We start from the raw sequence: 144179 nt of genomic DNA, 5'->3' as shown, positions 1-144179 counted from the left end.
GATTCAGGAGCTCGAGATCGCTTTCAGTTGCCTACGCGCCAACAAGATCAAGCTCAACCCCGAGAAGTGCATCTTCGGCGTACCACGGGGCATGCTCTTGGGTTACATAGTTTCCCAACGCGGCATCGAGGCCAATCCTGAGAAAGTCTCGACCATTATGAGAATGGGGCCGATCCGAGACGTCAAGGGAGTGCAAAAAGTCATGGGATGTTTGGCGGTGCTAAGTCGTTTTATCTCGAGGTTGGGAGAAAAGGCATTGCCACTATATCGGCTCTTAGAAAAAGCCGAGCATTTCTCTTGGACCCCCGATGCCAAGGAAGCCCTCGATAGCCTGAAGAAGACACTGACCTCTGCCCCGGTTCTACTCCCACCTCAGCCTGCAGAGCCTCTGCTTCTGTACGTCGCCTCAACGACCCAGGTGGTCTGCGCGGCAGTGGTGGACGAAAGGCAGGAAGAAGGACATGCGCTGCCAGTTCAGAGGCCGGTCTATTTCATCAACGAGGTACTCTCAGAGACCAAGGCACGGTATCTGCAGATCCAGAAACTAATCTATGCAGTGATCCTCGCCCGATGCAAGCTGCAACACTACTTCCTCGGCCACCCTATCATGGTGGTCTCATCATTTCCCTTGGGTGAGATCATCCAAAGTCGGGAGGCCACAGGAAGAATCGCCAAATAGTCGGTCGAGCTCATGAGTGAGACCCTCACTTATGCGCCCTGCAAAGCCATCAAGTCTCAAGCTCTGGTGGATTTTGTCGCGGAATGGACGGACTCCCCGCTCCCCTCGGCTCAAGTTCAAGCGGAGCTATGGATGATGTACTTCGACGGGTCTCTCATGAAGACGGGAGCTGGGGCGGGTCTGCTATTCGTCTCGCCCCTTGGCATCCATGTGAGGTATGTCATCAGAATACATTTTGCCGCATCCAACAACGTCGCGGAGTACGAGGCCCTTGTCAATGGGCTGAAGATCCCCATCGAGCTAGGAGTTTGGCGCCTCGACGTTCGAGGTGACTTCTAACTCGTCATCGACCAAGTGATGAAGGCCTCCAACTGCCACGACCAGAAAATGGAGGCGTACTGCAAGGAAGTACGTCAGCTCGAGGACAAGTTCCACGGCCTCGAGCTCGTCCACATCGCCCGACGCTACAATGAGGCGACCAACGAACTCGCCAAGATCGCCTCGACTCGAGGCACGGTCCCGCCTGACGCGTTCTCAAGAGACCTGCACAAACCATCGATTGACTTGGGCTCGGGGGCTGACGTCGAAACCACCGCCCTCCAACAAACCGACGCCATCGAAGCACTGCTAGCGGCAGCAGAAGTAATGGAGGCGGAACAACGACCCGGTCGACCGTTCAACTGGCGCACGCCGTTCCTCGATTGCCTGATTTGATGCGAGCTACCAGAAGATCAAACCGAGGCCCGCCGTATCGCTCGACGGGCCAAATCATACGTAATCTACGGCGAAAATTACGAACTATATCGACGAAGCCCGACAGGAATCTTGCAGCGCTGCATCACCATAGAAGAAGGCCGAAAGCTCCTCGAGGATCTACACTCGGGGGCTTATGGCCACCACGCTGCTCCGCGGACCCTCGTAGGAACGCTTTCCGACAAGGCTTCTACTGGCCAACGGCCGTAGCTGACGCCATCGAGCTCGTACACTCATGCCACGGGTGCCAATTTTATGCCAAGCAGACGCATCTTCCCGCTCATGCGCTCTAGATGATCCCCATCACGTGGCCATTTGCGGTGTGGGGTCTCGACCTCGTAGGGCCTCTCTAGAAAGCAGCAGGAGGATACACCCATCTGCTGGTGGCCGTCGACAAATTCTCCAAATGGATCGAGGCTCGACCCATCACAAATATCCGCTCTGAGCAAGCCGTCCTTTTCTTCACCGACATCATCCACCGGGTTAGGATTCCCAACGTCATCATCACCGACAACGGCACTCAGTTCACCGGCAAAAAGTTCTTGGACTTCTGTGACCGGCATCACATCCGTGTGAACTGGTCGGCAGTGGCTCACCCTCGAACTAATGACCAGGTCGAGCATGCCAATGACATGATATTGCAGGGGCTCAAACCAAGAATCTACAACTGGTTGAAGAAATTCGGCAAGAAATGGGTCGAAGAGCTCTCTTCGGTCCTATGGAGCTTAAGGACGACGCCTAGCAGGGCCATGAAATATACCCCATTCTTCATGGTCTACGGCTCCGAGGCCGTGCTCCGAACAGACCTCGAGTATGGGTCACCTTGACTCAAAGCCTATAACGAGCAGATAGATAAGGAGACTCGAGAGAACGTGGTCGACCAGCTTGAGGAAGCTTGAGACATGGCCCTCCTCAAGTCCACCAGATACTAGCAGAAGCTTCAACGCTATCACGACAAGCACGTGCGCAAAAGGGATCTCAACATGGGTGATCTTGTCCGACGGCAGCAGCAAAGCAACCAAGGGCGCCACAAGCTGACTCCGCCCTGGGAGGGCCCATACGTGGTGGCCGAGGTCGTGAAGCCAGGGACATACAAGCTCGCGGATGAAAAAGGGGCGGTCTTCACCAATGCGTGGAACATCGAACAGCTACATCGATTCTACCCCTAGAGTTTCAAAGATTTATGTTCTCATGTACATTCTGTACCAAGATCTTATGAATGAATGAGATCTTTCCCTCGAGTAATTTACTTTTTCACCAGTCAAAATCTCGATGTTAGAAGGGAGTACCAACTATGACACATCATAGTCGATACCCCCTCGGGGGCTAGCAGGGGGGACCCCCCACAAGTTTCTAAAAACCGAACGATTTTTTCCTATAAGTATGCCTCACACGGTCGAGTAGTAAAGGCACCTCGAGCCCCTTAAGGGCCGAGAGACGACGAGCCTGAGAACACCTACGCCCCCGGGCTATGGTAACTCTACTCACTCCCTCACCCTCGAGGCAATCAAGGTCGCCTTAACAAAAGACCGAACGACGAAGCAAAGGAATTCCGAACACAAAAATAAGCAGATATTCACAAATCTTATAAACCACTTAAAGACATAGAATTTCCTTAAGATAAAAAGTACTGTACAAGGGGCCTTAGCACCTAGAATAGGCTCGCAGGCCTCAGTCTGTGTCTCGGCCCTCACCACCACCGTCCACGCCCGAGCTTGTCTCGGGAGGAAGCACTTCCGGCTCGAATAGCTTCACCATCCTTTCCCTAGGGGCCTCCGCATCGTTGATCAAGGCATGGAGCCTCTCCTCGTTCTCTGCATCGGTCTTGGAAATGTCGGTGACGAAGCCGTGGGACACCACCTCCATATCGTAGGAAAAGCCTGACCAGACAACCGCCATTGCCCGCTTCACCCCGGTATGAAGGGTGTCCCGCACCCGGTCCCTCAGCGTGGCACCTAAGTAGCACAGCTGATCGACCAGCGCGTCACCTTGAGCCGCCTCCCTCGACTCGTCCACAGGCTCAAGCTCCCAGGAGGCCGAGAGATAGCTTATCACAGTCCGCAGCCGACCGTTCAAAGCGACCTCCCCCTCGAGTTGAGCCTTGGTGGAGCGGGCCTCGACTTGAGCAGCTAGCAGCTCGTCTTTAAGCCCTACAAAGGCGGACACGGAGAAATTAGACAACACAAAGCACGCCTTGGAAAAGAAACACGATGGTAGAAACATACCACGAATCTTCTCCTCCAGAGCTATATTCTCGCCAACCAGGTCGGTGTTCGCCCTCTCGATCTCCCTGTAGGAGCGCGCCAGGTCGGTGTTGGCAACTCGCAAGTCCTCGATCACCTTGCCCGCCTGCGCAATAGCTCTCTCTTTCTCCAGCAGCGCTCTCTTCAGGCGATCGTCGTCGTCAGAGAGGCTGTGAGATCGAGCCCGCTCCGCCTTGAGATCCTCGAGGGCTTTCTTCTTGGCCTCCTCGACGGCGCTCCGAGCAATCTCGCCCTTCACGCACTCCACCTTCATCTCTTGTAAGGCCTCTTGGGCAGAGGCAAGGAGAGCCTTGATGAGGCCCTTCTCCTTGTCGAGATTGGCGGCTGCGTCCTTATAAAATACGGCCTCTTCCCGGGCCTTGGACGCAGCCTCCTCGACCGTCATGGTCCGCTCCCTCAGTCGCGTGGCCTCTTCCACTGCCTTCCTCGAGGCCTCCCGAGCTTTGGCCAGAGCGGCCTCCCTCTCCTTTTTCTCCTCCTCGAGCACCAAAAGCTCTTTGTAGGCCTTGAGGAGCTTCTCCTGCGACTCTCGGAGTTGGTCCTTGAGAAGAGGGAGCTGCTCCCAGCCGCCCCTCGTCACGTGGATAAAGCCTGACTTTAAGCGGGAGGTCTCTTTCAGATCCTGTAAGCCAGTAGTTGAGCAGTAAGAATACAAAACCAAACACCCTATGGTAACTAAGGTCCAAGGACACTTACAAAATAAGACGGACCGAGCCTGTTGTTGACGATGTCGAACAGGAGCCCCACCACGTGCTTCATCCAGAGGCGAAGCTCCTCGAGATGCTCCCACTTTTCAACCTCCTTCCGATCATCCATAAAGATATTAGGCTCGGATGGGTCGGTGGAGGCCCGAATGCGGATCTGACCGGGGCCCCAGTTCTCCATCTCCTCCTCCGTGCGCGCCTTGACGGCCCGGATGAGCTCTTGGACAGTCTCTGAAAGGTCCTAATATGGCTAGAGGGGGGTGAATAGCCTATTTAAAAATTCTACAAAAACACTAGAGCAAGAGGTTAGTAAATAACAAAGCGAATCTTTTTGCTCTAGCTCTAAGGGGTGTTTGCAAGCCACCTATCCAACAATTCTAGTTGATACGATCACTAGGCACACAAGAGCTATGTCTCTACTTACACTAGGGAGCTACCTAAAGTTTCTATACAAGTATGTAAGCTACTCTAGTTTGCATGAAAGTAAGAGAGATGGTTTGAACTTTATACCACCGCGTAGAGGGGATGAACCAATCAACAATATGAAGTCCAATCACCGGGAGAAATCCAAAGTACAATCACAATGGAGACACACGATTTTCTCCCGAGGTTCACGTGCTTGACGGCACGCTACGTCCCCGTTGTGTCGACCAACACTTGGTGGTTCGGTGGCTAAGAGGTGTAGAACGAACCTCGTCCTCACTAGGACACCACAAGAACCTACCCACAAGTGAGATAACTCAATGACACGAGCAATCCACTAGAGTTACCTTTTGGCTCTCCGCCGGGGAAGGTACAAGACCCCTCACAATCACCGGTAGATGGCCACGAACAATCACCAACTCGTGCCAATCCTCCTCCGCTGCTCCAAGCTGTCTAGGTGGCAGCAACCACCAAAAGTAACAAGAAAACCGCAGCTAGAACGATCCCAGTGCCACTAGATGCAATCACTCAAGCAAATGCACTTGGAATCACTCCCATTCGCACAAAGATGTATAATCTATGAAGTAGATGAGTGGGAGGTGTTTGCTTAGGCTCACAAGGATGTCAAGTATGCTAGAATGCCAAGAGAGTGAGCCCCAAGCTAGCCAACAACTATTTATAGGCCCCTCAAACAAATAGAGCCATTGGCTCTTTCACTGGGCAAACTGCGGGGTCACCGGACGCTCTTAAAGGGGCACCGGACGCTGAACACATGTGTCCGGTGCTCTAATGTCAGCCACGTGTCGCCTTTGAAACTTCTCGTGTCAGAATCTAACGGTCACCTGCAGTGCACCGGACGCTGAGCAAGTTAGCACCGGACGCGTCCGGTGCACACCGGACTCATGCGCAGAGAGGGTCGCAAAACGCCCGCACACCGGACGCGCACCACCGGACGCTCAAGCCAGCGTCCGGTGCCTATCGTCCGGTGCCTTACCCTAGCTGGGCCAGGCACTGTCTACACCAGACGCTCAGACTTAGCGTCCGGTGCCTCAGTGGCCAGCGTCCGGTGAGTGTTTCTCTGCGAGGAACACTCCCGTGACTTCTCCAAATTTCCCACCGGTGCAATAGAAAATATGCACTTCATTTTCTCGAAAAGCGCCGAATCCCGCCGAGCTTGCTCGGCGGGAGGGAGAGAGGAACCCATCCTCTCTCTACCCTTCAAACTCCACCTCCTTCTCAAAGTGTGCCAACACCACAACGTGCAAACCAACATGTGCACGTGTGTTAGCATTTTCACAATAATTTTCTTTGAAGGAGTTAAGTTAGCTCACTAGGTTCTAAATGCATGCACATGAACAATGACACCTAGTGGCACTTGATAACCGCTTAGCCAAAAAATTCCCCTCTTTATAGTACGGCTATCTATCCTAAATGTGATCACACCCTCTATGGTGTCTTGATCACCAAAACCAAAACCCTAAGCAATACCTTTGCCTTGATCTCCATAGGGTTTTGTTTTTCTCTTTCTTCTTTTCCAAGTTGAGCATTTGATCACCTTGTGGTCATCACCATGATCATCTCTTGCTCCAACACTTGGCATGTACCAACCTCATTAAGTCTACACACACTTAGTATAGAGGTTAGTACTAGGGTTTCATCAATTATCGAAAACCAAACTAGGGCTTTCAATCTCCCCCTTTTTCGTAATTGATGACAACCCTTTTTACAAAGATTTTCAATAAAATTTTCTTGGATTCATGTTGCTTGCCCAAGCATTTTACCATGTGCAAAGGTTATGGACAAATTTCATAAACCCAAATTGGTAGCAATTGCTCCCCCTACATATGTGCTAAGAGTTTGGATTTGAAAGCTTGCACATATGCTTAAATAGGAAATATAGGAGTCAATTTCTACCAAATGATGCTAAGGTGTAAACAATGGACCTTTGAAGCGTGATACCAATTGGAGTTGCCAATATACACCATCCTTAGCACCATTAGTAACTAGACATTCACAAAACTAGAACACCCCGTGAGATCAACATTATAAACAAGGTTCTAGTACCACTTGTGGAACAACTAAAAGTCTAGTTACACTACCTATGCATGCTAGTTCTTTATTTTAACAATCAAGCCTACAACTAGCATACACCACACAAGCAAGGCATTTGAGAGAAAGCTTCTAAAGCTAATGCAAATGCAAGCAACCATATGTGATGCACATTCAAATGCAACATACAAGTTCATGAGCTTGCTCCCCCTACTTGTGTGCTTCAAATTTTAATTGATCCCCTTCTTTTATTATGTTACTCCCCTATCTTAAATCTTTGGGAAATTTTCTCCCCCTTTGTCATCAATGACCACAAAAGATGAGCTCAAATTTTAGATAGGTTAGTGTGAAACCATGTGAAGTGAGATCATTTTCCCAAATTGGTCCAATCTAGATTACTTGCCTAAGATATTTAACTCGGTTTGATCCAAGGACAAGCTTCTTCACACCTCCAAATAAGGGTTATCTTGTACCATGTTGAGTTAAACACTTATAGCTCATATTCTAGATCAAACACTAGGATTGCAAGCCCACAAACATGTCATATGCTACCACTAGATCAAGTCAAGCATAAAAACAATATTGGTACCATACAAGCATCAAATTCATTTTATTTTTATGAATGAGCCTAAGACATGTAGGGAATGACTAGATGCACTAAGCAAGTCCTTAACATAGCATGGTTGACATGTCAAACAATTTTACCTTGCTTTGCTCGAAGGAGAGGCATGTCATAAAGTGGGGGTGCATCAGCACATATTTGAAAAGTCAAGTATGTTCAATTCATTCCTTAGCTTGCAAAACCTCTTCTCATCAAGTGGCTTGGTGAATATATCGGCAAGTTGATCATCGGTGCCTATACTCTCAATGCAAATGTCCCCTTTTTGTTGGTGATCTCTTATAAAGTGATGGCAGACGTCTATGTGCTTTGTTCTTGAGTGTTGAACCAGATTGTTGGTGAGTTTTATGGCACTTTCATTGTCACATAGCAATGGCACTTCTTTGAAATTGATTCCAAAGTCCTTCAATGTTGCCTTCATCCATAGAATTTGTGCACAACAACTACCGGCCGCAATTTACTCCGCTTCGGCGGTTGATAATGCAACACTATTTTGCTTCTTGGATGACCATGAGACAAGTGATCTTCCCAATAGTTGACATGTGCCCGATGTGCTTCTTCTCTCAACTTTGCATCCCGCATAGTCCGAATCGGAATATCCAACAAGTTCAAACTTTGCACCTTTGGGATACCACAAACCAACATTTTGTGTATGCTTCAAGTACCTCAATATTCTCTTTGTTGCTTTCAAATGACTTTCTCTTGGTGAGGCTTGGAATCTTGCACACATGCATACACTAAACATAACATCCGGTCTTGATGCGGTCACATAGAGTAGGCTTCCAATCATAGACCGATACAACTTTTGATCCACCATATTTCCACTTGTATCACTATCTAGGCTTCCATTTATTCCCATTGGAGTGCTAATTGATTTTGCATCATCCATACCAAACTTCTTGAGCATGTCTTTTATGTACTTGCTTTGACTTACAAATGTGCCATTTTTCAATTGCTTGATTTGAAGACCAAGGAAGTAACTAAGCTCTCCAATCATTGACATCTCAAACTCATTAGCCACCATGTTGCCAAACTCTTCACAAAATTCTTGATTGGTTGATCCAAATATGATATCATCAACATAGATTTGCAACACAAACAAGTCTTTGCCAATCTTCTTGGTGAAGTGAGTGGTGTCAACCTTGCCCATCTTGAAACCTTTAGAGACTAAGAAATCTCTCAATCTTTTATACCATGCTCTAGGTGCTTGCTTCAAACCATACAATGCCTTTCTTAGCTTGTAAACATGGTTGGGTTTCTTGTCATCCTCAAAACCGGGAGGTTGCTCAACATAAACTTCTTCATTGATATAGCCATTGAGAAATGCACTCTTCACATCGATTTGATATAGCTTGATATTATGAGCACAAGCATAGGCCAACAAGATCCTAATTGCTTCCAATCTTGCAACCGGCGCATATGTTTCACCAAAGTCAAGACCTTCAACTTGAGTATAGCCTTGTGCTACCAATCTTGCTTTGTTCCTTACAACTATCCCATCTTGATCTTGCTTGTTGCGAAAGACCCATCTAGTCCCAATGACATTGTGATCACTAGGCCTCTCAACTAATTCCCATACTTGATTTCTTTTGAAGTTGTTGAGCTCTTCATGCATAGCATTAACCCAATCAACATCTCTCAATGCTTCATCAATCTTCTTTGGCTCAATGTGAGACACAAAGGAGAAATGCTCACAAAATGATGCTAGTCTTGATCTAGTTTGCACTCCTCTTTGAATATCACCAATGATATGATCCAATGGATGATCTCTTGCAATGTTTGTTGGTTGGAGTATTTGCACTTGATTGCTTGCACTTGGTTGATCATGAGATGATGTACTAGCTTGTTGATCTTGCACTTGTGTACCACTTGTAATAGCTTGATTTTGATCATGAGAACCACTAGCTTGCACATTAGAGGTAGAAAGTACTTGATCTTTATCATCTTCAACATCAATCACCTCTCTTGGCCTTAAATCACCAATATCCATATTTTTCATTGCATCGGCCAGTTGAGTGCCTCTTACATCATCTAGATTCTCTTCTTCCTCTTCAGAGCCATTGGTTTCATCAAACTCAACATCATGCACCTCCTCAAGAGTACCACTAGCCAAATTCCAAACTCTATAAGCTTTGCTAGTAGTGGAGTAACCAAGCAAGAAGCCTTCATCACATTTCTTATCAAATTTACTCAATCTAGTGCCTTTCTTCAATATGTAGCATTTGCAACCAAAGACCCGAAAATATGCAATGTTGGGTTTTCTACCATTCAAGAGCTCATATGGTGTCTTCTCCATCATTGGATGACAATAGAGTCAGTTGCTATAGTAGCAAGCCGTGTTGATTGCTTCGGCCCAAAAAGAATGACTCACAATGTATTCACTCAACATTGATCTTGCCATGTCAATCAAGGTTCTATTCTTCCTCTCAACAAGACCATTTGATTGTGGAGTGTACTTGGCCGAGAATTGATGCCTAATGAGAAATTCATCACAAAGCTCATCAACTCTTGTATTCTTGAATTCACTTCCATTGTCACTTCTCACTTTCTTGATGGTTGTTTCAAACTCATTGTGTATTCTCTTGACAAATAATTTGAAAGTTGCAAAAGCATCACTCTTGTCACTAAGAAAGAATACCCATATGTATCTTGTGAAATCATCCACTATCACAAATCCATATTTGTTTCCACCAATGCTTGTGTATGTGGTTGGTCCAAATAAGTCCATGTGCAACAACTCAAATGCCTTGCATGTACTCATGATGCTCTTCTTTGGATGAGTGTTGCCAACTTGCTTTCCGGCTTGACATGCACTACAAAGCTTGTCTTTCTCAAATGTGACATCTTTCAAGCCTCTAACAAGATCATGCTTGACTAACTTGTTTAATTGTTTCATTCCAACATGACCAAGCCTTCTATGCCATAACCAACCCATGCTAGATTTAGTGAGCAAGCATGTTGATAATTGAGCTTCACTAGCATTGAAATCAACCAAGTATAGATTCTCATATCTAATGCCTTTGAATATGAAGTTAGAGCCATCCACACTTATGATTTCTACATCATCAACTCCAAATATGCATTTGAAACCAAGATCACAAAGTTGAGCTACGGATAGCAAGTTGAAGTTCAAGCTTTCTACTAGTAGCACGTTGGAAATGCTCAAGTCATTGGATATAGCAATTTTACCAAGCCCTTTGACCTTGCCTTTGCCATTGTCACCAAATGTGATACTATCAACACCATTGTCGTCATTTGGATTGATTGAATTGAACATTCTTGCATCACCGGTCATGTGTTGTGTGCACCCACTATCAAGCACCCAATGCCTTCCTCCGGCTTTATAGTTTACCTACAAAACAAATCAATGTTTCTTAGGTACCCATACTTGCTTGGGTCCTTGAAGGTTAGTGACTAAGCTCTTTGGTACCCAAATGGCCTTCTTCTTTGGACCCACAATTGGTGTACCAACAAACTTAGCATGCACACCCTTCTCACCCTTGGTAAGCACATAACATGAATCAAAAGGAAAGTAAGGTACATTAGCAATTTTCTTGTTATTGTTCATTTTATTGCAATTAAGCTCTAGGTGCCCAACTTGCTTGCATCTATTGCAATACCGACCATTGCTCTTTACAAAGCTAGGCTTGTGAGTTGCAAAGGCTTTCTTGCCCTTCTTGGGGGTATAGCCTAATCCCTCTTTGTTGAGAGAAAACCTTTGGCTACCCAAGCACTTTAGCAAGCGGGCCTCACCACCATAGGCTTTGCCTAGGGCGTGAGTGAGCTCATACACCTCTCTTTTGAGAGTCTCATTCTCAACCTTTAGTGAAGCATCACAAGTGACACTAACACTAGAAGTGGAGGTAGAGTTGGTTATGGTGGATGAAGACCTACAAGAAGAGTTAGTGGCAACAACAATAGGTGGGTTGGGTGATTCTTTAATTAAGTCACATGTTGTGCCCACATCACATGATACAACAACCTTTTCCTTGTTCTCTTCTAACAACAAGGAGTGAGCTTTCTCAAGCTTGGTGTGAGCCTTGCCAAGCTTTCATGGGCTTCCACTAGCCTCTCATGATTAGCATTGAGCTCCTCAAAGGATTGCTCAAGAGCTTTTAACTTCTTGGACAATTCTTTGCACTTCTTGTTTTTAGATTGAATAAGTGAATCGGCTTGGTCTAACATGTCCATGAGTTGTTTATTAGTGAATTCATTTTCATCATCACTATCACTATCATGTTCATGTTCACTTTTACTTTCACTCTCATCATATTGTACCTTGTGTCCCTTGGCCATAAAGCATGAAGGAGTGTCGAAGAGTGATGGCTTGTTGTTGATTGCAATGCTTGCAAGCGCCTTCTTCTTGGATGCCTTGTCATCATCACTAGAATCATCATCCGAAGAAGCATCACTATCCCATGTCACAACATAGGATCCACCCTTCTTCTTCTTCTTCATGAAGACCATTTTCTTCTCTTTCTTTTCTTTCTTCTCCTTGTTCTTCTTGTCATGCTCATCATTGTCACTATTGTAGGGACAATCCACCACAATATGATCGGGGCTCTTGCACTTGTAGCATAGTCTCATATGCTCCTTGTTCTTGAAATGATCTCTTCTCTTTCTTGTATGGTAGCCCTTCTTCTTCATCATCTTGCCAAATTTGCGGACAAAGAGTGCTAGTGCTTCATCATCACTATCATCATTGGAGCACTCCCCATCGCTTGATTCTTCCTTCTTGGCTTTTCCCTTATTCTTGCTGTTGGATGAAGAGCTAGCTTTGAATGCTACACTCTTCTTCTTCTTGTCATCATCATCCTTCTTCATGACCTCATCATCATCATTGTCATTGTGTTGTTCTTCGGTCATGACATCTCCAAGTACCTCATTGGGAGATACTCCGGTCAATCCTCCTCTAAAGATGATTGTTCTCAATGTCTTTAACCTCTTGGGAAAGCACATCAAGAACTTGTGAATGAAGTCCTCATCCTTCACTTTCTCACCAAGGCCCTTGAGATCATTGATGATGACTTGGAGCCTATAGAACATCTCCGGTATAGACTCATCATCCTTCATCTTGAAGTTGGATAGCTTGTCCTCGAGCATATACAATTTGGCACTTTTTATCGTTGTAGTACCCTCATATGTTTCTTCTAGTCTTGTCCACACTTCACTTGCCTTCTCAAGATCTTTGACTTGTTCAAACACCTTTGAATCAATGCCATTATAAATTGTGTTGAGAGCCATGGTGTTACATTGCTTGTTTGCTCTCTCATTGTCGGTGGGGTTGGTGGGGTCAAGGATCACAAAGTCATTCTCCGTGACTTCCCACACTCTATCATTGATTGATCCAAGGTACATCTTCATTTTTCTCTTCCAATAGTCAAAGGAACTTGTGCCATCAAAGATTGGTGGTTTGCCCCCAACATGGTTGAACACTATTTGAGCCATAATTTGAGCACAAAGGTTGTTAAGCCTTCACAAACGGTGACCATGGCTCCGATACCACTTGAAAGGTCCTAATATGGCTAGAAGGGGGGTGAATAGCCTATTTAAAATTTCTACAAAAACAATAGAGCAAGAGGTTAGTAAATAACAAAGCGAATATTTTTGCTCTAGCTCTAAGGGGTGTTTGCAAGCCACCTATCCAACAATTTTAGTTGATATGATCACTAGGCACACAAGAGCTATGTCTCTACTTACACTAGAGAGCTACCTAAAGTTTCTATACAAGTATGTAAGCTACTCTAGTTTATAAGAAAGTAAGAGAGATGGTTTGAACTTTATACCACCGCGTAGAGGGGATGAACCAATCAACAATATGAAGTCCAATCATCGGGAGAAATCTAAAGTACAATCACAATGGAGACACAAGATTTTGTCTCGAGGTTCACGTGCTTGCCGGCACGCTACGTCCCCGTTGTGTCGACCAACACTTGGTGGTTCGGTGGCTAAGAGGTGTAGCACGAACCTCGTCCTCACTAGGACACCACAAGAACCTACCCACAAGTGAGGTAACTCAATCACACGAGCAATCCACTAGAGTTACCTTTTGGCTCTCCGTCGGGGAAAGTACAAGACCCCTCACAATCATTGGGAGATGGCCACGAACAATCACCAACTCGTGCCAATCCTCCTCCGCTGCTCCAAGCTGTCTAGGCGGCGGCAACCACCAAGAGTAACAAGAAAACCGCGGCTAGAACGATCCCCAAGTGCCACAAGATGCAATCACTCAAGCAAATGCACTTGGAATCACTCCCAATCTCACAAAGATGTATAATCTATGAAGGAGATGAGTGGGAGGTATTTGCTTAGGCTGACAAGGATGTCAAGTATGCTAGAATGCTAAGAGAGTGAGCCCCAAGCTAGCCAACAACTATTTATAGGCCCCTCAAACAAATAGAGCCGTTGGCTCTTTCACTAGGCAAACTGCGGGTTCACCGGACGCTCTCAAAGGTGCACCGGACGCTGAACACATGTGTCCAGTGCTCTAAAGTCAGCCACGTGTCACCTTTGAAACTTCTCATGTCAGAGTCTAACGGTCCACCGGGGTGCGCATGGCGCAAGCAAGCGCCACCACACCATCCGCTCGCCCTGGCTCAGCCGGGATAGAAGCGGGCGCTCCCGGACGGAGCCACGCAGGGGTCGGCAGACCATAAACTGGTAGACCCTCCTCCCCGGTCTCAAGCCTCTGTGGCGGCGGCGGCACTGGCTGGGGCGGGCTTCGTGGCGGTGGCTCGAGCAGTTCTTCTAACTGCTGACTCTCTTGTTGCTGCTGCCTCTGGAGTTCCAGCAGCACCTGCTGCTGGTCTTGCTCCAGCAGCTCCTCAAGTCGGTCTCCTTGTTGCCACCGCCCCTCCTCTCCTTCTTCTCCTTCCTGCTGCAGCTGTTGCCGCCCCTCCTGCAGCTGTCGCTGCAACTTCCGCTCGTGCTCTTCCTCTTCCTTCTTTCTCTTCTCCTTGACGGAGTGGAGCCCGATGGGCCAAGGCGTCCGCTTCGCGACAAGGGAAGCCTCGGCCTCCTCATCCATGGAGCGGGCGTCTTTCGAGAGCCTATCACCGCCGGACCCATCACTAATAGTGATAGGATCCCCCTCGACCCCAGATCAGGGAGGCTCGGGGGCTCCCTCCTGCTCTTGAGGGCGAGGCGCCTCGACCCGCTTAGGTGACGGCGGGGTGGTCTCTCCCACTAATGGACGAGGCGGGGTACTCTCGACACCCGTCGATGGCCGAGGATCGGAGGAGTCTGTAAGCGCTCGAAAACGAGAAGTTAGTCACTATGAAGATCGACGTAAGGGTCACACGACTCCAACAATATTGAGAGAAGAACGAAACGCTAACCTGAATCTTTGGGAGCCACCCCCACCTTGAGCTTCTTGGCCATCGAGGGATGGGCTTGTTCGAGCGGCCGCTTCAACCTGAGGAAAGGGTAATAACATAGTAAAGACCATGGCCCGAGATTACGCGAAGACGTCAAAGACAGGAATCACGACATTAAGGCCTTACCCCATAGGAAGAGTGACCCGCCTGCCAGCGCCTCGACCAGCTGGCCTCGAGCCGCCCCGTGTCGAGACCCCAGGCCTCTCACGGGCAGGCGCAGGCCTCGGCTCGGCGTCCCCTACCGGGCGAGCGCCAGGGCTAGAACTCCTACGACCTTCCTCCCCCTGACTCAAGGCCACGGCATGGCCACGGGTCAACGGCCCCGTCGCCATAGACTTAGCCCGGTGGCCCGCCTTAGATGCGGGAGGAGGTTGAGGGCGGGGGACGCCCCGACCCTGCGCAGGCGCTGGAGGGGTGTCGGTGCGAGAACGGCGCGGAGAAGACTCCCCCTATTGGCCATTACGGGACCCGCTTGACGCCCCCTTAGGGGCTCCCGTCTGTGGGACGACGACGTCGCCTCGCGGCGGGCCCTCGAGGATTCTGTCGAGACGGGCCGCCATCCCCTCAAAATCATCGATGCCGTCGTCGCCCTCGTTGCTGTCGTCCTCATCGGGAGAGTCCTCCTCAGGCTCCCTCCTTTGCCTGGACTTCACCCGACGTGTCTCCAGCACTTGACGCTCGAGATTCTTCTTCTTTTCCTTTTTCTTTTCAAAGTCCTTTGCGGACTTCTGCTTTTCCGCGGACTCACGCCGCTTGTCACGATCGACTTCATCCTCCTTTACTGGAGGCTTCGAGGATCGAGCGTCGATCGATCCCTGCACAAGCGAAGATAAGTCTTAAGAAGGACCGAAGAAAATCAAGAATCGAAGCCATAAGTGGGAAAAGGACTTACTAGGTCAATCGACCCCTTGTCAGGCCTCATAGGGAAGCCGTTGACATGCTCAGGCTAAAAGTCACCTGCAACGGCTGCCCTGACTCTAGCTGCAACCTCTTCGTCCGTAGGAGCCTTGTTGGACATCCGGCATGCCTCGAGATCCCAAGACGAAACGCCGGGACCCATCTCATCCATCCTCAGTGGCCGAGACATCAACAGGAGGATCCTCCGGTGATGGACAGCTGAGAGGATGAGCGCGGCTGTCAGGCCCTCCTCGTGTTGCTTCTTTAGGGCGTCGAGGATGGGATCGAGCCGCGGTTAGTGGGTCTGGACAACACCGTACCTCTAGTGGTCCAGGCGCTCCGAGATCAAGCGCTCGGTGTAGGCGGGGAGGAGATCATTGTCGTTCCGCAGGTAGAACCATTGAGAGTCCCACCCGGCGTGGTTCGACGTCATCCCCACCGGGATGTACTCACGTGGCTTCTCTACCTTGCCGGTCTTCAGCACCAGGTTTAGGCACCCGGCCCGCACCGGCTTCCTCACCCCTGTGGTTCCACTGGGGCCATGGAAGAGCTCGCCCGGTACAAGTGGAGCCACAGGTCCCAGTGTGGCATCATCCCGAGGTAGCCCTCACACACCGCGGCAAAAACCGCCGGGGCGGTGATGGCGTTCGGCGAAAAATGCTGGAGCTCCACCCCGTAGTGGTGGCAGAGCACCCGCATAAAACGACTCGGAGGGGAGCCCAGGCCGTGGCAGTGGAACTTGGCGAAGGAGACCACATAGCCCTTGGGTGGCCTTGGTTCCCGGTGATCTGCTGTCGGCGCAACCCACTCCGGCCGTGACGAGGAAACGCGGGGACGCAGGAGCCCCTCCCTCTCGAGCTCCAACAACCGGCGCTACGTCATCGACGACGGGTGCCAGTCGTCGACGGCGATGAGTCTCACCGGCATCTTCAGGAGGAAGGAGAGCGACTTTGCTACTGCTCGAGGGTGCGCACGCATGAGACGGCAAGGAGGCAGAGGCAAGAACAGGGGCGGAAGGCAGAAGGAGCGACGGCAGGGAGACCCAAGGATATTTATAGACGGCTGACCACCAACGGACAGATCCGACGGATAAGGTAACTCCCCTAGTAAATGCGCCGCCTAACGGTCCTTATCTCTCTCACAAACGGGACGCTACGAATTCCACGCCAGAGCAGCGCCGCAACGGCTCCAGCCTGAAAAGGCGCGCCCAACGGGCAAAAAGGCAAACCGCCGCGACCTTTTCCTTCCCTTGTAAGCTAAGGTACGCATTCGTTATAGTGAAAATCTTGAGAGGTTGTGGGCCGACCCACCGAGTGGGTTCGACAGCCGATCTCGAGTACCAGAGTCAGGGATGCCCAGCGAGTGGTCAAAAAATGAGGCCCGCCTCGAGAACTCGCTGGGGATGTCCAAGGCGAGGACGAGACGGTCGAAAGGAATCCCCCCAAAGGGAGGCATCGAGTCGCTGGACTCTATCGAACGAGACCAGTAACCCCGACCACGTTGACCCCGCTTTCTGAGAACGCCTCTGGGCTACAGTTGACCCCCTCAAACGGGGCACAGGTTCTCACTTGGATTACCCGCTAGGAGCTCAATCTGGGGTAGATGCTCGCTCCATCGGGAGTACGTCGCAACCCCGAGACGAAACCAACCAATCGAAGCCTCTGGCTCACCTTCCATGATGAACATCAAGAGCGCTTCCGCAGACTGGGCGACATAACCCTCGAAGGAGTCAAAAACTCCTCCAAGGGCTCGGGGGCTACCCCCGCGGGGTCGCTCGCGCAACCCCACGGAAACTCAACCAATAAGAAGAGCCTCTACCCGAGCGCAAGCGCTCGGATAGAGACTCGAGGGCTACTGTCGAGGGTATCAGTAAGGGGTACCCTAACTGACGCACATGACGAGAGCGCTCGTACGTAAAGCGAGGTCCCTGACTCGATGCCCCCCAGTCGCATGCACGAGTATCGACGTCCACAGCCTCAAACACGGAAAGAGCGTCGTGCGAACCAACTGGGGCTCGACCGCCGGCGACCGCCGAATACGGAAACAGGCTCGTACGAATCGAAAGGCCTCGAGCGCAAGGACGCCGCCCACCGCCTGACGCAGGCACGGGAACCAGGGCATTTATTGTGCATGCCGTGTTCTCACCTAACCCGTCAGTCATGGGAAGCGTGATAGGGAACAAGCACCTTTCAAATCATTCTTTTTTGTAGCCTTGCCCACCAAACGAGCCAGAGCATGGCAGGGCATAGCGAGATGGTCGGAACGTCCCATCAAGACCCCCTTTGAGACGCCCAAAGTCAGCGCTCTGCTCAGCAAAGCTTAGCGTGGTGCCGGACCCTCGAGCAGGCGTGTTCGAGGCTGCCGCCGGTACGGGCGACGAAAGACGGCACCTCAACCACTCTGACGCAGCTGCCGCCACGACGTACAAGCGTGCAACGGATAAACTGGTCTAGGACGGCGCACAGGAGTAGGATTCAGGGGCACGCGTAATCATCATCAAGGTACCGAGACAAGATGGTTCGAGGCCACGCGGTATGGAGGCCTCGAGTAGGTCAGCGCGCCACACCTCTATCGAACCCTACTCTGTCGCCTATGCATGTAACATAGGCCTCCCCTTGGAACTATAAAAGGGGAAGCTCAGGAGCGGATACAGGAGACAAGACATACGTAGAAGAGCAACCATACTTCATCTTCATCCCTCCATCCATACCGACTTGTATTCACCCCTGTACAAGCACTTAGGTGCAAGATAATACAAACACTCCCCCCATTGGACGTAGGGCCTTCTCTTGCCCGAACCAGGATAAATCTTTGTGTCTTTTCTTGCATCACCATCTGGAAAAGGGAGCACGCACACAAGTTTTACAAGTTGGTGAGACCCCCCAAGGGGAAAACATCGACAGAAGTCGCCGAGCACTCCTTGGAGATCCGAGCTGATTCCAGACCAGTGAAGCAACGCCTGCGCCGCTTCAACCAAGAGAAGCACAAGATCATTAGCGAGGAGGTCCACAAGCTTTTGGCAGCTGGATTCATCAAGGAGGTTCATCATCCTGATTGGTTAGCAAACCCTGTACTAGTTAAGAAATAGAATGGGAAAATGAGGATGTGTGTAGATTATACCAGTTTAAATAAAGCATGTCCAAAAGTTCCATTTCCATTGCCACGTATTGATCAAATTGTCGATTCCACCATGAGATGTGAAACCCTTTCATTCCTTGATGCTTATTCCGGCTATCATCAAATAAAAATGAAAGAGTCCAACCTGCTCGCGACCTCTTTCATTACCCCATTTGGGATGTATTGCTACGTGACCATGCCCTTCAGACAACGAAACGATGGGGCGACGTACCAATGGTGCATGCTCCACGTTTTTGGAGAACACATATCATCGTAAAGTTGAGGATGCGAGGCGACCTGATTCAGGACCTCGAAATCATGTTCGGCTACTTGTGCACCAACAATATCAAGCTAAACCCCGAGAAATGTGTCTTTGACGTGCCTCGAGGCATGCTCCTAGGATACATGGTCTCCTAGCGCGGCATTGAGGCCAACCCCGAGAAACTATCGGCCGTCACCAAAATGGGGCCGATTCGAGATGTCAAGGGCGTACAGAAGGTGACGGGCTGTTTGGCAGCACTCAGCTGCTTCATCTCATAGCTGGGGGAAAAAGCGCTACCACTATACCGACTCCTGAAGAAAGCCGAGCGCTTTGCATGGACCGCCGAGGCTGAGGACGCTCTCGATAAACTCAAGAGAATGTTGACCACCTCTCCGATTGTTGTGCCCCCTCAACCCGCAGAACCTCTGCTCCTTTATGTCGCGGCATGACCCAGGTCGTCAGCGCCGTGGTGGTGGTTGAAAGGCCAGAAGAGGGGCATGCGCTTCCAGTTCAGCGGCAGGTCTACGTCATGAAGCGCCCCTGGTAAACCAGGAACTCAAATGTGATACAATACTAGTCCCAGGAGGCTAGTAACACATTTATTACATCAGATAAGTTTCAGCGCAGTAGTCTTGGAAAGCGTGGACAAGGAAGACACGCTATAATAATAAGACACCAAAATACAACACCGGTCCAAAGGACCCAGAAACAAACGATATCGCCATCGAACATCTGACGAGTCCCAATGCCACAGGCTTAGTTGGGTGCAGACACGACCTTACTCGAACGCCACTTCGGGATCGAAGTCCGGATCTTTCTCTGTTTCATAAAGCAAGGGTGAGTACAAAGTACTCAGCAAATCCAACCTTACCCTACGGAAGGGGATAACAGTATATATGCATATGAATAAATCAAGGATGAGGCTTAGTTTTATTTGCATAAAGCTATCTTTTTACACATGCAAGGTTTCATTTCACAAATACTGGTGTAAAAGAACTCTTTTTCCACATATGATAGTATTTCTAAAAATGGGGGTTTGATCACAATTTTAAGTGTTGTTGAACCCTTGTTCCCACAACACAATGGCAGTCAACCATTTATTTCCAAAATCACACTCACTCTCATGTTTTCACTCATCCCAACCCATCTAGTTGTTGAAACCAAACCATAACCCGTCCGAGACCGCGGACACGGCTATCCAGATAGATTTACACTCTGCAGAGGTTGTACACTTTTCCCACAAGTAGGATACCATAACTTACACCGTCGTGCAAGCACAAATCCATCAAAGTCATTACCCTCCATAGCAAAGTAATGGCGCTCACCACGGGAACACTAAGGCCACATCTCATGATACCATAATAATTCACAGAGCTCTTTATATTTTATATATTTTCACCATTTCACATGCATCTCTTAGTGTCCCGTTGCACACCTGCCTCCAGGTGATTGCCATACTAACTAGAGGGATTTAGACTAAGCCTTTCCCAAGCAAGGCGAGTGGTTGTACGATAAATGAGTTAGGCAAGATGAATCATCAACTCAGTCCTTAATCGAGACAAGGCGGATATCTTCATGCTTAACCCCGCAAGGAATAAGCCACAACACCAGGGCATCCCCAAAAGAGATCCCATCCGCCCCATCTCCATAGTAATCACATCTATAACTTGTTCATTAACCCTTTCACAATACCCACAATTTATTTTCACCACTCACACCTTTTACTTTTAAAATCATTATATTTGGGAAAATATAGCGATGAGTATTCAGGATGAGTAACAAGTCCTAAGCATACTAAATAATAATATTTCTGTCATAGCATATTATTTGTTCCTAGGTTCGAACAAGACAATTACCGGGTAATATCAATTCAAGGATGGCTATTCAACAGGTTTTAACTAAGCAGCGAAAATACTTCGTACATATATCGTACATGCAATATTTAAAACGGCTTCTACGGGTTGTGTTTAAAAATAGGATCAATATGCATCAAAGGGGATCGGTTGGACTTGCCTCCGTCGGCGTCCTCGGCAAACTCCTGCTGACAGTCCGGGTCCTCGGCGTCAAACTCGCGGTACTCGTCTCCAACGTTCTCGTTTTCCGGCTCGTTCACTCCGTCAACTAAAATACGCGACGAACGACACAGACAACAAGCACAGATAAATAATCATATAAATTCAAATGAGCTCCAAAAATCATAAAATTAATATGGGAGGTAGATCATGATTTTAGATGAATTTAGAAAAAAGAATTATTAAAATCAGAGTTAGCATACGGTATTTGTGAAATGGCCGGACTTTAATCATGCGAAAAAGGCTAACGATGATTAAGAAATACATACTTCACGAGATGAATTTTGGCTGGTAGTGCATGTTGCATGCATGCATGTACTATTTGGAGTTAATGCTTATGGCCCCACATGCATGGTTAGAGAGAAATTAGCAGGGGTCATTAGAGCTCTTCTATATGTCATGGTTCTATTCGTGGAGTTCTTGGCAGTGAATCGGTACAGACAAATACAAGGAAAAATACAGAAAAATACTACAGAAAGACAGAGAAGAGCAAGAAGATGCTCATGAGTTGCTCACCTCGTCTTGCGACGACAGTCGAGCTCGGCTTGTGCGTATGGCCGTATACGGTATACGCGAAGTGAGAGCGAGTGAGCAAGTGAGTGAACCTGTTTCTCGGGTGGTGAGAGTGAGCACCCGAGGCTGGCTTTTTATAGGCCAGAGGAGTGAGGTTATGCCTCTGGTGCTCAGCTTCGTGCCATTAGAATTGCTACTGTAGTGCATGGCTACACAGGACGACAGGACGGTGGACGGTGCCTAATTTTCATGCAAATGGCAAGGTCTCATTTGCATGCACAGTGCGTGCAAATGGACGGTGCCTAATCACCATGTCCTTTGCATGCAGGTGCATGCAAATGGACGGTGGCATGCTTGTCCTGCATGCATGCATGCATGCATGAGATATATTCATATGTGTGGGTGCACTGCTATGCTTTCTTGCATGTAAACTTGCTGGTACTCGCTGTTATTTGTGCGCGAAAATATAGATGGATAATTAGAATGGATGGAAAAAGAATTAGATGGAGATACTATAGAGCTCAAATTATTTTATAGTTTTTGAAATATATTTTGAAAATAATTTTTAATGCGAGTGATTTTTGAATGTGAATTTTTGGGATGTTACAAACCTACCCCACTTAAAAGGAATCTCGTCCTCGAGATTCGGCTGGGTTCTAAACAGGTGAGGAAACTCTTTTCTCAGGGCATCTTCTCTTTCCCATGTTGCTTCCGCTTCAGTGTGTCTACTCCACTGAACACGACAAAATCGGACTGTTGTCGTTCGAGTTTGCTTGGTGACTGTGTCTAGGATTTTTATTGGCACTTCTTGATATCTTAGGTCATCTTGTAAATCAACTGTATCTGGCGATATTTGTTCCTCTGGTACTCTAAGACATTTCTTCAATTGGGAGACATGAAACACATTGTGTATATCTGACATTTCTTCAGGTAGCCGAATACGATAGGCTACAGCTCCAATCCTCTGTAATACTTGATATGGTCCAATATACTGAGGTGCTAGCTTTCCTCTGACTTGGAACCTTCGAGTTCCTCGAATAGAAGAGACTTTGACATACACAAAATCTCCAACTGCAAAACTTAACTCTCGCCTTCTTTTATCAGAATAGCTCTTTTGACGTGATTGTGCCTCTTTCAATTTTTCTCTGATCTCAGCTACACGATCTTCTGCTTCTTTTATAAGGGCTGGTCCAAGCAAGGTTCGTTCTCCAACTTCTGACCACATCAATGGGGTTCTACATTTTCTTCCATACAGGGCCTCAAAAGGTGACATGCCCAAACTAGCTTGGTAACTATTATTATAGGAGAACTCTGCATAAGTTAGGCTTTTCTCCCAATCTTTACCATACGTGAGCACACATGCTCTTAGCATATCTTCCATAATCTGATTTATTCTTTCAGTCTGACCATCTGTTTGAGGATGATAAGATGAGCTAAAATCTAGCTTGGTTCCCATAGCTTCATGCAAACTTTTCCAGGACTTAGAGGTAAATTGGGTGCCTCGGTCAGATACAATCCTACTTGGCACACCATGCAATTTGACTATGTTATCCACATATAGCTGGGCTAACTTGTCTCCACTATATTTGGTGCGTACAGGTATGAAGTGAGCAACCTTGGTAAGGCGGTCCACTATTACCCATATTGAATCATTTCCTTTCAGAGTTTTGGGTAATCCATTCACATAATCCATGCCTATCTCATCCCATTTCCAAACAGGAATAGGCAATGGCTGGAGCAAGCCTGCTGGTTTCTGATGCTCTACTTTAACCCTTTGGCATACATCACATTGTGCAACAAATCGTGCCACATCAGCTTTCATTCCATTCCACCAATATCTTTCTTTTAAGTCCATGTACATCTTGGTGGCACCAGGGTGGATAGAATAAGCTGAGTTATGGGCTTCATCAAGGATTAATTCTTGAAACTTTCCCTCCTTGGGCACACAAATCCTGTTTTTATACCACAATACTCCTTTGTTATCCACTCTAAAGTATGGAGCTTTATTTTCTCCAGTTTGCTCACGAATCTTCATCAGATCCTTATCCTTATGTTGTGTCTGTTTGATTTCTTCCACAAGAGTTGGCTGCACCATCAAACTGCCATTTTGAGGTTGACGTACTATATGCATGTTCAGTTGTGCTATCTCTTCTTGTAGGTGAGTGTTCTTAGGCACCAACTGCTGACCATATGACCTTCTGCTTAGGGCATCTGCTACAACGTTGGCCTTTCCTGGGTGGTAATGAATCTCAAGGTTGTAGTCCTTGATTAATTCCAACCATCTCCTTTGCCTTAGGTTCAAGTCTGACTGTGTGAAGATGTACTTCAAACTCTTGTGATCAGTGTAGATTTTACACTTGTTTCCAATGAGGTAGTGTCTCCAAATCTTGAGAGCATGTACTATCGCTGCTAACTCCAAATCATGGGTAGGGTAATTTTGCTCATAAGGTCTAAGCTGACGAGATGCATAAGCAACCACTTTTCCTCCTTGCATGAGAACACATCCTAAACCTTGTCTTGAGGCATCACAGTATATGATGAAATCTTGGTGAATGTCTGGCAAAGTTAACACTGGTGCTGTTGTCAGTCTCTTCTTCAACTCTTGGAAACTCTTCTCACATGATTCTGTCCAAGTGAATTTCTTATCCTTCCTAAGAAGCTCTGTCATGGGTCTGGCTATCTTGGAAAATCCTTCTATAAACCTTTGATAATATCAAGCTAATCCAAGAAAACTTCTAACCTCACTCACATTGGTGGGTTGCTGCCAATGGGAGACAGCTTCTACTTTCTTAGGGTCAACTGCAACTCCTTCAGCTGTCAAGATGTGGCCTAGAAATGCAACCTTCTCAAGCCAAAATTCACATTTGCTGAATTTAGCATACAACTTGTGTCTTCTTAGCTTTTCCAACACTACTCTCAAGTGTTGCCCATGTTCCTCCGCACTCTTAGAGTAGATAAGTATGTCATCAATGAAGACTACAACAAACTTATCTAACTCTTCCATGAATACCTTATTCATGAGGTTCATGAAATAGGCAGGGGCATTGGTTAATCCAAAAGACATCACTGTAAACTCATATTGTCCATATCTGGTTACAAAGGCTGTCTTGGGAACATCACTATTCTTGATCTTGAGCTAGTGATAACCTGATCTCAAATCAATCTTAGAGAAATACTTGGCTCCTTTAAGCTGATCAAAAATGTCATCTATCCTTGGTAGGGGATACTTATTCTTGATGGTGACTTCATTTAGGGACCTATAATCCACACACATCCTCATACTTCCATCTTTCTTCTTCACAAATAAGACTGGGGTTCCCCATGGTGAAGAACTAGGTCTGATATAACCTTTCTGCTGCAATTCTCTTAGCTGCTCTTTTAGTTCAGCTAACTCTGCCGGAGCCATTCTGTAAGGTCTCTTGGCTATGGGGGCAGTCCCAGGGATAAGATTAATGATGAACTCTATATCCCTGTCTGGTGGCATTCCAGGTAGTTCCTCAGGGAATACATCAGGGTATTCTTGCACTATTGGTACTTCCTCTATGGTCCTTGCATCCAAGTTGAAGACCATTGGATTAACTTTAGATCCTCGGGTTTGGCATTTCACTTTAATCCCTTCATGGTTAACTAATGATACTTCCTTGGTTGCACAACTAATAATTCCATTGTGTCTGGTTAACCAATCCATTCCGAGGATAACATCTATTCCTTTGGACTTGAGCACTGCTAAGTCTGCTAAGAAAACTACCCCACTTAGAATGATCCTTACATTTGAACAACCTAGATGACATTTGATGTCAGACCCAGGCGTTCGGGTTATTAGGGGTAACTTTAGTAGTACTGTGGGTATTTGATGCTTCTCAACAAAACTTGATGATATGAATGAATGTGATGCTCCAGAATCAAATAATACTGTTGCAAGTACTGAATCGACTAAGAACTCACCAAGTACCACTCCTGAAGCAGTCTGAGCATCCTGAGCATGAATATGGTTGACACGGGCTCTACCATAGGATTGTTGAGTTTGCTTCATCATCTGGCTATTATTGTTGGTGTTGCTATTGTTGCGAGGGAAACCACGGTTGACTCCAGACACTGCAGGTCTTGGTCCATTAACAGTGTGGGACTGCGTGGATACTGCTGGTGGGTTGTTCTTGTAGGGACAGTTGGCAATGTAGTGTCCAGTCTCATGGCAATTAAAGCAAGTTCTAACATTGTTTGTGACTTGACCATTGTTGTTCTGTTGAGTCTTGCCATAAGTTTGATTCTGATAGGTTGTCTTGGGCTGATATGATGATTGCATTTGGTTATTGGAGACACTAGCAGGAGAGCGAAACTGCATTGGGGCTTGAGTTCGCTTGCTTGGTTGGCTAAAGGTTTTCAGCCTCTGTGATCTAGCACCATCTTGAACCTTGCGCTCTAGAAACTTGCGCTTGTTTTCTTTCCTTTCTTCAGTCTTGTCCACATCAGTCAGAATGGTCCTATTCATCAATGTGTTGAAATCTGGATAGATCTGTGGGGTCATGAGGGTTCTGAGCTCACAGGTCAATCCTTCTATGAACTTTGTCTGTTTCTTAGCATCAGTGTTGACCAACTCTGGGGCATAGCGAGACAACTCAGTGAATTGGAAGATGTACTCACTCAGAGTTTTATTTCCTTGCTTCAAGTTGCGAAATTCATCAGCCTTCAGCTTCATGATTCCATCTAGAATGTGGTACCGACGGAATTCATCCACAAATTCTTCCCATGTGATAGTGTTTGCATTGTCCACAGCTCCACTATAGGCTTCCCACCAAGAAAGGGCAATTCCTGTCAGCTGATGAGATGCTAACAGAACTCTATCCCTTCCATCGCAGTGGATTGTGTCCAACTTCCTTTCAATCACCTTAAGCCAATCATCTGCTTCCCTGGGGTTGTCTGATCCAGTAAAGGTGGGTGGCTTAAGCCTCATGAACTCAGTCATCTTGTCTTAGACTCCGACTCCACGGTTGTTCCTAGGGCGGTTCATGCCTTGAGCCAAGGTCTCTAGAAGGCGAGTCTGAGTTGCCATGACTTGTGCTAAGTCAATTACTGGAGGAGGGGGCAAGTCATCTCCTTCATTATGGTTCTTAGTCTGACTCACTTCATCTTCATGAATACCATCCACATTTGCATTGGCTTGACTTCCATTTGGATTTTGGCTTTGTCTACTAGTTGCACGACCACTTGGTTGAGAGCGGGTAGCTGGTTTGGGAGGCATCTGTTGGTTAAGATGAGAAAGCATTAGATAAGGGTTAGATCTATTGAGTGATGTTTTTTTTTGTTACGGCGTTATATTTTAAAAAGGTGCAAGTTTTAAGACTTGCTATCCCGTAAGGGAACAACATAGAGCACTCAATTATTTAGCACAACCAACAAGCACGAATATATATTTTGAATAAGAGGGCGGTTTACAACATAGTAATGGAGGAAATAAGCGTACTACAATACAATTCATCTACTTTGGGGGTTGAACAAAAGTGAAGTAAACTTCACTTCCCAAAGACATAAGGAGGAAATAGGTGCTATTATTCTTCTTCAACTTCTTCGGACAGAACGGCTTCATTCCCTTGGTGTAGAGGTGGATCATGCTTCTGGCATCTGTGGTTCTTCTTTTGGACTAAGAGGTGGGTCACTGTCTTCTTTTGGTGCTGGCTGGGTGAGGAGGGGAAATCCTTCTTTCTTACTGGGCTCCAACTCTAAAGCTTCATGAGAGGCTTCTGTGGGTGGGGGAGCTGATGGCCCTTCTATGTCCATCTTTCTTTTGGTTTTTAGGGACATGATTGGGATAAATTTTAGGACTATGGGCTCTTGGTCTTCCTCTGCTAACATCCTTCTTTTGATCCTAGTGATAAGGTAGGCATCCTTCAACTCCTGAGCATGGCGGTCTTCAGCTGCCTTCAAGACTTCGGCAATGGCAGTTTCACGACTCTCGGCTGCAGCTGCTTGGGCCTGAGCTTCCACAAGCTGCACATGGAGCTTTCTAACTATGATCTCGGCTTCCTCCGCACGATGGATGCACTTCCTTAACTCTGAGGCCTGTTCATCATATTGCTTATCTAGAGCAAGAAGGTATGTGGTCATGAATACCACAGTTGGGTCATCTTCAAGTGAGTAGGGTCCTTGCAAGAGCTCCATGCGGGTCCTCCAAACTGGTCGGTCTTTTTCATCGGGTGGAAAGAACCTCATGGGTGTACGTGTGATGGGCTTCTCGTAGATCTGGCATAGGTACCTCAAGGCTTTGCGGGCGACGGCTTGATATGTATCTGCAAACCGAAATCCGGTCACAGTCATGCTCCAAGCTTCAGCTATATTAGGGAAGTCCTCACTTTTCCCAATATAGACGGTAACTTCACACCGCTCGGTCTCATGCTCTTCATATTCTCTGCCTTCATATTCTGGGCGATCCTTGATTCCAAGTTTCTGCATGGTAGCATACAAGAGCTTGGGAAAGCCTTCTACACTTAGACAGTAACTGCTGGTCCAAACTCCTTCTGCCATCTGAGAGACATAGATGAGAGTAAATATTTTTTTCAAATAGAGGGAAGAGGGTAAGAACTTTTGTAAAATACGTTTATTTAGTAAAATACTGGTCCAGAAAAGCCTAAGGTCGCGTCCTACAGCCGACTACGGCTTTGATACCACCTGAAGCGCCCCTGGTAAACCAGGAACTCAAATGTGATACAATACTAGTCCCAGGAGGCTAGTAACACATTTATTACATCAGATAAGTTTCAGCGCAGTAGTCTTGGAAAGCGTGGACAAGGAAGACACGCTATAATAATAAGACACCAAAATACAACACCGGTCCAAAGGACCCAGAAACAAACGATATCGCCATCGAACATCTGATGAGTCCCAATGCCACAGGCTTAGTTGGGTGCAGACACGACCTTACTCGAACGCCACTTCGGGATCGAAGTCCGGATCTTCCTCTATTTAATAAAGCAAGGGTGAGTACAAAGTACTTAGCAAATCCAACCTTACCCTACGGAAGGGGATAACAGTATATATGCATATGGATAAATCAAGGATGAGGCTTAGTTTTATTTGCATAAAGCTATCTTTTTACACATGCAAGGTTTCATTTCACAAATACTGGTGTAAAAGAACTCTTTTTCCACATATGATAGTATTTCTAAAAATGGGGGTTTGATCACAATTTTAAGTGTTGTTGAACCCTTGTTCCCACAACACAATGGCAGTCAACCATTTATTTCCAAAATCACACTCATTCTCATGTTTTCACTCATCCCAACCCATCTAGTTGTTGAAACCAAACCATAACCCGTCCGAGACCACGTACACGGCTATCCAGAGAGATTTACACTCTGCAGAGGTTGTACACTTTTCCCACAAGTAGGATACCATAACTTACACCGTCGTGCAAGCACGAATCCATCAAAGTCATTACCCTCCATAGCTAAGTAATGGCGCTCACCACGGGAACACTAAGGCCACATCTCATGATACCATAATAATTCACAGAGCTCTTTATATTTCATATATTTTCACCATTTCACATACATCTCTTAGTGTCCCGTTGCACACCTGCCTCCAGGTGATTGCCATACTAACTAGAGGGATTTAGACTAAGCCTTTCCCATGCAAGGCGAGTGGTTGTACGATAAATGAGTTAGGCAAGATGAATCATCAACTCAGTCCTTAATCGAGACAAGGCGGATATCTTCACGCTTAACCCCGCAAGGTATAAGCCACAACACCAGGGCATCCCTAAAAGAGATCCCAACCGCCCCATCTCCATAGTAATCACATCTATAACTTGTTCATTAACCCTTTCACAATACCCACAATTTATTTTCACCACTCACACCTTTTACTTTTAAAATAATTATATTTGGGAAAATATAGCGATGAGTATCCAGGATGAGTAACAAGTCCTAAGCATACTAAATAATAATATTTCTGTCATAGCATATTATTTGTTCCTAGGTTCGAACAAGACAATTACCGGGTAATATCAATTCAAGGATGGCTATTCAACAGGTTTTAACTAAGCAGCGAAAATACTTCGTACATATATCGTACATGCAATATTTAAAATGGCTTCTACGGGTTGTGTTTAAAATAGGATCAATATGCATCAAAGGGGATCGGTTGGACTTGCCTCCGTCGGCGTCCTCGGCAAACTCCTGCTGACAGTGCGGGTCCTCGGCGTCAAACTCGCGGTACTCGTCTCCAACGTTCTCGTTTTCCGGCTCGTTCACTCCGTCAACTAAAATACGCGACGAACGACACAGACAACAAGCACAGATAAATAATCATATAAATTCAAACGAGCTCCAAAAATCATAAAATTAATATGGGAGGTAGATCATGATTTTAGATGAATTTAGAAAAAAAAATTATTAAAATCAGAGTTAGCATATGGTATTTGTGAAATGGCCGGACTTTAATCATGCGAAAAAGGCTAACGATGATTAAGAAATACATGCTTCACGAGATGAATTTTGGCTGGTAGTGCATGTTGCATGCATGCATGTACTATTTGGAGTTAATGCTTATGGCCCCACATGCGTGGTTAGAGAGAAATTAGCAGGGGTCATTAGAGCTCTTCTATATGTCATGGTTCTATTCGTGGAGTTCTTGGCAGTGAATCGGTACAGACAAATACAAGGAAAAATACAGAAAAATACTACAGAAAGACAGAGAAGAGCAAGGAGATGCTCATGAGCTGCTCACCTCGTCTTGCGACGACAGTCGAGCTCGGCTTGTGCGTATGGCCGTATACGGTATACGCGAAGTGAGAGCGAGTGAGCAAGTGAGTGAACGTGTTTCTCGGGTGGTGAGAGTGAGCACCCGAGGCTGGCTTTTTTTAGGCCAGAGGAGTGAGGTTATGCCTCTGGTGCTCAGCTTCGTGCCATTAGAATTGCTACTGTAGTGCATGGCTACACAGGACGACAGGACGGTGGACGGTGCCTAATTTTCATGCAAATGGCAAGTTCTCGTTTGCATGCACGGTGCGTGCAAATGGACGGTGCCTAATCACCATGTCCTTTGCATGCAGGTGCATGCAAATGGACGGTGGCATGCTTGTCCTGCATGCATGCATGCATGCATGAGATATATTCATATGTGTGGGTGCACTGCTATGCTTTCTTGCATGTAAACTTGCTGGTACTCGCTGTTATTTGTGCGTGAAAATATAGATGGATAATTAGAATGGATGGAAAAAGAATTAGATGGAGATACTATAGAGCTCAAATTATTTTATAGTTTTTGAAATATATTTTGAAAATAATTTTTAATGCGAGTGATTTTTGAATGTGACTTTTTGGGATGTTACAAACCTACCCCAATTATTTTATCCGTTACTTCATTTGTCGAATCCTTTTACCCACTTGTGTATCATGAACTCACATATACCTCTGTAAGTTGGCTTGTCCATAAGTGCCATAATGGCCGAGATATCGAGGCCGTGGCAACTGCTACTCCTGCTGTCCAGAAATCAGCCATGTCACCCATCCTATGTTTGCGTTTTCTGGCTAACAGATGGCCAAACCACCATTCCCTTTTACTAGAACATAACTCATAAGGTCTATAGAGACCCCATGACATGGATTGCTAATATGTGCTGATAAGAGTATACCATCAGTGATCATAAAGGTTGCTGTCCGCTGCCGTGAACAACCTACGTGCACCGGTGTCTCGCCGTGTTACCCTTTTATGTAGCATTCACACTGCTGCAGCCACTTGTCTAAATATGTTCCAAAGTATCCATTTCACCAATCTAAATGATCATCATCATATCCTACAGTAGTTTGGCAAACCTGCACTCTAAGGTTCATCTTCACCTTTCGCCTTGTATCCATCATCTCCTCGTTGTTGGCAAATTCGATCCTAACCAACCACCACCATTGTTTTTGGGTCTTCATGTTCTATGTCAAGAAATAAATATTCTTGTTAGTATCTCACCATACCATCTCACTATTGTGTAGCCCTTGCCATGTATATGTTCCATCTCATCGGGCTCTCATAGGCATCTCTTGTTACCTAGCTCTTGAATTTTCATATGCTTACTTCATCCTTCACAATGTCTATTCTATTCCTATCATTTAGCAAACCTTCCAACTTCTACCTTTGAACTTTCATCGTCTTTTAAACCATAGTTCCATTTAGTTGTTTATGCGCTCAAATGCTCATAGTTGCATGCCTTGCGTGTTTAAAACCTTAAAGTCTTGTTTTATAATGCTTGATGTATTGTTTTTAGGTTTCTTTTATGGTGCTTGTGCTGGTTGTTGTGATCTATAAAAGAGGAGATATGCGAGGATGATTCAAAAGGAAAGTTGGACAAGTTTGAGCACTATTTGAGGCAAGTGTAACATGAGTTCCCTTGTTACCCAATAACCATTTAATCACGTTTTCATATGCATGTGTCTAAAATGATGAACCTATAAGGACTATACATAGAACCTTTGTTAACTTGTATTCCTTGTTACCTTTGGGTTATGCATATGGTTAGTTTGGCTTAGCTTGCAATCAACCAACTATATAAAGTGAATCTTGACTAATGGATTATGGAATCAATATATAATGATGCTTTCTAGCAACATGGATATAAGGGGGCTAGAGCATTGAGCCTTTTTGGGTGCTCTAGTCTGCCCTCCGTAAGGACTGAATCTTAAAGCGGCAACCCAGAACTTATAGTACAATCATGAGAATCACATGGCTCTGATCTTAATCAAGTATCTAGTATGTCTCTAGCTTGTTAGTGGTTACCGAAAGGCGCAAGAGGGGGGTGCCTTGTGGTGTATAGTTTTGCTCGTACCTTGGTGTGTACAGTGCCGCGACCACATGTGCCTCTTGGAGGAGGTCTCTACGCACACTTGCCGCTGAAACCTCGCGGCCACTAACTAGTTAAGGTGTCTAGTGAAAGGTTACGTAGTGATCCCTGCCGACTTACATTGGAAGTGAGTCAAGAGGTTGGCCCCCTCGGGCAAAGGGCAATCACGACTCATGGGTAAAGATGTACATACTCTGCAGAGTTATAAAAACGGATATATCAGCCATGCTCACGCTCAAGAGCGGTCTGGATCCTTTTCGAGATAGATGGTTCAATGGATGGTTTGGGTTGATGATTAATTTTGATGATAATTATACTTATCACCTTGGGAGCTTAAGCATAACCTAGAAACATAGGTCTAATAATAAAATATGACCAACTAAAAATGCTTATCGCAGTCAAACCAAGTCAAGCCTTTTAAGCCTTGCATTCCCCTCATGTCATACTTGTTGAGTATGGTGCGCTCACACTTGCTTTACATTCAACAATCAAAAATCCCAGATGGGTACCTGATGGTGATACAAAGGAAGAGTTCCCTGAGATGTTCCAGGAGTACTAGGCGAGTGTACCCCCAGCCAACCGTCCTTGTGGAAAATGGAGACCCAAAGTGAAGATTAGGATTAGTTTCCACTATGCTTTGTAATAGATGTAAGCCATGTTGTAACTATGTTCCAATATATAATAAAGCATTGTTCTTGATATTCTCCATATTTGTCGCTATATGTGTCGTGTGGACATCCTAGGCACACATATAGTTAGCGCTTGGTCTTCTTTGGAAAACCGGGTGCGACACCACATCTTGTGATGACTTACTTGTGGAGAGCATAAGCAAATGTGTTGATTGCAAGGGCAAGAAAGTGGTAGTGGCCGAGAGCTATGAAGACACTATCAAGATCAAGGAAGAAAATGCTAAGCTCAAGAAAAAGTTGCAAGAGCAAGCCAAGCAAAACACAATAGTGATTGAGTCACTTGATCAAGACAAGAAGCTTGCTTATTAGAACAAGTTGCTCAAAGAAGAGAACCAATATCTCAAGCTTGGTTTGATGTATGACAAGCAAGAAGAAGATGAGTCATTCATCTTAGAAGAGTTAGCAAGCAACAATGACCCAATCATAAAGAAGCTAACTCAAGAGAACAACAAGCTTAAGAAAGAGAAGGAACATCTAACCAAGGGGTTAGCAAAGTTCACAAAAGGAAAGGACCTTCAAAGTGAGCTATTCATGAACACCGTCATGAAGATGGACAAGAGTGGGATTGGCTACAAGGCTCATCAAACAAAGCTCATCAAATCACTAGCCACTCATGATCAACTAAGCAAGCCAAAGCCCAAGAGATGCTTTGAGTGTGGTCAAGAAGGACACTTTGCTCATGAGTGTGAGGCACCACTACCACTACCCTTGCCCAAGCATGCTAGACCATTTTCCTTCAATGCTCACTACATTGTAAGGAAAGACAAGTGTGGCAAGGTCAAGGTTAGCTTCATGGGGCCACCCAACAAGCAAAGGCCAAAGAAGATTTGGGTGCCAAAGCAACTAGTAGAGAAGGTCAAGGGCCCTAAGCAAATGTGGGTCCCTAAATCTCAAGCTTGATCTCTTGTGTGTAGGTGAACTACAAGACCGGTGGATCACATTAGGTAATTGATAGTGGTTGCACTCAACATATGACTGGAGATCCCCAGATGTTCACCTCACTTGATGAAGATGTTGACAACCAAGAATCACATTTTGTGACAATTCAAAAGGCAAGGTCAAGGGTCTAGGAAAGGTTGCTATATCAAATGACAACTCCATCACCAATGTGCTCTATGTGCAATCATTAGGTTTCAACTTGCTCTCGGTTGGACAACTTTGTGATCTTGGCTTTGAATGTCTATTCAAGAAGAAGAAAGTAATAGTGACCAAGGAGGATGACAATGAAATGGTATTCAAAGGCTTCTGACACAACAACTTATATGTAGTTGATTTCTCGTCCGATGAAGTTGATGTGAAGACATGCTTATTCACCAAGACCTCACTTGGGTGGTTGTGGCATAGAAGGTTAGCACATGTTGGAATGGGCACACTCAAGAAGTTGATGAAGAAAGAATTGATTAGAGGCTTGAAGGATGTGACCTTTGAAAAGGACAAGCTTTGTAGTGCATGTCAAGCCAGCAAGCAAGTTGCAAACACCCATCCAACAAAGGCCTATCTCTCTACTTCAAGAGTGCTTGAGCTACTCCACATGGATCTATTTGGACCAACCACATATGCTAGTCTTGGAGGCAACAAATATTGCTTGGTCATAGTTGATGATTACACCCAGTACACTTGTAGACAAGGCCGAAGTTGCATCAATATTCAAGAAGTTTGCAAAGAATGCCCAAAATCAATTTGATGTCAAGATCAAGAAAATAAGGAGTGATAATGGAAAAGAATTTGACAACACCAACATTGAAGAATATTGTGATGAAGTTGGAATCAAACATGAGTTCTCCTCAACATACACACCACAACAAAATGGGGTTGCAGAAAGAAAGAACCAGACATTGATCACCTTGGCAAGAACAATGCTAGATGAGTACAACACTTCGGAGAAGATGTGGGCCGAGGCAATCAACACCGCATGCTATGCATCAAACTGGCTCTTTCCTCACAAGTTCTTAGTGAAGACACCATATGAGTTGCTCAATGGGAAGAAGCCCGATGTCTCATTCTTTAGAGTGTTTGGGTGCAAATGCTATATCTACAAGAAGCGCCAACACTTGGGAAAGTTCCAAAGGAGATGTGACATTGGTTACTTGGTTAGCTATTCATCAAAGTCCAAGGCATATAGGGTCTTTAACCATGCCACAAACATGGTTGAAGAAACATTTGATGTTGAATTTGATGAAACTAATGGCTCCCAAGGAGCAAGTGATAATCTTGATGATGTAGGTGGTGAACCATTGAGGGATGCCATGAAGAACATGCCGGTGGGGGACATCAAGCCAAAAGATGATGATGATGTGCAAATCATTGAGCCACCATCCACCTCACATGTACCACAAGATGAAGACAAGGATATGAGAGATGCTCATGAAGACACTCAAGTCACTCATGAGAAAGTGGTGGCACAAGTAAGATGTTGATGCTCCCCAAGCAACCCGTCAAGTGGCGTCAAGATCATCACACCTCCTACAAGATCACTCTCAAGACCTCATCATCGGGAGTCCATCACGTGGTGTAACTACATGCTCTAGACATGCTTTATTTATTGAACATCACGCTTTTGTGTCTCTTGAAGATGAACCAAAGACTATAGAGGAAGCTCTTTGTGATGCGGATTGGATCATTGCCATGCAAGAGGAGTTGAAAAACTTCTCTCGCAACCAAGTGTGGACACTTGAAGAGTGACCCAAAGATGCAAGAGTGATTGGAACAAAGTGGGTCTTCAGGAACAAGAAAGATGATCGAGGCAAAGTGGTGCGCAACAAGGCAAGGCTCGTGGAAAAAGGCTTTTCACAAGTGGAAGGTCTTGACTTCGGTGAAACCTTTGCACCGGTGGCAAGACTTGAAGCAATCCGCATCCTACTTGCATATGCATCTAGTCATGATACCAAGTTATTTCAAATGGATGTGAAAATTGCCTTTTTGAATGGATATATTAATGAGCTTGTCTATGTTGAGCAACCCCTGGTTTTGAAGACCCTAGGTACCCCAAGCATGTCTACAGGTTGTCCAATGCTCTCTATGGTCTCAAGCAAGCTCCTAAAGCTTGGTATGAGAGGCTTAGGGACTTCCTCATTGAGAAGGGCTTCAAATGAGAAGGGCTTCAAGATTGGGAAAGTTGACACAACACTCTTCACCAAGAAAATGAATGGGGAAATCTTCATTTGCCAAGTTTATGTTGATGATATTATTTTTGGCTCAACTAATGAAGATTTTTGCAAGGAATTTGGTGATTTGATGTCCAAGGAGTTTGAGATGTCCATGATTAGCGAGCTATCCTTCTTCCTAGGATTTTATGTCAAGCAAATGATGAAAGGGGTCTTCATCTCTCAAGAGAAGTACACACAAGATCTTCTCAAGAGGTTCAAGATGATGGACTACAAGCCAATCAAGACTCCCATGGCATCAAATGGGCATCTCGACTTAGATGAGGGAGGTAACCCAATTGACAAAACTCTCTATCGCTCCATGATAGGAAGTTTACTCTACCTCACCGCATCTAGGCCCGATATCATGTTTAGTGTGTGTATGTGTGCTAGATATCAAGCAATGCCTATGGAATCTCACTTGATTCCCATCAAGAGAATTCTTAGGTATCTAAAATACACACCTTGCCTAGGCTTGTGGTATCCCAAAGGTGCAAGATTCCAACTTGTAGGCTATTCTGATTCGGATTATGCCATGTGCCGCATTGATAGAAAAAGCACATCTGGAGGGTGCTACTTCCTAGGTAGATCACTTGTCTCTTGGATGTCAAATAAACAAAATAGTGTTGCCTTGTCAACGGCCGAGGCGAAATACATCGCCGCCGGTGCTTGTTGTGCACAAATACTTTACATGAAACAAATTTTGCTAGACTATGAAGTAGTACTAGAGAAAGTACCTTTGTTGTGTGACAATGAAAGTGCCGTAAAACTTGCAAACAAGCCGGTTCAACACACCTGCATAAAACATATTGACATCCGCCATCACTTCCTTAGGGATCATGTTGCCAAAGGTGATATATCTCTAGAGAATGTGGGGACGGAAAATCAATTGGCGGATATCTTCACAAAACCCCTAGATAAAGCTAGGTTTTGTATGTTGAGAAATGAACCTAATGTGCTTGATCTCTCTAACTTCACTAAAAAATGAAGTTGTGTGTTGACCTTGTAAATAGCTTTTGCTTTGCATGTCATACATACCCAAAATAAAAATACAAAAAAAAATTTGTGTGTAGGGCTTGTCTAACATGGTTGAGATAACCCCCATGTGTGTGTGAAAAAGCTTAACTTTGGATCAAACTTGACAAGCATTAGTTTACTTTCAAGTATTGCATTGCACCTCATATCTCGTGCATGGTTGTTGATTTGTCGTTTCTTTTTGGTTATGGTTTGAGCATCCGCTGTGTTCATCCATAGATAGGGCGAGCATTCAAAGCTCATTATGATTTAAACCCCTAGCTTTATGGCCACACGATGCTCCTTGGTGCTTTCTCTTGACTATTTTCATAAAAACTACTATGCCTAAGGCTAAATATTTGTGAAAAATTGAGGGTTTGAGAGAGGTCACTCATACCAGTTCCAATTTGTGCTTATTTGAGTCTTCTTGAAGTTGGAACTTGGTTGGGTAAAAGTCAGGTTAAGTTTCAATTTGAAAAACAAGTCAGAGGAGCACCAGACGATGCACCGGACGCCCCTGCAGTGCGTCTGGTGTGGTGAGTCTGCTAGACAGCACTCACCGGATGCTGGAACAGTGTCCCGAGCGCGTCCGGTGAGGTGCGTCTGGTGTTCTGCCTGGCGTGTCCTAAGGCATCGGACGCTAGTCTCAGCGTCCGGTGGTTGCGCGACTTGAAACACTCTCTGTGTTTTAGTCCGATGGTCACCGGACGCATCCGGTGTCCCTTTAGGAGCGTCCCGTGACCCCACAGCGAGCGGATTTAACCCGCTCCCATAGGCTTTCTCGCAAATAGTTTTTCTCTTTGTCTTCGCGAATCCGCTAGCAGCCACGCCCTATGCCCTAGCCGTCGAGACGCCATGACCTCCACTGCCATCGGTGAAGGTTTTTCCCCCGAGGATCTTCCCTCCCCGCGGCCAAATCTCTCCCCAAGGCTCTCTTCTTCCCTCTCCACGCGTGGAATCTCATTCTCGACTGGAATTTAGGGTTTAGGGTGAGTTTCTTGAACCCTGCCCACAAGGTGTTCGTGTTGTGTGAATGGATCTAGTTGTTGTTTTTGACGACGATTTGATTTGTTCTATGCTTATAGCGCCCTGTGGAGTTGGTTTGCGTTCTCCGGTAGATTCCGATCGAGATGTTTCATCTGGAACACATCTTGTCACCCGATCGTAAGCAGTTCGTGTCCTTTACTTATCTAATCTTGCGATTTATAGGGTTTTCTCACCTCTAGATATTATGTGTGCTTATGTATATCCTATCTATTCTATCTCTTGCAGCACGTGGTCTTAGTTGGCAGTGTCAGTTGAACTCAGGGCCAAGCCTGTGAGTACGGATTGAGGCCAAGCCTCTAGAGTGTCAATTTGTCAGCTTTCAGTAGTTTCTCTGGTTTAGGTTCTTGCAATGTCACGTTACAAGAACGTCGATGGTCCGACAGCTGCTAGTGGTGGCTCTCCAGGAGGTGATGGTGGAGGTGATCCTCCTCGTCGCCTGTTCTCTGCAGAGAAGGACAAAGGCAAGAAGCTGGCTACCAAGAAGAGGAAGGCCAGTGACAGAGAGGCTGAGGTGGCAGAGGCAGTGGCAGCAGCAGCTGAGGCAACATAGAGGGGTAGTCGCTCCGGTGCACTGAGGATTGGGGCGGACCTCTCGACAGCTCAGAGGCATGCAGTACTTCAGGTTGAGGCATGACACAGGACTCCACCTGGCACCATCATGCTAGGGGGTTAGCGTGTTCGGATTAACATGACTGAGTCTACACAGGAGGAGCCAGAGACAGAGATAGAGGCAGAGGCCCAAGCAGCGGGCTCGACAGAGGTTTAGCAGGAGGAGCAGCCCTTTCGGGGGTCGACTCGTGCTCGTACCCAGGCCGCCTCTAGGACTAGTATGCAGGGTCAGTCCACCTCGTCTGCTTGCTCCACTCCAGCATGTGGTACTCTAGCTCCATGTCTAGCTCTAGCCAGGGTTCATAAGGATTACACCTAGGTCCCCACTCGAGAGATCCAGGAGCTGAGGTTTGCACGGTTTCCCACCTCCAGTAGCCTGGGATCAGAGGGCTAATGCTCGATTCTACACAGTAGTTCAAGAGGACATGTATGAGGCATTTGTTCACTCAGAGACTCAGTTCAGGGAGCACAGGGTGCTAGACCTTGAGGTGCTAGGAAACGTGGTAGGTGCGGATATCAGACAGTACTTCACTTACCTACTAGGTCTCCCAGGCCTGCTTGCTCTGCTAGGTACTTATGTTCAGGAGTGGGTCTGTGATTTCTATGCCTCAGTGTGGGTTGCTCCAGATCATAGCTATATCCACTACGCACTGGCAGGCACCGATTACAGCGTGACAGCTTAGAGGGCCAGAGAGGTTCTTGGATTAACAGCTTATGCCACCCGGATCCATCAGCTATGCTATGGGAACTTTGAGCGCCCTCGATGACCTCACGGTGGTGCTCTTCCACCGGTTGACTTCGTGGCTCCTTGCTTCCGTCAGCCATTTGGAGAGGGCTCCAACAGGACAGTGGGTGATCTGACACGCCTAGCTAGGATCCTTGACTTTGTGATGAGGAAGACTCTCTTCCCTAGGACAGGCTAGAGATGGCTTCACTAGGATCCAACAGTGGTTGATAGCTCATCTGATTGCTCAGCGGCCATTTGACTTATGGGACTTGATAGTGTTAAAGATTGAGGACACCATAGCAGAGGGCTTCAGGGGTCACCGTCAGATACCGTACGCACATTGCATCACATTGCTTATTCTTTGTGCTAGGCTAGAGCCTCTTCCAGCTCACCTTGAGAGAGAGCTGACAGACGCTGACACAGTGTTCCCACACTACGACCCCCAATAGATGCTGAGAGCGCACCATGACCTCCAAGCTCCACCACCTCCTCCAGCACCACGTGGCCAGGTGCCACCACCTTCACCGAGGGCTACCCGCAGTTCAGGGGTAGTCCCAGAGATAGAGGAGCAGGACATAGCCATTGGGGCGTTTGCAGATGTTGAGGCCAAGGAGGAGGTTGAGTTTGCTTCAGACAGTTCAGACGATGATTATCATCACCCTATTCTAGATCTTCCTCCGAGGCAGCACGACCACGAGGCAGGTGGCTCTTCCAGTCCATAGACCCAACTCTGTTAGCCATTCTAGACGGGATGAGAGCCGATCAGCGGAGGGCAGCTGAGGAGCAGGCTAGGAGGGATAGGGACCTGGCTGCCATCAATGCAGCCATGCAGGCCAGACAGGATAAGCTTCACAGATAGCTCCTGACCTTTCAGGAGCAGCAGCTGGCTTTTTAGGCATAGCAGACTGCCATGATGGCCGCTCTTATGGCCGCATCAAGGATTCAACTTCCAGGCACTTCCTCGGTCAGGCCTCCTACTCCAGTACCATAGCCTAGTGGTTTTCATAGTCAGTCTCAGCCGCCGCTTCTGCTCCCTGCTCAGAGTCAGCCGTTCTCGACACCTCAGCACCAGGTCTCTCTGGGTGCTATCTCTTCTGGCTTTGAGCAGGTGCCCCAGTTTACACCGCTTTGCTCAGGTTTCACTCCTCAGTCAGTGACAGCTTCACAGCTAGTGTTGGATTCTTCGGCAGGGCAGCACATTTCTTTTTCGTACAATGCTCTGACTGGTGACCCTACGTCGTCTCCACTGTAGGCTCCTACAGCTTTTACTCTCCCAGTCACCACTATTGAGCGCTTGTCGTTGTCAGTGGCCTCGTCTGAGCAGCTTGCACCTTCGTCTACAGTGCCAGAGACGTCAGCCACCGCTACTAAGTCTGTGCGAGCTTCTTTAGCAGGACTTGAGCCACCAGCATAGACAGTGACAGCCACAGAGCCCACCGAGCAGACCCGGACCACTTATCCAGCTCAAACAGTTTCTGAGGGTCACTCTACCTCATCCTAGTCGACGGCTGATGGATCTGAAGATGCACCTCAGTTTCAGGCCGTGCCGTGGGACTCCACTGCTCCACCTCCACCTCCTTCATCTTAGGTTTTTGGAGCTTGATACCAAAGGGGGAGAGAGTTGAGAGTATGATAGTTTTAGGGGGAGCTAGAGCTAGGGGGCTTTTGATTATTTTGTGTGCTACTTCATGCATCATGTTTATCTTTATGCATCTGTGTGAGATACTCTTTACTCTGTGAGATACACTTGTTTTGGTTGTTAGACATGACTTCTGCTTCGTTGTGATATCCTTATGTCATGTGGTTGGCTCATGTTACTTTGCTTCTGCGTTTCTACTTCGTTGTACAATGAGCCTTATGCTTTATATCCTGTTGTATACATCTCACATATTTGGATGCAGGATGGTAGTCTTGGTTGATATAAGCATGCCTAATCTCTTTGTGTTCTTATTGTCTCATGCTTATAGAAACCAAGTCATTTGAAAACCTCATTTCCTTCATCCTCGAGGTTATTGTCATCAATCACCAAAAATGGGGAGATTGAAAGAGCATCTAGGCCCCTAATGGATTTTAGTGATTAATGACAATATTGATTACTATTACTAACGTATGTTTTGCAAAGGCAAAGTCATTAGTGTTAGGTCATGGTAACAGGTACTCGGTGAACAAGGACGTACATGCCTACTTAATAGTGGAAATCATTGCAGTTTTCAAAGGATGGATGGACATCGTCAAGACTAGACTAGGTCTAAGGGCCATATGGTGAAGAAGGGCACTTAGAGTAGTTTAGGACTTTGTTTTCCTTTGACCATACTATTAAGAGGGGCTTTGATCTAGTAGCTTGACTTAGGCAAGACTTTAGGTTTTGGTGTGGTGCACACTTGGTAAACCTAGCACTAGGCAGCTATGTGTTAGTCCTTAGATCGAGAGGAACAAACTTCGTTTTGGAATGGTCGAGTTTCGACGAAGTTTGGGTGCCTAAGTTGGCACCGGACGCTGCACCAGACACTCTGTGAGTGCGTCCAGTGAGGTCGTTTGCAGTTAGAGTGACTGAGTGCCTAGGGTTAGGTACCGGACGCTAGCACCGGACGCACCGGGTAGCGTCCGGTCCTAAACCTAGGGAAGTCCAAAATGTGACCGAGGTCACCGGACGCTAGCACCAAACCCGCCGGGTAGCGTCCGGTCCTAAACTCAGGGAGGATGTAAAGTTCATCCTCGCACTGGATGGTGTCACCGGACGCTGGGAAGTAGTGTCTGATGCTCTGTCAGAGAGAGTACAGTTAGCCGTTATGAGGTCACCGGACGCTCGGTGTAGAGCGTCCGGTGCAACATAACCAGCGTCCTGCGACCCCGTTTTCAGTGTAAAACAGTTGGCCGACCCTTGGACTTGATGGTGTGTATTTATATTTCTCCACCTCGTCCATGGGAGGTCTCTTGCCCATTTGATCAGTTGAGAATCACCTTGTGGTGCAAGATAGAAGCAAGATCCGAGAGAGGATTGAGATTTGAGAGATTTCTTTTGAGAATCCTTCTCTAGTTGAATTCCAAGAGTCAAGTGTGCATCCACCACTCTCTAGTGCCTTGTTTGGGTCAAGTGAGAGTTCTTTGCTTGTTACTCTTGGTGATCGCCATCACCTGGACGGTTCAGTGGTGATTGGAGACACGAAGACCGCCCGGAGTTCTTGTGGGTAGCTCGTGTCAAGCTTGTGAGCGGTTTTGGGCAATTCACCGCGACAGAGTGTCGAAGAATCAGCCCGTAGAGAGCATTTGGTCCTTGCGCGGACCAAGGCGGAGCAAGACCCTTAAGCGGGTGCTCCAACCAGGACTAGTGGAGAGTGGCGACTCTCCGATACCTCGGCAAAACATCACCGAGCACTTTCTTCCACTACTCCTTTACTTTCTAGCGTTTACTTTGTGCAATTACTTTGTGAATTTACATTCCTAGAATTGCCTTGCTAGAATAGGATTGGAACTAGGTTGCAAAACTCTTTATCCGGTAGCTCTCTAATCACATTAGGCATAAGGGGTGAAATTGGAGCTTATAGGTTGCTTAAATTTTTAGAGAAGCCCAATTCACCCCCCCTCTTGGGAATCTTGATCCTTTCACGTTTGATTGGGGTACGCCCTTCCTCGACTACCTGATCCGGGGTGAATTACCAAAAGATCGAGCTGAGGCCTACCATATCGCTCGACGAGACAAATCATATGTGATCTACGGCGAAAGCAAAGAACTATACCGGCGAAGCCCAACTAGGATCTTGCAGCGCTGCATCACCATAGAAGAAGGTCGGAAGCTCCTCGAGGATCTACACTCTAGGGCTTGTGGCCTCCATGCAGCTCCTAGAACCCTCGTCCGCAACGCCTTTTGACAAGGCTTCTACTGGCCAACTGTCATTGTGGACGCCATCGAGCTTGTTCGTTCATGCCACGGGTGTCAATTCTACGCCAAGCAAACCCACCTCCCCGCTCACGCTCTACAGATGATCCCAACACTTGGCCATTTGCAGTATGGGGCCTCGACCTCATGGGCACTCTCCAAAAGGCAGCAGGAGGGTAATACCCATTTGCTGGTGGCCATCGAGAAGTTCTCAAAGTGGATCGAGGCTCAACCCATCACGAACATTTGCTCCGAGCAAGTTGTCCTCTTCTTCACCGACATAATCCACCGGTTTGGGATACCTAATGTCATCATCACCGACAATGGCACAAAATTCACCAGCAAAAAGTTCATGGACTTCTATGATTAGCATCACATCCGTGTGAACTGGTCTGCAGTAGCTCACCCTCGAACTAACGGCCAGGTCGAGTGTGCCAATGGCATGATTTTGCAAGGCCTCAATCCTAGAATCTACAACTGGTTGAAGAAGTTTAGCAAGAAATGGGTCGAGGAACTCAACTTGGTCCTGTGGAGCTTAAGAACAATGCCGAGCAGAGCCACGAAATACACCCCATTCTTCATGGTCTACGATTCTGAGGCCGTGCTTCCAACAGTCCTCGAGTACGGGTCACCTCGACTCAAAGCCTACAACGAGCAGACAAACAAGGAGACCCAAGAGAACGTGGTCGACCAACTCGAGGAAGCTTGAGGCATGGCCCTCGTAACCTCAGTAAGATATCAACAGAATCTTCAACGCTACCACGACAAGCACATACGCAAAAGGGACCTGAATGTGGGTGACGTCGTCGTACATCGACGGCAAAGCAATCAAGGATACCACAAGCTGACTCCACCTTGGGAGGGTCCATACGTGGTGGCCTTAGCAGCTGCTTCCTTGGCCGAGATAGCCTGCTCCCTCAATCCAAGGGCCTCCTCCTAGGTTTTTTCTGCTGCCTCCTTAGCGACATGGGCGTCCTCCTCCGCCCGATAAACTTTCTCGTTAAGGCCGGCTAAGGTTTTCCAAGCTTCCGTCAGAGCGGCCCCCTTCTTCTGCTTCTCCTCCTCGGCCGTAGTGAACTCCTTGTACACCTTAAGGAGCTTTTCTTGTGACTCGAGGAGCTGATCCTTGAGAAGAGGAATCTGCTCCTAGCCACCCCTTTTCGCATGAATGAATCCCGATTTCAGCCGGAAGGTTTCCTTCAAATCCTGTAATAGAACGCAAAGCCATAAGCACACCAGCAAGGTATAAAGATCTAAAATAATGAAAGTTGAAGACGTCCTTATGAAGAAGGCCTGGCCCAAGCCGTTGTTTATGATGTCGGACATGAGACCCACGACGTGCTTCATCCAAAGACGAAGCTCTTCGAGATGCTCCCATTTCTCGGCCTCTTTCCCGTCATCCATCATGACGTTGGGCTCGTCTAGAGATGTAGAGCATCAAAGGCGGATCCTCCAGGGCCCCCAGTGCTCGAGGTCTTCCTTTATGGGCTCCTTGATGCCCTGGATGAGCTCCTGCACCGTCTCAAGCGACCCCCCATGATGAAGAAACAGGTCGATGAGGGAGGGGAATCGCCCATCATCATCGACAGAACCCCAGGTCCCAGTCTCGTCCGCCTCACCGCCACCAGAGGTCCCGGCCTCGTCTTCCCCGCTAGCACCAGAAGTTCCAGCCATGTCCTACCATGGCTGTCGACCCTCTAGATAGCCTAGGGTGGTCCCCTCAATGCCATAGAGGGTGCCTTTAATCTCCAAATTCAGATCCGCTGGCGTGCACATGGCAAGCACCAGCGCCGTGACACCGTCCTCCCGCCGTGGCTCAGCCGAGATGGTGGCAGACCCCTAGGATGAAGCCATGATGGGGTCGTGGGGCTGTAAACTAGCAGCTCCTCCTCCTCCGTCTCGAGCCTTTGCCCTTCCTCGAGCTGCTCCTACTGTTGCTGTGGTTGCTGCGACTGCTGTTCAGGCAGCCCCTGTGGCTGTTGTTGCTCGAGCAGCTCCTGTAACTGCTGCTACCGTTGCCACTGCTGAAGTTGTAGCAACTGCAGCCGGTGCAGCTCTAGCTGTTCCTCGAGCCGCCACCGCTGCCCCTACTGCTCCTGCGGCTCCCACTACCGCTGCTGCTCCTGCGCCTCTTGTTGCTGCTGTTGCTCTAGCAAACGACGCTGCTCCTCCTCTTCCTCTTCTTTCTTCTTTTCCTCTTCCTTCATCCTCCTTTGCTCTCTTGGTTCTTCTTCTTCTTCTCTTCCTCGATGGAATGGAGCCCTATAAGCCATGGCGTCTGCCCCTCGAATCGAGGCACCTCAGTCCTGTTGCCTACGACGCGATCGTCCGTCGAGCGCGGGCAGTCCCCGGACTCATCACTAAAAGTGATGGGGTCGCCCTCTCACCCTAACTTGAGCGGCTCGGGGGCTCGCTCCTGACCTTCGGGGTTAGCCATTTTGCCCTGACCAGGGGGTGGTGAGATGCATTTCGAAACATTACCCGCCCAACGGACGAGGCGGGGTCTCATCGCCACCAACGGGTGGTCGAGGGTCCGGAGAGCCTACATACGCCCCAAAGCACACATCAGTCATAAGGAATCTTTATGATAAGCAAAGCCGACCCCAAACCACAAGAGAGAAGCTATTCACTTACCCAGAGTCTTGGAGCTCGCCCCCACCTTGAGCCTCTTGGCTGTCGAGGGTTGGGCTTGCTCCAGCTGCCTCTTCAACCTGAACAGGAGAGAAATCAACATAGCCCGATCAGCGTCAACGAGCAAATTAACCAACAAAAATAGTGTGGTAGTTTTTAAAATCTTACCCCACATGGAGGATGACCTTCCTACCAGACCCACGGCGAGCAGGCCTCAAGCTGCCGTGCGTTGAGGCCCTCGGTTTCTCTAGGATAGGAGCGGGCCTCGGTTCCACTTTGCCCGCCTGACAATCCTCAGGACTAGCGCTCCTCCGACGCCCTCCTCCTTGGCTTATAGGCCACTGCGGCGGCGCAGCCTCGAGTCAGCGGCCGCGTTGCCGAGGTTGTGACCCTACGGCCTAAGTCGGACGCTTGAGGGGGTCGTGGCAGAAGAGCGACCCGACCTTGGGTGATGGTAGGGGGCGTGTCGATGCATGAACGATGAGGTGATGTCTCCTTTTGGCGCCCGTCATGGTCCCTATTTTGCGGTCTTTTCGAAGCCTCCACACGCGACGAGGAAACGTCGGTCTGTGGTAGGCCTTGCAGGACCCGGTCGAGGCGAGCCGCCATCCCCTCGGGGTCGTCGTTGTCATCGTCGTCATTGCCATCGTCGTCATCGGGGGATTCTTCCTTAGGCTCCCCCCCACATCTCTGCTTGGCTCGACGTTCCTCGAGTACCTGACGCTCGAGGTTTTTCCTCTTCCCCTTCTTCTTCTCCGCGTCTTGCATAGACTTATGCTTCTCTGTAGAGGCACGCCTTTTCTCATGCTCGGTGTCATCCTCCTTCACCGGAGGCTTAGAGGACCAGGCGTCAATCGCCCCCTGGCAAAGCAGGTGCAAGCCTCAGGTAAATTGGAAAGGAAACAACAAAACCAACAACAAAGGTCGAGTGACAATAGCTCAAGGGGCTTACCAGATTGTAGTAACCTTGCTCAGGCTTTATGGGGAAGCCGTTCACCTACTCCGGCTAGAAATCACCCGCGACAGTCGCCCTGACCCTGGCTGCAACCTCCTCGTTCGGAAGCGCCCTGTTAGACATTTGGCACGCCTCGAGGTCTCACAGCAGAACGTGGGGGCCCATCTCATCCATTCTCAGCGGTCGAGACATCAATGGGAGTACCCGTCGATGGTGGACCATCGGGAGAATGAGTGCGGTAGTCAAGCCCTCCTCGCGCAGTCACTTTAGAGTGTCACGAAGTGGGCGAAGCTGGTCCTGAAGAGTCTTGACGATGCCATAGTTCCAATTGTCCAGACGCTCTGAGATCAACTGCCCGGTGTAGATAGGGAAGAGACCATCGTCGTTGCGGAGATAAAACCACTAAGAGTCCCACTGGGCATGGTTGGACGTTAGCCCAGTGGGGATATACTCTCGAGGCTCTTCTGCATGGCCCGTCTTCTGGACTAGGTTGAGGCAGCCGGTTCGCACCGGCTTCCTCACCCCAGCGGCCCCATCGGGAGAATAGAACATCTCGCCCCAGTAGAGGTGGAGCCACAAGTCCCAGTGCGGCATCACCCCCAAGTAGCCCTCACACACCACGACAAAGATCGCCGTGGCAGAGATAGCATTAGGGGAAAAGTGTTGGAGCTTGACGCCGTATTGGTGGCAGAGCGCCCTCATGAAGCGGCTCGGAGGAGATCCGAGCCCGTGACGATGGAACTTGGCGAAGGAGACGACGTAGCCATCTGGCGGAGTCGCCTCCCGGTGCTCCGCCGGCGGCGTGATCCACTCACGCCGTGTCGAAGAAGTACAGGGGCGCAGGAGCCCTTCCTTCTCCAAATCTCGTAACCGACGCAACGTCATGGTGGACAGACGCCACTCGTCGGTGGCAATAAGCCTCACCGGCATCTCGCTGGGTGGTGGAAGATGCCTCTACGAATCTCTCCGCTCGAGAATGTGTTGTGCCTCAGGCACGCGAGAAGATGCAGAGGAAGCAAGGGCGAAAGTAATGGCAGGATGCAGAAGAGATCTGACCCTCGCGGTAACCTCCCCCATGAATGCACCGCCTAACAGTTCTATTTCTCTCTGACAGGCCGTTACGGATTCTGCCAACGGAACCATGCCACAATGGCCCCCTCCTAAAAAGGCGCGCCCAACGAGCAAGAAAGTGAGCCGTCGCAACTCTTCCTTCTGTCGCAAGGTAAGATGGTCGCATATCGCCACAAGAACCTCGAGGGAGCGTAGACCGGCCCACCGGATGGGTTCGATGGTCGCCCTTGATTACCTGAGTCAGGGGCACCCAGCGAGAGGTGAAAAACAAGGCATGCCTTGAGGACTCGCTAGGAGTATCCAAGGCAGGGGCAAGAGGGTCGTGAGGAATCCCCACGGAGGGAGGCGTTGAGCCGCTGGACTCTATCGAACGAGACCAGTATCCTCAACCACGCTAGCCTAGCTTAAATGAGAACGCCTCCTGTCGACGAAAGCTAGTCGGCAGTCTACCTTAGGGTATACCCACGGTAGTAGTTTATCGGTAGACGGTGCGCAAGCTACGAACTTGATGGTGACGCAAGACACAGACAAGGTTTTTATCTAGGTTCGGCCGCCTTGTGGGCGTAATACATACGTCCTGCGTCTGATTGTATTGGATTGTGTTGAGATAATGTGTCCTAGGGGGGTCCCTTGCCCCTCCTTATATAGTCCGGAGGGCAGGGTTACAGATCTGGAAACTAATCCTAGTCGATTACAATTGCCATAGATAGCACAATATCAATTCCTATTCTAACCGACTAGAATCCGGCTTGATCTCCACGTCTTGTTTCCTTGCACGAAACTCCAAGCAGTTGGATCAAACCTCGGACTGTCTTCGTGATGGGCCAAGCCTCCTGGCCCAAGTCTAGCCGTAAGGGTATAGGGGTTATACCCCCACAGCTAGTCCCCGAGCACCATATCTTGTGATATAACACGCCCTCTTGAGCTTCTTCAACTAGTGAGGCTTGACGTCTTCAATAAGAAGGAAAATCGCCCAAACAGTTGCAACGGTATTTTAACCAACTCAAAAGATAGTTGATCAACATTGACATCGAAGAAGCAGGTTGTTCGAAGAATGCATGGTGCTCTTTATCAAAAAATATTTTTTTCCTGATGAAGTTTGCCCACTTTACTTTTCTGAAAAGTATAGACTTTCCAAAAGCAAGCATATTCACCGCAAGGTGAAGTGTGCCCACTTAGTCCCCGAGCCTGGTAGTAGGTGACATAGGCACATGGTGCCAGGGTCTAAAGTGAAAAACCACATAGAAAATCTGATACCGAAATGCTTCGCCAAATGCATCGTACCGATGTAGTCCCCGAGCTTGCTGGAAGGCGAAGTATGAGCCTTGTAGCAAGGTCTAAAAAATTGAATTTACTAGTCCCCGAGCATATCATGCTCGTCTGCAATGGAACAGACTAGCCGACTAGTCGACTAACTGAAATAGACTAGTCGACTAGTCCCCGAGCATATAACGCTCTGTGCTCGGTACAATCCCCAAACTCTCAAATTGATGGGCTGATCGACCAGTCCCCGAGCATATAGTGCTCGGATTGGTTGGTACAGTACCCAGGTTCTCAAATTGGTGGGCTGGTCGACCAGTCCCCGAGCGTATAGTGCTCGGATTGGTCGGTACAGTCCCCAGGTTCTCGAATTGGTGGGCTGGTCGACCAGTCCCCGAGCGTATAGTGCTCGGTGGTCGATACGGTCCCCAGGAATGTCATACACAGTCCTCCACCAAATCTACTTGTCTTTTGGAAAAAGCATCTCGCCACATTAATCCGTGATGTGACAAGGCATCCTGGCGTATTGTCAGATGGTTGCGTAAAAAGGTGCGCCAGGTAACTGTGCAGCCGCTCTTTGCGTGGTTCAAGAAAAGGAAACCACCAATTACGCAGAAAAGCCATCATATTAACTGTCGGTAATTATTGAAAACCGAAACACCGCATCCACCGCAGGGCCCGCCCACTTCCCTAGAATGCGGGAAGTGGAAGAGGTGGAGCTGTTGTTATAGAAAGCTCAACACAGCGCCCGTATTCTTTACCCTGCCTCTGCCTACAAACCTTCTGCTCTTGCCATTCCTGCCTCCTTTAACTTCCATCCTCAACTTCCAGCTCACAGTCTTTTCTTCAGCATCAATGGCGAAGAGTGATTCAAAGAAAAGGGCCGAGCTGATCGCGAAGGAGTGGAAGAAATCCCGGAGTAGCACGAGGTCCCTCAATGACCTCGTCGGAATGGGTCTGCTTTATAACCAAGAGCTCGGCGGCTGGAGGGCGCCAGAAGGTGAAAGCTACCCCGACCCCCGTGCCGGTGAGATTGTCATTTTTGAAGATTTCTTCAAGAGGGGCTTTGGGATTCCTGTCCATCCTTTCCTCCAGGGCCTTCTTCTTTACTACGAGATCAGGTTCTACAACCTGCACCCGAACTCTATTCTCCTCATCTCTACCTTCATTCACTTGTGTGAGGCCTATGTTGGGATAGAGCCGCACTTCGACCTCTTCCGTTATCTTTTCTGTCTGAGGAAGAAAGGGGCAGTTGGAGGCTCCAAGATTGCAGGTGGAGTATACCTCAATCTGTGCAATGGGATGAAGAACCGCTACCTCAGCTGCCCATGGAACACTTCTTTGACCGAATGGTACAAGAAGTGGTTCTACATCAGGGAGGAGCCGGGTAGCGCCACATTCTGTGACGTGGCTACATCCCCGAGAAGAGGGTTACCTGGACAGACCGACCTGAATTCGCTGGGTAGGTGGCAGACCTGATGAGCCTGATCCACTGGTCCCGCTTAGACGGGCCAGGAGTTGTCGAAAACTACATTGTGTGTCGGGTGATGCCCTGCCAGAGGAGGGTACACTCGGCGTACGAGTACGCGGGGAGCCAGGACCTGACCAGGATGAGCGCTGATGGTGTGGAGAAGGCAGAGGTGCAGCAGCTGATGAACGAGCTATTCAACTTAACAGATGAGAACTTCGTTCGAAGCAGTGATCGGATGCACGCCTTCAAGCTGGGACGACCAGCTCCCAAGGTAAATAGATATTGTTATTGACTAGTATTGTTATATGAATACTGTTGCCTCCTAGTTGATAACTTGTCGTTGGTTCTATTGCAGATTGGAGACATTGACCGGTGCGCGGTGTATGTGTCGCTAGCACCTGGTATGGAGAATCCTGCAGGGATGGACCCGCCAGAGGGCGATGCTGCTCGGTGTCCTCAATACACCAGCAGTGAGGAGGAACAGAACCGCCCTGCCCCACCACCGAGGACAGGGTGGCGAGGAAAAGGTCACTAGCGGTGGATCCATCTCCTGCGGAGGTGCTGCCGGCGGAGACCAGCCAAGCTCCAAAGCGTCGTCGGCTCGTTAGGATCATCGACGACGATGAGGAAGAGGAGGCTGTGCCTTCTTTAGTCCGGAGGCTGCGCAGCCGTCTGGATGTCGTGCCGATCACTGGCGACCGGGTGGCTAGTGAGCCCCTGCCCCTCACGCCGAGCCGACGCACCTTACAGCGACAGAAGCGGTGGCGGCGACCGGTAGGACCAGGAGTAGGGTTTTTACGGCGACACACAGACGTTCCGATCTGTAAGTTGAACAATCTCGCTTTGACGCTTTCTCCTATTATTATTATTATTATTATTATTATTATTATTTTGTGTTGTTACTGAGGCTTTTGACATTGGTAGAATGTCGTACTTTTGTTAGTGCGGCGTCTGACCTTGATCCTGACAACGTCGCTGGCCAGAAGACGGTCGAGCCGACGGTTGTCGTTGAAGACGCCGCGCCGTAGACCACCTAGGGGCGGACTGAGGGGCACCCCACGGTGGTGACCGGGGCTGAGACTGCCGAGGAGCACCCAGCTCCAGTGAGGATCAGAGCGAGCACCCCTGCGAGGGATGAAGAGGCTGCGAGGACACCCCCCCGAGCAGTGTTGCGGAGGAGGAAGACAGAGCTCCGACTCCCCTGCCTGCTGAAGAAAGGAGGGTCCCCACTCCACCCCGAGCAGAGACCTCTTCGCCAAAGGGCTCCCCTGGCTGAGATAAAGGTCCAGTGATCCCTGTGACCACGGCTGGGGGAAGCATAGGGGACGAGGAGACTCAAGCGGCCTCCGACGACGAAGTTGAAGAAGTCCAAGGTCGCCCCCATGATGGTCGCCAGCACGTTTACGTGTGGCGCCAACCTGGGGACCACTTCATTGGTCATGAGGAGCTCGCGAAGACGGAAGAGGTCGCGAGTGTGGAGCGCGCAGCAAAGTGGTTCGTTGATGAAGTTAAGGTAAGAGGTCTTGCGTTCTGCTCGAGATGTATATGCGCTGTCGCTTACTTCAATGTGTGATTCTTGTAGGGCGCAATGAAAACGGCAAAGTACCAAAAAAGGTGCTTCGACCAGATTGACGGGATCGTGGCCGAGAACAAGGCCTTGTCCGCAGAAGTAGACCGCCTTCGGTTGGAGGCCGAGGAGAAGACGGCCGAGATTGGTGCTCAGGAAGAGCGCCTGCTTGATCTCAATCGGCGATTAGCCGACAGGGATCGGGAAAGGAAAGGTCAGTCATGCGTTCTGAGCAGTTGTGTATAACCGCATAGTCATTTTTGTTGACCAGATATTTCTCCTGTAGACTTGGAGGAGGAGGTTGCACGCCTCCGACTAGAAAAGGAGAGGCTCGACCAGGAGCGTGCCGGCGCGCTGGAGGCCGGACGCCGAGCTGGCGAGGAGTTAAACAATAAGAGTCGGGAGTTGTCTGGTGAGAACCATGTTACCCTCTTTTTTGATTACTCAATGTTCCTTTTCTTGTGTGTATACTGACTTCCTGCTTGGTTCACAGTGCTTAAAGTGAATACTAAGAAGCACCTCGACGAGCTGATCAAGGACCGGGACTCCTGGAAGGCCAACTGCATCAAGCTCTGGAAAGGAGTGGCCCCAGTTCTGGACTTGATCAGCCCCGAGCTCCCTGAAGACCAGCCCCGCGCACCGAGGCTGACCCTGGTCGAGAAGGCGCAACGAGCGTGGGGCTGGCTTCAGCAGTTTGTCAAGGACGCCGGGGAATTTGCCGGTGCACACGTCCTCAGCATGGTGCACGCCCACTACCCCCTGGTCGACTTGTCCCGACTGGAGAGAGGGTACCCCAAGGAGGTTGGTCCGCAGGAGGCAGACGATCTTCGTGTTGGTCTGCTTGATCTATCATCGACAGTGATCGGCGACATCAACCTCTGCGGGACAACAACTCCCCCCGACCAGCCCGGGTCAGATAGGTCGGCCAGGGAGTTGTCGGGAGCGTCCATTGCCGGAGATGGGCGGTCGACGCCTACGGTCTTGACCAGGCAGACGCCAGTGGCCCCGACCTCTTCGACTGGACAGCAGTGCCATGCGGGTGATCAGCCCGAGTAGTAGGCCTGTAGAGTAGTCTGTAGAAGTAGACTAGGGACCGCCCAGAGGGGTGTTTCTTGTAAACTTTGTATATAAAGTTTGTAATAAAGTTAATTTATCATAACCATGGTTTTGAGCGCTGCAATGTTGTCTGAGTGATGTATCACTGAGTCGGGTTAACAACCCTTAAGGACCGTCATCCTAAAAGGAGATTGTTGCACTTGTCGAAAGTGCTGCATGAAAAAGAAGTATATAGCAAGAAAGGAAAATTTTATTACTACTGATCATAAGAGATTTACAAATGAAATGTACTGGAACTTATGGATAAAAATGACACAGTTTGTCTATGTGCCAAGAGTTAGGCAGGCGCGTTCCGTCTGGGTACGCCAGTCTATAAGATGTAGGGCGTGTGACTTGGGCGACCACAAAGGGTTCTTCCCAAGGTGTGGATAACTTGTGCACTCCTTCTTGGCTTGTTTTCCACTTGTGTACCAGATCATCGACCACGAAGGAACGGTCTTTGACGTTCCTGTTGTGATACCGCCTAATGGCTTCGAGATATTTTGCTGTTCGAAGGCACGAGATCAGGCGCTTTTCTTCTGTGTAGTTGATTTCGAGTTCTTTGGTGAGGTCAGCCGAAGACTGGTTGAAATTTTCGACTCTTGGAGATCCAAAGGTCACGTCGGATGGAAGCACTGCTTCGGTGCCGTAAACCATGAAGTAAGGTGATACACCCGTGTTGCGACTAGCCTGTGTTTGGAGACCCCAGACCACAACTGGTAACTCCTTCATCCATCGTCCTAGTGCTCTGTCGTTCTCGGTGTATAGCCTTTTCTTTAGAGCATCAATAATCATTCCATTTTCTCTCTCTACTTGACCGTTGGCGCGTGGGTGAGCTACCGACACGTACTTTATGACTATGCCTCTATCATCGCAGAAGTCCCAAAATGTAGTGTTGGTGAACTGAGTGCCCAGGTCAGTGATTATGCTATTGGGGATCCCAAATCTGTGTATGATTTGATTGAGGAACTCCACAGCCTTCTCGGAGGTAGCTTTAACCAGTGGCATGTACTTGATCCACTTTGAGAATTTGTCGATTAGTACGAAGACAAACTTTAAGTTGTCGGGGGCCGGCTTAAATGGCCCGATCATGTCAAGACTCCAGCAAGCGAAAGGCCAGGACGACAGAATAGTTTGAATTTCGTGAGCAGGCACGTGTGTCCTCTTGGCGAAGAACTGGCATCCTTCACAATGTCAGACCAGTTTCTCGGCGTCGGCGACCGTGGTTGGCCAGTAGAAACCTGCTCGGAAGGCCTTCCCGACCACTGTTCTGGATGCAGCATGGTTGCCGCAGGACCCAGCGTGTATGTCATCTAAGAGTTTGACGCCGTCATCTTGTGATATGCATTTGAGCAACACTTTGGAACTTGCATTCTTTCGCATAAGTCTACAATCAAGCAGTATGTAATTCATAGACCGCTGGATAAGGCGCTCGTTCTCCGTTTTATCTTGAAAACCCGATCCATCCGATATGTACTTGATGAAGGGAGCGCGCCAATCATGGCTATTGGTTGTCGGAGTGGTGTCGTCTATGAGCATTGCCTCATTGGGTTGCCTTTCGACCAGGTCTATACCAACACTTGGCGTGTAGATGTCTTGAACAAAAATGCCTTGTGGAATCTGGGCCCGAGATGACCCTATCTTTGACAACGCATCTGCTGCCTGGTTCCTATCCCGGACCACGTGGATGTATTCTATGCCGTAGAAATTGGATTCCCATTTTCGAATTTCTTTGCAATAGAGGTCCATCTTTTCGTGGGTTGTGTCCCATTCCTTGTTTAACTGGTTGATGACCAGGGCAGAGTCACCGTGGACGTAAAGGCGTTTGACTCCCAGTTCGACGGCCAGTCGTATGCCATGTAGGCATGCTTCGTACTCGGCGATGTTGTTAGATGTCAGAAAGAGGATTCTAAGGACGTAGCAAAGTTTGTCCTTGTTAGGCGATACGAAGAGTATTCCGGCGCCGACGCCATTGATGTTTAGGGACCCGTCGATGAACATTGTCCAGTGGTCGGAAGTGTCCGAAGGGGGGGCTCATTGAGGTCCATCCATTCTGCGATGAAATCGACCAGGGCCTGGGACTTGACGGTAGTGCGGCTCTGGAAATCTAGGGAAAATGGGCATAATTCCATTGCCCATTTTACAATTCTGCCGTTAGCGTCCTTGTTGCGCAAAATGTCTCCCAGAGGGAAACTGGTGGTTACCAAGACCCGATGACCGTTGAAGTAATGCTTCAGCTTTCTTGAGGTTATCAAGATGGCGTAGATGAGCTTTTGTTTCTGAGGGTACCTGGTCTTGGACTCATTTAAGACTTCGCTTATGTAGTAAATGGGTCTCTGGACTTTGTATATGTGGCCTGGCTCATCTCGCTCGACCACCATTGTCGTGGAGATAACCCTATCTGTTGCTGCTATGTAAAGGAGCAGGTCCTCGTTAGGTTGAGGTGCTGTGAGAACGGGTGGAGAGGTGAGGAAAGTTTTGAGCTGGGTGAACGCAGCATCAGCTTCCTCTGTCCAAGAGAATTTTTCTGACGCCTTTAGAAGTTTGAAGAACGGGAGGCCTTTTTCTCCTAGTCTAGAGATAAAACGGCTGACAGCAGCCATACAACCGGTGAGCTTTTGAATGTCCTTGACATTCTTGGGTGGTCGCATGTCGAGCACTGCCTTTACTTTTGAGGGATTCAGTCGTATGCCGTCGCGGCTGACGACGTTGCCGAGTTGTAGTCCAGAGGGGACCCCAAAGATACACTTTTTGGGGTTAAGCTTTGTCGACGAAAGCTGGTCGGCAGTCTACCTTGGGGTATACCCACGGTAGTAGTTTATCGGTAGACGGTGCGCAAACTACGAACTCGATGGTGACGCAAGACACGGACAAGCTTTTTATACAGGTTCGGTCGCCGAGTTGGCGTAATACCTACGTCCTGCGTCTGGTTGTATTGATTTGTGTTGAGAGAATATGATGTCCTAGGGGGGTCCCTTGCCTCTCCTTATATAGTCTGAAGGGCAGGGTTACAGATCTGGAAACTAATCCTAGTCGGTTACAATTGTCATAGATAGTTCGATATCAATTCCTATTCTAACCGACTAGAACTCTGCTTGATCTCCACATCTTGCTTCCTTGCGCGAAACTCCAGGCTATCGGATCAGGCCTTGAACTCGTCTCGTAATGGGCCAAGCCTCCTGGCCCAAGTCTAGCCGTAAGGGTATAGGGGTCTATCCCCCCACAGCTAGTCCCCGAGCACCATGTATTGTGATGTAGCACGCCGTCTTGAGCTTCTTCGATCAGTGAGGCTTGACGTCTTCAATAAGCAGGAAAGTCGTCCAAACAGTTGCAACAGTATTTTGACCAACTCAAAAAACAGTTGATCAACATTGACATCGAAGAAGCAGGTTGTTTGAAGAATGCATGGTGCTCTAAATTAAAAAAGATTTTTTTCTTGGTGAAGTGTGCCCACTTTACTTTTCTAAAAAGTATAGTCTTTCAAAAAGCAAGCATATTCACCGCAAGGTGAAGTGTGCCCACTTAGTCCCCGAGCCTGGTAGTAGGTGACGTAGACACGTGGTGCCAGGGTCAAAAGAAAAGTTCTTAAAGAAATTCTGAAACTGAGATGCATCGCCAGATGCATCGTACCGATGTAGTCCCCGAGCTTGCTGGAAGGCGAAGTATGAGCCTTGTAGCAAGGTCTAAAAAGTTGAATTTACCAGTCCGTCTGCAATTGAATATACTAATCGACCAGTCCCCGAGCATATAACGCTCGGTGGTCGGTACAGTCCCCGAATTCTCAAATTGGTGGGCTGGTCGACCAGTCCCCGAGCGTGTAGTGCTCGGTGGTCGGTACAGTCCCCGAATTCTCAAATTGGTGGGCTGGTGTAGGTTCCGTTGGACAAGCCCCCAAGCACGGTTGGGAACGTAAATAATAGTATGACGACCAGTACCCAGGCGCCAAGTGCGCTGCTTAGTATTCTGCGTTGCTATACTGTACGACCAGTCCCCGAGCATCGAGTGCTCGGTGGTCAGTGTAGTCTTTGAAGTTCCGAGCTGATGAACCGGTCGAGAAGGCGCAACGGGCGTGGGACTGGCTCCAGCAGTTCGTGAAGGACGCCGGGGAGTTTGCCGGCGCGCACGTCCTCAGCATGGTGCGCGCCCACTATCCCCTGGTCGACTTGAGCAGGCTGGAGAAGGGGTACCCGAAGGAGGTCGGCCCACAGGAAGCGGACGAGCTTCGGGGTAGTCTGCTGGACTTGTCGTCGACAGTGATCGGCGACATCAATCTGTGCGGAACGGCCACTCCCCCAGACCAGCCGAGTTCAGATAGGTCGGCCAGGGAGTTGTCGGGCGCGTCCGTTGCGGGAGATGGGCGGTCGACGCCTGCGGTCTCGACCAGCCAGGCGCCGGTGGCCCCGACCCCTTCGTCCGGGCAGCAGGGCCAGGCGGGTGATCAGCCCGAGCAGCTAGGCCAATAGAGTAGTCTGTAGGAATAGACTAGTGTCTGCCCGTCAGGGTATTTATTGTAAACTTTGTATGTAAAGTTTGTAATAAAGTTTGCTTTTTGTCATGACTATTGTTTTTGAGCGCTGTAAGATTATCTGAGTGACGTGTCACCGTATTCGTCTTGGTAGTCGTTAAGAGCATCCATTGCAGGAGTTTTGCCGAGTGCTGTGTGCGACAAGGTATAGGCAAAAAATAGAGAATTTCATTATCAACAATTATAAGATACTTACAAAGGAAAGTTATTAAAACTTTATGGATAGAAACGTCGCAGTTTGTCTATGTGCCAAGAGTTAGGCACTCGTGTTCCGTCTGGGTATGCCAATCTGTAGGACGTAGGTCGTGTGACCTCGGTCACCACGAAGGGTCCTTCCCAGGGAGTGGATACCTTGTGCATTCCCTCCTGGCTTGTTTTCCATCGAAGTACCAGATCGCCGACCACGAAGGAACGGTCCTTGACGTTCCTGTTGTAGTATCGCCTGACTGCCGCGAGATATTTTGCTGTTCGGAGACAAGAATCTAAACGCTTTTCCTCCATGCAATTGATTTCGAGTTCTCTGGCGTTGTCGGCGGTCGCCTGGTCGAAGTGTTCGATTCTAGGAGATCCGAAGTGTATGTCAGACGGCAGGACCGCCTCTGCACCGTACACCATGAAGTAGGGAGACACCCCTGTGTTTCGACTGGTCTGAGTTCGGAGGCCCCAGACCACTGCCGGCAATTCTTTCATCCATCGACCGGGTGCTATGTCGTTTTCGGTGTACAACCTTTTCTTTAGGGCGTCAACGATCATTCCGTTAGCACGTTCAACTTGGCCGTTGGCACGTGGATGTGCCACTGACACATATTTTATGACTATGCCTCTGTCATCGCAGAAGTCCCAAAAAGTGGTGCCAGTAAACTGAGTGCCCAGGTCGGTGATTATGCTGTTCGGGATGCCGAATCTGTGTATGATTTGATTGAGGAACTCCACAGCCTTCTTGGAGGTTTCCTTGACTAGAGGCATGTATTCAATCCACTTGGAGAACTTGTCGATTAACACGAAAACAAACTTGAAATTGCCCGGGGCTGGTTTAAATGGCCCGATCATGTCAAGCCCCCAGCAAGCAAAGGGCCAAGACGACGGGATGGTTTGAATTTCGTGGGCAGGTACGTGGGTCCTCTTAGCGAAAAACTGACATCCTTCGCAATGTCGAACCAGTTTTTCTGCGTCGCCGACCACGGTTGGCCAATAAAAACCTGCTCGGAAAGCCTTTCCGACCAGCGTTCTGGATGCGGCGTGATTGCCGCAGGATCCAGCATGTATGTCCTCTAAGAGCTTGATACCATCATCTTGGGGTATGCACTTGAGCAGTACTTCAGAGCTTGCGTTTTTCCGCATGAGTTTGCCGTCGACCAGGATGTAGTTCTTTGATCGTCGAATGAGGCGCTCGTTCTCTGTTTTGTCCTGAAGGCCTGTCCCGTCCGATATGTATTTGATGAACGGGGTACGCCAGTCACGCCCACCGGTTGTCGGAGTGGCGTCGTCTATGAGCATTGCCTCGGTGGGTTGCTTGTCGACCAGGGAGGAGCCTACGCTCGGCTCGTGGATGTCCTAGACGAAAATACCCCGCGGGATCTGGGCCCGAGATGAGCCTAACTTCGACAACGCATCTGCTGCTTGGTTCTTATCCCGGACCACGTGGATGTACTCTATGCCGTAGAAGTTGGTTTCCCATTTGCGAATTTCTTTGCAGTAGAGATCCATCTTCTCGTGGGTTGCGTCCCACTCCTTGTTGAGCTGGTTGATGACCAAAGCGGAGTCGCCATGAACATAGAGGCGCTTGACTCCCAGCTCAACGGCTAGTCTTATGCCATGCAAGCATGCTTCGTATTCGGCGACGTTGTTTGACGCCGGAAAAAGGATCCTAAGGACGTAACGCAGTTTGTCCTTGTTGGGTGATACGAACAGTATCCCAGCGCCGGCACCGTTGATGTTCAAGGACCCGTCAAAGAACATTGACCAGTGGTCTGAGACATCGGGAATGGAAGGCTCGTTGAGATCCGTCCATTCAGCAATGAAATCGACCAGGGCCTGAGACTTGACAGTGGTGCGACTCTGGAACTCCAGGGAAAATGGACATAATTCCATTGCCCATTTCATGATTCTGCCATTGGCGTCTTTATTGCGCAGGATGTCCCCGAGAGGGAAACTGGTTGTCACCAGGACTCGATGGCCGTCGAAGTAGTGCTTCAGCTTTCTTGACGTTATTAGAATGGCGTATATGAGCTTCTGTATTTGTGGATACCTGGCCTTGGACTCGTTTAAGACTTCACTTATGAAGTAAACTGGTCTCTGGACCTTGTAGGCGTGACCTGGTTCACCTCGCTCGACCACTATTGCCGTGGAAACAACCCTGTCGGTTGCAGCAATGTAAAGGAGTAGGTCTTCATTGGGCTGAGGCGCTGTAAGGACAGGTGGTGAAGTGAGGAAGGTCTTAAGCTGGTTGAATGCGGTGTCGGCTTCTTCTGTCCAAGAAAATTTTTCCGACGCTTTTAATAGTTTGAAGAAAGGGAGGCCTTTTTCTCCTAGCCTTGAGATGAAGCGACTGAGGGCGGCCATACATCCAGTTAGCTTTTGGATATCCTTTACATTCTTCGGTGGTCGCATGTCGAGTACCGCCTTTACTTTTGAAGGGTTTGGTCGTATGCCGTCGCGACTGACAACGTTGCCGAGCAGTAGACCGGAAGGAACGCCGAAAATGCATTTCTTGGGGTTGAGCTTCCACTTGTACCTATTAAGTGCCTTGAAGGTTCGGTCTAAATTGTCGATTAGGGTGCTCGCGTCCCTTGTTTTTACGACCACGTCGTCCACATAGGCCTCGACGAGGTCATCACGAATCTCGTCGTGGAGGCATTCCTGGATGGCCCTTTGATAAGTGGCTCCGGCGTTTTTGAGTCCGAAAGACATGGTCGTGTAGCAGTATGCGCCGAAAGGTGTGATAAAGGATGTTTTGATCTGATCTTCTTCCTTTAACGAAATCTGGTGATAACGAGAGTAGCAGTCTAGAAAGGAGAGGAGTTCGCATCCGGCCGTTGAGTCGACCACCTCGTCGATGCGAGGGAGACCAAAAGGATCTTTAGGACAGTGTTTATTGAGATCGGTGTAATCAACGCACATTCTCCATTCATTATTCTTTTTGCGTACAAGAACCGGATTGGCGAGCCAATCGAGGTGATACACTTCTTTTATGAATCCGGCTGCTAGAAGCCGTGTGATTTCTGTCCTAATGGCCTCCTTTTTGTCGCGAGCGAACCGTCGCAGCTTTTGCTTGATTGGTCTTGCGGTCTTCGAGACATTTAAGGAGTGCTCGATCAGGTTTCGTGGGACGCCGGGCATGTCTGCGGGTTTCCATGCGAAAACGCTTACGTTGTCCCTTAGAAACCTGACGAGCGCGTCTTCCTATTTTGGATCCAGGTTGGCCCCGATGAGGGCCGTCTTCTCGGGGCTTCCGTCGACCAGCTGAACTTCCTTGTGCTCCTTGGATTTTGAGTTCTTTCTGGCAGCCTCCTGCTTAGGTAATCGGAGCTGGTCGGGAAGCAGCTGCGCGGCTTGAGTTGCTGTTTCTGCCATGCGGATTGAGAGGTCGATTGCTTCGGTGATCTTGAAGCTCTCCTCTTCGCAGGTATACGCAGTGTAAACATTGCCTCTGACGGTTAGGACACCCTTCTCCGTAGGCATCTTAAGGACCAGGTATGAGTAGTGCGGGACTGCCATGAACTTTGTCAGCGATTGTCGGCCCAGTATAGCATGATAGGTCCCGTCGAAATCGGCGACCACGAAGTTGATGAACTCCGTCCGGAAGTGGTCGGGTGTGCCGAATTGGACAGGCAATGTTATCTGTCCAAGAGGCACTGAACTTTGACCCGGCAAAACCCCCCAGAATTGGGCGTCGTAAGGTTTTAGTTGTGCAGGAGATATCTTGAGGGCGGGCAGGCTGTTGCGAAAGAGGATGTCAATGGAGCTTCCCCCGTCCACGAGCACGCGCTCGAATCTGATGCTGTTGATGCAAGGGTCCAGAATCAGGGGGAAACGACCCGGCTCTGGGATAGCGGGCCACTGGTCCTTCCTGCTGAACGAGATCTCCCTGTGGGACCACGGGGGGAATTTTGGGTCCGCGATCAGCCCGTCCGTGCTGTCTATGTTGAGGCAGGCTCTCTTTAACAGCTTTCTTTCTCGCTTAGATTCAATGGAGACCTTGCCCCCGAAAATGGAGTGGACCACGTCGGTGGGGCTGACGTACTGGTGTCGGGGGTCCCTATCTTGGTCCTCGTCCTCATCTTCGTGGTCGTGCCCGTCTCGCTTGTTGTTTTTCTTGGCGGAGTCGTCTTGGGCGGCCCGCCGTGTATAGATGCTTTTGAGGATGCGGCACTCTTCCATGGTGTGATTAGACTTTGGGTGCAGTTGGCATGGTCCCTTCAACGTTTTGTTGTAGTCTTCTTGGTAGTCGCGTCGTCCGTTGGGACGCTTGACCGTGTTTACTTCGTGATCGTAGTCGCGAGGGCGCTTTCCTCTCAAATCGTTGCGGTTGTCGCGCCGCCGATCCCAACCCTCTCGGTGATCGCGGTTGTCAGAGCGGCGGTGGCTTCTGCTGTCGTAGCGACCACGACCATCATCTCGCCGGGGAGGCTGGTCGGGACCTCTCGCATCGTCTCGGATTAGTTTTTCTGCGTCGTCGGCATCGGCGTAATTTTTGGCCGTGGCGAGGAGCTCTGCTACCGTTGTTGGACGTTTACGCAGCAGCTTGTTCCTCAGCGCTTCGTGGAAACGCAGGCCCTTGATGAAGGCTGAGATGGCCTCGTCGTGGGAAATCTTCAGGATTTTGAGGCGCATATCCGAGAATCGTCGGATGTAATCGCGCAGGGGTTCGTTCTTCCTGTCCCTTATCCTTTCGAGGTCATACTTGTTTCCGGGCTGCTCGCATGTGGCGATGAAGTTGTCGATGAAAGCCTGGCGTAGCTCTTCCCAAGAGTTGAAGGAGTCCTCGGGCAAGCCAAGAAGCCACTGATGACCAGCCTGGTCGAGGACTACGGGGAAGTAGTTAGCCATGACGTGCTCATCCCCTGCCGCTGATCGGACGGCGATTTCATAGAGGGTGATCCAGTTCTCTGGATTTTCCTTGCCGTCGTATTTTTTAAGTTTTTCGAGCTTGAAATTGCGGGACCACACGACCTGGCGGAGGTGTGAGGAGAACTGTCTTAGGCCCGGAGGACCGTGCGTTGCATCGTACTCGATGCGGCGCAGGTTTTCATGGACTGCTCTCTTTGCGGCGCGCCTGTTGATGCGGTCCCGGGCATCTTTGGGAGGGATGTTGTGGCGGAGATCCCTGTGCTGGTTTACTTCTTGGCCGCGTACGCGGTTCTCCTTGCGGCGACCGTCGGCGTCCCGACCACCATCGTCGCGCCGTGAGTCCCCTCGACGGTTGTCGGGGGAGCGGCTGCGGTGACGCCTGCTGGGAGACGGTGAGGCCCGGCTACGATTAGTCTGGTCAGAGGCGGCTTCCGTATAAGAGACGTCCTGGACTCTCTTGAGCAGAGTGGCTGTCTGTCCCATTGCAGCGATCAGGTGTGCTCGGATGCTGGTCCGGACTCCCTGGCATTCGGGGGTATCAGGAAGCCGATCTAGGTTAGCCATGGCGACAGCCACGTTGGCGCTTGGCATTTTGTAGACTGGCTGGTCCCCGACCATGTCAAAGGCATCGTTGAGATTATTTGGTGGCATTTGTTGTTGCTCGTCTGCGCGTCGTCGGGCTCGATCGGCGTTGCGCTGTTCGCGGAGTTGCCTCTGGCCATCTGTTTCTCCATCAACGACCGGTTCGTCGGCGCTGACATTGAACACAATATCCCCTCACCGGGGGGGAAATATCGGGAATCGATTGAAACCCGGAGGGTGTGAAGAAAAATCCAGGTCGTAGTCCTCGTCTTCGGTGTTTATAACCTCGGGGGGGACGGAACCGGTGCTTGAGTTGGTGCTGGAAACCTGGCCGTCCCGTAGTTCTCGGATTGTCACCATGTTGACGTAGTGACGATCGTTCCTTGTCGGCGACCAACCCGCCTTGCTGAAAACGGATTGGGTGTGCCGTGAGTAAACAGAGGCCGAGTTGTTCAGGCCGCAAGGATAATCTTCCTTCTTGAGCTCGACGGATCGTCCTGAGGGTGTTGAGGTTATCGTCAGAGACGTTCCCAGCCGTTCGTGTGTGGCGACACGAGTTGGCCGGCGGGATTTGAAAAAATCCGCTGGAGCAGCTTGGTCGGGCCGACGCAGAACTCCGTCTACTAGTTGGGAAACTTCGAGTAGCTTGGAGTTAGCGCGATCAAGCGCTTGGAGAAGGTCCGAGCTGTCGATCTTCTTTCCCTTGTAGAGCGGGAACGGTGGTCGGGCGCTCGGTGCCACCACGTGTGTGGTCGGAGACGGCGTGATCTCAGATTGGATCTGGGTCTCTTTCGAAACCGTGGTCGTGAGGCCGCCGCTGCACGTCGTCGACGTGATCTGGCCAACGGTGAACGTAAGGCCTTCAGGCACGGTCGCGGAAGCTGGGATCGTGACCATCTTGTTCGCCGGAAAAGTTGCACGCACACCCCCTACCTGGCGCGCCACTGTCGACGAAAGCTGGTCGGCAGTCTACCTTGGGGTATACCCACGGTAGTAGTTTATCGGTAGACGGTGCGCAAACTACGAACTCGATGGTGACGCAAGACACGGACAAGCTTTTTATCCAGGTTCGGCCGCTGAGTTGGCGTAATACCTACGTCCTGCGTCTGGTTGTATTGATTTGTGTTGAGAGAATATGATGTCCAAGGGGGGTCCCTTGCCTCTCCTTATATAGTCTGAAGGGCAGGGTTACAGATCTGGAAACTAATCCTAGTCGGTTACAATTGTCATAGATAGTTCGATATCAATTCCTATTCTAACCGACTAGAACTCTGCTTGATCTCCACATCTTGCTTCCTTGCGCGAAACTCCAGGCTATCGGATCAGGCCTTGAACTCGTCTCGTAATGGGCCAAGCCTCCTGGCCCAAGTCTAGCCGTAAGGGTATAGGGGTCTATCCCCCCACAAGCTTCCACTTGTATTTATTTAGTGCCTTAAAGGTTCGGTCCAGGTTGTCGATTAGAGTGCTCGCATCCCTTGTTTTGACGTCAACGTCGTCTACATAAGCCTCAACGAGGTCGTCGTGAATCTTGTCGTGGAGGCATTGCTGAATAGCCCGTTGATAAGTAGCTCTAGCATTTTTGAGTCCGAAGGACATGGTCGTGTAGCAATACGCACCGAAAGGAGTGATAAAAGATATTTTGATCTCATCGTCTTTGTTTACCGAGATCTGGTGGTAACCAGAGTAGCAATCTAGAAAGGAGAGGAGTTCGCATTCGGCCATTGAGTCGACCACCTCGTCGATGCGAGGGAGACCAAAAAGATCTTTAGGACAATGTTTATTGAGATTAGTGTAATCAACGCACATTCTCCATTCATTGTTCTTTTTTCTTACAAGAACTGGATTGGCAAGCCAATCGGGATGATACACTTCTTTAATGAATCCGGCTGCTAGAAGCCATGTTATTTCTGTCCTAATAGCCTCCTTTTTGTCATGAGCGAACCGTCATAGCTTCTGCTTGATAGGTCTTGTGGTCTTTGAGACGTTTAAGGAGTGCTCGATCAGGTTTCGTGAGATGCCAGGCATGTCTGCGGGTTTCCATGCGAAAACGCTCACGTTGTCCCTTAGAAACCTAACGAGCGTGCCTTCCTATTTAGGGTCCAGATTGGCCCCGATGAGGGCCGTCTTCTCGGGGCTGCCGTTTACCAGCTGTACCTCCTTGTGCTCTTTGGACTTTGAATTTTTCCTCGGAGTCTCCTGCTCGGGTAGTCGAAGCTGGTCGGGTGGAAGCTGCGTGGCTTGGGCTACGGTGTCTGCCATGCGGATTGAGAGGTCGATTGCCTCGGTGATCTTGATGCTTTCCTCCTCGCAAGTGTATGCGGTGTAGACATTACCTCTGTCAGTTAGGACGCCCTTCTCTGTTGGCATTATGAGTAGTGTGGAACTGCCATGAACATTGTCAGCAATGGTCGACCCAGAATTGCATGATAAGTGCCGTCAAAGTCGGTGACCACAAAGTTGACGAATTCTATTCAAAAGTGGTCAGGTGTTCTGAACTGGACAGGCAGTGTTATCTGTCCGAGGGGTACTAAACTTTGACCTGGGAGAACTCCCTAGAATTGAGCGTCATACGACTTTAGCTGCGCCGGGGTTATCTTGAGAGCAGGCAAGCTATTGCGAAAAAGGATATCGATGGAGCTTCCCCCGTCAACGAGCACGCGCTCGAATCTGACGCTGTTGATGCAAGGATCGAGGATCAGAGGGAAACGTCCTGCCTCCGGGATGGTGTTGGGTATTCTTAACATCATTACTAAAAGTAGACTAAGTTCTCTAAATCTAGTAACGGTGCCAAAAATGCCAAACCTATCCCTCACACCACTTAAGCCAAGTTGTCATCCCCAGCATGATATGAGAGACGCGGTATTGAAATATGCAATTGCTCTTCTAAATAAATAATGAATGGGATCTGCAAGCGCACAGATTAATACCGATGCAGCATTTTAACCGGGAAGTATTCCAGGTATCGTTATTTATATTTTTACCACTGGGAAGAGATTAGAAATCATCACTAATGATTACAGAATAGAATATGAGATTGAGCATCTATCATTGCATGTATAATTGAGAACATTATATCTAACTCTTCATACAGGGATAAGTGTCACATAAAAGATATATGAAATAATAATAGTGACAAGGATAACTAATCTGATCTAGCCACATAATAAATATGATAAGCACCTCAATTAGATACTCTAGAAAGTCATTAGCATGGTATTAGAACGAACTACAAGAATATTCCCTAAGTCATTCTCAACTATATAGTCTAGCATTATCATAGTTAGTGCAAGCATACTTAGCAATCATTGCGAGACAAGACTACGCCCATGCATAGTGATATTAGCAAGGAATATGAGAAACATAGCAATCACACCCCTGTAATAATGTTGCTCTGCCAGCCCAATACACGAGAGGGGGACTATATAAGAATCAATGAAGCTGTCACTATCACGAACTACCCCACGATCTGGCATATTGGGTACAATCGCAGATAAATACGGTATAAGCACCACGCCTACACAATATCTATCATTTACCCATGGATCCGATGGATAAACACTATACGATCCTAAGCATGTATATAGATCGTATCTAACTAAGCCAAGTACATAACTATGATAAACTAAGAACAATATAATCTGGAATATAAGCAAGTAGAGCAAAGTCATAAGCAATATATTGAAGTAGAACAAGTCATATTCATAATATTGAAGAACAAAGATAATTAGAAAGTAATTAGAAGCACAATTAGAGAATTACCAAAAATCCTCTTGACAGATCCGGAAACCAATCGAAGATTGACTCCTTCTAGTTCTAATCCTATGTAGCTATGCCAATCTAGATGTCTAATTGATGTGGTGGCTCTAATCTTGATCAGAGGCTTCTTCTCCCTTGATGAAACAATGAATTAGGGTTGAGAGGCTCTCTCCTCCAGGGGCCAGGGGGTCTGGTTTTATAGTCCCTTCAAGTGAATATGGGCCCTTGGATCAAACCGACATAGATTGTATGGTTTAGATTCATCCTTTAGGTCGGTGGAGATCTCCCGCAAAGCAGAGTCCTGATTGGACACAGGGGGTGGGCGGGCGCCCTGACCAACTGGGCGGCCGCCTAGGGTCTGGCCCCGTTTCGCCTCCGCTTCGGTCTCGTGGCTTCTGGAGTCTTCTAGATGTAAGATAATTGCGCAGCACGTTAATATCTTTACATAATCCTGACATGTGGGCCTTTCTTCCATAATTCCTGATAACCCCCTGCAGAAATAGACAAACACCAAAACTCGTGGAATTCTGTCAGATAAAACCCTAAGTCTAGATCTTGATTTCATTTGGATCCTTTTCTTTATTTATTTGATAATTAAATTTGATACTTAAGGACCGTCAACAAACTCCCCCAAGCTTACCTCTTGCTCGTCCCTGAGCAAGGATAGACTCTGCTATGGATCATAAGTTGTTGCATTATATTTAAAAATTTGACGGTACACATGCTTTTAAATAAGATCTCATCTCTAAGTTAGAGTAAACTGTCAAGACTTAAAACTTACTTACTTTACCTCCACCATGGGACTTGTAACCGTCACTTCTGTCTTGAGTGGTTAAAAGATAGAATAGTCTAGCCAAGTGCCATGTCTCTTATTCTTGATCAGCTATAGCTCTGGGGTTTTTGCAGATTTTCAAATAAAACTCAGAGATTCCTTGTATGATTCTCTCAGGTCTCTCTTTTGTGGTATTTTTGGATCCTTACCAAGGCAGTGATGGTATATGCCTTCTCTCAAGATATGTGGTATTTGTGGTATGAGGCATAGTGACATTGCCTTTTCTCTCACCCTACTCTAATAAGGCTTTAATATCTGGAGCTCATAGGTGGGAGATAAAGTATACATACTTACAAGACATTTATTGCATAGTCAAACCATGGATCCAAAGTAACAAGTCAATAAGTTTAATCAAGATGTGCATGTGTGGCGAATGAATGGTGTATGGTGATGATGGTGATAACAATGATGAAAACAATGGTGGTGGAAGTCTAATTCTACTTTTGCTCTTTGAGGGGATACATACCTTCCTTGCTTTTGAAACTTTATGAGGAGAATGAGATGCTCTTCTTTTTCTTTTCTCTCAGGTGGGTATCTTGCACCCCTAATTCTACTGTCGGACACTTGTCTATTTTTACCTCTCGTCTCACTTTTTCTTTTCTTTCGAGGTTCCGAGCACTTGCTCCTTTTTATTTCCTCGTATTATTCCTTTTTTTAGAGCATTCATCTCTTGAGATAATATAGCAAGTGGTAGTAACAAGATATCTTGAGCATTTATTTTACAAGGGGAAAACAGAAATATTTTTGGTTATTCTCTCCCGGATTAGGAGTAGAATATTTTTAGGTAGTTCTGGAGATGGAATGGGTAGATATATGTGGATGGTACTTCCGGAGTAGAAGTAGCATATATTAGTGAACGTGCAAGTGAAATCTTGATTTAACCACATGACAAGCTCCTAAGGGTCTACACAGCTTGACCACACTCAATGCTCATAAGCAGTAAATAGTAAATGTGTGGCTCAAAATCTAGCAAGCATGTATATATGGCTGTGGTAGGAATTTAAGCTCTCATCATACAGGAACTCATCATGCAACATTTTAAAGATTTTCAAAGATAAAATTCTCCAGAATTCTAGCATCTCTAGAAACTTTCTAGATAAACAGCAGCTCAACCTTCCCATATCGTATCCGTTAACAACTTAGACTTCAGATCAAGTTTTCATCCCACAAGTTTAGGTCTAGAGCAAGCTTTAAATTATGACAGTTATATCTAAACTTGAGAGAGAACTCAAAATTTGCAAATTAGGCAGAGCAACTATTTATCATATCCATGCTTAAGTTTTATTTAGATACAGATTAGCATATCCACTTTATTTATTTATTAAACACACTAAGCAAAAGACATATATAAGCATAAAATCTTTATTTGGTTTTCCCATAGTTTATGTGTATTTTAATGTTCTAAAATAATATAAGTATAAAGTTAGATAGAAATACTTATCAAGATAAATGGGGGTGCTCTCCCCCAAGCTGAATTTTGACATAATTTCTCTTGATGTAGCTAGCAGGCGGCAGAGGTGTAGTTGAAAGTCAGCAGCATTCTGACAGCGATTAGAATGTCCTCCGTCTGCTAGTCTTCTTGATTCTTAAATTCTGTGGAGTTCAAATAGACAACAAAGCTTGTGGAACCGATTAAGTGTTAGCATAAATATCTAGCCTTTATTATCTTGAGACTCCTTAATAAATATTACTCCCTGTTTTTATATTTTTATTTTATAAAGCAGAAAAATATTTATTTTTATTTTTATGCCTCCACAGTGAATGTACTTATGGGTTTTATGCCACTCGTATACTCACATGGGGCTTACTGTTTTTCATATTTTTATTTTCTTTTTAAGGCAGCATGAGCATGATTAACTAAATAAACTATTTGAAATAACTGAAAGGGAAAGGGTAACTACCAAGTTTACCTCTTGGCAAGGCGTTCGGTGTTTTTAAGTCCTCCGAACGGGACTCTCCATTTTCTCAATCGTCCTGAGGTTCGTTGGGTGGCGTAGTCGGTACTTCCGGCAGTGCCTCCTCTTCTTGTATAGTTATCTTCATTTTCCATACCTGACTCGGTGCTTCAATCTCCTCTGGGTAATTCTGTTTAAACTCAACGTCTTCTGATCTTACAACTTCTCCTTCATAGTCTGCCCATCCGTCCTTGATGATCTGCCTCCTCTGGTTGCGGTTGCGTCTCTTTCTGACCTGCTTAGATTCTTCAACGATATAGTCAGGGTCAGTAAAATAACGGCGTACCTTCTCTGAGGGGAAGTGCATATGGACTTCTCCAGTTCCAATGTAGATAATCGCTTTAACGGTGCTGAGGAATGGTCTTCCAAGGATGATGGGTGGATCATACTCGTCTTCTCCCATGTCAACAACTTGAAAGTCTGTGTAGACAAAGTGATCGTCTATTTTGACTGGGACATCAGATACTATTCCTTTAACTTCTCGAAATGTCTGATCTGCCATCTGGAGCTGAATGTATGTAGGTCTTAGTGGCATGGTCCCGAACAAGAGCCAATAGGTGACTGCGGCCATTATGTTGACGCCCGATCCGGTGTCGCAAATCGTCTTGTAGAAGTTGTATCCATTTATGGAGCAGTAGATGCTTGGCATTCCTGGGTCGTCCTTCTTGGTCAAAAACGGTGACTTAAGTTGGTGATCTTGACCTCCATGAACTACAGTGACCATCTTAGCTGACAAGGTCCACACTTGCTTGTTCCTGTTTCTCCTGTTGGTCCTCTTCCTTGATTTACGTCTGGATTGATCTTGAATTTGTGTAGTCTTGTTCTTGAAGAAAAACGTCTCCTTCTTCTCTTTGATGTCGAAACTGATCTTGGCAGCACTAGCGTAGATGATAGCTCCCGTGGTGTTCTAAAATGGCCTCCCTAGGATGATAGGTGCTCTCTCATCATTTCCGGTCTCTACCACTACGAAGTCTGCTGGGGCATACAAGGTACCAACTCGGACGCAAAGGTTCCTCACTATTCCTTTTGGAAAAGTTATCGTCTGATCTGCAAACTGCAAACACATGGTTGTCTCTAATAAAGGATATGTAAAGAATTTCTCATAGAGTACCCTGGGTATAATGTTGACACTAGAGCCAAAGTCACAGAGTGCTTCTGGAACGTCCACCATGCCGATGGAGATCGGGATGACGGGGCGTCCTGGATCGCCTCTCTTGACCGGCAGACGGTCAGTAGAAAATTCAGTGACGGGGTTACTCCAATTACCTGCATCAAACACGTCTACAAGATTTGCAGATTCTAATCCTTCCGGTTGTGATGGTATACCGGGGTTAGTAGTAGGAACAGCAGCAGCTATTTGATTTAACTGAGATTCAATCATTTTATTAAAGCTAATTTGATTCTTGATGGCAGTAGAAAAATTATCCATTCTATTATTTATATTTTCTAGCATTTTATCATTAGATGCCAATTTCTTAGATAGGTTATCCATTAGCTTTCCTTGATTAGACACTAACTCTCTCAAAGGTGGAAAATTATTAGTATTATTGTTGTAAGAATTGTTACCTTGATAATTACCTGAGTAGTTAGGCCTCTGTTGATTCCAACCTTGATTTTGTTGAGGACGGTTGTAGTAGTAGTTGTTGTTGTTGTTGATGTAGTTCACATCCTCAAGTATCTCAGGGCAGTGGTTGCCTGAGTGTCCAGTGTCTCCACACTCCTCACAAGTCATGTGAGAGTCGTAGATGTGCATAACTTCTTTCTTGTCTCCAGCTCTATCATCGAGCTTCTTCATGAGCAGGTCTAGCTTTGCAGATAGCATATCTACCTCTTTCAGCTGATGCATACCTCCACCTCTCTTGCGTGTCTGGGTCCTCTCTTCATTCCAGCTTTGATTAGACGCCATCTTCTCCACAAGAGCTGTGGCTTGTGGTATAGTAAGTGATAAGAATGCTCCTCCAGCTGCAGCATCCATGGTCTCTCGGGCACTGTTGCTGAGCCCATGATAGAATGTCTGCATCAATAGCCAACTCTCCATTCCATGATGGGGACATTCTAGGATGTAGTCTTGAAAGCGCTCCCATGCTTCTGGAACAGATTCATCATTTTGTTGCTGAAAACTTGTAATCTTCCCACGGAGAGCATTGGTCTTGCCCGTGGGAAAGAACTTAGCCAGGAAGTTTGTTGAGCAGAGTGCCCACGTAGTATTCTTCTCCTTTGTAGCGTAGAACCACTGCTTCGCTCTTCCTAACAGTGAGAATGGGAAGAGGCGAAGTAGTATAGTGTCTTTGGAAACTCCTGCTATGGTGAATGTGTTGCAAATCTCCAGGAAGTGTTGTAAATGAGCACTAGCATCTTCGTGTGCCTTCCCACAGAACTGGTTGGATTGCACCATGTTGATAAGTCCAGGCTTGAGCTCAAAGTTGCCATTGATCTCTGCAGCAGGTCCAGTGCAGATGTTGTCCGTAGTGGGAGCTGAGAACTCGCGGATTGATTTGTTCGCCATGGCTTCGAACTGTGAAGACAAGTTCCGGTGATCTTCTTGATTGGATGAAGCTTCTTCGTGAAGTGTTGATGATTTCTTTAGCTTGGCTCTCGTCTTCTTGAATAATGCTTCAGGATCGTCAACAAAATTTCCTGGAAGATGTCTTCTATTCATACATTCCCCTGCATAAGATAAAATAGAAAAATATCAGGGTAAAACTGTATGAGAGAATAGATAAGCTCAATCATATTAGTGATGGGAATGATAACTCAAAATCTTTTATTCCATTCCTGATTAGTAATCAACCTTCCCCGGCAACGGCGCCAAAAATGCTTGTTGGGTATTCTTAACATCATTACTAAAAGTAGACTAAGTTCTCTAAATCTAGTAACGGTGCCAAAAATGCCAAACCTATCCCTCACACCACTTAAGCCAAGTTGTCATCCCCAGCATGATATGAGAGACGCGGTATTGAAATATGCAATTGCTCTTCTAAATAAATAATGAATGGGATCTGCAAGCGCACAGATTAATACCGATGCAGCATTTTAACCGGGAAGTATTCCAGGTATCGTTATTTATATTTTTACCACTGGGAAGGGATTAGAAATCATCACTAATGATTACAGAATAGAATCTGAGATTGAGCATCTATCATTGCATGTATAATTGAGAACATTATATCTAACTCTTCATACAGGGATAAGTGTCACATAAAAGATATATGAAATAATAATAGTGACAAGGATAACTAATCTGATCTAGCCACATAATAAATATGATAAGCACCTCAATTAGATACTCTAGAAAGTCATTAGCATGGTATTAGAACGAACTACAAGAATATTCCCTAAGTTATTCTCAACTATATAGTCTAGCATTATCATAGTTAGTGCAAGCATACTTAGCAATCATTGCGAGACAAGACTATGCCCATGCATAGTGATATTAGCAAGGAATATGAGAAACATAGCAATCACACCCCTGTAATAATGTTGCTCTGCCTATACACGAGAGGGGGACTATATAAGAATCAATGAAGCTGTCACTATCACGAACTACCCCACGATCTGGCATATTGGGTACAATCGCAGATAAATACGGTATAAGCACCACGCCTACACAATATCTATCATTTACCCATGGATCCGATGGATAAACGCTATACGATCCTAAGCATGTATATAGATCGTATCTGACTAAGCCAAGTACATAACTATGATAAACTAAGAACAATATAATCTTGAATATAAGCAAGTAGAGCAAAGTCATAAGCAATATATTGAAGTAGAACAAAGTCATATTCATAATATTGAAGAACAAAGATAATTAGAAAGTAATTAGAAGCACAATTAGAGAATTACCAAGAATCCTCTTGACAGATCCGGAAACCAATCGAAGATTGACTCCTTCTAGTTCTAATCCTATGTAGCTATGCTAATCTAGATGTCTAATTGATGTGGTGGCTCTAATCTTGATCAGAGGCTTCTTCTCCCTTGATGAAACAATGAATTAGGGTTGAGAGGCTCTCTCCTCCAGGGGCCAGGGGGTCTGGTTTTATAGTCCCTTCAAGTGAATATGGGCCCTTGGATCAAACCGACATAGATTGTATGGTTTAGATTCATCCTTTAGGTCGGTGGAGATCTCCCGCAAAGGAGAGTCCTGATTGGACACAGGGGGTGGGCGGGCGCCCTGACCAACTGGGCGGCCGCCCAGGGTCTGGCCCCGTTTCGCCTCCGCTTCGGTCTCGTGGCTTCTGGAGTCTTCTAGATGTAAGATAATTGCGCAGCACGTTATTATCTTTACGTAATCCTGACATGTGGGCCTTTCTTCCATATTTCCTGATAACCCCCTGCAGAAATAGACAAACACCAAAACTCGTGGAATTCTGTCAGATAAAACCCTAAGTCTAGATCTTGATTTCATTTGGATCCTTTTCTTTATTTATTTGATAATTAAATTTGATACTTAAGGACCGTCAACAGATGGTAGCCCATTGGTCCTTCCTACTGAAGGAGATCTCCCTGTGCGACCAGGGAGGAAATTTCGGATCAGCGACCAGACCGTCTGCGGTGTCCACGTTGAGGCAGGCTCTCTTCAAGAGCTTTCTTTCTCGCTTAGACTCGATGGAAACTTTGCCTCCGAAGATGGAGTGGACCACGTCGGTGGGACTAACATACTGGTGTTGTGGGTCCCTATCCTGGTCGTCGTCTTCGTTTTCGTGACCACGCGTGTCCTGCTTCCCATTTTTCTTGGCGGAGTCGTCTTGAGCGGCCTACTGTGTGTAGATGCTTTTGAGGACACAGTATTCTTCCATCATGTGATTGGACTTGGGATGGAGTTGGCATGGTCCTTTCCATGTCTTGTTGTAATCTTCTTGGTAGTCTCGTCGCCCATTGGGGCGCTTGACCGTATTCACCTCGTGGTCATGTTCACGAGGGTGCTTGCCCCTGAAGTCATCGCGATTGTCACGCCGCCTGTCCCAACCTTCTCTATGGTCGTGGTTGTCAGTGCGACGATGGTTCCTGTTGTCAAAGCGTCCACGACTGTCGTCTCATCGAGGAGGCTGGTCGGGACCTCTCGCATCCTCTCGGATGAGCTTTTCTGCGTCATCAGCGTCAGCGTAGTTTTTTGACGTGGTGAGGAGCTCGGCCATCGTGGTCGGCCTTTTGCGCAGTAGCTTATTACTTAGTGCTTCGTGGAAGCGTAGCCCTTTGATGAAGGTTGATATGGCCTCGTCGTGAGAAATTTTTGGAAGTTTAAGGCGCATATCCGAGAATCGTCGGATGTAATCACGCAGAGGCTCGTTTTTCCTATCCCTTATTCTCTCAAGGTAGTACTTGTTCCCTGGCTGCTCGCAGGTAGCGATGAAATCGTCAATAAACGCCTGGCACAGTTCTTCCCAAGAGTCAAAAGAGTCCTCGGGCAGGCCGAGGAGCCACTGATGGCCAGCCTGGTCGAGGACGGCTGGGAAGTAATTTGCCATGACGTGCTCGTCTCCTGCTATTGACTGAACGGCAATCTCGTAGAGAGTGATCCAGTTTTCTAGGTTTTCCTTGCCGTCAAATTTTTTAAGCTTCTCGAGTTTAAAGTTGCGGGGCCATACGACTTGGCAAAGGTGTGAAGAAAACTATTTTAGGCCGGGAGGGCCGTGCGCGGCATCGTACTCAATGCGTTGCAAGTTTTCATGTACCGCTCTTTCTATGGCACGCCGTTTGATGCGGTCGCGGGCGTCCTTGGGAGGGATGTTGTATCGTAGATCCCTGTCCTGGTTTACCTCCTGACCACGCCCACGCTTCTGCTCGCGGTAGCCGCTGGTGTCCCGACCACGGTTGTCGCGCCCCATATCTTTCCTGCGGTTGTTGGGAGAGCAGCTACGATGGCGCTCACTGGGTGAAGTCCAGCTGCAGTGGGTCTGGTCGGAAGAGACCTCTGTGTAGGAGATGGCTTGGACCCTTTTGAGTAAGGTGGCTGTCTGTCCCATCGCAGCGATCAGGTGTGCGCGTATGCTGGACCGGACGCCCTGGCACTCAGGAGTATCAGGGAGTCGATCCAGGTTTTCCATAGCAACATCCACGTTAGTGCTCGGTGTCTTGTAGACTGGTTGATCCCCGACCATGTCAAAAGCATCACTGAGGTTATGCGGCGCAAGTTGCCGTTCCTCATCCGCGTGTCGCCGAGCGCGGTCGGCATTGCGCTGTTCGCAGAGCTGCTTCTGCTCGTCTGTTTCTCCGTCGAAACCGGTTCATCGTTGCTGACATTGAAGATAAGATCTCCCCGCTGAGGTGGAAAGACTGGGAAGCAAGAGAAGCCTAGAGGATACGGTGGTAAATCCATGTTGTAATCTTCATCCTCGGAGTTGAGGACCTCGGTGGGGACAGACCCTGTGCTGGAGTTCGTACTAGTAGCCTTGTCGTTCGGTAGTACTTGGATTGATACCATGTTGACATAGTGGCGAGCTACTCGGCTGCTCTGTCTCGGCGACCAGCCCGCCCTGTTAAAAAGGGATTGGGTGTGTCGTGAGTAGTGATCGGCCGAGTTATTTATTCCGTAAGGAGGACTCTGGTCTGGAGCTGTCTTGAGCTTGACGGACCGCCCCGTGGGGGTGGACGATATTGTCAGAGACATCCCCAGCTGTTCGTGTGTGACGACACGAGTTGGCCGGCAGGAGTCAAAAGAGTCTATCGATGCCGCTTGATCAGATTGGCGCGAGATCCCATCAACCAGCTGGGAAGCTTCAAGGAGCCTGAGATCAGCGCGATCAAGGGCTTGGAAAAGATCCGAGTCGTCGATCTTTTTTCCCCTGTAACGAGGGAGCGAAGGTCGAGTGCTCGGCGTCGGCGTGGTCGGAGTCGACGCTGCTGCCGTCCCAGATCGGATCTGGGTTTCTTCTGAAGTCGTGGTCGTGAGGCCGCCGCCACGAGTCGTCCACGTGATTTGGCCGACGGTGAACGTGAAGCCTTGAGGCACGGCCGCGGAAGCTGGAACGATGACCATCTTGTTTGTCAAGAGAGCTGTACGAACATCCCCTACATGGCGCGCCACTATCGACGAAAGCTAGTCGGCAGTCTACCTTGGGGTATACCCACGGTAGTAGTTTATCGGTAGACGGTGCGCAAGCTACGAACTTGATGGTGACGCAAGACACGGACAAGGTTTTTATCCAGGTTCGGCCGCTGTGTGGGCGTAATACCTACGTCCTGCGTCTGATTGTATTGGATTGTGTTGAGATAATGTGTCGTAGGGGGGTCCCTTGCCCCTCCTTATATAGTACGGAGGGCAGGGTTACAGATCTGGAAACTAATCCTAGTCGGTTACAATTGCCATAGATAGCACAATATCAATTCCTATTCTAACCGACTAGAATCCGGCTTGATCTCCATGTCTTGTTTCCTTGAACGAAACTCCAAGTAGTTGGATCAAACCTCGGACTGTCTTCGTGATGGGCCAAGCCTCCTAGCCCAAGTCTAGTCGTAAGGGTATAGGGGTTTATACCCTCACACCTCCAGGCTGCAGCCAACCCCATCGAACGAGGCATGGGTTCTCGCTTGGATTACTCGATAAAAGCTCACCTAGGACAATGATGCTCGCTTCATCAGGAGTACATCATGCTCCTAGCCTCAAAGAGGTAAAACCAGCCAACGAGGGTCGGAGGTTCCCTTAGAGAGCGAACGCCCTTCAGTGGAAAGGAAAATTGGGAGCGGTCACATCTGAAAAAGTAATACAACCCTCGAAGGAGTCTAAGACTCCTTCAAGGTCTTGGGGGCTACCCCCGCGGGGGTCGCTCGCGCTACCCCCATGGAAACTCGACCATCGGAAGAACCCCTGCTCGAACACAAGTGCTCAAACAGGGGCTCGGGGGCTACTGTCGAGGATGTCAATAGGGGGTACGCTAGCCAACATTCACATTGAGAAGATTCACAAACAATTCAAGACTCAGGCTCGACGTTCCAGTGTAAATACAGTATCATTGAAACCACGGTTCGAACCATGACACGATGTCGACCATAGCCTCGAATACGGAAACAGGGTCGAGCGAATCGGCAAGGGCTGATAGCTAGCGACGTCGATTACGGAAAGAGTATCGAGCGAATTGACAAGCCTCGGGCACAAGAGCGCTCCCAGCTGCTCGTCGCGGGTATGCGAGCCAGAGCATTAAATGTGCCTGCCATGCTCCCACCTAACCCGACAGTCACGGGAAGCATGATAGGGGAACAAGCACCCGTCAAATCTCTACTTTCTCCAGATTTATCTTCAAGATTGGAGAAAAGTACAAACCGGTACAGTGCAGCAAGCGTAATATCCCATCACGACCCCCCTCGAGATGTTGAAGGTCAGTGCTCCTGCATCACAAAACCAACCATGCCATGTGACCCTCGAGCAGGCTCGTTCCTTCCCAAGGAAGGATCAAGCGATGGAAGTCAGCGCTTCAACCACTCCAAACATGACTACTGCCACAACGTACAAGCGTGCTCGCGCCTAAGCCAATGCCAGATGATGTACAGGGATTGAATTCAGAGAACGCACGCGCCATCATCACCAAAGTACCCAGTAACAAGACGGCTCGAGGACACACCAGTATGGAGGCCTTGAGTAGGTCAGCGCCATACCCCTATCGAGGACTACTCTAACATCTACACCCTGTAACCTAGGTCTCCCCTTGGAACTATAAAAGGGGATGCTCAGGACAATATCAAGAGAGACATCTAGAATACATGATCCGCACACCACCACAACCGGCTAGGACTTAGAACCTTCAGCAATATTCACTTGTATTCACCCCTGTAAAAGCACTTAGGTGCAAGATAATACACACTCTCCCCCCCCCCCGCTGGACGTAGGGCCTCCTTTTGCCCAAACTAGGATAAATCTTTGTGTCACACTTGCATCACCATCTAGGAAAGGGAGCACGCATACAAATACACTCGTTGGTGTCACCCCCGGGGGGCAAAACACCGACAGTACTGGTCTTTCAGATAGAACAGAAAATGAGCGCCTCCTATGACGTAGCAAGCACTACTTACTGGTCGTTGGGCGGCTCATGCACAAAAATGCAAAAGAAGAAATACTCATGAAGTGTATCTCCCAAGACAACAGTGTCAGGTTACTCAATGAAATACACATTGGTTCCTATGGCAACCACGCAGCTTCTCGGACCCTGGTCAAGAAGTCTTTTCAAGAAAGTTTCTATTGGCCATCTGTGGTAGCCGATGCCAAAAATTTAGTATGACATTGCGAGGGTTGCCAATTCTCCCCTAAGAAAATTCTTATACCTGCTCATGAAATACAGACCATACCAGCCTCATGGCCATTCACATGCTAGGGACTAGACATGATTGGCCCGTTCCAACTAGCTCCAGGTAACTTCAAGTGTGCTTTCATCCTGATCGACAAGTTCTCCAAGTGGATTGAGTACATGCATTTAGGAAAGGCGACTTCAGAAAAAGCAGTAGAGTTTCTCAATCAGATCATACACCACTACAGTGTCTCGAATAGTATCATCACCGACCTAGGGACTCAGTTCACCGACACCACCTTTTGGGACTTCTATAATGATAGAGGCATAGTATTAAAATATGTGTTGGTTGCCCATCCCAGAGCTAACGGGCAGGTTGAAAGAGCCAATGACATGATTCTTGATGCTCTAAAAAAGAGATTGTATAGAGAAAACAACAAGGCCCTAGGAAGGTGGATAAAAGAACTACCAGCGGTGGTCTGGGGTTTGAGAACACAACCCAGTCATAACATGAGTGTCTCTCTATACTTCATGGTGTACGGGGCTGAGGCTATTCTCTCTACCAACGTTAGCTTTGTGTCTCCTAGAGTCGACATTTTGACCAGAACACCACAGATGGATCCAGAGAACTTGAAATCAACTGCACAGAGGAACGATGACTAGACTCATGTATACAGACAACCAGGTACCTCGATGTCCTGAGGCGCTATTACAACCGTAATGTCAAAGAGCGTTTCTTTGTGGTCGATGATCTGGTATTAAAGTGGAAGACAAGCCAAGAGGGGATGCACAAACTATCTACACCATGGGAAGAACCTTTCGTGGTCACAGAGTTTACACATCCAACTTTATACAGACTAGCATATCTAGACGGAAGAAAGTTGCCCAATTCATGGCACATTGACAAGCTCCAGTGTTTCTACCCCTAGAAACAAGGTTGTGTAACTTACTTTTTGGTTTTTCATCTTTCAATTAATAGCATTTATCTTCAGCTTTTACTTCGCCAATCCTTTATTAGATAGGGCGTCTCTTGTCCAACAGGCAGATTCAACACTGCGTATTTTGCATGGTTTTCATTTGAAGATCATCATAACAACTAAAGCAGGGTGGTCAGTCACTCTCACTTAGTTACACTTCACAAAAATCACAACGCTTACACTTAGTTACACTTCACAAAAAAGACAGCGCTTATTATGCGATAAAAATTAAATTTTATTACAAAGTTTTATAACAAAGTTTACAATAAAACACTTCCAATGATTCTAGCCTATAGCTACAGACTAAAAGGTGGTCGTTGCTCGGGCTGCTCGGTATCTCTACAATCGCCCCCACTGGTTTGTGCCTCCAGCACTACTGAGGAAGTCTGGGCTATCAGCACTTGGCTGGTCGAGACCGCAGGCACCGACCATCCTTCTCCCATCGATGAGTCCTCTAGATACATTCCAGAGGATCCCTCTAGCCCTGGTTAGTTTGGAGGAGTTGAAGGCCCGCAGAGGTTGATGTCGCCGATCACGGTCGACGCTAGGTCCAAGAGACCAACCTGAAGGTCGTTTTCTTCCCTTGGACAAACATCCTTTGTGTAGCCCCTCTCCACTCGAGTGAGGTCCATTAGGGGGTAGTGGGCATGCACCATATTTAGTACATGGGTGCCCGCATACTCTCTAGCCTCCTTTTCGAACTGCTAGAACCAGCTCCACGCGTGTTGACACTTCTCAATAATTTCAAGTGCTTGGGCCCAGGGCTCGTTCTCTGGCAGCTCGGGGCTTATAAGCTCGAGGACCGCGGCAACGCCTCTCTAGACTTGGGCACACGTGCTCTTCTAGGTGTCCTGAACCATGATTAGCTCCTTGAGGTGTCTTTTGCTATTTACGTTTAGTACTACATCACAAGAAACATCTATATCAGCACCTGATCATGAGTTTATCTTTGTAGTCTATTCAACTCATCTTGACTCACTAGCCAGCTCATAGTTCCTGACTTTGAGCTCGTCAGCCATCTTTTTCATGCTCTCCAAGTTTTGAGCATGCTCCTGGACGAGCTGGTCTTTCTCTATGTGGACGCGGGCCACTTCTCTTTCTAGAGCTTCTGTTGACACCGTTTTTGGGCACGTGTCTAGGATGGCAGGATAAGGTGGCAGTACGATGCGGGTTGCCGATGAGGATGGTTGCCGATGAGGGAGAAGTTGAATGTGACAGGCAGTAATATGGTGCCGATGGCTAGATAAGAAAGTCTGCCGATGACTATGGCAAAGGATCTGCCGATGATGCAAAGGAGGAGTCTGGAAGCTGCCGGTCGTTATATGGAGGAGTTTCGGTTTGTCACGAGGGATAGTTTTGTTATTTCCTTAATTATTTGCATCGTTTTGTATACGGATTCCGTATAATTTGGAATTCGAGTTCTAATCGTGTCTGGTTGTAGCTCTTTGAGCAGGGTATAAATATAGACCCTAGGGCCTTGTAATCAATCAAGAAATCAATCAAACACACATTTTTACTCATATTCCAGCATCTACTTTTCGACGACTTCGTCATACTTTTTCCTTTTATTACGAGTTCTTAAGAATTCGTCGACTTAAGCTCGGCGTGTTCTCGAGTTCCGCGTGAGTACCTCTTAGCCGTGACATCCGGGCGCATCGCTGTTGTCAGGACTAAAGTATTCGAGTTATCACCTTTGCCGATAGTAAGGTCAAATCGGCTGGCACGCCTTAACGTTTGAATCGGGTATTAGCCCTTTGTGTTTGCTGATCAGTTTTGCATCAACACATCTTTTGGCACGCCCAGTGGGACCGATTCAAGATCAAGATCAACATGTCGATCTCCGACCTCGATCAAGAGAACGTCATCCCCGTGACGGAGGCCAACCTCAAGGATGAGCAGAAGCAAGCCATTGCCCAAGCCATGGAAGAGTTCAAGCAGCAATGCCTGAGGTCTTTCAGCATAAACAGGAGCGGCGAAGTGGTCCAGAAAGATGCACTGCCGGCACCACGGCAGGTTACCTTTGACGCCAATCCTGGCAAGCTTCAAGATATGGTTGACAATGCCATCAATCGAGCGTTGATTAACCAAGCTGGTGTACTGTCTAATACGGTTTTCAATGCCGTGGCAAGAACTTTCAAGGAAGGACAAATCCCACCAGATTATGTGGGCCCCTCCCATCATCAGCCAACGGCACCAGAGGTCACGGCTCCATCGGCTGCCTTGACGAATGCAAGTGCACAGTCTGCCGTCCCTCCAAGTACATTGGGGACTACTGGTGCACTATCTATGCCGATGGCAACCAACCCACAAATTTCAGCTGGGCAGCATAAACTGACAACAGATATGTTGGCATCGGCAATGTCAGGGTTGACTCTTCCTCCCAACTGGTGGGGTTACGGTATGCCTCCAGAGCTAACGCCGGGAACATCACAAATAACTGACATGAGGGGCAAAACTCCTATGACATCGGCACCTCCCAATGCGCCGGTGAACCAGAGTCCTCGGTATACCACAACCACTACTGCAAGGCCTCACACTGGGAATCCGCAAGATTCAATGTTCCAGATGCCCAACGCATCGGCAGAGTCAATGCTGATGCAACAGAGGCCTATGGCCCAGTCGGGGTATGTCAATTCAACGACGGTACCCAATTACCAATCATCGGCAGCACCTATGCCGATGAACGCTAATAATGGATGGCTTGGACAGCAAGCCTTTCCACAATCACCCCAGCAGAGTTACCAGACTACAGGGTTCCAGCAAGGGCAGGTCTATCCCGGGTTCCAAGGACAGGGGATTCCCAACCAGCCAATGAATTTTGGACAGCAACTCGGAGGACAGCCAATCGGTGGACAGCAGTTTGGTGGTCCGCAGATTGGAGGACAGGTGATCAATACAATGTTCCGTGCAGATCACGTCCCGAACGGACACGTGGAGGTTCCCCACCAAGTGCCAGATCCGCAGCCGCCTCATCGGCAAGATGCCGATGCATATTGGGCCGATAAGATTGCTGAAGTAATGAGGGAACAATTTGGGATAAAACCCAAAGTCAACACTTATTCTTATCGGACACCGTATCCTCCCGTGTATGATTTGATCCCGCTTCCACATCGGTACAAGGTACCGGATTTTACAAAGTTTTCCGGACAGGACGACACGTCAACCATGGAGCATGTCAACAGGTTCATTATTCAATGTGGAGAGGCTGGTAACAGGGATGAATTGAGGGTTCGTCTATTTTCATCATCATTGTCTGGATCGGCCTTTACTTGGTTCATATCATTACCTCCCAACTCAGTAATTACTTGGGCCAATCTAGAGAAGCAATTCCACAAATACTTCTTCTCGAGGGTTCATGAGAAGAAGATCACCGACTTGGTCAAGTTGAGGCAACGTAATGATGAGTCGGTTGAGGGATTTGTGCAGAGGATACGAGAGGTCAAGAATAAATGCTATAGCCTGGTTCTGGACGATCGGCAGCTAGCCGATTTGGCTTTCCAGGGTTTGTTGCCACATATCAGGGATAAGTATGCCTCTCAGGAGTTTGAAAGTTTAAGTCATTTGGTGCAGAGGATTTCTGATCAAGACATCAAGCCTTTTGAGCCTAAGAGAGCATGGAATAAGAAAGTGTCATTTGTCGATGAAGCAACAAGCTCAGATTCTGATGAAGAACCAGTAATCGGTTTGGCAGAGTGGGTAAAAAACAAGAAGCCGATGTCTTGTCCTTTTGGGCAGAAGGAACCAGAGAAGTTTGCTTTTGACACCGCTAAGGCCGATAGGATATTTGACTTTCTACTTCAGGAAGGTCAGATCAAACTGTCACCTAACCATGTGATCCCATCGGCAGAAGAGTTGAAGAGGATGAGATATTGCAAGTGGCATAATGCAACTTCCCATGACACCAACGAGTGCAAAGTATTCAGACAGCAGCTGCAATCGGCTATAGAGTCAGGGAGAATCAAGTTTGACAGTTCCAAAGCCCAGAAGCCGATAAAGATAGACCAACATCCTTTCCCGACAAACATGTTGGATGTTAAGGGGAAGGCTAAGGTCTTAACATCGGAGACAGCTGAGAAGAGTGCATCGGTAGATCCCCAGCATCAAGTTACTACTGCCGATGCAAGAAGTAAGGGCTTGGTCCAGGAAGGAACTAGCTCAGGAAGGCTTCCTCGATCTGGTATCGTCATAACTCATAGAAGGCCTCGAGAAAAATGGCAACAACGGGAAGATCGGTATCGGCGCCAGCAGGAAGATTATCGACGGGAAGAAGAAAGACGCCGACAGGAGTGGAATCGGCACAGGGATCATTGGAATTGTCCATTCTTCATCCATTGTTGGTAGGAAAATATCAAGCTTCCTATTGTCAGAGACTGCCCTGAGTGCAACGGTTATGATCGGTACGATAGGATCGATCGGCATTATCATGATGATGAACGGCGATTTAATGGGCCGATCAGAGGAAGGGTGTCAGTTCATGACCGGCTGGGGGGCAGATTTAGTGGGCACAACAGACTTAGTGACCGTGTCCAGTATTTTCCCAGGAACCAAGAGGAGCTCGAGGGAATGGCTGATGCGCGGGTTCCCGATGAATTCATATTTTGCAGGGATGCTAACACGCATCGTATGGAGTCAAGGGAGAACCGACGCCCGACGGCAAGGCAAAGGCCACTTCCTCCATGGTGCCCTGGAGGATTAACCAAAACACAGAAAAGGAGATTGCAACGTGAAAGGCAAGAAGAGCTAAACAAGGGAGAGAACTCTGGAAGTCGGCAGCCATCAGACACTAAGAGGGAAGGTCCATCGGCAGGCGTCAACATGGTCTTCATGTTGCCGATGGAGTTTCTTGCACCAGCCAGTGATGATGAGTTGGAATTTTCTGATCAGATAGCTCAGTTGGCTCTGGATCCGATGACGGCTATCTTTGAGAAACCTACCGATGATGAGAGGCAGCATCTTAAAGCTCTGTTCCTCAAAGGAAGGGTTGATGGGCAGCCAATGACCAAGATCCTAGTTGATGGTGGAGCTGCTATTAATATTATGCCGTATGCAGTATATCGGAAGCTTGGGAAAGGGGATCAAGATTTGACCAAGACCGATATGATGCTCAAAGACTTTGAAGGAAACGTGTCTCCAGTCAAGGGGGCGATATGTGCAGAGTTGACCATCGGCAGCAAAACCTTGCCGACAACTTTTTTCGTGATCAGCGGAAAAGGTGCCTACAACTTATTATTGGGAAGAGATTGGATTCATGCCAATTGTTGTATCCCATCTACAATGCATCAGTGCTTGGTTCAGTGTGTAGGTGACAAGATTGAGATTGTCCCAGGAGATTCTTCTTATGTTATCGCATCGGCAGAAGCGGATACTTACGAAAGGACCAGGTGCATTTTAGGAGAAGTTTGGGAGAAAGATTTTCTCAAAGTTGCCGACTATGAGATTCCACCGATCCAAGCAGTCGGTTCTGACGACGGTTTTTAATGGATAGATTCGCCGATGATGGAAAATTAGGCCAGGGATTCACATCGGCCGATGATTTGGTAGAAGTAGATATAGGTAGTGGTGATAAGCCTAGGCCTACTTTTATTAGTGCTAAATTAGATCCTGAGAGTAAGCGACAATTAACTAGTTTGTTAAAGGAATATAAAGATTGCTTTGCTTGGGATTATACAGAGATGCCTGGTTTAGACCGATCAATTGTTGAACATCGGTTACCCATCAAGTCTGGATTTCGGCCACATTAGCAACCAGCCCGCCGATGTAATCCTAACATTCTACCTAATATTAAGGCCAAAATCACTAAACTTATTGAAGCTAAATTTATTCGGCAGTGTCGGTATGCCGAATGGATTTCCAATGTTGTTCCGGTTTACAAGAAGAACGGGAAGCTTCGGGTGTGCATTGATTTCAGGAATCTCAATAAAGCTACGCCGATGGATGGATACCCAATGCCTGTCGCCGATCTACTGGTTGATGCTGCGGCTGGCCATCGGGTCATCAGCTTCATGGATGGTAATGCAGGTTACAATCAAATATTCATGGCAGAGGAGGATATTCCAAAAACCGCATTCAGGTGTCCTGGTCATGTTGGATTATTTGAATGGATAGTCATGACTTTTGGGTTGAAGAACGCTGGTGCTACCTATCAAAGGGCTATGAATTTTATATTTCATGAGTTCATCGGCAAGCTCGTAGAGATTTATATTGATGATGTGGTGGTTAAGTCTGGAGATTTCTCAAAGCATCTTGCCGATTTACGAAAAGTGTTAGAGTGCACAAGGAAGCATGGATTGAAGATGAATCCCAACAAGTGTGCATTTGGCGTATCGGCAGGGCAGTTTCTTGGTTTCATGGTACATCAGAGGGGTATTGAAATTAGTCGAAGATCTATTGATGCCATCAATAAAATAGTGGCCCCTACCAACAAAACTGAGCTCCAATCCTTGATCGGCAAGGTAAATTTTATCAGGAGATTTATATCGAATTTATCTGGAAGGATTCGTACTTTCAGTCCTCTTCTTAAATTGAAAGCCGATCAAGAGTTTGTTTGGGGAGAAGAACAGCAGTTGGCTCTGGATGAAATCAAGAAGTATCTAGTAAATCCTCCAGTTTTAGTTCCACCTCAACAAGGGAAGCCCTTCAGATTGTATTTATCTACCGATGGATCGGTTATCGGTTCAGCTTTAGTTCAAGAATTTGAAGGGAAAGAAAGGGTAATTTATTATTTGAGTAGGAGGTTGATTGATGCTGAAACCAGGTATTCGGCCATTGAGAAACTATGCTTATGCTTATATTTTTCATGTATCAAGCTGAGACATTACCTGTTATCGGCCGAATGCACTGTCGTTTGCAAAGATGACGTGGTCCGATACATGCTATCTATGCCGATTATGAGTGGTAGGATCGGTAAATGGATTTTAGCGCTGTCGGAGTTCGATTTGCGTTACGAATCGGCTAAGGCAGTCAAAGGGCAGATTATGGCCGATTTTGTGACTCAGCATTGCGGTCTAGTGGAAACCTTGGAAATTGTACCCTGGACGCTCTTCTTTGATGGATCTACTTGTGACCGGGGGGCAGGAATCGGCATTGTATTAGTTTCCCCTAAGGGGAGGAACTATGAGTTTTCCTTGCCGATTGTTGCCACATCGACAAATAATCAGGCTGAGTATCAAGCTCTGATCAAGGGATTGGAGTTGCTGAGAGAAGTTCGTGCTGATGCTGTTGAAATATTCGGGGATTCTATGTTGGTTATAAATCAATTGGCCGGAAGCTATGAATGCCGAAGTGAAGTTCTCATAACGTATTTCGAGAGAAGTATGCAACTGTTAAAGGAATTCAAGGATTTCCGATTGGAGCATGTTCCCCGATTGCATAATGAAGACGCTAATCGGTTAGCTCAGCATGCTTAGGGATATCAGCCAATGATTAATGCGACATCGGTAGTCGGTGCCGATGATTGGAGGAAAGAAATTATTGATTATCTAAAAGATCCATCCAAAAAAGTTGAAAGACGGGTTCGATTTCAAGCAACCAAGTATGTGCTCCTTGAAAATGAATTGTATTATCGAACTATCGACGGAATTCTTCTCCGATGCTTGGGTAATGATGAAGCTAGAAGTTTGATGGGGGAAATCCATGAGGGAGTGTGTGGAGCGCATCAGTCAGCTTTTAAGATGAAGTGGATGATTCGAAGGAATATATATTTTTGGCCAACCATACTTGAAGATTGTTTTAAATATTTCAAGGGATGTCAAAGTTGTCAAAAGTTTGGTAATATCCAGAGAGCACCCGCATCGTCTATGAATCCTATAATAAAGCCTTGGCCGTTCCGGGGATGGGCCATCGATCTGATCGGCCAGATTTATCCACCATCTAGCAAAGGGCATAAGTTCATTCTAGTTGCCACTGACTATTTCACTAAGTGGGTTGAAGCTATTCCTTTGAAGAAAGTCACATCGGCCAATATGATTGATTTTGTGAAGGAGCATATTATTTACCGATTTGGGATTCCCCAAACGATTACTACCGATCAGGGCACCATGTTCACATCGGGGGAGTTCGATGAATTCGCAATCGGTATGGGAATTAAAGTGTTGAATTCTTCTCCTTATTATGCTCAAGCCAATGGGCAGGCCGAATCGTCTAACAAAGGAATTATCATGCTTATTAAACGGAAGATTGAAGAAAATCCTAAGCGGTGGCATACATTATTAAATGAAGCATTGTGGTCTTATCGGATGGCTTGTCATGGATCGACCAAGGTATCACCCTATCAATTGGTGTATGGACATGATGCAGTGTTGCCTTGGGAAATTAAGGCTGGATCTAGGCGATTATCTTTTCAAGATCAATTAACTTCCGATGGTTATGCCACTTTGATGACCGATGAATTGGACGATCTAGCAGGGCATCGGTTAAAAGCTTTAATGAGTATAGAAGAGAATAAGAAAAGAGTTGCTAGATGGTATGATAAGAAGGTGAAGGCTAAAGAGTTTGCCGATGGGGATTTGGTATGGAAATTAATTTTACCAGTTGGGACCAGAAGCTCGAAGTTTGGAAAGTGGTCTCCTAATTGGGAGGGTCCTTATCGGATAAGTCGATCGGCTCCTGGTAATGCCTACATTCTAGAAACCCTCGAAGGAATTGAATTTCCCAGAGCATTAAACGGCAAATATTTAAAGAAGTACTACCCCAGTATATGGGTCGATGCATAGAAGTTTAGGTGCCGATAACACTCCTATCGGCTGGATCCAAATGCTTGGGGACAAGACTTGGTGTTTCAAAAGTTTAGGCGCCGATAACAGTCCTATCGGCTAGACTAAAAGCTGAGGAAGCAGGAAAGCGCAGATACAATGCCGATGGAAACTCTATGTGTTAAGCAGCGTCTGGATTGCCGATATAGCGCGTAGCCGAATTTGGTTGGCTGCTTCTATCTCCTTGATGTCATCATCGGCAGAACCTTCTATCGGCTTCAGCTTCTTCTTCAGTTGGAGTGCTTTGCGACCATGAGCATTTCGCTCGCGCTCAAGAAGCCTGATGGTCTCTGGCAATTGGCTCTCTTCCTGTTGGGCTTGGGACAGAGCGTTCTCTACTTCCTTAAGCTCCGCCAATAGGGACTCTTTTCTTGCCGATAGATCGGATATCTTCTGCTTCAGCGCGTCTCCAGAAGATCTCAGGATGCCGATGTTCTTGTGCTTCTCATCGGTCAAAAGCTTTTCTTTCCTCATTTCATCGGAGAGTTGAGTCTGAGCGGCTCTATCGGCAAGCCGCCGAGAAGCTCTTTGGTACTGCAGCTGGCGACTCTCCAGATGAGCGGCTTGGAACAGGATTTCTTCAACATCGGCTGGGACTTGGCCTCTGAGAGTTCTGAACAGGGTCTTGGTAGGGTCGGAATCATCAACCAATTGCGTTGTGTCCTGGTGAAGGAGAGCTGACAATTCTTCCAGCCTGACCCTGACCTCTGCCGATGTGATGCCGACCGACTGAGAAGTGCTTGCTTCTTCACCTTCTTCTTCAGAGAAATCGATGGCGAAGGAGAACAGGCTATCGGGAGAATCTTGTTCCTGGGAGGGAAAGCAAAATTAGCTCATACTTAGAGAATCGACAAATAATGCTGGCGGTAAACAGTGACTTACTTGCTTCAAGGCGATCTCTTGCCTTGGACTGGGAGGTGCTGACGGAGCTGCGGGCTGACCGGCCAAAGATGCCAATGGAACTACAGGTTGATCGGCTAAGGTTGCCGATGGGACGATATCGACTAAAAGAAGACAAGAAAGGTTATGAGACTAAATAAGAATAAGTTCATCGGTAGCGATATTGTTAAAGTATGTTACCTGGAGGAGGGACAACAATTGTCTGAATCGGGAGAACTGCCGATGGTATAATTGGACCCACCGGGCCAGTTGTTTGTTCACCCGTGTCAGCTGATGTACCTTCTGTTTGAGATCCTTCCTGTTGGGGTTCTTCTATCTGTGGTGCTTCCTGCATAGGTGGGGGAGATGGTGCTTGCTGTGGCTGGGCTTCTGGAGAAGAAGGAGAAGACTCCACCGGAATTGGAGATACCGGAGGAGGAGGGGGAGTTGCTACCTTCTGGCGATTTGTTCCATTCTTAGCACCCGTGGTACCCTTCCTCTTTGGCTGGCTGGACTGGGTGACATCGGCACCTTGACGTGTGACCTTTGCCGATGCACTGGTTTGCTGCAATAACGAACAAGGGTTTATAAGTATAAATAAAGCCGATATAAAGATAGTCAGCGTAAAAGATAAAGATTTGACAAATTGCCTTGAAAGCCCGCGCCAGAGTGGGAGCAGCTACCGTTGGTGATGTCTGGGTTCTCCTGGTCGTAACTTTCCTGAGGCGCACACCCCGATGCACGATGGAAGCCAGAGTGGGAGCATTGTGGCCGATTGAGGAAATCGGGCCTGATGGAAACAAGTCGATCGGCTTGCCACTCCTGGTAACCGATGAGGGGATGTTATCAACCTGCAAAAGGAATACAAGGGTAAGCTACTGATGGAAATAATGTTGAAAAAATGAAACATCAGTTGGAGATATTTACAGTGTCATCGGGAATTTCGTATTCGGAGTCGATCATGCCGCGGTATGAAAGGGCCGATCTGCAGAATAGATGCTCTTTCCATTCTGCCCACCATAACTTGTATGCCTGAGTGATAAAAGCAGCCGGAACCCATTCTGATAGATCTACATCTGTATCGGCGTTTGGTGGTAGTTGGGCTACTCGACTCCACTCAAGAAAGTTATTGATAGTTTCTCTGGGTTTTATCACATCGGCATAAGGAAGTGCGATTGGCAACTGGCCGAAAGCTAACTGGCGAGCTAATGCCGATGGATTGTAAAATTCGTAAGTCTGGGGAGAAGTTTTTGTGCTACCGAAGAAATTCACTGGAATGGCTCTGGGAGTCACAATTGCCATCATCGCTTCATTGTCCCTGTCGAGAGCTTCATCAAATGGATTGAAGGTCAGAGGGAGCATGCTATCTGGGTCATCATAAGCCAACCAGGGTCGTTCATCTCTGGCCAAACCCTCATACAGAGTCTCGAAGAATCGGCCAATTTGATCCGGATTACTCCCTGAACCAGGTAGGACTATGACGGCTTCGCCAAAGTTCAAGGGGGCACGCGTTGCCGATTCCTCTTCACCCAACACATGATTTTCGGCTATATCTCTTGGGAAGTGCTGTGAGAACAAGTTGAAATCAAGGCGCTTATGCAGGTGCAGATTGAGCCACATATTAATAAACCACCAGGGGCCTCCCAAGTTGCCGATGGATTGGCCAAGCAGGAGTTTCTGGGCTACCTGATGGAGAAGGTGGTAAACAGCGCCAAGCAAGTATCGGCCGAGAGGAAATTGGCCACCGTTAGCCAGTCTCTCTGCTGCCGATAGATAGACAGAAGTCGGTCCTGCCGATCGACCACAGAATACAAACTTGTCCAGCCACATGTTCAGAAAGGTGGTTTGCTCCTTTATGGTGACAGGCCCTCTCCCGCGGTACTTCTGAATGTACCCTGACCAACCGTCGATAGCGCGAGTCTCCACTTTGGCACTGGGGGCAGTATAAAAAAAGTGGGTGCTATCGGCAGAAGATATATCTAGCCCAGTGAGCAAGGCTACATCGGCAAGGGTAGGAGAAGCAGGGCCGTGGCCAAAAACAAAAGCATTGAGGGTGTCTGACCAAAAGTAGGACGCAGCTATCAGCAGTGACTCGTTCCTGTGCATATCGGCAATGGATAGCCTAATGCATTGGGCTAGCTTCCTTTCACCCCACTGGACTTCATAAGAATTGCTGACCCTCAAGAACCAGTCTTTCCACCCTACGGTAGGGCTGGGCCAAGAGCGAGAAGTGTCTTTCCACAGATCTAAAGAAAAGTTTTTAGCTCTAAAGGGGATCCTATTGGTTTCTGCGTTGATAAGGTTGGATGGATCTGAATCCCCTAGAGGGCCGAGACATTGAAGGTGTGGTTGATCGGTGGGGATGACAATTTTATTGGACAACTCCTAGTGATTTTGGGGGAATAAAAATACAAAGAAAAAGGAAAAGGAGAATATTCAGTAAGATGAATCGCGGATGAACAGGAATAAAAAAAATACAGAAGATGAGATGGAGATCTGACCTCAGGGACGACGAAGCCAATGGCCATCTTGTCGTGAAGAGGACGTTGGAGGGCACCGGAGTTGATGAAGAGAAATGCTTGTCGGAGGTCTTGAAGGTTGTAAATGGCGCCGCCGCTGGAAAAGTAAAGTTGGGTAGTAGAATGGTGTGATGGGGAAGGAGTACCCAAGAAGGAACTATTTATAGGACAAGATGGGCAAGGGCAAATCCGACTTATCTCTTTGCCGCATCCGAGAAACCCGAGGGTACTCAGGTGGATATGGTAACTGTTCGCACGGTAATCCAGGGATTGTGCAGGTGATTTGACGGGAAGCGGTCATTATCTGAAGATATTTTACTGTGCGAGATCTCCTGGTCGGTCCATCGGCGATATTCTATAACGGTCATCTTGCCGATGGGCGGATAGAGGGGAAGTAATCGTTTTTGCAAATATCCTGGTCAGAGCATCGGCAGATCTTTGTAACGGTATTGTTGCCGATGTACGACTGAGAAAGATGCCCGTTTAGGAAGTTGGGGATTTCGAGGAATCTGCGGAGGATTAGGATCAGAGTTGTCCAGATTGAGGTTGTCGGTTACCAGATTAGGAGCATTAATTGTGGGAGAAAGCATCATTACTGCAGAGAATTTCGGAGCATTAATAGTTTTATACTCCGAAACTGGGGGGCATGTGTTGACACCGTTTTTGGGCACGTGTCTAGGATGGCAGGATAAGGTGGCAGTACGATGCGGGTTGCCGATGAGGATGGTTGCCGATGAGGGAGAAGTTGAATGTGACAGGCAGTAATATGGTGCCGATGGCTAGATAAGAAAGTCTGCCGATGACTATGGCAAAGGATCTGCCGATGATGCAAAGGAGGAGTCTGGAAGCTGCCGGTCGTTATATGGAGGAGTTTCGGTTTGTCACGAGGGATAGTTTTGTTATTTCCTTAATTATTTGCATCGTTTTGTATACAGATTCCGTATAATTTGGAATTCGAGTTCTAATCGTGTCTGGTTGTAGCTCTTTGAGCAGGGTATAAATATAGACCCTAGGGCCTTGTAATCAATCAAGAAATCAATCAAACACACGTTTTTACTCATATTCCAGCATCTACTTTTCGACGACTTCGTCATACTTTTTCCTTTTATTACGAGTTCTTAAGAATTCGTCGACTTAAGCTCGGCGTGTTCTCGAGTTCCGCGTGAGTACCTCTTAGCCGTGACATCCGGGCGCATCGCTGTTGTCAGGACTAAAGTATTCGAGTTATCACCTTTGCCGATAGTAAGGTCAAATCGGCTGGCACGCCTTAACGTTTGAATCGGGTATTAGCCCTTTGTGTTTGCAGATCAGTTTTGCATCAACAGCTTCACATATAGTGATAGTTATAATTATGCTGTAGGTCACATAGAATATCTCCAAAATCTAAGTCGTACCTGATCTTTCTTATTCCTTCTTGGCCAGTTGTCGCTAGAGGTAGGCTTGCTGCTCTTCTGTAGGGTCGAGATGACAGACTAGAGGGGGGGTGAATAGTCCTTTCTAAAACTTAATGCACCAGCTAACCGAAACAAATGCGGAATTAAAACTATCGGTCTAGTCAAGACTACACCCCTCTATCTAAGTTCTCTAGCACCTTGTAAAAGATCCTAAACAAGCAAACAAGGTGCTACCTTAGCAAGAGCTCACCTAACCAATTCTAGGAGCAAGGTCACACAAACCTATGCCACTAGTACTTTGCAAACCGAGCAAGCTCCTACACAACTGTTGGTACCCCTTATCTTATAATTATAAACATCATTTTAATAAATAAAATAAATAGATGGTAGTGCTTTGAACTAATCTTTCCAAAGGTTTTGTTGCAAATATCAATTTCAGGTATGACACGTGGAAAGGCGCAAAAGACACGAGAAAGCGCACTTCAAGAAATCGTATTCAGAAAAAGGCTCAAATCAAAGATAAATGGAAAAGCCCACCAAAACACCAAACTGGATCCATCCATAACCACAGGAAGGATCAGGGCCCAAAGACGAACCGACCACACGAAGGCGGTGGCCTGGGGGCCTACCAGTGGTGCTGCCGCACCCTGGTGCCGGCGCACCCCCTGTGGTGGCAACTCGGTACCACCTTTTTCAGGCGGTTGCATGGCGGCATGCATAGGACGCTTTCACCTCCTACCAAATTTAGATCGTCATGAACCGTCCTTGTTTGGCTATAAATAGATGCCTCCACACCATTCAACACACACACACCATCATTTGGAGTAATACACCTCACATTTCTACACTTGTTCTTTAGTTTAGATTCAGTAGTATAGCAAGGCAAAGCTAGCAAGGAGAGCTTGTCTCCTTGGAGGATCTTAGAGCTTCTTGGTATGAATACAATTCAGTTCTCCTCCTTGAGCAAGTTCTTATCTTATTTATATGACTATGCAATTGAATTAGAGTATAGTTGTGTTCATATCTTGTTCATAGTATATGAACTAGTTCTTAGTTCTTGTGCTATGTTCTTGATGTGTTCATCCTTGTTCTTCATCGTTCATCAAATTAGTATGAATAGACAAAGGATTAAGATTGGGGTAACGGTTTGTTGGGCTGTGATGGCCACTCTTAGTCGAGCATGTCAATCCGAAGGGTTGGGGTCCCGGGAGGCTAGGAGGCATTTCCAATTACACAGGCGAGGTGCTCGGGTATGCGGAGATCAGCGGATGCGCAGGTATATTTCGGGTAGAGGGGTAGATGGCAGGGTAGTGATAGCCCTGTCATTCCTGGTATTCCCCCACGATCAGGTGTTCCGATAGGAGTTCTGTAAAGTCCCTATCGGCTGGATGTCCAGCTGCGGGGATCTCCACAGAGCCTCAGACTTAGTTCTAACTCTAGTTATATTGATTAGATGTTCTACTAACAATTCTTTGCATAGTTATATAAGATCAATGCTGGCTCAAGTAGTTGTTCTTTATTTCTTTTATTTCCTTATTTTCTCTTTATTCCTTGAGGTTGCCCCGATGAGTGTGTCCAGTATCCATATTTTAAGAGCCTGCTGTGACCCCTGATTAGACTATGTCTACCTATGCATCTCAATAAGTGATCATATTACAAACCAAGCTAGATGCATTTGTTACGCCCTCCTATGGGATTAAATACGATAACCCTTGAATACTCACGGTTTGAAATGCTACAATGATAGTTCTATTCGCTTGCAGTTTTATTCTTTATATTCATGAACTATTGATTGGCGTACCTAAGTACCGTTACTTACGATTGTAAACTCTGTGCATTTAACTCGCGCCATGCTACAGCTTTGCCTATCGTAAGTAAGGATGGTTAGGATGGCCAATCTGGCATTCCTAATTATTGTTACCTGTCGACGAAAGCTGGTCGGCAGTCTACCTTGGGTATACCCACGGTAGTAGTTTATCAGCAGACAGGTGCGCAAGCTACGAACTTGATGGTGACGCAAGACACAGACAAGGTTTTTATCCAGGTTCGGCTGCCGTGTGGGTGTAATACCTACGTCCTGCGTCTGATTGTATTGGGTTGTGTTGAGTTGAGATGAATTGTCCTAAGGGGGGTCCCTTGCCTCTCTTTATATAGTCCAGAGGGTAGGGTTTTCGATCTAGAAACTAATCCTAGTAGGTTACAATTGCCATAGATAATACGATATCAATTCCTATTCTAACCGACTAGAATCTTGCTTGGTCTCCACGTCTTGTTTCCTTGCGCGAGACTTCGAGCAGTTGGATCAAGCCTCAAACTGTCTCATGATGGGCCAAGTTTCCTAGCCCAAGTCTAGTCGTAAGGGTATAGGGGTTTATACCCCCACAGCTAGTCCCCGAGCACAATGTATTGTGATGTAACACGCCGTCTTAAGCTTCTTCGACAAATGAGGCCTGACGTCTTCGACAACCGGGAAAGTCACCCGAACAGTTGCAATGGTATTTTAACCAACTTGAAAACCAATTGATCAACATCAACATCGAAGAAGCAGGTTGTTCGAAGAATGCATGATGCTCTTAATCAAAAAAGATTTCTTTCCTGATGAAGTGTGCCCACTTTACTTTTCTGAAAAGTATAGACTTTCAAAAAGCAAGCAAATTCACTACAAAGTGAAGTGTGCCCACTTGTAACATCCCTGATGTTACGGTTACTAAAAACGGATCATGTCATCATAAGCATTGTAAAGCATAATTGTTAAAGCACATTAGTATGCATCAATTTAAAATAAGTTTACTTTGATTGCTTGAGCTTAGGGAAGTAGAGTGTGCTTTTGTGGTGTGGTGTTGCTTGTGTGGTTGCTAAAACCCTAGGGTGGAAGTTTTCCGTTAAGCTAAAGGGGGAAAAACCCCGATTTCTGGATCCTAGATTTGTCCCCTTTTTCATAATTCAAAAACTAAGCAAAATTTGAGGTTGAGTTCAAAAGCAAAGTTGTAGCTCTTGGCAAGATGTACAACTTTGGTGTTTTGAGTTTTTGAAGTTTCTATGCAAAATTCAAAGTAATTTTGAAAATACAGATTTCCAGAAAATGTCCCCTTTTCCAACTTAAAACCCCAATTCGAAATCCATTTGGAATTTTGAGAAGTGGTCAACATGAAAGTTGTAGAGCACAAAAAGTTGAGCAACTTTCATGTTGGGAGTTTTTCAAGTTGTTATACAAAATCAAAAGTAATTTTGGAAATTCTGTTTTGCCCCAATTCAAAAATTTGGAATTTCTTTGATTTGAGTTTGATTTTCAAACTGTTTGGCCAAATTCACCCTGTTACACTCAAAATCAGTCCTGGACTCTTAAATATGTTTTGTAGCTTATAAAATTTGGCACAATTTTTGTTTTGGTGGAATTTGGACTTTAGTTCAAATTTTGGCTGATTTTCGCAAGGGGACAAAAGAGAGGAGATAAGGGAGAGCTACAGTGATCCAGGGGATCACGAGCTCGTCCACCCCGGTTGCAGGGCGGGCAGGCGCCGCCTCCGCGCGCGACGCCACGCAGCTGGCCACGCAGCTGCTTGCTGCTGTGCTTCGCGCGGACGGCCTCATCCACATCCCCTGTTCCGCCGCTTGGATAAAGCCTCGGACGGCCGGAGTGCTTCTTTTTCTTCCTTTGAACCTCACCGCCGACCACCACCATCCGCCGCCAAAATTCGTCCTCTCCGTTGCCTTTCCACGCGATTTGAGCACCCCAGCGACTCCGCCTTGAGCTCCGCCACCGGTTGCGCCCCCAAGCGCAAGCGCTAACCTACCAGAGCCCTTTCCCGAGCCGCTCTTCTCCAGCTCCGGCCAAAGCGCCGCCGCAAGCATCCCACCGTGGCCAGCATCGCTCAAAGCCTCTCCGCGGCTGTTTGTTGCTTGGTTGAAGTCGTGGTGAGCCTCTGTCGCTTTTGCGCTACTCTCTTCGCGCTCTACTCAAGTGTAGTGGCCGGTGTTTGCCCGGCCGAGGTGGCCGTCCGCCGTGTCCGTGGTCGCGGGGGTTAGGGGAGAAGAAAGGGGGTGAGAAGGGTATCCAGAGGTGCGCCTAGGAATGGAGAACGCAACCAGCAGGTCACGGGAAGCAGAGGAGGCACGGATGGCTCGGTCGCGCCATTGATTCGGCCGGCCGGAGGTGGAAGACGGAGCTGACAGCGAGGGCCCGCTGTCAGCGACGTCCTGAGGGGAGGCGAGGGCGCGAACGCGCACAGCGCGGGTGCGGGCCGAGCGCGTGTGGGCCGGCCTGCGGCCCAGTTTCCAGGCAGCCCGCTGTGCTGTGTTTTCTTTCTTTTTCCTTTTTGATTAAAATTGCTTGATGTTTGAATTTATGTTATAAATTTTGTATTGATCCAAAAATGATGAAACTTTTTGTATAAACTTTTTAAAGTATGTAGGATCCAAGAAAAATACTAGGTTCTGATTTCTAATAGTTTGCAAGGACACAAAAATTAGCCCTTTTAATTAGCAAATAAAACTTGTATGAATTTTAATAATTTATTTGTATGTCCAAAAATCACCAAAAATTGTGGGGAGCCTCTGAATATTATTCCCTGGCTCCACACAAAATTTGGTGGTATTTGGGTATTGTTAGATTAGAATACTAATAAACCCTTATTTAATACTTAAATAATAATTCCAAAACCATTAAACAACAATTAATCAAGTTCTCATGATTAGGGTTGAGTGATTTTGGGATTGTGTGATGACCTGAGGTCATTAACCCTAATGACCTCTGGCAGTTAATTATTGTTTAGCCTTAATGCTTAATTGCTGTCATTAGTAATTAATTAAGAATTAATTAAGGTAAATAGGTTTAATAATTACTTAATTTAAGATAATTATGAATTAAGTAAAGTCTTAGTTTACAGATGCAACCTCTTGGGTAAAAATATTAAGTTATTAAACAACTTTATTTAGTGACAATCCTGTATTGCATTAAAAAGGCAAATCGTACTTAATTCGGTCCATCTTGCATAATTGCCATACGCATATCATAAGCATTCATCATCTTGCGTATAGCGTCCGTGACCGAAGGAGCGCCCGTTGAACCGAACCCCGAGGTCGGTGCTCCGTTCGAGGAAGTCGGATCCGAGACTTGGGAAGTCTCCGAGGGTCCCTCTCTGCCCTGCAACCAAGGCAAGCCCCGGATGCATTAACCCCTCCTTGGATGTTTTAAATCTTTTATCACTTATGAATTGAAAATGCTGCATTAAGTAGATGAGAATTGGGTTAACCTACTTGCTGCATTTACTACCTTGATATCTGTATCCTGTCCTTGACACCTGTTTTATTTTAAAACTGCGTAGCGATGCTTAGCCCTGCTACTAGATAGGTTTTTAAACAAGAAAGTTTGAAAGGTTGTTGTGGGATACACTTACTATCAATGATGTTTCAATTTGGGACCAGTCGGTGGACTTGCTCTAAGAATGGAGTCTTAAAGTAGTGTCTCCGACTGTGTTGATTAAGGACCGTTCCGTTGATGGCCTGCTGGGTTGAGAATTTATAGTACTAGCCACTTGCCTTCGGTAAGCCCAGTCTTGTGATCTCTCGACGCGAACAGCTACTCGCGCACTGGGAGTGGAAAGATGGCGAGAGTAGTGTGTACCCACCTTACGGATCTGAGATGACCGGAAAACATCTAGATTGGCTGTAGGATGGTGGAGTACTGTGCTCTCGGGTGCCGCGAACCTGGTCAAATTTGGGGAGAGCTTGATTTGGGTTGATATATGCAAGATTTGGTTCTACATATGTCGGGTGGTTAGGAACTCCAGCTGGATTGCTAAGCGATTCGAATCGTCGTTGCTCCCCGATTGGGAGACTCAATTCCTTCGACCCTCATCGTAGTTAAATATGCAACTAAGTGATAAAATGAGAAAAGGGAAAGTGTCTCATGAGGTTCGGATCCCAATTCCCGGACTCATAGCGACATGAAGCTATGACCATCAATAAATAATACTTAATGATAGGACTAGGAACTCACGGATTCGTCTGTGGGGAACAACCAGTTAGACTATCCTCGAATTCCTCTGCCTCTGCGAGGGAGGAATTCGGGGTAAAACTTGAAAATAAGGATGCACTACTAGTAAGCTTTTACGCAAAAATACTTTGGCTCCTTGCTCAGCCACCCCTTGTCTACCCTAAGCCTGCATCCCTAAATTCTCCTCTTTTCCCGTCGGATAAGTCTTGTTGAGTACTTCCGTACTCAGGGTTTCAATACCCCTGTTGCAGGTGAAGCTCAGGAGCCGACTTGTTTCGGACCCTGTTGTGTGACCGTCGTTGAGGTTGACGACGAAGAAGAGTGAGCGTGACCCATGGGCAGGGTCTGTAATTTTGTTCTGTCTATACTAAAGTTTCAGTTGCTCCGCTGGACTAGGCTTGTAATAACACTCTACTACGTGGAAGAACTCCTTTTGTAAATTAAGTTATGTAATACTTCCGCTGTTTCACTCTGAAATATTATTTTGGTCTTGTGTTGTTGAGTTACTGCTTTATCTTCGCAACGAATGATCCTGGTGTTAAGGTGGCCACTTGCTATCCTGTAAGGGCGAGAAGAAACAGTTCTCGTTGTTTGACCATTACCAGTGGTCAGGACGAGCCAGCTTGGTACGCCACAGGTAGCAGTGGAATGAGCGCCCAGCAATGCTCATCGGACTTCTAAAGTGGGAGGACTCCCGGCATCACCGTCAGAGGTCCTTAGGACAATGGCAGGTGTCGGTGGGCCCAAACACTTAGGAGGTTCTGCCACAGCTGGTATCAGAGCATTCGTTGCTAAGATGACTGCGGAACCTTTTGAAAAACTTCAAAAATTCGTTCGGGACTAATACTATGAACCTGCCTATTTTGAGTCCAAGTGCTTAATCCTAACCTACCCCTGTCTATAGGCTTTCTTAGAATTTTTGAAGTGGTATGGTGGAGCAACATAAAGTATTGCCCTATGTTGTAAAAGTTTAAAGTAATAACGTTACGAATTGTTAGCAGGAATCGTAAGTTCGTGCATACATCATGATGTATTAACTGGTTAAGTTCCTTCCTCCTTGTTGGGTTGGGTGAATAGAATCAATCCTATTCTTGCTAACCTTTAAGGTCTCTCTTACTAATCTAAACTTACCCTCCACAGGATGGCTCGTCAGAAGCAGACCCCGCGTAAGCGGACTGGTCCAAAAGGAGTTCCCCGACATCAGCTAGCTCCACGCAGTGATCAAGCCAGTAGTAGCCGTTCACCGCCTCAGCAGGAGGTGGACAGGTTGTCCGCCGAGTTGACTGAGGTGATGAGAGAGAGAATGTACAATGTTATGGAGATTGGCAAACTTAAAGCTCAACTGGCCAAAGAAAAACAAGCTACAGAAAATTGTGAAGCTATGTTGTCCCGGATGGTGGAGGAGCGGAATGCAGCCATTGCCCGAGAGGAAGAAGCTAGGAGCACCCATAGGCATGAGCTAACTAGGATGAACGCAAAGTTGGGCAAGGCAAAGTATCTTAAGGATTTGTATGTGAAGATGGCGGCCACGGTCACCGCGCAACGGGATGTCGCGTGGCAACGAGAGGACCAGCTCCAGCTGGAGAAACTGGAGCTGGCACATCACTTGGATACAGTCAATGACTTGGCTATGCAGTATCGTGATATTGCATTTGATCTGTATCATCAACTCCACCCACCTCCCGGCGAAGGAGAAATGGATACAGATGGCGAGTTGGCAGATGATGGAGAACCCGATCCAGGCCTCAGTGGTGAAGAGGAGTCCGACCCCGACGACCACAACCCAGGGGGTAATCAAGATGATGGCAACGACGACCCGGGCTACAGCTCTGGCCACACCGATTAGTTCGGTGAAACCGAGGGCAACGTCGTTGTAGGGGTCTTAGCTTGCCGTAGTGGGGTTCGGGTTTGTAATATAAGTTTTCTTTCGGTTTGAGAAGTTGAACCTGTTTACTCTTGGTGTGTTGAACTAATGTTTAATAAGTGAATGAAAGAATGTAAGATATGTTCTGTGTTATGAATTTTACGTGGTAACAGGTATCTACGATTCTTGTAACAGATGCCGATGCGTACTCGCGGATCCGATGGAGCTGGGACATCCCAGGGAGGGGATGATATCCCCAACCCTCCACCTGCTCCACCTTCTTTGGCTGACGCCATTGCTGTCTTGCTAAGTGCCACAACGGACAATGCTCGCTTGCTGCGCGAGCTAGCACAGCGTCAAACACACTCCGCTCCAAACATCAGAGCACCGCGCAACGGGGATGGAGAGGCTCGGTATGTGGATTTTACCGAGACCAGACCCCCGGTGTTCACTAAGGCCGATGAGCCTTTAGAAGCGGATGACTGGCTCCGAACTATGGAGCATAAGTTCAGTTTAATCCAGTGTTCAGAAACTCAGAAACCCTTATTTGCAGCTCAGCAGCTTCGGGGAGCTGCAGGTGCCTGGTGGGAGAACTTCTTAGCTATTCAAGCTCCCGGACACCAAGTTACCTGGACCGAGTTTAGGGACGCGTTTCGCGCCCACTACATCCCCGAAGGGCTCATGGCCATGAAGGCCAAAGAGTTTCTCGCCTTGCAGCAAGGCGATAAAAGTGTTATGGAATACGTGGCAAGGTTTAATCATCTCTCTCAATATGCCACGGATCATGTGAACACTGACAGAAAGAGGAAAGCCTGTTTCATGCGTGGTCTAAATACTAAACTTCAGACCATGATGACCACTTGCCAAAATGCTACTTTCTATGAGGCGGTAAATATTGCTATCGCCTCAGAGGAAAAGAATAGGAAACATAAGGAAGCCAAGAAGAAGGCTGCTTCCTCTTCTTTCTCTGGTCGCGGTCAAAAGCGCCAGAGGATCATTTATCATCCACAGGGCCACGGACGTTTCCAAGCGCCGTCATATTATCGTGGTCCTTTCTCCCCTCCACAGTATAGACCCGGGCAGCAGGTATATTCTCGACCTACTGCCCTCGCTTTTGCACCACGCCAGCCGAACGCCCCGGGTGTTCGCCCTACTGCTCCGCCCAGCCACAATTACCCTTGTTTCAATTGTGGTAAACCTGGGCATTTCTCTAAAGAGTGCCCTTTTCCCCGTCAAACCAACCCTACCTTTCCAAGGCCACCTATGGGCCAACCCCAGCCGGGTCAGTTCAGAACTGGGGTTCAAAAAGGGCAACAGGTACAGAAGGGTAGACCGGTAAAGAAGACAGGGCAAGTCTTCCATACTGAAGTGGAGACAATTCCAGAGGGTGAACCAGTGATGATGGGTACGTTTCCTGTTGCGAAGCATCCTGCTTTAATGCTCTTTGATTCTGGTGCATCCCATACATTTATCAATCGCACCTTTGTGTTAAAGCATGGCATACCCATTGGGGAAACACAAGATCATTTTTATATACAGTCGCCAGGAGGACGGCTGATGTCTAAAGAAATGGTTCACCAAGTACCCATCGAATTTGGTGGGCACAATTTTCCTACTAGTATGATTGTTCTTAAGGATCAAGAAATTGATGTCATCTTAGGCATGAACTGGATGGCGCAACGAGGGGTTGTGCTAGACACTTTGCACCGAACCATTAAAATCCCATTGCCCAATGAGAGTTCTTATTTGCTAATCCAATTAGTTACTCCCAAACGGACAATTGGGCAAGTTCATGCCGCTAATGTGTCTGAAGTTAAAGATATCCCGGTAGTTCGAGATTTCCCGGATGTATTTCCTAAAGACTTACCAGGTCTGCCTCCGGACCGGGATGTACAATTCAGTATAGAATTGAAACCAGGAACGGCCCCAATATCTCGAAGGGCCTACAGAATGGCACCAAAAGAGCTGGCCGAATTAAAAACCCAATTACAAGAGTTGTTGCAGAAGGGTTTTATTCAGCCTAGTTCTTCTCCATGGGGTTGCGCAGCCTTGTTCGTGAAAAAGAAAGATCACACGTTAAGGCTGTGTGTCGATTATCGTCCCCTAAATGAGGTGACGATTAAGAACAAGTACCCATTGCCCCGCATTGACTTACTGTTTGACCAGCTAGCTGGGGCCAAAGTGTTCTCAAAAGTTGATTTGAGATCAGGGTACCATCAAATTAAGATTAGGCCGGAAGATGTACCCAAGACTGCTTTCACAACCCGTTACGGGTTGTATGAATACTTGGTGATGTCTTTTGGGTTGACTAACGCACCGGCCCATTTTATGTACCTGATGAACTCTGTTTTCATGCCAGAACTAGACAAATTTGTGGTCGTCTTTATCGATGACATCTTGATTTACTCCAAAACTAAGAAGGAGCATGCTGAACACTTAAGAATCGTGCTGACCCGTCTCAGGGAGCATCAGCTATATGCCAAGTTCAGCAAATGTGAGTTCTGGCTGGACAAAGTTCATTTCCTGGGTCATGTATTATCAGCGGAAGGAGTCGCTGTAGACCCAGGCAAGGTAGAAGATGTGTTGAATTGGAAACCCCCGACTACGGTACATGAGGTCCGTAGTTTTCTGGGCATGGCGGGATATTACCGTCGTTTTATCCCGGACTTTTCCAGAGTCGCCAAACCAATCACAACCTTGCTCAAAAGTCAAACAAAATTTGTTTGGTCACCCCAATGTGAGCAAGCCTTTCAAACTCTGAAAAAGTTGTTGACAACTGCACCTGTCTTAGCCCAGCCAGACATTGAAAAACCCTTTGATGTATATTGTGACGCATCAGGAATCGGGTTAGGCTGTGTGCTGATGCAGGAGGGTCGCGTAATTGCATATGCTTCCAGACAACTCAAACCTCATGAAGAGAATTACCCGACCCATGATCTCGAACTAGCCGCCGTGGTACATGCATTGAAGATCTGGCGTCATTATTTGTTGGGAAACACATGTCATCTATATACAGATCACAAAAGCTTGAAGTATATCTTTACTCAAGCTGAGCTTAATATGCGCCAGCGAAGGTAGCTAGAACTGATTAAAGATTACGACCTTGAGGTGCATTATCACCCTGGCAAGGCAAATGTAGTAGCGGATGCCCTCAGTCGTAAGGCTCACTGTAATTGCTTAACAGTGAAGCCTAGGGATATAACTTTGTGCCAAGAGCTAGAGAACTTGGGAATAGAAATGATTTCCCAAGGAAGCCTTTCCAATTTAAAGATTGATTTCAATCTCGAGGCTCAAATCATAAAGGCACAAAAAGAAAACAAAGGTATGAGGCATCTTAAAGAGAAGATTTCTAATAGACCACCCACAGACTTGAAAGTGGATGATGCAGGAGTAATTTGGTTCAAGAACCGGTTAGTGGTTCCAAAGGTACCTGAGCTACGTCAACAAATCCTGGATGAAGCTCATACCACGAGGTATTCTATTCATCCAGGAAGCAATAAGATGTATCAGGACCTGAAGCAAAGGTTTTGGTGGACAAAAATGAAGATAGAAATAGCTCGCTATGTGGCTCAATGTGACACCTGTCGAAAGGTCAAAGCCATTCATCTCAAATCCGCTGGGGAGCTGCAACCTTTGCCTATCCCCGCATGGAAATGGGATGACATAAGTATGGATTTCATAGTAGGATTGCCCAAAACGGCCAAGGGCTTTGATTCCATTTGGGTCATAGTAGATCGTCTCACCAAAACAGCACATTTTCTGCCAGTAAAGCTATTGTATCCTGCCTCCACCTATGCTAAGATTTATTTCGACCGTATCCTAAGTCTGCATGGAGTGCCAAAGACAATAGTGTCAGATAGAGGCACACAATTTGTCTCCCAATTCTGGAAATGTTTACATGAGTCCTTGGGCACTAAGCTTTTATACAGCACAGCCTACCACCCTCAAACCGGTGGGCAAACTGAAAGGGTAAATCAAACCCTAGAAGATCTATTAAGATCTTGTGCCCTGAATTTTCCAGATAAGTGGGATGACTGCTTGCCTCTAGCAGAATTTTCCTACAATAATAGCTATCAAGAGAGTATCAGAATGGCTCCCTTTGAGGCACTGTATGGTCGCCGATGTCGAACTCCGTTACACTGGTCAGAACCTGGAGAAAGATGGTTCTTCGGAGTTGATTTAGTGAAAGAGACTGAGAACAAAGTGAAACAAATCCAAAATAACTTGAAAGTTGCTCAGTCCCGACAGAAAAGTTACGCTGATAAAAGGCGTCGACCATTAAGGTTCACAAAGGGTGATCATGTGTATTTGAAAGTATCCCCAATGAAAGGAGTAAATCGTTTTGGTGTTAAAGGCAAGTTAGCGCCTCGTTACATTGGTCCATTTCCAATTATTGACCGATGTGGGCAAGTCGCTTACCGCCTTAAACTGCCCGAACGATTATCCGGGGTACATAATGTGTTCCATGTGTCTCAACTGAAAAAGTGTCTTCGGGTACCAGATCGAGTTCAAGATATTGAAGATGTAAAGCTTGAACCAGATCTAACTTACTCGGAATATCCTATCCGAGTACTGGATCAAAAAATTAGAGTTACTCGAAGGACAACCACTAAATGGTATAAAGTACAATGGAGCCAGCACTCTGAAGAAGAAGCCACCTGGGAATCTGAAGATTACTTGCTAGAGAATTTTCCTGAATTCCATGCTTCTCTTCAGGACAATATATGATAACCAGAGGATGTACTCTAGTGAAGAAACAGAGTCACCAAAGCCATGTACTTAATGTACATATATGCATATAATGAAGTATTTTTCCCCAACTCCTTGTCTTATGGAAAAGTTGAAGATGAAAGAGTTTTGACAAATTTCCTTTTCCATTACTTATCCTAAGGTTTTAAATCTCGGGGACGAGATTTCTTTAAGGGGGAAGGGCTGTAACATCCCTGATGTTACGGTTACTAAAAACGGATCATGTCATCATAAGCATTGTAAAGCATAATTGTTAAAGCACATTAGTATGCATCAATTTAAAATAAGTTTACTTTGATTGCTTGAGCTTAGGGAAGTAGAGTGTGCTTTTGTGGTGTGGTGTTGCTTGTGTGGTTGCTAAAACCCTAGGGTGGAAGTTTTCCGTTAAGCTAAAGGGGGAAAAACCCCGATTTCTGGATCCTAGATTTGTCCCCTTTTTCATAATTCAAAAACTAAGCAAAATTTGAGGTTGAGTTCAAAAGCAAAGTTGTAGCTCTTGGCAAGATGTACAACTTTGGTGTTTTGAGTTTTTGAAGTTTCTATGCAAAATTCAAAGTAATTTTGAAAATACAGATTTCCAGAAAATGTCCCCTTTTCCAACTTAAAACCCCAATTCAAAATCCATTTGGAATTTTGAGAAGTGGTCAACATGAAAGTTGTAGAGCACAAAAAGTTGAGCAACTTTCATGTTGGGAGTTTTTCAAGTTGTTATACAAAATCAAAAGTAATTTTGGAAATTCTGTTTTGCCCCAATTCAAAAATTTGGAATTTCTTTGATTTGAGTTTGATTTTCAAACTGTTTGGCCAAATTCACCCTGTTACACTCAAAATCAGTCCTGGACTCTTAAATATGTTTTGTAGCTTATAAAATTTGGCACAATGTTTGTTTTGGTGGAATTTGGACTTTAGTTCAAATTTTGGCTGATTTTCGCAAGGGGACAAAAGAGAGGAGATAAGGGAGAGCTACAGTGATCCAGGGGATCACGAGCTCGTCCACCCCGGTTGCAGGGCGGGCAGGCGCCGCCTCCGCGCGCGACGCCACGCAGCTGGCCACGCAGCTGCTTGCTGCTGTGCTTCGCGCGGACGGCCTCATCCACATCCCCTGTTCCGCCGCTTGGATAAAGCCTCGGACGGCCGGAGTGCTTCTTTTTCTTCCTTTGAACCTCACCGCCGACCACCACCATCCACCGCCAAAATTCGTCCTCTCCGTTGCCTTTCCACGCGATTTGAGCACCCCAGCGACTCCGCCTTGAGCTCCGCCACCGGTTGCGCCCCCAAGCGCAAGCGCTAACCTACCAGAGCCCTTTCCCGAGCCGCTCTTCTCCAGCTCCGGCCAAAGCGCCGCCGCAAGCATCCCACCGTGGCCAGCATCGCTCAAAGCCTCTCCGCGGCTGTTTGTTGCTCGGTTGAAGTCGTGGTGAGCCTCTGTCGCTTTTGCGCTACTCTCTTCGCGCTCTACTCAAGTGTAGTGGCCGGTGTTTGCCCGGCCGAGGTGGCCGTCCGCCGTGTCCGTGGTCGCGGGGGTTAGGGGAGAAGAAAGGGGGTGAGAAGGGTATCCAGAGGTGCGCCTAGGAATGGAGAACGCGACCAGCAGGTCACGGGAAGCAGAGGAGGCACGGATGGCTCGGTCGCGCCATTGATTCGGCCGGCCGGAGGTGGAAGACGGAGCTGACAGCGAGGGCCCGCTGTCAGCGACGTCCTGAGGGGAGGCGAGGGCGCGAACGCACACAGCGCGGGTGCGGGCCGAGCGCGTGTGGGCCGGCCTGCGGCCCAGTTTCCAGGCAGCCCGCTGTGCTGTGTTTTCTTTCTTTTTCCTTTTTGATTAAAATTGCTTGATGTTTGAATTTATGTTATAAATTTTGTATTGATCCAAAAATGATGAAACTTTTTGTATAAACTTTTTAAAGTATGTAGGATCCAAGAAAAATACTAGGTTCTGATTTCTAATAGTTTGCAAGGACACAAAAATTAGCCCTTTTAATTAGCAAATAAAACTTGTATGAATTTTAATAATTTATTTGTATGTCCAAAAATCACCAAAAATTGTGGGGAGCCTCTGAATATTATTCCCTGGCTCCACACAAAATTTGGTGGTATTTGGGTATTGTTAGATTAGAATACTAATAAACCCTTATTTAATACTTAAATAATAATTCCAAAACCATTAAACAATAATTAATCAAGTTCTCATGATTAGGGTTGAGTGATTTTGGGATTGTGTGATGACCTGAGGTCATTAACCCTAATGACCTCTGGCAGTTAATTATTGTTTAGCCTTAATGCTTAATTGCTGTCATTAGTAATTAATTAAGAATTAATTAAGGTAAATAGGTTTAATAATTACTTAATTTAAGATAATTATGAATTAAGTAAAGTCTTAGTTTACAGATGCAACCTCTTGGGTAAAAATATTAAGTTATTAAGCAACTTTACTTATTGATTGTTCCGTATTGCATTAAAAAGGCAAATCGTACTTAATTCGGTCCATCTTGCATAATTGCCATACGCATATCATAAGCATTCATCATCTTGCGTATAGCGTCCGTGACCGAAGGAGCGCCCGTTGAACCGAACCCCGAGGTCGGTGCTCCGTTCGAGGAAGTCGGATCCGAGACTTGGGAAGTCTCCGAGGGTCCCTCTCTGCCCTGCAACCAAGGCAAGCCCCGGATGCATTAACCCCTCCTTGGATGTTTTAAATCTTTTATCACTTATGAATTGAAAATGCTGCATTAAGTAGATGAGAATTGGGTTAACCTACTTGCTGCATTTACTACCTTGATATCTGTATCCTGTCCTTGACACCTGTTTTATTTTAAAACTGCGTAGCGATGCTTAGCCCTGCTACTAGATAGGTTTTTAAACAAGAAAGTTTGAAAGGTTGTTGTGGGATACACTTACTATCAATGATGTTTCAATTTGGGACCAGTCGGTGGACTTGCTCTAAGAATGGAGTCTTAAAGTAGTGTCTCCGACTGTGTTGATTAAGGACCGTTCCGTTGATGGCCTGCTGGGTTGAGAATTTATAGTACTAGCCACTTGCCTTCGGTAAGCCCAGTCTTGTGATCCCTCGACGCGAACAGCTACTCGCGCACTGGGAGTGGAAAGATGGCGAGAGTAGTGTGTACCCACCTTACGGATCTGAGATGACCGGAAAACATCTAGATTGGCTGTAGGATGGTGGAGTACTGTGCTCTCGGGTGCCGCGAACCTGGTCAGATTTGGGGAGAGCTTGATTTGGGTTGATATATGCAAGATTTGGTTCTACATATGTCGGGTGGTTAGGAACTCCAGCTGGATTGCTAAGCGATTCGAATCGTCGTTGCTCCCCGATTGGGAGACTCAATTCCTTCGACCCTCATCGTAGTTAAATATGCAACTAAGTGATAAAATGAGAAAAGGGAAAGTGTCTCATGAGGTTCGGATCCCAATTCCCGGACTCATAGCGACATGAAGCTATGACCATCAATAAATAATACTTAATGATAGGACTAGGAACTCACGGATTCGTCTGTGGGGAACAACCAGTTAGACTATCCTCGAATTCCTCTGCCTCTGCGAGGGAGGAATTCGGGGTAAAACTTGAAAATAAGGATGCACTACTAGTAAGCTTTTACGCAAAAATACTTTGGCTCCTTGCTCAGCCACCCCTTGTCTACCCTAAGCCTGCATCCCTAAATTCTCCTCTTTTCCCGTCGGATAAGTCTTGTTGAGTACTTCCGTACTCAGGGTTTCAATACCCCTGTTGCAGGTGAAGCTCAGGAGCCGACTTGTTTCGGACCCTGTTGTGTGACCGTCGTTGAGGTTGACGACGAAGAAGAGTGAGCGTGACCCATGGGCAGGGTCTGTAATTTTGTTCTGTCTATACTAAAGTTTCAGTTGCTCCGCTGGACTAGGCTTGTAATAACACTCTACTACGTGGAAGAACTCCTTTTGTAAATTAAGTTATGTAATACTTCCGCTGTTTCACTCTGAAATATTATTTTGGTCTTGTGTTGTTGAGTTACTGCTTTATCTTCGCAACGAATGATCCTGGTGTTAAGGTGGCCACTTGCTATCCTGTAAGGGCGAGAAGAAACAGTTCTCGTTGTTTGACCATTACCAGTGGTCAGGACGAGCCAGCTTGGTACGCCACAGGTAGCAGTGGAATGAGCGCCCAGCAATGCTCATCGGACTTCTAAAGTGGGAGGACTCCCGGCATCACCGTCAGAGGTCCTTAGGACAATGGCAGGTGTCGGTGGGCCCAAACACTTAGGAGGTTCTGCCACACCACTTAGTCCCTGAGCCTGGTAATAGGTGACGTAGTCACGTGATGCCAAGGTCTAAAAAGGAAATCCTTCATAGAAAAGAAAAAACTGAGATGCATCGCCACATGCATCGTACCGATGTAGTCCCCGAGCTTGCTGGAAGGTGAAGTATGAGCCTTGTAGCAAGGTCTAAAAAGTTAAAATTACCCAGTTAAACGTTATGCAATTGAATTTACAAGTCCTCGGTCATATCACGCTTGTTTGCAACTGAGCAGACTGACCGACCAGTCCCCGAGCATATCATGCTCAGTAGTCGGTGCAGTCCTCATACTTTCAAATGAGCGGGCTGGTCGACCAGTCCCCGAGCATATCATGCTCGATGGTCGGTACAGTCCCTAGACTTTCAAATGGGCAGGCTGGTCGACCAGTCCCCGAGCATATCACGCTCAGTGGTCGGTACAGTCCCCAGACTTTCAAATGCGCAGGCTGGTTGACCAGTCCCCGAGCATATCATGCTCGGTGGTCGGTACAGTCCCAAGACTTTCAAATGGGCAAGCTGGTCGACCAGTCCTCGAGCATATCACGCTCGGTGGTCGGTACAGTCCCCAGACTTTCAAATGGACAGGCTAGTCGACCAGTCCCCGAGCATATCACGCTCGGTGGTCGGTATAGTCCGCAGAATTTTTGAATGAGTGGACTAGTCGACCAGTCTCCGAGCATATAGTGCTCGCTGGTCGGTACAGTCCCCAAACTCTTCGAATGAAACCTTCAAATTAATTTCTTGAATTGTTAAAAACTTCGTATCATCATATTAACTCACGATGTGACAGGGACATCGTGCCACCTTGTCAGTCTGTCGCATAAAAAGAGGTGCCTGCTATCTGCACATCCGCTCATTACGGGGATCAAGAAAAGGAAACTAGCAATTATTAAAAAACGGTCACCAAATTTACGGTGATAGCTCTTGAAAACCGAAACGCCGCAACCGCCGAAAAGACCGCCCACTTCCCCAAAATGTGGGAAGTGGAAGAGGTGGAGCTGTTGTTATAAAAGGGCCCAAGGTTACGCCCTTGTTCTCTACCCAGCAGTCGTGTACTAGCATCCAGCCTTCGTCTTCCTCAGCACCCTCGATCCCTTAAGTCTGAATTCAAAGCTTTTCGCAATAAAGAAATGGTGAAGAGCGATGCAAAGAAGAGGTCCGAGATGGTGGCCAAGGAGTGGAAGAAGTGTCGGTGTTTTTCCCCCGGGGGGTCACACCAACGAGTAAATTTGTATGCGTGCTCCCTTTCCCGGATGGTGATGCAAGAAGACACAGAGATTTATCCTAGTTCGGGCAAGAGAAGGCCCTACGTCCAGCGGGGGGAGAGAGTTTGTATTATCTTGCACCTAAGTGCTTGTACAGGGGCGAATACAAGCGTGGTATGAAGTGTGAAGCTCTACTACGTATGAGTGTGGTCTTGTGTCGTCCTCGTTTTCTATTCCTGAGTCTCTCCTTTTATAGCTCCAAGGAGAGACACAGGGTACATGCGTAGACGTTAGAGTAGGGGTCGATAGCCGCATGGAGCGCTGACCTACTCGAGGCTTCCGTACGGCACGACCTCGAGCCGTCCCATCTTGATAGCCCGGTGATGATTACGCGTGCTCCTGCGTTCTGCCCTGCCCGCCGCCTCGCGCTGGTTCTGAGGTCGCATGCTTGTACGGTATCGCGGCGGATCCGGCGGGGTAGCTGTGGTGTCGTCAGTCGACGCCCAACTTGTCCCTAGGAAGGGACCCTGTTCGGTCGAGGGTCGGACGCCGTGTAATATGCTGATATCTGGAGCGCTGACCTTGGGTGTCTCGAGGGGGTCCCGATTAGACATTCCATCCTTGTTTCCTGCGTCCTGACACGTCCTGGGTCGTTCGGTGGGAAGGCTGCAAAAAGAACGATGGGACAGAAGCCTGTTCCCTATCACGCCTTCCGTGTCCCGTGTGTTAGGTGGGGAAGCGTCAGGTGCATTTAATGCTCCGGCCCGCGTGCGCGCGTCAGGCGGCGGATGGCGCCCTCACGCTCGACGTCCCCCGGTTCGCATGAGCCTATTCCGTATTCGACGGTAACCGGCGCTCGACGCCTGATCGATTCGCTCGACGCTATTTCCGTCTTCGAGGTTACGGCCGTCGATGGCGGCGCATAGGTAAGATTAGAGCGTCGAATTGAGGGTCTCGACCTGCGTACGGGCAATCTCATAATGCGCATCGCTGAGGGTACCCCTTACTGATACCCTCGACAGTAGCCCCCGAGCCTCCATTTGAGCGCTAGCGCTCGAGTGGAGGCTTTGTTTTGCGGTCGAATTTCCGTGGGGGCGCGCGAGCGACCCCGCGGAGGTAGCCCCCGAGCCCTCGAGGGAGTATTTAACTCCTTCGAGGGTTATTTTGCCAAATTTGCAGAAACGCTGTCAACACCCGTGGTGGAAGGTTCTGTTCGGCTTTGCCTTGCGTGGAGGTTTCGACGTACTCTCGATAGAGCGAGCGTCTTCCACCCCGGGTTGAGTTCCTAGCGGGTAGTCTAAGTGAGAACCTGTGCCCCTTTCGAGGGGGTCAGCTGTAGCCCGGAGGCGTCCTCATAAAGCAGGGTCGACGTGGTCGGGGATACCGGTCTCATTCGATAGAGTCCAGCGGCTCGATGCCTCCCTTCGGGGGGATTCCTCTCGACTGTCTCGACCCTACCTTAGACATCGCCAGCGAGCCCTCGAGGCGGGCCTCGATTTTCGACCACTCGCTGGGGATCCCTGACTCTTGGCGCTCGAGATCGGCTGTCGAACCCTTTCGACGGGCCAGCCATCGACCTCTCGAGACTATTGTGGGCGCATACCTTGGCTTACGAAGTAAGGAAGTGGCTGTGGCGGTTCGCCTTTCTGCCCGTTGGGCGCGCCTCTTTAGGCGGGTGACGTTGCGACACTGTATCGGCGGGGAATTCGGAGAGTCCGGCCTGTGAGGAGAGAAAGGACTGTCAGACGGCGCATTTATGGGGGGAGTTACCTTATTTCTCGGATCTGTCCGTTGGCGGACTGCTGCCTATAAATACGCCGTCGCGTCGCCGCCGTTCTTCTCCCTTCCGCCTTCTCGCTCTTATTCTCTTGTTGCCTTTGCTTTCTCGCCGTCTCACGAGCACACGCCTCCTCGAGCTGTAGTGAATCCACCGTCCCTCCAGCCGAGATGCCTGTAAGACTCGTCGCCGCCGACGACTGGCGCCCGTCGTCGATGACGGAGCGCAGGCTGTTAGAGCTTGAGAAAGAGGGACTGCTGCGCCGCCGCACCTCGCTATCGTCGCCGGAGTGGATCGCGCCGCTGGCGAGTCACAGGGGGCCTCAGCCGCCTGAGGGCTACGTGGTGTCGTTCGCCAAGTTCCACCGCCACGGTCTGGGCGCGCCCCCGAGCCGCTTCATGCGGGCCCTCTGCTTCCATTATGGGGTCGAGCTCCAGCACTTCTCTCCGAACGCCATCACCGTAGCGGCGGTTTTCGCCGCCGTGTGTGAGGGCTACCTGGGGATGATGCCGCACTGGGAGCTGTGGCTCCACCTCTACAGGGGCGAGCTTTTCCACGCCCCCACCGGAACCACGGGCGTAAGGAAGCCCGTGCGGGCGGGATGCCTCAATCTGGTGCAGAAGACGGGGAAGACGGACAGGCCGCGGGAGTACATCCCGGTAGGGTTGTCGACCAACCACGCCGGCTGGGACTCCCAGTGGTTTTACCTGCAGAACGACGACAACCTCCTGCCTTCCTACTCGGGCCGTCTGATCTTGGAGCGTCCAGCGGACTGGACATACGGCGTCGTCCAAGCTCATCAATCTCGGCTCGACCCCCTCCTCGACGCCCTGAAGAAGCTTCGCTAGGAGGGTTTGACCGCCGCTCTCGTCCTCTCGGCCGTCCATCACCGGAGAGTTCTCCCTCTGATGTCACGACCGTTGAGGATGGACGAGATAGGCCCTGGCGTCTCCTCTCGGGACCTCGAGGCGTGTCGGATGTCCAACGAGGCTCCGGCGGACGACGAAGTCGCGGCCCGAGTCAGGGCTGCAATTGCCGGTGATTTTCAGCCGGAGCATGTTAACGGCTTCCCCATGAGACCTGACGTAGGCTCGATCGATCTGGTACGCCTTCTTTTTGCGCGCAGCCTCGATTCTGGGTTTCCTTTCTCCCCTCTCTTTTTTCTAAGTCTACCTTAGTTTTGGCAGGGTCGGATTGATGTCCGGTCCTCGAGGCCTCCGGTAAAGGAGGACGAGGTCGATCGTGACAAACGGCGCCAATCTGCCGAAAAGCTAAAGTCTGCGAAGGACTCTGCAAAGAAGGGGGAGAAGAAGAAAAACCTCGACCACCAAGCATTAGAGGCGCGTCGAGCCAAATCCAGGCAGAGGGGGGAGCCTGAGGAGGAATCCCCTAACGATGATGACGATGATGACGAGGACAGCGACGATTCCGTGGGGATGGCGTCGCGCCTCGATCGGATTCTCGAGGGCCCGCCTCGAGGTGACGTCGATGCCCCCCGGACGGAGGCGCCAGAGGAGGGTCCGAGCGGATCTCGTCGCCCCCGGGCCGACACCCCTCCCGCGCCCAAGGCGAGCCAAGACGCACCGCGCCCTCCCCCGGTGCCCAGGGAGAGCAGTCTTGCTAGGCCCCAGGCGTCGGGGCCACTAACTCGTGGTCGCGCCGCGGCCTCTGAGAAAGGAGATGCCGGCCGTAGGAGCACCAGTCCCGGTGCCCGCCAGGCGGGGACCAACGCGCCTAAGCCAGTGCCTGCCCTCGAGGGGCCTGGAGCCCCGACGCGGGGTGGCTCGAGGCCCACTGGTCGGGGTGGCGGAAGGCGAGCCGTTCTCCCTGTGGGGTAAGCCTTTTTGATGTTGCGGTTTTTGTCTTCCCATTCTTCCACCTTTCCTCATATGCCAACCTTTTCTCAGGCTGAAACGGACCCTTGAGCAGGCCCAGCCGTCCATGGCAAAGAAGCTCAGAACGGGTGCCGCCTCCAAGGAACCTGGTTCGTAGTTTATTTCTGGGCGTTGCGATGTTCCTGTGTCGGTTATCGTAACGTCTGACCCTTACCCTTTGTTTCGTAGGCTCCTCCAGCTCCCAACCTCCAGCCGGCGTCGAGAGGGCTCCGCCTCGTCCCGCGCCTACTCCGTTGCCGCCAACTCGTGATGAGGCGCCCCAGACGCAAGCGTCAGAGGGAGCCCCCGAGCCCCCTAGATTGGGGGTCGAGGGGGAATCCATCACCATCAGCGACACGTCTGATGGTGACGGAGCGTCTGGGGGTGCCCGCCCCATGGAGGAGGAAACATCGACCCCTCATGTCGGGGGATCAACTCCCTGGCCCGCCGGCCTCCGCACCCTCGAGGAGCAGAAAAAGAAGAGGGAGGAGGATGAACAGCGGGAGCGCGAGGCGGCGCGGCAGCCACAGGAGCAGCAGCAGCAGCAGCAACCCCAGCCGGAGGAGCAACTGCAGCATCAGCAGGAGGAGCAGCAGCAGCAGCAGGGGCAGCAACAGCAGCAGCAGTAGGGGGGCTAAGAGGACGAGCCACTCGAGCCCCCGCCTCAAGGTTTGGCCCAACCGGCGCCACTGGCGCCGCAAGAGCCCGGCGATCAGGAGGAAAATTTGCCGGTATATGGCCCTGCTACCCCAGCGTGGCTCCTCCCGGGGGCGCCTGTCGCGATTCGGGCAGAGTCGGGGCGAGCGGACGGAGTGGTGGCGCTCGCCTGTATGATGCGCACCCCCACCGACCCCGAGTCCGAGATCAAGAGGACGATCTACGGCATGGACGGGATCGCCCCAGGGTTCCTCCGGGAGCGTCGAGCATGGGAGGACCACTTTCCCTCTAAGGAGGATGAGATTGGGTCGTCAGGGAGCAAGGACGGTACCTGGAAGACGGTGGATGACGACGGGCGGTTTCCTTGCCTCACCGACCTGTTCTTGCGCCACGGGGGTTCCCTCGAGACCGTCGAGAACTTTATCCGCGGCGTCAAGGCGCGGGCTGATCGGGAGATGGAGAACTGGTGTCCCGATCGGATTCGTATCCGAGCTTCCACCGACCCGTCCGAGCCCAATATCTTCCTCGACGATAAGGAGGTCGAGAAGTGGGAGCATGTCGAGGAGCTCCGCCTTTGGATGAAGCACGTGGTGGGGCTCCTATCGGACGTCATCAACAACGGGCTCGGGCTTGCTTATTTTGTAAGTGTTTCTCGAACTCCAATCTTCATGGTGCTTTCTGGTTTCTGTATTCTAATCCATCCGACCCTTGATTCGCAGGATATGAAAGAGACCTCTCGCATCAAGTCCAGCTTCATACACGCCACGAGGGGCGGTTGGGAGCAGCTCCCCCTCCTCAAGGATCAACTCCTCGAGTCGCAGGAAAAGCTCCTTAAAGCTTACAAAGATCTCATAGCACTCGAGGAGGAGAAGAAGGCGAGGGAGGCTGCTTTGGCCGAGGCCCGAGAGGCCTCGAAGAAGACGGAGGAGGAGGCGATGCAGCTACAGGAGCGGGCTCTTACGGTCGAGGAGGCCGCGTCCAGAGCCCGGGAGGAGGCCCTGTCCTACAAGAGCGTCATTGCGGACCTGGACAAGGAGAAGGGACTTCTCAAGACCGACCTGGACTCCCTCCGCGATTCTTTCCAGAAGATGAAAGTGGCGTACATGGACAGTGAGGTCGCAAGGGGTGCCGCCGAGGACGTAAAGAAGAAGGCCCTCGAAGACCTCGAGGCGGAGCGGGCTCGATCCCGCAGTCTCTCTGACGACGTCGAGCGTCTGAAGGGAGAATTGCTGGAGAAGAGTGGAGCCGTTGCTCAGGCTGGCAGGGTGATCGAAGATCTCCGCGTCGCCAATACTGAGCTAGCGCGCTCCAACAGAGAGATCGAGCGTGCCAACACCAGATTGGTCGGCGAGAACACGGCCCTAGAGGAGAGCATCAAAGGTATGTTTCCTTTCTCGAATTTCTTTTTCGAGGTGTGCTTGGTTTTTCCTAAGGTCTCTTTATATTGGCTCTTACAGGGCTCAAGGACGAACTCCTGGCCGCCCAAGCCGAGGCTCGCAACGCCAAGGCTCAGCTCGAGGCGGAGGTTGCTTTGAACCGTCGAGTGCGGACGGCGATAAGTGATCTCTCGACCTCTTGGGAGGTCGAGCCTATGGATGAGTTGAGGGAGGATGCTCGTGGCGACGCCCTGGTCGACCAGTTGTGCTACATAGGCGCGACGCTGCGAGATCGGGTGCGGGACGCCCTCCACATCGGGGTGAAGCGGGCGATGGCGGTTGTCTGCTCGGGCTTCTCCTACGACATGGAGGTGGTGTCCCATGGCTTCGTCACCGACATCTCCAAGACCGACGCGGAGAACGAGGAGAGGCTCCATGCCTTGATCGACGACGTGGAGGCTCCTGGGGAAAGGTTGGCCAAGCTCTTCGAGCCTGAGGTGCTCCCTCCTGAGGCTAGCTCGGGCGGAGGCGAGGGCGGTGAGGATCGTGCCGCGGACTGAGGCCTGCGAGCCTGCTTAGGGCGCCTGGGGCCCCTTGTATGATATTTTGTTGATTTTGTTGCTAAGCGATACGGTGTCTTTTTGTAATTGTTAAATGCTTATTTGTCTTTCCGCTCGAGGTCCTTTTATTTCTCTTTGTTCCTACGTTTGTATCCCTTGCTAGATCTTTCGTCAAAAAACAACCTCGATTACCTCAAGGGTAAGGAAGTGAGTAGAGTTTCCGTAGCCCGGGGGCGTGGGAGTTCTCCGGCTCGTTATCCCTCGGCCTTTGGGGGGCTCGAGGCGCCTTAGCTACTCGAGCCGTGCAAGGTTTACTAAGTAAGAAAAAAAAACTTCTTGGTTTTTTCGACGCTTGGGGGGGGGTCGTCCCCCTGGTAGCCCCCGAGGGGGTGCTGACTATGATGGGTCATGGTCGGCATCCCCTTTTAACGTCGAGACTATGACTCGTAACTATTTTTAGCACAAAAAGAAGTCGCTCGAGAGAAAGACTTTATTTATTCACGCGTTCGTTTACAAAGTCTTCGTACAAAATGTAGGAACGTAAGTTTAGGACTTCTAGGGGTAGAATCGATGTAGCTGTTCGATGTTCCATGCGTTGGTGAAGATTGCCCCCTTTTCGTCCGCCAACTTGTACGTTCCTGGCTTAAGGACCTCGGCCACCACATACGGGCCTTCCCAAGGTGGAGTCAGCTTGTGGCGTCCTTGGTTGCTTTGCCGGCGTCGTAGGACAAGGTCGCCTACGTTGAGGTCCCTCTTGCGCACGTGCTTGTCATGGTAGCGTCGGAGTCTCTGCTGATATCTGGCAGAGTTGAGGAGGGCCATGTCTCGAGCCTCCTCGAGTTGGTCGACCGCGTTTTCTTGAGTTTCTTTGTTCGATTGCTCGTTGTAAGCCTTGAGTCGAGGTGACCCGTACTCGAGGTCTGTGGGGAGGATAGCCTCAGAGCCGTAGACCATGAAGAACGGGGTGTATTTGGTGGCCCTGCTTGGCGTTGTCCTAAGGCTCCATAGGACTGAGGAAAGCTCCTCGACCCATTTCTTGCCGAATTTCTTCAATCGATTGTAGATCCTTGGCTTGAGTCCTTGCAAAATCATGCCGTTGGCACGCTCGACCTGGCCGTTAGTTCGAGGGTGGGCTACTGCAGACCAGTTCACACGGATATGATGCTGATCGTAGAAATCCAAGAACTTTCTGCCGGTGAACTGGGTGCCGTTGTCGGTGATGATGACATTGGGGATCCCAAACCGATGGATGATGTCGGTGAAGAAGAGGACGGCCTACTCGGAGCGGATGTTGGTGATGGGTCGAGCCTCGATCCATTTTGAGAACTTGTCAATGGCCACCAGCAAATGGGTGTATCCTCCTTTCGCCTTTTGTAAAGGTCCTACTAAATCGAGCCCCCATACCGCAAACGGCCAGGTGATGGGGATCATCTGAAGAGCGTGGGCGGGCAGATGCGTCGGCTTGGCGTAGAACTGGCACCCATGACACGAGCGTACGAGCTCGATGGCATCCGCCACAGCCGTTGGCCAGTAGAAGCCTTGCCGAAAAGCGTTCCCTACAAGGGTCCGTGAAGCGGCGTGGTGGCCACAAGCCCCCGAGTGTAGGTCATCGAGGAGTTTTCGGCCTTCTTCTACGGTGATGCAACGTTGTAAGACCCCCGTCGGGCTCCGTCGATATAGCTCGTTGTCTTCGCCATAGATCACATATGATTTGGCCCGTCGAGCGATACGACGAGCTCCTGTCTTGTCTTCTGGCAGCTCGCCACGGATAAGGCAGTCGAGGAACGGTGTGCGCCAATCGAATGGTCGACCCGGTCGTCGTTCTATCTCCATCATCTCTTCCACCATCAAGAGCGTATCGACAGCATTGGTTGGTTGGGCGGTGGTGGCGTCGACGCCAGCCCCCGTGCCTAGGTCGACGGATGGCTCGTGAAGATCCTTTGAGAATGCATCAGGCGGCACTGTGCCTCTGGTAGATGCGATCTTGGCGAGTTCGTCGGCTGCCTCGTTGTAGCGTCGAGCGACATGGACAAGCTCGAGGCCGTGGAACCTGTCCTCGAGTCGACGGACCTCCTTGCAGTACGCTTCCATTTTTGGGTCGTGGCAGCTCGAGGTTTTCATTACTTGGTCGATGACGAGTTGGGAGTCACCTCGGACGTCGAGGCGTAGGACTCCTAACTCGATAGCGATCTTGAGACAGTTGACGAGGGCCTCATATTCTGCGACATTGTTAGATGCGGCAAAATGAATCCTGATTATGTACCTCATGTGGACGCCCAAGGGTGAGATGAACAGCAGGCCGGCTCCAGCTCCAGTTTTCATGAGCGACCCATCGAAATACATCGTCCATAGTTTAGCCTGGACCTGGGTCGGGGGGAGCTGGGTGTCCGTCCATTCTGCGATGAAGTCTACCAGGGCCTGCGATTTGATGGCCTTGCGAGGCGCATAAGCGAGAGTCTCACTCATGAGCTCGACCGACCATTTTGCTATTCTTCCCGTGGCTTCTTTGCTCTGGATTATTTCGCCTAAAGGAAAAGACGAGACCACCGTGATGGGGTGGCCAAGGAAGTAATGCTGCAGCTTGCGACGGGCAAGGATTACGGCATAAATCAGCTTCTGGATTTGGGGGTAACGCATCTTGGTCTCCGAAAGCACCTCGCTGACGAAATAGACTGGCCTTTGGACCGGCAGCGCATGACCCTCCTCTTGTCTTTCGACCACCACCGCCGCGCTGACGACCTGGGTCGTCGATGCGACGTAGAGGAGCAGCGGCTCTGCAGGTTGAGGTGGAACCAGGACTGGGGCCGAGGTCAACGTCTTCTTCAGCCTTTCGAGTGCTTCCTCGGCCTCGGGGGTCCAAGAAAAACGCTCGACCTTCTTTAGGAGTCGATATAATGGCAATGCCTTTTCTCCTAGTCTCGAGATGAAACGGCTCAGAGCCGCCAGGCACCCCGTGACTCTCTGTACACCCTTGATGTCTCGGATCGGCCCCATTTTCGTGATGGCCGAGACTTTCTCGGGGTTGGCCTCGATGCCGCGCTGCGAAACGATGTAACCTAGGAGCATGCCTCGAGGTACACCGAAAACGCACTTCTCGGGATTGAGCTTGATCCGGCTGGTGCGTAGGCAGCTAAAGGCAATCTCGAGGTCCTGGATGAGGTCTCCTCGTCGCTTTGACTTGACGACAATGTCGTCGACGTAGGCCTCAACCGTGGACCCTATATGTTCGCCAAACACGTGGAGCATGCAACGTTGATACGTGGCTCCCGCGTTTCGAAGCCCGAATGGCATGGTTACGTAGCAATACATCCCAAAAGGCGTGATGAAAGAGGTCGCGAGCTGGTCGGACTCCTTCATTTTTATTTGGTGGTAACCAGAATATGCATCAAGGAAAGAAAGGGTTTCACATCCCGCGGTAGAATCGACAATCTGATCAATGCGTGGCAATGGAAAGGGAACTTTCGGACATGCTTTATTCAGACTAGTATAATCGACACACATCCTCATTTTCCCATTCTTTTTCTTAACTAATACAGGGTTTGCTAACCAGTCAGGATGATGAACCTCCTTGATGAATCCGGCCGCCAAAAGCTTGTGGACTTCCTCGCCAATGATCTTGCGCTTCTCCTCATCGAATCGGCGCAACCGCTGCTTTACTGGCTTGGAACCGGCTCGAATCTCCAAGGAGTGCTCGGCGACTTCCCTCGGTATGCCTGGCATGTCCGAGGGACTCCATGCAAACATATCGGCATTTGCACGGAGAAAGTCGACGAGCACGGCTTCCTATTTGGGGTCGAGGTCGGCGCTGATCGTCAGCACTTTGCCGTCGGAGTCGTTGGGGTCGAGCGGGATCTTCTTGGTTCCTTCCGCCGCCTCGAAGCTGCCCGCGTGGCGCTTAGGCTCTGGAGCCTCAGCGGCCAGGGCCTCGAGCTTCGCGACGAGCTCGGTGGAGCTCTCGACCGCCTCCCCGTACTCGACGCATTCGACGTCGCACTCGTACGCGTGCTCGAAGGAGGAACTTACAGTGATGACGCATTTGGGACCGGGCATCTTCAGCTTCAAGTAGGTGTAGTTGGGTATGGCCATGAACTTGGCGTAGCCCGGGCGCCCGATGATGGCGTGGTACGTGCCTCGGAACCCAACCACCTCAAAAGTGAGGGTCTCCTTCCTGAAGTTGGCCGCTGTGCCGAAGCAGACCGATAGGTCAATTCGTCCTACTGGCAGTGCCTTTTTCCCTGGCACGACGCCATGGAAACCGCCGGCGCTTGGCTGGAGGCGTCCTCTATCGATGCCGAGGAGGTCGATGGTCTCGAGGTAGATGATGTTGAGGCTGCTGCCACCATCCATCAGCACTTTCGAAAGCCGGGTGTTGACGATGATGGGGTCGACGACGAGCGGGTAGACGCCTGGGGCGACTACCTTGTCGGGGTGGTCTTCTCGGTCGAAAGTGATAGGAGTGCTTGACCAGTTAAGGTACTGGGGCACTGCCATTCTTGCTGCAAAGACTTCGCGACGCTCCCTTTTGCGCTGCCTCATGGTCAACTGAGTCGAGGGCCCGCCATAGATCATGTAGCAGTCGTGGACGGCGGGGAAGCCATCGTCATCTTTGTTGTCCTCCTTGCTGCCAGCCTTCTCTTTCTTGGAGTCATCACGCGTATCTTTTTTGGACCCCTGACCGTCGAAATGCTTTCTCAGCATACGACAGTCCTTGAGCTTGTGGTTGGCGCCTCCCTTATGGTAAGGGCACGGCTCCTCGAACATTTTGTCAAAGATGCCTCCATTCGGAGGGCCTCGAGGCTTCTTTCGATCCATGGTGGCGACAAGGTTGTCATCGGAATCTTCCCGGTGGAACTGCCGCACTTTCTGCTTCTTTTTGTTTTTCTTGAGGCCTCGACTGGGGGTCCCATCTTCGTTGATGGGCTGTTTGCCTTTCCTCCCTTCTGAGCTGGAGAAGGCGCCGACTGCCTCCTCCCCTGCCGCGTAGTTGGCTACTACATCCATCAGCTCGTCGACGGTCTGAGGTCGATTGCGACCTAATTCCCGCAACAAGTCTCGGCTGGTGGTGCCCGAGACAAACGCCAAGATGACATCGTGGTCAGGGATGTGCGGCAGCTCAGTGCGCTGCTTTGAGAAGCGCCGAGCATACTCCCGAAGAGTTTCTCCTGACTTCTGCTTGCACTTGCTGAGGTCCCATGAGTTCCCTGGTCGTATGTAGGTCCCTTTGAAGTTACCCTCGAAGACTCTGACCAGATCAACCCAGTTGTGGATCTGATTGGCAGGGAGTTCCTCGAGCCATCGATGGGCGGTGTCGGAGAGGAAAAGGGGTAGCTGTTTGATGATGGCTCGATCATCACCTCGAGCGCCACCTAGCTGACAGGCCAGACTGAAGTCGGCCAGCCACAACTCTGGTTTGGTCTCTCCATTGTACTTCGCGATGCTGGTCGGGGGTCGAAATGGATTGGGCAGGGGCGTGCTGCGGATCGCCCTGCTGAACACCCGTGGGCCTGGTGGCTCGGGAGCCACCCGGTCCTCGTCGCTGTCGTATCTCCCACCGCGATGCACGCTATAACCGCGCTCTTCCGCGTCTCCGTGCCGGCGGCGTCGATTTTCTTTGATGTCGTGCCGCGCGTCGTGTCGATGTTGACCGTCGACGGGGAGGATGAGAGCGGTCTTTCTACCTCGAGGGGGAGGTTGTTGTTGGACTGACACCTCCTCTTCGTTTAGAGGCTGTTCGTCGCGCTTCTCTGTGGCAGCTCCTCACCGTCGAGACGCCGAACTTTCGGCTTGTTGAACCGCCGCCACCTGGAGCAATGTCTGTACCTCATCTCGAATGCGTCGGGCCTGGGAATTCGATGGCTCTGGCATGTTACGTAGCAGCATCGTCGCTGCCACTACATTCTGGCCTGCTCGAGGGAAACGGCTGACAGGTTGCTCTGGCTCTGAGTCGCCGACGATCTGTCGATGTACCTCTCGAGCGCGTCTGCGGACACTTCCGCCCGGCGGGTAGGGCCGGTCTTGCTCGAGGTTTTGCTCGAGCAGGACGAGGCGCTCGCGGTCTTCGTCGAGCTTCATCTTGAGCTCCCGCAGCTGCGCGAGCTGCGCGGTCCTGTCTTCCTGAGGAGGGGGGTCGAGCTGTCCATCGTTCCCAGGCGTCCTGGGGTCTTCTCGCGCTGCGGGGGCTCGACCACCCGCGGCAGCATCCCGTGTCTCGTCAGTAGTTTCTACCGCCCCGTCGATGTGATAGCATTCCTTCGTAGGGTCATAGCTGTCTGTCTCGGAGTCGGAGTCCGGTTCGGCGGCATAAAAACACCCACGTCCTTCCTCCAGCAATCGTTGCCTGAGGGAGGTGATCGAGTATTGTCCGGGGCCTAGACGACGGAGGCCTTGTACTCGGGAAAGGTCCGGCAGCTCGGACGCCGACTGCCGCGCTTCAGAGCTACGTGGGAGGACCATTGGTCTTTCTACGTACGTCTGGGCGTTTGGGCATATCGCCCTGGCGAGCGACGCCGCGGCGTTGTCCAACCCGAACGGCAGTGCCGCCCTTGGAGAGAACAACCCGTGTGGAAGTAGCCTAGCTGCGGTGGGGGAGAGAGCGCGAGACGCGTCCCCTCCCGTCGTCGCGCGGTGCTGAGTCGTCGCGCTTGTTGCTCCGTCACATGGTGCTGCTGCCTTGTGGCCCACGTCCTGCCTCGCACGAGCTGTTGGTCGTGCTGAAGCAGAGGGGCCGCGGTGGTGCTGTCCGCGCCTCTTCTTAGGTGGGGAGGCGTGGTGGTGAGGGCGTCTCGGGGCCTTCAACCGTGCTGGCGTAACGCGGGCTCCTTCTGGTCCTTTGACTTAGAGCAAGATCATGTCGTAGCCGGAGCCCGTAGACATGAACTCGAGACTCCCAAACCAAATCACCGTGGAGCGCGGAAACGGCGAGGCAAGAGTAGCCATCCGGAAAGGAGTGGGAAATCGATGAAAAACACGCAGGACCCCTACCTGGCGCGCCAACTGTCAGTGTTTTTCCCCCGGGGGGTCACACCAACGAGTAAATTTGTATGCGTGCTCCCTTTCCCGGATGGTGATGCAAGAAGACACAGAGATTTATCCTGGTTCGGGCAAGAGAAGGCCCTACGTCCAGCGGGGGGAGAGAGTTTGTATTATCTTGCACCTAAGTGCTTGTACAGGGGCGAATACAAGCGTGGTATGAAGTGTGAAGCTCTACTACGTATGAGTGTGGTCTTGTGTCATCCTCGTTTTCTATTCCTGAGTCTCTCCTTTTATAGCTCCAAGGAGAGACACAGGGTACATGCGTAGACATTAGAGTAGGGGTCGATAGCCGCATGGAGCGCTGACCTACTCGAGGCTTCCGTACGGCACGACCTCGAGCCGTCCCATCTTGATAGCCCGGTGATGATTACGCGTGCTCCTGCGTTCTGCCCTGCCCGCCGCCTCGCGCTGGTTCTGAGGTCGCATGCTTGTACGGTATGGCGGCGGATCCGGCGGGGTAGCTGTGGTGTCGTCAGTCGACGCCCAACTTGTCCCTAGGAAGGGACCCTGTTCGGTCGAGGGTCGGACGCCGTGTAATATGCTGATATCTGGAGCGCTGACCTTGGGTGTCTCGAGGGGGTCCCGATTAGACATTCCATCCTTGTTTCCTGCGTCCTGACACGTCCTGGGTCGTTCGGTGGGAAGGCTGCAAAAAGAACGATCGGACAGAAGCTTGTTCCCTATCACGCCTTCCGTGTCCCGTGTGTTAGGTGGGGAAGCGTCAGGTGCATTTAATGCTCCGGCCCGCGTGCGCGCGTCAGGCGGCGGATGGCGCCCTCGCGCTCGACGTCCCCCGGTTCGCATGAGCCTATTCCGTATTCGACGGTAACCGGCGCTCGACGCCTGATCGATTCGCTCGACGCTATTTCCGTCTTCGAGGTTACGGCCGTCGATGGCGGCGCATAGGTAAGATTAGAGCATCGAATTGAGGGTCTCGACCTGCGTACGGGCAATCTCATAATGCGCATCGCTGAGGGTACCCCTTACTGATACCCTCGACAGTAGCCCCCGAGCCTCCATTTGAGCGCTAGCGCTCGAGTGGAGGCTTTGTTTTGCGGTCGAATTTCCGTGGGGGCGCGCGAGCGACCCCGCGGAGGTAGCCCCCGAGCCCTCGAGGGAGTATTTAACTCCTTCGAGGGTTATTTTGCCAAATTTGCAGAAACGCTGTCAACACCCGTGGTGGAAGGTTCTGTTCGGCTTTGCCTTGCGTGGAGGTTTCGACGTACTCTCGATAGAGCGAGCGTCTTCCACCCCGGGTTGAGTTCCTAGCGGGTAGTCTAAGTGAGAACCTGTGCCCCTTTCGAGGGGGTCAGCTGTAGCCCAGAGGCGTCCTCATAAAGCAGGGTCGACGTGGTCGGGGATACCGGTCTCATTTGATAGAGTCCAGCGGCTCGATGCCTCCCTTCGGGGGGATTCCTCTCGACTGTCTCGACCCTACCCTAGACATCGCCAGCGAGCCCTCGAGGCGGGCCTCGATTTTCGACCACTCGCTGGGGATCCCTGACTCTTGGCGCTCGAGATCGGCTGTCGAACCCTTTCGACGGGCCAGCCATCGACCTCTCGAGACTATTGTGGGCGCATACCTTGGCTTACGAAGTAAGGAAGTGGCCGTGGCGGTTCGCCTTTCTGCCCGTTGGGCGCGCCTTTTTAGGCGGGTGACGTTGCGACACTGTATCGGCGGGGAATTCGGAGAGTCCGGCCTGTGAGGAGAGAAAGGACTGTCAGACGGCGCATTTATGGGGGGAGTTACCTTATTTCTCGGATCTGTCCGTTGGCGGACTGCTGCCTATAAATACGCCGTCGCGTCGCCGCCGTTCTTCTCCCTTCCGCCTTCTCGCTCTTATTCTCTTGTTGCCTTTGCTTTCTCGCCGTCTCACGAGCACACGCCTCCTCGAGCTGTAGTGAATCCACCGTCCCTCCAGCCGAGATGCCTCTAAGACTCGTCGCCGCCGACGACTGGCGCCCGTCGTCGATGACGGAGCGCCGGCTGTTAGAGCTTGAGAAAGAGGGACTGCTGCGCCGCCGCACCTCGCTATCGTCGCCGGAGTGGATCGCGCCGCCGGCGAGTCACAGGGGGCCTTAGCCGCCTGAGGGCTACGTGGTGTCGTTCGCCAAGTTCCACCGCCACGGTCTGGGCGTGCCCCCGAGCCGCTTCATGCGGGCCCTCTGCTTCCATTATGGGGTCGAGCTCCAGCACTTCTCTACGAACGCCATCACCATAGCGGCGGTTTTCGCCGCCGTGTGTGAGGGCTACCTGGGGATGATGCCGCACTGGGAGCTATGGCTCCACCTCTACAGGGGCGAGCTTTTCCACGCCCCCACCGGAACCACGGGCGTAAGGAAGCCCGTGCGGGCGGGATGCCTCAATCTGGTGCAGAAGAAGGGGAAGACGGACAGGCCGCGGGAGTACATCCCGGTAGGGTTGTCGACCAACCACGCCGGCTGGGACTCCCAGTGGTTTTACCTGCGGAACGACGACAACCTCCTGCCTTCCTACTCGGGCCATCTGATCTTGGAGCGTCCAGCGGACTGGACATACGGCGTCGTCCAAGCTCATCAATCTCGGCTCGACCCCCTCCTCGACGCCCTGAAGAAGCTTCGCCAGGAGGGTTTGACCGCCGCTCTCGTCCTCTCGGCCGTCCATCACCGGAGAGTTCTCCCTCTGATGTCACGACCGCTGAGGATGGACGAGATGGGCCCTGGCGTCTCCTCTCGGGACCTCGAGGCGTGTCGGATGTCCAACGAGGCTCCGGCGGACGACGAAGTCGCGGCCCGAGTCAGGGCTGCAATTGCCGGTGATTTTCAGCCGGAGCATGTTAACGGCTTCCCCATGAGACCTGACGCAGGCTCGATCGATCTGGTACGCCTTCTTTTTGCGCGCAGCCTCGATTCTAGGTTTCCTTTCTCCCCTCTCTTTTTTCTAAGTCTACCTTAGTTTTGGCAGGGTCGGATTGATGTCCGGTCCTCGAGGCTTCCGGTAAAGGAGGACGAGGTCGATCGTGACAAACGGCGCCAATCTGCCGAAAAGCTAAAGTCTGCGAAGGACTCTGCAAAGAAGGGGGAGAAGAAGAAAAACCTCGACCGCCAAGCATTAGAGGCGCGTCGAGCCAAATCCAGGCAGAGGGGGGAGCCTGAGGAGGAATCCCCTAACGATGATGACGAGGACAGCGACGATTCCGAGGGGATGGCGTCGCGCCTCGATCGGATTCTCGAGGGCCCGCCTCGAGGTGACGTCGATGCCCCCCGGACGGAGGCGCCAGAGGAGGGTCCGAGCGGATCTCGTCGCCCCCGGGCCGACACCCCTCCCGCGCCCAAGGCGAGCCAAGACGCACCGCGCCCTCCCCAGTGCAAAGGGAGAGCAGTCTTGCTAGGCCCCAGGCGTCGGGGCCACTAACTCGTGGTCGCGCCGCGGCCTCTGAGAAAGGAGATGCCGGCCGTAGGAGCGCCAGTCCCGGTGCCCGCCAGGCGGGGACCAACGCGCCTAAGCCAGTGCCTGCCCTCGAGGGGCCTGGAGCCCCGACGCGGGGTGGCTCGAGGCCCACTGGTCGGGGTGGCGGAAGGCGAGCCGTTCTCCCTGTGGGGTAAGCCTTTTTGATGTTGCGGTTTTTGTCTTCCCATTCTTCCACCTTTCCTCATATGCCAACCTTTTCTCAGGCTGAAACGGACCCTTGAGCAGGCCCAGCCGTCCATGGCAAAGAAGCTCAGAACGGGTGCCGCCTCCAAGGAACCTGGTTCGTAGTTTATTTCTGGGCGTTGCGATGTTCCTGTGTCGGTTATCGTAACGTCTGACCCTTACCCTTTGTTTCGTAGGCTCCTCCAGCTCCCAACCTCCAGCCGGCGTCGAGAGGGCTCCGCCTCGTCCCGCGCCTACTCCGTTGCCGCCAACTCGTGATGAGGCGCCCCAGACGCAAGCGTCAGAGGGAGCCCGAGCCCCCTAGATTGGGGGTCGAGGGGGAACCCATCACCATCAGCGACACGTCTGATGGTGACGGAGCGTCTGGGGGTGCCCGCCCCATGGAGGAGGAAACATCGACCCCTCATGTCGGGGGATCAACTCCCTGGCCCGCCGGCCTCCGCACCCTCGAGGAGCAGAAAAAGAAGAGGGAGGAGGATGAACAGCGGGAGCGCGAGGCGGCGCGGCAGCCACAGGAGCAGCAGCAGCAGCAGCAACCCCAGCCGGAGGAGCAACTGCAGCATCAGCAGGAGGAGGAGCAGCAGCAGCAGGGGGGCCAAGAGGACGAGCCACTCGAGCCCCCGCCTCAAGGTTTGGCCCAACCGGCGCCACTGGCGCCGCAAGAGCCCGGCGATCAGGAGGAAAATTTGCCGGTATATGGCCCTGCTACCCCAGCGTGGCTCCTCCCGGGGGCGTCTGCCGCGATCCGGGCAGAGTCGGGGCGAGCGGACGGAGTGGTGGCGCTCGCCTGTATGATGCGCACCCCCACCGACCCCGAGTCCGAGATCAAGAGGACGATCTACGGCATGGACGGGATCGCCCTAGGGTTCCTCCGCGAGCGTCGAGCATGGGAGGACCACTTTCCCTCTGAGGAGGATGAGATTGGGTCGTCAGGGAGCAAGGACGGTACCTGGAAGACGGTGGATGACGACGGGCGGTTTCCTTGCCTCGCCGACCTGTTCTTGCGCCACGGGGGTTCCCTCGAGACCATCGAGAACTTTATCCGCGGCGTCAAGGCGCGGGCTGATCGGGAGATGGAGAACTGGTGTCCCGATCGGATTCGTATCCGAGCTTCCACCGACCCGTCCGAGCCCAATATCTTCCTCGACGACAAGAAGGAGGTCGAGAAGTGGGAGCATGTCGAGGAGCTCCGCCTTTGGATGAAGCACGTGGTGGGGCTCCTATCGGACGTCATCAACAACGGGCTCGGGCTTGCTTATTTTGTAAGTGTTTCTCGAACTCCAATCTTCATGGTGCTTTCTGGTTTCTGTATTCTAATCCATCCGACCCTTGATTCGCAGGATATGAAAGAGACCTCTCGCATCAAGTCCAGCTTCATACACGCCACGAGGGGCGGTTGGGAGCAGCTCCCCCTCCTCAAGGATCAACTCCTCGAGTCGCAGGAAAAGCTCCTTAAAGCTTACAAAGATCTCATAGCACTCGAGGAGGAGAAGAAGGCGAGGGAGGCTGCTTTGGCCGAGGCCCGAGAGGCCTCGAAGAAGACGGAGGAGGAGGCGATGCAGCTACGGGAGCGGGCTCTTACGGTCGAGGAGGCCGCGTCCAGAGCCCGGGAGGAGGCCCTGTCCTACAAGAGCGTCATTGCGGACCTGGACAAGGAGAAGGGCCTTCTCAAGACCGACCTGGACTCCCTCCGCAATTCTTTCCAGAAGATGAAAGTGGCGTACGTGGACAGTGAGGTCGCAAGGGGTGCCGCCGAGGACGTAAAGAAGAAGGCCCTCGAAGACCTCGAGGCGGAGCGGGCTCGATCCCGCAGTCTCTCTGACGACGTCGAGCGTCTGAAGGGAGAATTGCTGGAGAAGAGTGGAGCCGTTGCTCAGGCTGGCAGGGTGATCGAAGATCTCCGCGTCGCCAATACTGAGCTAGCGCGCTCCAACAGAGAGATCGAGCGTGCCAACACCAGATTGGTCGGCGAGAACACGGCCCTAGAGGAGAGCATCAAAGGTATGTTTCCTTTCTCGAATTTCTTTTTCGAGGTGTGCTTGGTTTTTCCTAAGGTCTCTTTATATTGGCTCTTACAGGGCTCAAGGACGAACTCCTGGCCGCCCAAGCCGAGGCTCGCAACGCCAAGGCTCAGCTCGAGGCGGAGGTTGCTTTGAACCGTCGAGTGCGGACGGCGATAAGTGATCTCTCGACCTCTTGGGAGGTCGAGCCTATGGATGAGTCGAGGGAGGACGCTCGAGGCGACGCCCTGGTCGACCAGTTGTGCTACATAGGCGTGACGCTGCGAGATCGGGTGCGGGACGCCCTCCACATCGGGGTGAAGCGGGCGATGGCGGTTGTCTGCTCGGGCTTCTCCTACGACATGGAGGTGGTGTCCCATGGCTTCGTCACTGACATCTCCAAGACCGACGCGGAGAACGAGGAGAGGCTCCATGCCTTGATCGACGACGCGGAGGCTCCTGGGGAAAGGTTGGCCAAGCTCTTCGAGCCTGAGGTGCTCCCTCCTGAGGCTAGCTCGGGCGGAGGCGAGGGCGGTGAGGATCGTGCCGCGGACTGAGGCCTGCGAGCCTGCTCAGGGCGCCTAGGGCCCCTTGTATGATATTTTGTTGATTTTGTTGCTAAGCGATACGGTGTCTTTTTGTAATTGTTAAATGCTTATTTGTCTTTCCGCTCGAGGTCCTTTTATTTCTCTTTGTTCCTACGTTTGTATCCCTTGCTAGATCTTTCGTCAAAAAACAACCTCGATTACCTCAAGGGTAAGGAAGTGAGTAGAGTTTCCGTAGCCCGGGGGAGTGGGAGTTCTCCGGCTCGTTATCCCTCGGCCTTTGGGGGGCTCGAGGCGCCTTAGCTACTCGAGCCGTGCAAGGTTTACTAAGTAAGAAAAAAAACTTCTTGGTTTTTTCGACGCTTGGGGGGGGGGTCGTCCCCCTGGTAGCCCCCGAGGGGGTGCTGACTATGATGGGTCATGGTCGGCATCCCCTTTTAACGTCGAGACTATGACTCGTAACTATTTTTAGCACAAAAAGAAGTCGCTCGAGAGAAAGACTTTATTTATTCACGCGTTCGTTTACAAAGTCTTCGTACAAAATGTAGGAACGTAAGTTTAGGACTTCTAGGGGTAGAATCGACGTAGCTGTTCGATGTTCCATGCGTTGGTGAAGATTGCCCCCTTTTCGTCCGCCAACTTGTACGTTCCTGGCTTAAGGACCTCGGCCACCACATACGGGCCTTCCCAAGGTGGAGTCAGCTTGTGGTGTCCTTGGTTGCTTTGCCGGCGTCGTAGGACAAGGTCGCCTACGTTGAGGTCCCTCTTGCGCACGTGCTTGTCGTGGTAGCGTCGGAGTCTCTGCTGATATCTGGCAGAGTTGAGGAGGGCCATGTCTCGAGCCTCCTCGAGTTGGTCGACCGCGTTTTCTTGAGTTTCTTTGTTCGATTGCTCGTTGTAAGCCTTGAGTCGAGGTGACCCGTACTCGAGGTCTGTGGGGAGGATAGCCTCAGAGCCGTAGACCATGAAGAACGGGGTGTATTTGGTGGCCCTGCTTGGCGTTGTCCTAAGGCTCCATAGGACTGAGGAAAGCTCCTCGACCCATTTCTTGCCGAATTTCTTCAATCGATTGTAGATCCTTGGCTTGAGTCCTTGCAAAATCATGCCGTTGGCACGCTCGACCTGGCCGTTAGTTCGAGGGTGGGCTACTGCAGACCAGTTCACACGGATATGATGCTGATCGTAGAAATCCAAGAACTTTCTGCCGGTGAACTGGGTGCCGTTGTCGGTGATGATGACATTGGGGATCCCAAACCGATGGATGATGTCGGTGAAGAAGAGGACGGCCTACTCGGAGCGGATGTTGGTGATGGGTCGAGCCTCGATCCATTTTGAGAACTTGTCAATGGCCACCAGCAAATGGGTGTATCCTCCTTTCGCCTTTTGTAAAGGTCCTACTAAATCGAGCCCCCATACCGCAAACGGCCAGGTGATGGGGATCATCTGAAGAGCGTGGGCGGGCAGATGCGTCGGCTTGGCGTAGAACTGGCACCCATGACACGAGCGTACGAGCTCGATGGCATCCGCCACAGCCGTTGGCCAGTAGAAGCCTTGCCGAAAAGCGTTCCCTACAAGGGTCCGTGAAGCGGCGTGGTGGCCACAAGCCCCCGAGTGTAGGTCATCGAGGAGTTTTCGGCCTTCTTCTACGGTGATGCAACGTTGTAAGACCCCCGTCGGGCTCCGTCGATATAGCTCGTTGTCTTCGCCATAGATCACATATGATTTGGCCCGTCGAACGATACGACGAGCTTCTGTCTTGTCTTCTGGCAGCTCGCCGCGGATAAGGCAGTCGAGGAACGGTGTGCGCCAATCGAATGGTCGACCCGGTCGTCGTTCTATCTCCATCATCTCTTCCACCATCAAGAGCGTATCGACAGCATTGGTTGGTTGGGCGGTGGTGGCGTCGACGCCAGCCCCCATGCCTAGGTCGACGGATGGCTCGTGAAGATCCTTTGAGAATGCATCAGGCGGCACTGTGCCTCTGGTAGATGCGATCTTGGCGAGTTCGTCGGCTGCCTCGTTGTAGCGTCGAGCGACATGGACAAGCTCGAGGCCGTGGAACCTGTCCTCGAGTCGACGGACCTCCTTGCAGTACGCTTCCATTTTTGGGTCGTGGCAGCTCGAGGTTTTCATTACTTGGTCGATGACGAGTTGGGAGTCACCTCGGACGTCGAGGCGTCGGACTCCTAACTCGATAGCGATCTTGAGACCGTTGACGAGGGCCTCATATTCTGCGACATTGTTAGATGCGGCAAAATGAATCCTAATTATGTACCTCATGTGGACGCCCAAGGGTGAGATGAACAGCAGGCCGGCTCCAGCTCCAGTTTTCATGAGCGACCCATCGAAATACATCGTCCATAGTTTCGCCTGGACCTGGGTCGGGGGGAGCTGGGTGTCCGTCCATTCTGCGATGAAGTCTACCAGGGCCTGCGATTTGATGGCCTTGCGAGGCGCATAAGCGAGAGTCTCACTCATGAGCTCGACCGACCATTTTGCTATTCTTCCCGTGGCTTCTTTGCTCTGGATTATTTCGCCTAAAGGAAAAGACGAGACCACCGTGATGGGGTGGCCAAGGAAGTAATGTTGCAGCTTGCGACGGGCAAGGATTACGGCATAAATCAGCTTCTGGATTTGGGGGTAACGCATCTTGGTCTCCGAATGCACCTCGCTGACGAAATAGACTGGCCTTTGGACCGGCAGCGCATGACCCTCCTCTTGTCTTTCGACCACCACCACCGCGCTGACGACCTGGGTCGTCGATGCGACGTAGAGGAGCAGCGGCTCTGCAGGTTGAGGTGGAACCAGGACTGGGGCCGAGGTCAACGTCTTCTTCAGCCTTTCGAGTGCTTCCTCAGCCTCGGGGGTCCAAGAAAAACGCTCGACCTTCTTTAGGAGTCGATATAATGGCAATGCCTTTTCTCCTAGTCTCGAGATGAAACGGCTCAGAGCCGCCAGGCACCCCGTGACTCTCTGTACACCCTTGATGTCTCGGATCGGCCCCATTTTCGTGATGGCCGAGACTTTCTCGGGGTTGGCCTCGATGCCGCGCTGCGAAACGATGTAACCTAGGAGCATGCCTCGAGGTACACCGAAAACGCACTTCTCGGGATTGAGCTTGATCCGGCTGGTGCGTAGGCAGCTAAAGGCAATCTCGAGGTCCTGGATCAGGTCTCCTCGTCGCTTTGACTTGACGACAATGTCATCGACGTAGGCCTCGACCGTGGACCCTATATGTTCGCCAAACACGTGGAGCATGCAATGTTGATACGTGGCTCCCGCGTTTCGAAGCCCGAATGGCATGGTTACGTAGCAATACATCCAAAAAGGCGTGATGAAAGAGGTCGCGAGCTGGTCGGACTCCTTCATTTTTATTTGGTGGTAACCAGAATATGCATCAAGGAAAGAAAGGGTTTCACATCCCACGGTAGAATCGACAATCTGATCAATGCGTGGCAATGGAAAGGGAACTTTCGGACATGCTTTATTCAGACTAGTATAATCGACACACATCCTCATTTTCCCATTCTTTTTCTTAACTAATACAGGGTTTGCTAACCAGTCAGGATGATGAACCTCCTTGATGAATCCGGCCGCCAAAAGCTTGTGGACTTCCTCGCCAATGATCTTGCGCTTCTCCTCATCGAATCGGCGCAACCGCTGCTTTACTGGCTTGGAACCGGCTCGAATCTCCAAGGAGTGCTCGGCGACTTCCCTCGGTATGCCTGGCATGTCCGAGGGACTCCATGCAAACATATCGGCATTTGCACGGAGAAAGTCGATGAGCACGGCTTCCTATTTGGGGTCGAGGTCGGCGCTGATCGTCAGCACTTTGCCGTCGGAGTCGTTGGGGTCGAGCGGGATCTTCTTGGTTCCTTCCGCCGCCTCGAAGCTGCCCGCGTGGCGCTTAGGGTCTGGAGCCTCAGCGGCCAGGGCCTCGAGCTTCGCGACGAGCTCGGTGGAGCTCTCGACCGCCTCCCCGTACTCGACGCATTCGACGTCGCACTCGTATGCGTGCTCGAAGGAGGAACTTACAGTGATGACGCCTTTGGGACCGGGCATCTTCAGCTTCAAGTAGGTGTAGTTGGGTATGGCCATGAACTTGGCATAGCCCGGGCGCCCGATGATGGCGTGGTACGTGCCTCGGAACCCAACCACCTCAAAAGTGAGGGTCTCCTTCCTGAAGTTGGCCGCTGTGCCGAAGCAGACCGATAGGTCAATTCGTCCTACTGGCAGTGCCTTTTTCCCTGGCACGACGCCATGGAAACCGCCGGCGCTTGGCTGGAGGCGTCCTCTATCGATGCCGAGGAGGTCGAGGGTCTCGAGGTAGATGATGTTGAGGCTGCTGCCACCATCCATCAGCACTTTCGAAAGCCGAGTGTTGACGATGATGGGGTCGACGATGAGCGGGTAGACGCCTGGGGCGACTACCTTGTCGGGGTGGTCTTCTCGGTCGAAAGTGATAGGAGTGCTTGACCAGTTAAGGTACTGGGGCACTGCCATTCTTGCTGCAAAGACTTCGCGACGCTCCCTTTTGCGCTGCCTCGTGGTCAACTGAGTCGAGGGCCTGCCATAGATCATGTAGCAGTCATGGACGACGGGGAAGCCATCGTCATCTTTGTTGTCCTCCTTGCTGCCAGCCTTCTCTTTCTTGGAGTCATCACGCGTATCTTTTTTGGACCCCTGACCGTCGAAATGCTTTCTCAGCATACGACAGTCCTTGAGCTTGTAGTTGGCGCCTCCCTTATGGTAAGGGCACGGCTCCTCCAACATCTTGTCAAAGATGCCTCCATCCGGAGGGCCTCGAGGCTTCTTTCGATCCATGGTGGCAACAAGGTTGTCATCGGAATCTTCCCGGTGGAACTGCCGCACTTTCTGCTTCTTTTTGTTTTTCTTGAGGCCTCGACTGGGGGTCCCATCTTCGTTGATGGGCTGCTTGCCTTTCCTCCCTTCTGAGCTGGAGAAGGCGCCGACTGCCTCCTCCCCTGCCGCGTAGTTGGCTACTACATCCATCAGCTCGTCGACGGTCTGAGGTCGATTGCGACCTAATTCCCGCACCAAGTCTCGGCTGGTGGTGCCCGAGACAAACGCCAAGATGACGTCGTGGTCAGGGATGTGCGGCAGCTCAGTGCGCTGCTTCGAGAAGCGCCGAGCATACTCCCGAAGAGTTTCTCCTAACTTCTGCTTGCACTTGCTGAGGTCCCATGAGTTCCCTGGTCGTATGTAGGTCCCTTTGAAGTTACCCTCGAAGACTCTGACCAGATCAACCCAGTTGTGGATCCGATTGGCAGGGAGTTCCTCGAGCCATCGACGGGCGGTGTCGGAGAGGAAAAGGGGTAGCTGTCTGATGATGGCTCGATCATCACCTCGAGCGCCACCTAGCTGACAGGCCAGCCTGAAGTCGGCCAGCCACAACTCTGGTTTGGTCTCTCCATTGTACTTCGCGATGCTGGTCGGGGGTCGAAATGGATTGGGCAGGGGCGTGCTGCGGATCGCCCTGCTGAACACCCGTGGGCCTGGTGGCTCGGGAGCCACCCGGTCCTCGTCGCTGTCGTATCTCCCACCGCGATGCGCGCTATAACCGCGCTCTTCCGCGTCTCCGTGCCGGCGGCGTCGATTTTCTTTGATGTCGTGCCGCGCGTCGTGTCGATGTTGACCGTCGATGGGGAGGATGAGAGCGGTCTTTCTACCTCGAGGGGGAGGTTGTTGTTGGACTGACACCTCCTCTTCGTTTAGAGGCTGTTCGTCGCGCTTCTCTGTGGCAGCTCCTCACCGTCGAGACGCCGAACTTTCGGCTTGTTGAACCGCCGCCACCTGGAGCAATGTCTGTACCTCATCTCGAATGCGTCGGGCCTGGTAATTCGACGGCTCTGGCATGTTACGTAGCAGCATCGTCGCTGCCACTACATTCTGGCCTGCTCGAGGGAAACGGCTGACAGGTTGCTCTGGCTCTGAGTCGCCGACGATCTGTCGATGTACCTCTCGAGCGCGTCTGCGGACACTTCCGCCCGGCGGGTAGGGCCGGTCTTGCTCGAGGTTTTGCTCGAGCAGGACGAGGCGCTCGCGGTCTTCGTCGAGCTTCATCTTGAGCTCCCGCAGCTGCGCGAGCTGCGCGGTCCTGTCTTCCTGAGGAGGGGGGTCGAGCTGTCCGTCGTTCCCAGGCGTCCTGGGGTCTTCTCGCGCTGTGGGGGCTCGACCACCCGCGGCAGCATCCCGTGTCTCGTCAGTAGTTTCTACCGCCCCGTCGATGTGATAGCATTCCCTCGTAGGGTCATAGCTGTCTGTCTCGGAGTCGGAGTCCGGTTCGGCGGCATAAAAACACCCACGTCCTTCCTCCAGCAATCGTTGCCTGAGGGAGGTGATCGAGTATCGTCCGGGGCCTAGACGACGGAGGCCTTGTACTCGGGAAAGGTCCGGCAGCTCGGACGCCGACTGCCGCGCTTCAGAGCTACGTGGGAGGACCATTGGTCTTTCTACGTACGTCTGGGCGTTTGGGCATATCGCCCTGGCGAGCGACGCCGCGGCGTTGTCCAACCCGAACGGCAGTGCCGCCCTTGGAGAGAACAACCCGTGTGGAAGTAGCCAAGCTGCGGTGGGGGAGAGCGCGCAAGACGCGTCCCCTCCCGTCGTCGCGCGGTGCTGAGTCGTCGCGCTTGTTGCTCCGTCACATGGTGCTGCTGCCTTGTGGCCCATGTCCTGCCTCGCACGAGCTGTTGGTCGTGCTGAAGCAGAGGGGCCGCGGTGGTGCTGTCCGCGCCTCTTCTTAGGCGGGGAGGCGTGGTGGTGAGGGCGTCTCGGGGCCTTCAACCGTGCTGGCGTAACGCGGGCTCCTTCTGGTCCTTTGACTTAGAGCAAGATCATGTCGTAGCCGGAGCCCGTAGACATGAACTCGAGACTCCCAAACCAAATCACCGTGCAGCGCGGAAACGGCGAGGCAAGAGTAGCCATCCGGAAAGGAGTGGGAAATCGATGAAAAACACGCAGGACCCCTACCTGGCGCGCCAACTGTCGGTGTTTTTCCCCCGGGGGGTCACACCAACGAGTAAATTTGTATGCGTGCTCCCTTTCCCGGATGGTGATGCAAGAAGACACAGAGATTTATCCTGGTTCGGGCAAGAGAAGGCCCTACGTCCAGCGGGGGGAGAGAGTTTGTATTATCTTGCACCTAAGTGCTTGTACAGGGGCGAATACAAGCGTGGTATGAAGTGTGAAGCTCTACTACGTATGAGTGTGGTCTTGTGTCGTCCTCGTTTTCTATTCCTGAGTCTCTCCTTTTATAGCTCCAAGGAGAGACACAGGGTACATGCGTAGACGTTAGAGTAGGGGTCGATAGCCGCATGGAGCGCTGACCTACTCGAGGCTTCCGTACGGCACGACCTCGAGCCGTCCCATCTTGATAGCCCGGTGATGATTACGTGTGCTCCTGCGTTCTGCCCTGCCCGCCGCCTCGCGCTGGTTCTGAGGTCGCATGCTTGTACGGTATGGCGGCGGATCCGGCGGGGTAGCTGTGGTGTCGTCAGTCGACGCCCAACTTGTCCCTAGGAAGGGACCCTGTTCGGTCGAGGGTCGGACGCCGTGTAATATGCTGATATCTGGAGCGCTGACCTTGGGTGTCTCGAGGGGGTCCCGATTAGACATTCCATCCTTGTTTCCTGCGTCCTGACACGTCCTGGGTCGTTCGGTGGGAAGGCTGCAAAAAGAACGATGGGACAGAAGCCTGTTCCCTATCACGCCTTCCGTGTCCCGTGTGTTAGGTGGGGAAGCGTCAGGTGCATTTAATGCTCCGGCCCGCGTGCGCGCGTCAGGCGGCGGATGGCGCCCTCGCGCTCGACGTCCCCCGGTTCGCATGAGCCTATTCCGTATTCGACGGTAACCGGCGCTCGACGCCTGATCGATTCGCTCGACGCTATTTCCGTCTTCGAGGTTACGGCCGTCGATGGCGGCGCATAGGTAAGATTAGAGCGTCGAATTGAGGGTCTCGACCTGCGTACGGGCAATCTCATAATGCGCATCGCTGAGGGTACCCCTTACTGATACCCTCGACAAGAAGTCTCAGAGCAACACGAGGTCCCTCAACGACCTCATTGAGATGGAGCTTCTACACAATCAGGATCTCGACGGCTGGAGAGCACTGGAATGGGAGAGTTACCCCGACCCCCGCGCTGGTGAGATTGTAGTTTTTGAAGATTATTTCAAGAGGGTATTTGGGGTTCCAGTTCATCCTTTCCTTCAAGGTCTTCTTCTTTAATATGAGATCAAGATCTACAACCTGCACCCGAACTCCATTCTTCTTGTTTCCACTTTCATTCATTTGTGCGAGGCCTATGTCGGGATACAGCCGCACTTTGATCTCTTCCGCTACCTGTTTTGTTTGAGGAAGAAGGGGGTGGTTGGAGGCTCCAAGATTGCAGCTGGAGTATACCTCAATCTTCGCGACGGGATGAAAAACCGTTACCTCAGTTGCCCATAGAACACCTCCCTTACGGAGTGGTACAAGAGGTGGTTCTATAACCGGGAGGAGCCGGGCAACGCCATGTTCTGTGATGTTGGCTATATCCCCGAGAAGAGGGTTAGCTGGACAGATCGCCCAGAATATGCTGGTCAGGTGTCGGAGTTGACAACCCTGATCGACTGGTCACGACTTGACGGACCAGGAGTGGTCGGAAACTTCCTCAGCCGCCAGGTCATGCCTTGCCAGAGGAGGGTGCACTCGGCGTATGAGTACACAGGAGGTCAAGACCCGACCAGGATGCACCGGGATAACATGGAAAAAATCAGAGATCCAGTGGAGGATCAACGAATTATTCAACTTAGTTGATAATAGCTTCGTACAGAGCGATGATCGGATGCATGCCTTCAAACTAGGACGATCAGCTCCTAAGGTAAGTGAAGACCTTGATTTATTTATAATACTGTTGAATGCTGTGCTCTTTGGCTAATGACTTGTCGCCTCTGTGTTGTAGATAGGAGATATTGATCTGTGCACAATGTACGTGTCGCTGACACCCGGTATGGACCATCCTACTGGGGTGGACCCGCCAGCAGACAATGTTGCTCGGTGTTACCAATACACCAGCAGCGACGAGGACGAGAACCGTCCAGCACTGACCACTGATGATAGAGTGGCCGGAAAGAGGCTGATGGCTGTGGAGCAATCTTCCGCGGAAGCAATCCCAGCGGGAACGACTGCGGACCCTTCGATGGGCTAGGGGTTGACCAGTCAGGCCCCCAAGCATCGCCGACTTGTGAGGATTGTCGACGACGATGACAAAGAGGACAAGGCGGCCCTCCCTGGTCCGGAGACAGTGCAGCCACCCTGACGTCGTGCCGAGCGATGCTGGACGGGCAACCAGGGACCCGCCTGCCGCGCACGTCGAGCCGGTATGGCCTGGAGGAGTAGCAGCAGCGGCTGTGCGGACTAGGAGAAGGTTCTTCACCATGATGGATAGAAGTTCCGATCTGTAAGTTTATCAAAAAAAAGTCTCATTTCTCTCTGAGGCCTGATGTCAGTATGGTATTTTAAATTGACTCTTCTTTGTAGTACTACCTCGGATGTTGATCCTGGCAATGTCGCGGGCTCGAGGACAACAGAGCCAGCGGGTGCCGACCAGAATGCCATAGAGCCGATTGCCCCGGAGCGGCCTATGGAGCAGCTCGCTGTTGTGGCTACGTGAGAAGTCGCCGAGGAGATCCCGACCCAAGACGAGGCCATGGCGAGCACCCCGACAAGGGGCGATGAGACCACGGGGACTCCTCCCCCGAATAGTGCGGTAGAGGAGGAGGACAAGGCTCCATCCCCTGTTCCTACTGAAGAGGAGAGGGCCCTGACTCCAGCCCCAGCGGAGGCTTCCACACTGGAGAGCTCCCCTAGCCGGGGTAAGGGTCCTATGATACCTGTTACCGTGGCTGGGGGTAGTATAGAGGGCGAGGAGGCCCAGGCGCCTTCTGATGATGAAGTGGAGGAGATCCAAGGGCGTCCCCACGATGGTCACCAACACATTTATGTATGGCGCCAGCATGGGGACCACTGGGCTGGCCACGATGAGATCGCCGAGACCGAGGAGGCGGCGAGGGTAGAGCGCGCTGCTAAGCGGCTCATTGATGAAGTTAAGGTGAGTGGTCTTATACTCTGATGAAGTTTGTATATACTGCTGCTTGTTCATTGTGTGACATGCCTGATTCTCGCAGGATGCAATGAAGACGGCGAAGTACCAGAAGAGGTGCTACGACCAGATCGAAGGGGTGATCGCCGAGAATAAAGCCTTGATCGCAGAGGTGGACCGCCTTCGGTTAGAGGCCGAGAGGGAGCGAAGGATAGAACGGCTCAAGAAGAGCGTATTCTAGACCTCACTCGGTGGCTAACCGAGAAGGATCGCGAGAAGAGGAGTAAGTCAGGTTCCTAGGTAGTTGTAGTTAACTACGTGATCGATGCATATGACTAACGATTATTGCTTCAGGTTTGGAGGAGGAGGTCGAGCGCCTCCGAAAGGAGGTAGACCAGCTCAGCCAAGAGTGTGCCCGTGCGCTAGAAGGCGAGCGCAGAGTCACTACTAAATTCTAACCCTTGTGCAAGGACGAGAAAACGTTGCGATAGAGCCAATTTGGTTGCAAGAAGTAGATGTTGCCACCAAATCACATTCGTTGGCAATGGTTGCAAAAAAGTACATTGCAAGAAGTACTTGCAACCGACGGCTATTTCTCGTTGCAAGTGTTGGCATTTGTTGCAACCATAGATGTTCGTTGTCAATCATGGCAATAGGATGTTGCTGCAACCTTCACTAACGTTGCAAGACGAGCACTTGCCACAGTCGGCTTCGTAACAATTGATGGTAAATGCAACGATTGTTATCATTGCAAAAGAATTTTGTTGCCATGCTATAAGGTTGTTGCGTAAGGTGCTATTGTAACGACTGTTAGACCATGGCAAATACATAATTTGCCACGAAATTGCGTTCATTGCGAGAAATGACATGTTATTGCCACAATCTCTGTGGCGTGGCAATATTACTTTTTGTCATGATTTTTATTCGTTGGAAGAGATGATATGTTATTGCCACCTTTGTTATGCCGTTGCAAAAGCATCAATTGCCACATAATATTAGACGTTGCAAGAGTCTGCTCGTTATCGCCATGACGGATATGTTGTGGCAACAATGTTATTTGCCACAAAGTTTTAATCGTTGCAGGAGATCAAATTTTATTGCAACTGTGGAAATGTCGTGGCAATAGTACCATTTGCAATGTAAATACATTCGTTTGCATATTACCATATTTCCACGCATTGAGAGTCGTTGGTATAGGTTTTCTTTGCAATGCTAGTAAAATTTGTTTTTTGGTTTAACAATTCATCATTGCAAAAACAATAAAGCGTAACAAAAGCAATTGCAGTCGTATATAGTAACTATAATCAATCATCCAATATGTTCACAAATAGTTGGTATAATAATAAACAAGTGTACAATGCACTCATTTTTCCATCAGTTTCTAGAAATTGCAACTTCCTAACATCTATGCATCACTAGAGAATTTTGTATCATTGATGCACGCTGTCGCCTTGGCTATGTCCTCACTTGATTATGGGCCTGAAGTTCAAACCTTTTCCACCTACTGCCAAAGTAATAATATTTGGATATTAGAAAATTCTTATGTTTATTACTTCATGAACAAAAAGTTAAGAGATTCTAATATAACATGGTTGGAATTAGGCAGGATCAGTAGAGTTCATGCACATTTTTGCTATCAGATTATCTGAATCTATGTAAGTCAAAAATCACAAATGCCTAGTGCTATGCACAGCAAGGTCAACACATGACAGGCTACATCTAAACTTTGTTACTCCCATTTCTCTAGACATGAAATCATGTAATTTCATGACTACAAACATATCTAAACCCTCTACAAGTTTGGAATAGTTCACAAATAAGGCAATTTACTACATGGAATAGTTCATGAAAACAGAACTGTAGAAGCTGCAGTTTTCAGCACATATATAAAATGTATCACTACATCTTCTAGTTATACAAGAGTGCATAGGAATGCTGAAATATAACTAAAACATTAAGTTGAAACCATTGCTGCATTAGTTTTGTGTAATAAGCATGACGGGACATCAAGGATAAATGTAGACACATGTGTCAATAAACTCCAGATTGGTGCACTTTGTATTTAATAACATAGCAAAACAAGAATTACTCCCAAATCATATGTATTGCTCATGACATGGTAGTGTTAGTGCAGGACTGTCCACAATAGAGTCATGATAAAGTGAGCACAATTTAGGTTGAAAGTAGCTGATAACATATAGCAGTTGTTACCTTCCTCCTTTTGTCATTTCTTGTTTTATTCAACAGCTGTTGTTGACTGATATATGTCTTATTTGCTGCCACATTTGCAGTGTTTTCTTGGAAAAGATTTTTGCTAAGATTAGTAATATTTTTACTAGTACGAGTAGGTGCATCTCC

Source organism: Sorghum bicolor, chromosome 5 (genome assembly GCF_000003195.3).
Source record: "Sorghum bicolor cultivar BTx623 chromosome 5, Sorghum_bicolor_NCBIv3, whole genome shotgun sequence".
Lineage (NCBI taxonomy): Eukaryota > Viridiplantae > Streptophyta > Magnoliopsida > Poales > Poaceae > Sorghum > Sorghum bicolor.
The sequence above is the reverse complement of the archived record's forward strand: the minus strand, read 5'-3'. Positions refer to the sequence as shown.